Raw genomic sequence first — 135,840 nt, 5'->3', positions numbered from 1 at the left:
ACGTACATAAAGACAAACATATATATTGAGAACACAACAAGAAAGAAAGACTTAACTACTACAGTCCTCATCTGAAACTGATCAAATGGTCACAACTGATAATTATAAACTTCCTTTTTGCCCCACGCATTCCATATTCCTTTTGCTCTCAGCAAACACCTCGGGAGGTTAGGTTCCTTACGGAGTAGGGAGAAACAAACGTGCATTTCTCACAAGCCAGTACTGGTTGTTATAGTTTTTTATGGGCTTTTTTCATAAGATATGGGACTATTAAGTCAGAAGTTAGAAGATCTCCTAAATTCCAGATGGACTCCTCCTTGCTCTCATCGTGTAGAAAAAACCAGTTTCTACCTTGTATATTAACAATGTGTCCCCTTCATACTCAGGTTCCATCACTCCCGCTAGTAGTCTCACCTCTTTCTTTGCTTGTTGATTCAATGGTCCAGAGGAGGAGCCCCAAGTGGCCAGGTGGCAATCTCAGCTTCCACTTTAATCGAATCATTGCTGTGTCCATTAGTGGATGCATTTGTCCTTTGGGAATCAAGACTTCTAGAAAAGCAGAGCCCAAGTTGAGGGTACAAGAAGCAAAATCCCATCAGTGACTCGTATAGACAATAGTGAAAGTAGTCACTCTGATTTCTACCTTTTGATTCTTGGGCCAATGGATCTCCAAACAGCACCAATATATTGGTCACTGATTCAAAGTATATATTACATCCTGGCAAAATTACTGCAGCCCTGTAAAGTATTGCCACCCAAAGTCCGTTCCACCATATGTAATGCCAGCTTCCTCAGGGTCGTGGGAGACAGTGACTTCCATAAGGCGTCCGGAAGCAATGAATTCCTTAAGCATGTGCCCATTGACATACTTCAGTTTCTGTAGAGTTAGCTCCCTAGTCAGATGCAGTGCCGTGTGGAATACCATGAAAGTAAATAAAGCACTTAGTAAGTCCACAGATATTTGGAGCAAAAGAATGGAGACAGAGAGGCAAAATCCATATTCAGAGCAAGAATATGTTGTAGTGAAAACAAATCACTGCCTTCCATAATAAGCATTTTCAGTGTGATTAACCTGCCATTAGGTGGTTTGGTTGGTTTTCCATGACAATAGGGCCTTACTGGGGTCAGTGCTGGTTTCTGTTGTTGTCACTTGGGCACTCATTAGTGGCTGTAGCCAGATGGGCCTTGGTGAATGGAAGTCCATGTTGATGAGACCATGTGTAACCACCCCGCAACCATGACAGTTTTGTTCATGAGCTCCCTGAGAGTTATCTTTCCACACATACACATGCACACAAAGACACACACACATAATTTTAGAAAACATTTTTTACTTAACTATGTATTTTGAATATTTTTATTACAAAAATTATGATTATAAAATACAATTTTTAATTATTGCATAGCGTTCCATTGGATGTTTGTGCTAAATTTTATATAGTTATTTCTTGTTTTTGAACATCTGGGTTGTATCCATTCACTGCAACAGAGAATATCCTTGAAGTCAAATTTTTATGTTTATCTTCAATCATTTCTAGAGACTAACTTTTAAAAATGGAGAAGTCAAAGTCTCTTTCTTGCGCATTAAATTTTTTAAATTATGAAAATGTTGCATTCTAAGGAAAAAGAAAACAAATGGAGTAAATACCTTGATTTCCACTTTCTACTATTCAAACAAAATAACAATAATAGCCATCATAGGTCAGATATGCATATATATAGGTGTTATGCATTTTTCTCTCATTAACATAATCATTTTAATATAACTGGAGTTATGTTTAATCTGCTTTTCTAATTAAACAATTCTATTTTTCTTAATAGTGGCTTAATAATGGTCTTTCAAGTTAATATGCTATACATGAAGACATCATTCTATAGTCTTATGTATTGAAGTTTTTCTAATTGATCTTGAACTTCTAACCTCCACAACTGTGAAAAAATAAATGTCTGTTGTTTAATAAAGAAATAAATGTCTGTGTACCCCACCCAGTCTATGATGTTCCGCTTTGGCAGCCCTGGGAGGCTAGTACAATAGTTTAATCTATTGAAATCGGTAAGTACACAGAGTGTGTATAAAGAGACAAAATCAACAGCCAAGTCTTTTTAAAGAAGGACAGTGTAGGAGGGCTTGCCCTACCAGATAGCAAGCCTTGTTATAAAGCCAGGATTATAAAATCAGCAGTTATTTATATGCTGTGAAGGTAAGGCCTCAAAAAGGGCAATGATAATCTGTTAGAAAGAGAACAACCAGGGTTTAAAGAATTTTCCAACAATTGTGTTCCAAGGTCACTTAGCATAAGTCTCAAAATGGGTTAAAAACATCAACAAAAACAAGAGCAGACCTTTGAGTCAGCACCATTTGAAACACTTTAGATTTTGGTATTAACAAAATTGGGAAAATGTTTTCGGCATGAGTTTACGTTCAACTCATTGTGCTTCGGCCTAGATTCCCTTTTATTGAACTAAAGTCAGCCTCTATTGACTTAGCACAGAAATCCTTTAAAGACTTGACAATTATGTTCTCTCTAGATGTCTTTAGCCAAGGATTGCATATTTTATTTCTTCCCTCTCACTATATAAATCAATCCATTTAGGCTCTTAATTGTATTTGCTGTTCTTTTTTGAATTACTTCCAGTTCCTCTGAGTTCTTCAACATAGAAAAAGAGAAAAAGAACACTGTCTCCAAGCGAATTCTAGTTCAGGTGTACTTTCTTGTTTGGTAACATTACATGGCCATCAAGATGATTTTTAGTTTTTTTCCTGAATTGGCACAGAATTTCAATCTCATCTAATTTATTGTCTAGTCTCCTCTCCCCTCTGTCCTGTTTATTTTGACTACCTTCCAATTGTCTTCCTTCCATCAAATATCTGTTTTTTATTATTTTTCTATGGACACACTCCCTCACATTATTTCAAGTTGAATCTCATTTTCTTTTTTTCTCACCGTATTTCAAAGTTCTCTAGGCTTTTTTCCCCCTCATTTTACGTCTGTACAGGGTGCTCAGAGAACCTCTACATTGAGAAACCTCTGCACGTTTGATTAACTCTTCCTCAATTCCAGATATCCTGTGAAAATATTTAAATAAGACTGAACATGAAGCAGATGACCACATGCACAGACGTTGTCAATTATCATCTTCCTCTTATGGTCTGTTGTTTGTCAGCGTTCAGTCACTCCATAATTTCAAGTCATTCTGAGCTAACAGTAAGAAAATGAGACTATCAAATTCTCATCCTCCTCCTGTTTAATTTTTAATATATTCACTTACCCCCAGGATTTCTTTCTATCTGTGAATCTTGTGGTTTATCCAAATAAAGTTTGGTCCATAATGGTTTGTTTAATAAATATGACTAAGCTTCTGATTTACATTTCTGAATATGAAGCTGTGTTCCACTGGAGCCTGGGTGGATCCAGGCCATTCTGAAATCAAAAACATTCCGTATTGAGTCAAGGTGATGAACGGAAAATGTCAAAACTCCTGTACCAATATTTCCGTGTCATCTCTCTGGACTCTCATCTTGGAAACCAATCTGAGGGCTCTGAGATAGTTTTCCCATAGAAATCTGGGAACTCTTCTTTTTTTTACAGAGAATAGTGAGTTAGATGTGTAAAAAATAAGTTAATATATGGATTTTGTCACTGGTGTGGACAGAATTTCAAATGGTATGTAGTCCAGGGGGCCGGCCCAGTAGTGTAGTGTTTAAGTTCATGTGCTCTGCTTTTGTGGCCTGCGGTTCACTGGTTTGGATCCCAGGTGTGGAGCTACACACTGCTCATCATCAAGCCATGCTGTGGCAGCATCCCATATACAAAATAGAGGAAGATTGGCACAGATGTTAGCTCAGGGCCAATCTTCCTCACCACAACCACAACAACAAAAAACAAACATAAATGGTATGTAGTCCAGGTCACTGTCTGGAGATAGAGCCTTACCATTTTGATTCAATCATGTGAATATTTTCATCGAACTTACCATTGCTAGGCACAGTGTTTCTGGATAGCTAAAGGCAAAAAACAAGACAAAAAGATGCTGCTCTCTAGGAACTCACAGTCCACCCTGAGTAACCACAATATCTCATAGTCCATAGGTGACGTAATAAATGAACACCAAATGTTGCCTGGGTTAGAGGTACAGAGGACAAGGCAAAAGAGAACAATAAGCTGAGTGTTCTTATATTCAGTTGTTTGTCACCCAACGCTTTTCCCAGTTGAATATGCGAAATTAAAAATATTCTGCTTTCACAGTGCGTGAGATTGTCTTTAAAGCTACAATCTGGGAAAAGATAACAGAGTTCAATTCCTCTTGCTTTTTTTGGTGTGTCATTGACTCTTAAAACACTGATGAAATGTACAGCCTCTTTCATCAGAAAAATGCCCACACACAAATATACAAAATATTACACACAATTTTAGGAAACCTTGTGTATTAGTCTTCTATTCCTGCCATAACAAATTACCATAAATTTAGTGACTTAGAACAACACAAATTTATTATGTTACAGTTCTTGGGGTAGAAGCCCAGGACGGATCTCCCTGGACTGAAACCAAGCTATGAGCAGGGCTGTGTTTCTTTCTATAGGTCCAGTTGGAGAATCCATTTCCTTGCTTATTCAAGTGTTGGCAGAATTCAGTTCCATGAGACTGTAGGACTGAAGTCTCTGTTTCCTTGCTGGCTGTCACCTGGGAATGCCCTCATTTCCTATAGTCCTCTTTCTGGTCCTTGCCTGCAGTCCCTTACATTTCGGAACCAGCAGTTGGCCAGCAATCCTTCTCGTGCTCCCATCTCTGACTCACTGACCTGCCTCCCTCTTCCACGTTTAAGAGCTCGTGTGATGAGATTGGACCCACTTGGACAATCCAAGACAATCTCACCATTATAAAGTCCATACCCTTAATCACATCTGCAAAAGTCCCTTGTGCAATGGGATGTAACATTCACAGGTTTCCGGGAATGAAGCATGGACAGCTTTTGGGGAAGAAAGTATCATCCTGCTTACACTTCCTTGTGATCTGGAACACAGCTGCAGGCCTCCTAGAAGGGCCGAGGAATCTAGGTTAAAGTCCTTGAATTCTTGATTATTTTCTCTCCCCTTCCTCCACCTTTTGTTCATCTTAAAAAATTCCCTGATCATCAATATATATGACATTTCTTTTTGGGGGGATTTCTTTTTTTAAAGATTTTATTTTTTCCTTTTTCTCCCCAAAGCCCCCTGGTACATAGTTGTATATTCTTCGTTGTGGGTCCTTCTAGTTGTGGCATGTGGGACGCTGCCTCAGCGTGGTTTGATGAGCAGTGCCATGTCCGTGCCCGGGATTAGAACCAATGAAACACTGGGCCGCCTACAGCGGAGCACACGAACTTGACCGCTCGGCCACGGAGCCAGCCCCTCTTTTTGGGGAGATTTCTTAAAATAACATTTCTATGTTTCACTCACCAATTACATATTCAATTCAATCATGACATTAAAACCACATAAACTCCTATCCTGGTTAAATAAAGTGATTTTAATATATACCACAAGTTTTAATACTGCCACGCTGGTGCTGGGGGCAATTCTTCATAGTCAACAAATAAACTATATTTCCAGCTTTTGAAAAATGTACTGACAGTGGTACCCTGCAGAGATCTCTGCGCAATCCCTGACCTGAGCCTATTCCAGACCTTTGTAACCCTCACTGCTGTTTGCTGTGAAGGAATGGAAGCAAGAGATAATACTGCTGTAATCCATGCTTCAGCTTCAGATCCCCCTCCCAGACTTGCCCCAGACTTCACCATCTCCCCTTTACTGCCACTGGCTCCAAGGCTCTGTGCCGTATGACATGTAAAAGCCCTTAAAATACCAAGCAATATTCACATTCTTTACATCTTTTCAAAAAGAGACTTAGAAAAATGTAAATAATTTAAATTAGTTTGAAAAATATATGTGGAGTGACAAACAAGCATCATTATAAACATTTTTGGTTTACATAGTTTATAAGAGAGCAGTGACTGTCTGTGTCTCACAGAACTATTTGGTTCAAGTAGCTCTTCATTGTTTGCAAATGAAATCTGGAATGGATTATCTAAACATTTAGAAACCCACTGGGTAAATTCTGATAGAGACTAAAAATTTAAATGTAAATTAGAGAGGAAAAGCCATTATAAAGGTTAAAACAGGTGGTAATGTAGTGAAAAGTTCCAAGATTAACCAAAAAATAATATGAAAGTAAAACCATCCTTCAATAATCAAGGGAAATATACAAAATACAAAATAAACAAGTTTTGAGGGACTAAATTAGAAATAAATATCGTCCAGCTCTTCTAATATTATTAGTAAGTGATACTTACTTTGTTTTTTAACAAAATCTCTCACAAAGGACAAAAAGTAGGTTTGCAGTAAGTTTGTTACTGACAATTTTGTTGTGGTCAGTTCCTATTGCCATAAGTTTTTTAGTTCAACGATAGCAAAGAAAAGGATGAGGGGAAAGATTAAACTTGGATGCAGTGAAAGGAGTGGAGGACTAAGGTATGGATAAAGGAAAAATATCTCTTGTGAATATTATTTGGTTATAAAAGAAAGTGTTTTGCATGTTTATTTGCTTTTTGATGTGGCTGGTTGGCAGGAGTTGCGTCAAAATGATGGTGCATCAAAATGCATTGTTTTATTTTAAATCATTCTTGTTTTCCATCCACTTTTCAATTTGGGGGATAGAACATGCAAAATAAAATCCTTATTTGGACACTCTTCTATCAAAGATGGAGTGTTTTCATGGTCTACTATCTTTCAGCTTTGACTACAATAGTGGTGTAGCTAAATGTCTTCAACAATACCTGAAGTCGCTCTTAAAAATTTGGTCTTACTACAGGCATCAAAAGTATCCTCTGAAAGTGAAAGTGCTCACATGAAATAAACAAACCATAGATAGTTTACCTACTCTACACACTGTATATGTATATTTATTTATAAGCTGTATCTATGCCATGTGCTCTAAAATTAATTGCCATTGCATTTTCTTAAGATTTCAGGAATAATCTTAGTGTTTCAGACTGCGTCTTTGTCTTAGTTCAGATTTTCTTTTCATCTTCTGTCCTGCAGATTCAGCATCAAAGCACCAGGCTTCTTGGAATGCACTGTGGTTATCAGAACCAATATGTTAAATATGGACACCTAATAATCTTAGTCTATAAACTGTAATTAATATTACAATTCCCAATTTTAGGGGCTTTTACATGCAGTTATTTTTAAAGTGTTTTGGAGCACCTAATTAATCACTCCTTACATGTTACTTTAACTTTCAACCATCTTTTTTAATTTAAACAGTAAAAGAATATTAATACATAAAATTATGGAAACTCTGCCTCATGCAGAAGAGTGAAAGTAGTTATTATCTTACACCATACACAAAATTAGCTCAAAACAGATTAAAGACTTGAGTAAGACCTGAAACCACAAAACTTCTGGAAGAAAACATAGGCAGTACACTCTTCAACATCGGTCTTAGTAGTGTATTTTCAAGTACTACGTTTGACCGGGCAAGGGAAACAATAGAAAAAGTAACCAAATGGGACTCACCAAACTAAAAAGCTTCTGCACAGCAAAGGAAACCATCAACAAAAGGAAAAGACAACCTAACAATTGGGAGAAGATATTTGCAAACCATACATCTAATAAGGGGTTAATATCCAAAATATATAAAGAACTCATACATATCAACAACAAAAAAACTAACAACCCAATTTAAAAATGGGCAAAAGATCTGAACAGACATTTCTCTAAAGAATGTATACAGATGGCCAACAGACACATGAAAATATGTTCAGCATCACTAATTATTAGGGAAATGCAAATCAAAAGTACAATGAGATATCACCTCACTCCCGCCAGAATGGCTATAATTAACAAGACGAGAAATAACAGGTGTTGGAGAGGATATGGAGAGAAGGGAACACTGCTGGTGCAAGTGCAAACTGGTGCAGCCACTATGGAAAGCAGTATGGAGATTTCTCAAAAAATTAAGAATAGAACTACCATATGATCCAATTATTCCATTGCTAAGTATTTATCCAAAGAACATGAAAACACGGGTGTGTAAAGATATATGCATCCCTATGTTCATTGAAGCATTATTCACAACAGCTAAGACTTGGAAGCAACCTAGGTGCTCATCAAGGGACAAATGGATAAAGAAGATGTGGTATATATGCAAAATAGAATACCCCTCAGCCCTAAAAAACAATGAAATCTGGCCATTTGTGAAAACATGGAGGGAACTTGAGGGTATTATGCTAAGTGAAATAAGTCAGAGGGAGAAACTCAAATACTGTGTGATCTCACTCATAAGTAGAAGATAAAAATGACAAACACATAGAAACAGAGATTGGATTGGTGGTTACCAGAGGGGAAGAAGGGAAGGACGAGGGCAGAAGTGGTGATTAGGCACATGTATGTGGTGATGGACGGTAATTAGTCTTTGGGTGGTGAACATGATATAATCTACACAGAAATCGAAATATAATGATGTACACTTGAAATTTATTTAATGTTATAACCAATGTTACCTCAATTTTAAAAAAAAAACAGGAAAACTCTGAAAAATACAAAGGAAAAAGGTCCTCTATTTTTACTACCCAAAACATAAAGACTAAGATTTTTATCCGTTTTTTTCTATGCACTGTCTATGCTTACCATGTCTAATAATGCGACAAAATAAGAAAAGATTTTAACATTACAATGCTGTATAATCTCCAAAAGATCTTCAAACGTTTGAAATCTTGAATTTCTTTTTTAAATAGCAGTGTCCCAAAATATCTGACTATTTGTTAATAGCATGAGTAACAATCTCTGCTCTTAGTGGTAATTCATATAAGTTTACCAGCATCTCTTATATTTTAATAGCTTATTTTGTCCCTTTTAGTAATGGCAACAATGTTTATTTCTGTTTTCTTTACCCTCAACAAGGTTATTACTTCGAATGAGCTTGAAGTATAATTGTAACTTTATAGTGTAATTTATATTACCAGTACTTAAGCTTAGCAAAATAAAATTCTCGAGGACATAACTCACCTTTAATTAAATCTTTAACATATACTGAAAAACCAAATGGTCAAATACGATTTCACATTTTGACACCTACTTAGATGTTTGCAGTTAAATATAGTTTAGATTTAGGGTGGGGTAAAGCCCATTCTGTCTTTAATAATGAAACACTAAATTTGACACTGGAGGTCTGGCTCCTGTCCTTTTCTGCCACTAACTCACCAGATGATAACTTGAATTCAGATTCTCTCTGTAAAGAATGTGATGGCAAGTCTCCTCTTATTATCATCTCATCTCCAGAGTAACCTAGAAGGATCTAGCTTATCACAAGAAAATTATCTTATATAAAAGAATAATTCTAACTGTTTTTTCTTTGGTGAGGAAGATTCACCCCGAGCTAACATCCATTGCCAATCTTCCTAATTTTTTTTTTTTTTTTTTTTTTTTTGCTTGAGGAAGACGGGCCTTGAGCTAACACCTGTGCCAATCCTCCTCTATTTTTTGTATGTGGGATGCCTCCACAGCATGGCCTACAAGTGGAGCAGATCCAACCCTGGGACCCGAACCCACAAACCCAGGCTGCCAAAGCAGAGCACACAGAACTTTAACTACTCAGCCACCAGGTCAGCCCCCAAATAATTCTAATTTTGTGTGTGTGTGTGTGTGGAAGATTGGCCCCAAGCTAACAACTCTTGCCAATCTTCTTCTTTTCACTTGAAGAAGATTGTTGCTGAGCTAACATGTATGCCAATCTTCCTCTGTTTTATGTAGGATGACACCACAGCATGGCCTGATGAGTGATGATAGATCTGCACCCAAGATCTGAACCTGTGAACCCTTGGCCGCTGAAGCAGAGTGTGTGAACTTAACCGCTATGCAACCAGGCCAGCCCCCAGCTCTAATTTTTAAAAGAAGAGAGCTGATATAAATCTATCCTACATCTTGTGTGACTGAAATATTTATTGATTCCAACACACTGTGAATGCTTATTTAAAGATTACCCCATTAGTTATTTCCACTGCACATGTGCTCACAAACACACACACACACACTCTCATGGATTTCAGTTATTAGTATACAATGCCTAAATGTATTGGTAGTCAACCCAATGTATAAAGTGACAAGGATATTTCTGGAACTTTTGAAATTTTAATATTATAATGGAGTTCTTCTTCCTGTTTCCTCAAGAGTTTTCTGATTCCCCTAGTGTGGTGGATGAGTAATGGCCCCTCAAAGATGTGCACATCCTACTCCCCAGAATGTGAGCATATGTTACCTTACATGGCAAAAGGGACTTTGTCAATGTGATTAAGTTAAGGATCTTGAAATCAGGAGATTATCCTGGATTATCCAATTGTGCGTAATATAATCACAAGGGTCTTATAAGAGGTAGGAGTCAGAGAAGGTGATGTGATGACAGAGATGGGGGAAAAAAGGATATGTGACAATGGAAGCAGATGTTGAAGTGATACAGGGCTATGAGCTGAGCAATATGGTAGCCTCGAGAAGCCAGACAGGCAAAGAAACAGATTCTCTCCTACAGCATCCAGAAGTTGCCCTGTTGACGATTTTATTTTAGCCCAATGAAATGCACTTTAGCCTTCTCAGCTCCAGAACTAGAAGATGATATACTTGCCTTATTTTAAGCCATTAATTTTGTAGCAATTTGTTACAGCAGCAAAAGGAAAGAATACACCTAGCATTAGTATTTTCTAGCTTAACTCTCCAGTTTTATCAGATGATGTCCCCAGTGAATCATTATCTTCTCTGAATATATTACTCCACTGGGAGTCTCAAACAGGCAGTCCACATGTCCTTATTCTGGACAGCCTGTTTATTCCAGGAGACTCTATACATTCATTCACCTTCATGGAGTACATGCAATAAGTTGGTTTAGGCTTGGCTTTAAATAGACCAAATAGCCACATTTTTTTTACCTTCGTACTACGTGAAACTGGAGACTACAATCCAAGATAGTGGCTTTTGCTAGGAGACATATATATAACACAAAAATAACTGGAAACTTTAGCAAATAATAAAAATCTTTGGTCACTTTAGCAAATCACATTTTCAACACATGTATAAGTATGCCCATATATGTTTTTACAAAAGTTATACATTTTTAATGTATATAATGCTTTGGCCTTTCTCTTCTATATTTTAATCTTAACGACAGAAGGCTATACAAATAGTGGTCAAATTACTACAGAAAATATTTTGTGAAGGTGATAAATTAACTTATTAATCCATCATCTTCTATGTAGAAACTACTATACTCAACATAGCAAAGAATACTATAGTAATTGTGGTCCCTGCCTCAAATGAATAAAAAAAATCTTGTTAAATTGGGAGGGCACAGTCTTTATGGCAATGAGTAAAATTGTGACCCAATCATTTTGACAAAATTATTGAAAACTCTATTGTAAATATAGTAGCAGATTAGAACTACCTGATCTTTTGTTTCCAATGTTCCAATAAAGGTGTATGAAAATTCACAAAAGGATAAAAACTGGAAATACTAGTAAGAAAGAAACTTTGTGTTTGAATCTTCATTGACTGGACTCTCTAGAGATGGATGCACTTAAAAGGACAGTTCTGGAATAACCACTTTACATTCTCCACCCTCTCAGACAGAACATCAGAGAGATGCTCTAAGGTGTGACAAACTTGACTCACTCTTAGAATGCTAGTACTTCCGTGAACCGGGGATAGTACTTGCCAAAGAGACAGGCCGCTGCCTTTGATCTGAACAAGAACAGCATAAAATTGAGACCTCATCCTTTGTCAAAAAAGAAAAGTATATAAATATGCGTAAATTTCTATATCCATTTAGAGAAAAGTCTCAGCACCCGGGGTAAATGGAAAGAGAAAAGGATGGGTGGAGAGACATGGCAACTTTGGATGTGTGGACAACTAATGAAAAGTGTGATTCAAAGGGACAGAACTGGCAAGAGAAGCTTGTAGAAGCAGAGAACTCTCTGGATATGTTCTCTCAGGTAGTGCACTGCATGAAACGCATGGAATGTCCTCATTAGAGGAGCAACACATCTTAGCTGATGATCTGTCATTTGTCCACTAGCCTTTCACAGATGCATGAACGCTGGGCATCAAAAAAAGTTAATCTATGGTAATATTTTGACATAAAATTAGAAGAACATATTAGAAAACATTTGAGCATTGTCATTTAAAAAAGATGCAAGGCTACGTATGTTCTAAAATACAGAAGCAGAGTGTCGTAATTAGAGAACAGCCTGGAAGAAGGCAGGGAGGTAAGGACAGTGGCCGAAATACAAAAACCAATCAAGAAAGAATAAAACACAAAAACAATCAAAATCCACATTGGGGTGCAGTAAAGAGTCAAATTGCAACTAGGAAAAACTTAAAGAGGCAGAATGTGGTAAAATAAACCATAGAAAAATCATACAGCATAAAAAATAAAAAGCCAAAAAGAATAAAACAAAAAGAAGAAAAGATGATTAAATTTCTGCAGTAAAGAGAATGAACATCAAATCAAAAAAGTATCAATAATCCCAAGGATAGAGCCATTACAATGGAAGCAGATGGAATGTAACAATAGGAAAAAAAAAGGAAAGAAAGAGAAAAAAATCCCCCAGCAATTAAATTATGTAAGAACAATTTAAAGAAAGCTACTAAAAAAAACACAAACAAACCCACAACAAGACTCATTTCTAAGGCCTAGACTGTTTGCATCCGTGCCCCCATTCCAGACCCAGGACAGCTCTATCATGCGCGTCTTCAGCTGTAGATAGAGCTTCCTTGTTATTCTACAATTTTGCACTGGAACAGCCATTTTCACTCCGGGTCACCATATTTCTTTTCTTTTATTCTGGCAGTTGGTCATATCCTATGCTGACCACCCACCACATGTCAGAATTTCTTTTAAGATAAGTGTCACTTCTATTTTCTGTGCTATCGTGTGTGATATTTTCTTGTCATATCACATCTACCCCCAGTAAAACACCATTGCTGAAGCTGTCAACCTGTTTCATGGCTACTTAAACATGTGTTACATCTTACCCTGAAATCTTCAAGCATTGGGAGTAACATTATTACTGGTAATCTTATTTGTAAATCATTATTAAAAGGAAACTTAAAAAGAGAACGCCAATTATATGATTAAGGAACTTTTTTATGTGTCTTAATTGCATTCCAGCATTGTCCTTATACTTGGCAATAATTGTATGTGGACTTGCACATCAGAATACAACAACGTTCTACTTTTATTGTTTCCAGGCTTTATATTATATTATTTGACATACTAAAAACAGAGAAAAAAGCAAACAAATGCTTTGTTTAAGGTCAATAGTTACCACTTTTGTCATTTGGACAATAATATGTTTACAGTGCTAATTGCAGTTAACGTTGTCATTACACATTAGTCTGAAGTATGTGTTTCTCCAGTTTCTGTAAACAAAAAACACATTCCACTGAACTGATTTATTTAAATTCCTGAAAATAGTTTAACAAGTTTCACATTTCATTGTCATAAATACGAGGCTACTCTCTCCTGTCTTATTCTGTTACTTTTTACTCAAATCCCATGCAGATAAATGAAAGAATTTAATGGACACTGAATTATGTACACCTCTTGTAAAATAATAAGAACCTTTGTTTATCATACTTAGATGAGATTGTTTGAAATATATCTGAGCATAAGTCTCTAGTTTCTTCACGAGTTTCAGAAATAGATTAGATTGATTTCTACAAAACCCAAAGTCTAAGTGTAATGCTTGCTTTTTCTAACAGAGAAATAATTGGTTTACCCATTCGATGTCTCCAAAGTTCAGATTAAAAATTAAGTGCAGCAATGAATAGCTAGTTTAGGTATTATGTAATCAGAGCTAGAACATCTCGGCAAAATCTAGGACTCAAACTCTAGAAGATATGGTTTTCCTTGGTCTTTCTGTGTAAACACGAGTGCCACAGATATGCCGGGAATCACCTGAGTAGAGCAATAATCTTGTCTTAGTAACATTCCATCAATATTTCTCTAAATATATTTCAATTTTGTAATGACTTTCTGCCTTCTGGTCACCTCTAATCTCCTTGCAGTGGTGTCAGCATATTTATGGTGAAACAACATGAAATAAAGACTAAGGATGATAAGACAGAGGCCAGATTAGCGTGGCTGTGGGAAGAACAGTTGGCATTATGTGGGAAAGGACATTATAGCTACTTTTCTAGGTTCTGACAAATATGCAATTAGCTCTTGTCTCTGAAGTCTTTCCCATCCCTGGTGATTAACTGAACAATTCCCATGGCAGGCTGTCCTCTGGAGAGCGTTAAACACACCTCTGAAAGAAACAGCCCCAAATACCTATTTATACCATTGATGACACTAAAGCCAATAGCGACGACCAGACTTGACTTTACAACTTGACTAAGAAGTAAGAGAAACAGCTCAAGGTTTTCATGAGGTTCCAGAAGTTTCCATATGCTTTTCTTACAAGCCCTGCTCTTTGAAGACACCACGTTTGAAATTTATCTCCAAACAGACTTCAAGCCATCTTGAAAAGTAAAACAAATGGAATCTTGACTGGAAGCTTGTGGCACCAAGTCTGCTTTTTGTATTAAAAAATGTGCTTTCATGTGGAAATGAAGGAACTGATAGCCAGTTTTCAAAATGACTTGAGCTAGATTCATCTCAGGGTGAATTAGAGCAACTCCCCAAAGCAGCTGAGGTTTCAGAAAGAGAGGGACTTCTCTTTTTGCTTTCAGGAAGCTGAGCTTCATTCAAAGAGCAGATCAATTGTTTCTATATTTACAGTCTCATGTGTGGAGACATTGTCTTCAACCTTTAACTCCTATAGACATCAGCTCCAATGCAGTGAAGAAAGTCGAGAACAACTTCCTGCTCACATTGGAAAACAAAACCATCTGGGGGGAAGGTGCCTGGGTGCACGTTACAGTGACCCAGGGCGCTGTTTTCCCATTTCTTTTCTTGTGTAAATAGAACAGAGAAACATCAGGACCATGAATCTCCATGGAATTTGGTAGGTAACTTCTTTAGACTTCTGATTTCCCTTTTCAGACATTCTCCTCTCCTCTTACCTTTTAAAATCTTCATTAACCAAGTATTCTTGCAGTTCTCCTGTTGCGAGTTGTCATTTAGACAAGCTTTTTCAACACTGAGTATTCTTTAGAATTTTTATACAATTGAGCACATGTATTTGTGACTTGATCTCATAATATCACTTCCGTGGGCTCTAAAAAATTTATTTGGTTTTTAACTTTTTTGTGCATCTACTCTTCAGCTATAGAGTCAAATAGATAAAATTTTGTTTTCAAGACCATTGATATTGCTCTTCAGAAGTTAATATGTGAATGATGTGAATTAATGCTGCCTCTTGGAGATAACTGAATTGACTTTTTGGCAGTGACAGTCCTGTGCTTTCAAATATTGCTTGCTCTCTTTTCTTGTGCTTCTTAGTCTTTGATTTATTCTTTTAGCAGTTGTGAAAATGACAGAATATTAGCCACAAATAATTTTATATGGTATGCAAAACTGGTAGAAATTTTTAAGAATTATGTTAGGAAGGATAAGAGCAGTTAATTTTTCTCATATTCAAAACTTTAGATGCCACCAGATCACATTACTTGATTTTTCAGTAAGACATTTCCAGAATTTTTATTCTTTTTTTCCACACTGAGATCCTGTAGGATTGATTCTAACAAAATCTATCAAAAGAAAATTCAGACAAATTCATAAGTTATCACCAGAAGACAGGTAACACTGTGATAAAGCATACAATTAAGTTCTTTTTTCCTCTAGGAAAGAGGTAATTTTTTTTTTAAAGATTGGCACCTGAGCTAACGTCTGTTGCCCATCTTCTTTTTTTTTCCTTCTTCTTCTTCTCCCCAAAGGCCCCCAGTAGATAGTTGTATATTCTAGTTGTGAGTGTCTCTGGTTGTGCTATGTGGGACGCCACCTCAGCATGGCCTGATGAGCGGTGCCATGTCCCCACCCAGGATCTGAACTGGTGAAACCCTGGGCCACCACAGTGGAGCACCTGAACGTAACCACTCATCCCTGGAAAGAGGTAATTTTAAAGTGCAATTGCTGTACAAAAGTAACAATAGTAATTACCTGCAAATTTTTGTATCAAAATTGTAAACTTTAAGCAGAAAAGAACTAATGTTGGAGAAGATGTAGAGAAGAGAAAGGCACAAATTTAAGTTGATACAGTTTTCTCAATATGCATCAATAGCCGTTAAAAACTGACCCAACTGGAAATATTATACACCTTACAATGTGTGGTGGGTATACAAGCATTCACATATGTAAAACTCCATTGAGCTGTGCACTTAAGATTCAGGAATTTTATTCTGTATGTGATACCTCAAAGGGAAAAAAAGTTTTAAAAAAATTCACACAGCACCCAGTACTGCAACATTTAGCAATACATGGTCAACAGACAACTACAAATATGCAAATTAATTTATCTAATAAAAAAGGTGGTTTTATCAGTGATATGTGTAATGGCAAACCATTAGAACCATCTCAAATGTTCATTATGAAATTAATTAATTTTTGTGTATCTACATAATGGAATACTATGCAGCTATAAAATTACATCATTCTAGAGAAGAATATTTAAATATTGAATATTTAAACATTTGATATTTAAACATTTTCACATTATATTAATTGTTAAATCAAATTACAGAAATATATATACAGTATAATCCAACTTTTTGTGTGTATGAGGAAGATTGTCACTGAGCTAACATCTGTGCCAATCTTCCTCTGTTTTTCTGCGGGATGCCGCCACAGCATGGCTTGACGAGTCGTGCCAGGTCTGCACCCAGGATCCTAACCCACAAACCGTGGGCCACTGAAGCAGAGTGCATGAACTTAACCACTATGCCACCTGGCTGGCCCCATAATCCAACTTTTTAAACCAAATTTATAAGTATGTTATAAAGAAGCAGATGAATTTCCTAGAAGGTATACACAAACTTTTAATAATGCTAGGAACTTTGGTGAGATTACAAGTGATTTTTTCCCTTTGGCCTTCTGTGTATTTTCCCAATATACTATAATAAAGAAATGCTTCTGATAGAAAAATATAAAGTGAATATCATTTAAAAGTATATGTTAGGAAACATTGTTATGGCCCACTCCTCTGCCAGTGAAAGAATGCGTTTCTGGCCCTGCTCCTTCCATCTATGTGGTCAGCTCCTTCTCAACATATCTGGGTGGCTGCCATTCTCCATCTGGTCCAAGTGTGAATAAAATAGCGCTTTCTGGTGAGATGCAGGAAACTGGTTTCAAAGTAAATATGATTTAAAAAGTGGTTTTTCATGTAGTATTAATATGTTTGACAATGTATTAGAAGAATGTCCAATTCATAATATCAGCAAAATAGAGTTTTATATCGGTATCAATGACCATACTTATATCATTCTATCTAACGTGTGTAAGGAATAATTTAAATGTATATGACTGATATGAAAAAGTAAAACAACTTAAAACACCTGGGCAATTGCAGCAAGAAGCTCCTGAGAGTGACCGACATCAAGTTTTTTTAAGGGATGTTTGAAAGATATAGTGGCTTTGGCCTAGAATAGGAGACAACGCGGTATGGATGGAGAGGATGATGTAAAAGAAAGAACTCTTGATGCTGGGTACCACTTTGCCTTTGGATGAGCAGTTCCCCATCTCACACCTGAAGTAACTTACACCTCTGGCCTAGGAGTCTTTGGGAGTAAAATCAGTGCAGGGTAGGAGCTCCGTGCTTGAGAAAGAACTGAGAAATCACAAGGAAACTAACTAAATTGCATCAGAGTGTCACTTTCCCACTCCACCGCTTCCCCTCCCAGCTCATCACATCACTCATCAGAACGAGTGACATTGTCTGTGAGTATCTCCTTCTAATGCTATCTCTCCTTCAAAGGAGACCAGAACCTAAGGAATTGTTTTGTAGCCTTGGGGGTTATTGACCATGTTGTCTGGTGCCTAGAGCTTGAAACCTGAGTCTCCTTCATGACACATTTCCTGATCTCATCAATGATGACTGGAACTGGTGTCTGGCCTTTATACACATTGCCTGATAGAGCAGCCAATATCTCCAAGAGGAAAAATGAGTTTGCAGGCCAAACTATCAAGACATTTGAGGAGAACAACTTTTTCAAAAGAGGAACATCCCAGTGTGTTATAAATCTCATCCAAAGCAGAAATATTACAAGAGAATACCAAGGAATTAAAATTAGCCTAATAAACAAATTAAGAGAGATAGAGGAAAGCAGTGATAATGTGAAACAAGAATAGGAGAATATAGAAGAAAAAAAGGTAGATATATGAAGTAAAAGAAATAATTTAAATATAAATAACACTATATAGAGCAGAAGAATAAATTACAGCATCAGACAGTCATTTAGAAAAACTCCCGGGGGAAAGGAGGAAAAAATAAATAGAACATATCATAGAAAAGTTGATCTGTAGAATTAAATTGCAAGTTATAATATCTAGATATGAGTCCCCAAAGAGAGAGAAATGAAATTTCAGAAGAGAAATATATTTAAAAAATGCAGACAAATTTTCTAGAAATAGTAGGGAAAAATTAGCAATTCAGATTGGAAGGCCCCACAGAGTGTAAAAAGGGGAGAAATAATTTAAAAAAATGCAAAAAATAAACAGTTAGTCAAATTATAGTAAAATTCAAGAATATCAGATCAGATTAGAAACTAAAAGCATATACAGAGAGGCTCCATTATTCACACAGATCCAATATTAGCTTAATAACATGTTTTCGACAACTCTAGGTGCAACATGACTTATGGATTAGTATTTTCAAAGTACTATAGCAAAATAATTTAGAACCTAGAATATCATATTCTGCCAAGCTCCTAATCATCATTTATCATTATTATTAAATAACTTAATGAAAATTATTTCTACGCATTCATGGCCTGAGAAGTTTTGCTACACAAAGACCAACATTGATAACAGTTCTGGATAAAGTAACTTAAGGGGAAAGAAAGATCCAGCAGATGCTTCAAGATTTAAGAATGAAAAGAAAAATAACTTTGCTTTTTCAGCTCTCAGAACTGGAGGAAAATGCAATGCAGTAATAACCATCAGCGTCAACTGCCTTATTTTTGTCTGCTCTGTTTCTTCGTTGCTGTTTTACTATTATCACATTTTTTCCTAAGTAGTGAGAATCTCTGCCTATCCTTCTGTCGTTTGTGTATCAGTTGCTTTGTTACTTTGCTACCTACTAACCTTTCCCAGGACTCCCTCATCAGTCTTGTATTGCTTATTTTAAACGATAGAATAAGCCCTTAGGAGTTTATATGATTAGAATGGTCCCATCTAGGTTTTGTGTTGCAGTCCTCTGTGTTTGACCTTCTCATATTTCTGACATCAAAACAAAGCCAAAGAAAAGAAATATCAAAACAAAGCAAAAGCTTGCTGAATTAAAGCAATTTCCTAAGAGAGTTAAGGAGCAATATAAATAGAGCACCAGTGGATAGTTATAATTGAAACCAATAACGGGGAAATTGGAAAGTTTACAAAAATATGAATTGAAAATTAGTAAATATACAATTTTAACCTCTGGTTCTTTGGGGGGTGTGACAAATTAAAACAAAAAAATTTACAAGGGTGATATATGATTTCTGTGATAAATGCCAGTGTATGTTCCATGACTTAGTCAACACAATAGTTCTCCTTCCTTCAACGAGGCAGAGATTTTAAGTGGAACGGAAGAGGAGTGATTAGCGCTGCTGTGTCCCCCTAGAATTACTCAGTTGTTCTTCTTATTCTTTGTTCGAACAGTTTTTGCCTTACTTGTTCATTGCCAGCCGGAAGGTAAACGAGTCTACAGAAACTACTCTTAGAAGTAAATGAGAATTCATGGAGGGAATTTCATGAGTTTTTTTGGCTGGTAATTTGCTTGATTAGTTGCATGTAGCATATGTATTCGTGTTATTTTTAGATTTCTCTTGTGCATACTTCCAGATCGTGTGTCCTTTTTTCCATATGTTTCTTATCCTTATCCTTTCTTCCCCTTGGAAGGAAAAGGTTGTCTATGAAAACCGAAGCTATATTTTTAGTTCATTTATATTATTTGCTCGAGCATTCCTTTTTTCTTCCAGAATGAGGTGGATTGTAACCAAAATGTATTCCTCCATCAGCCAAATGTCATCCTCACTCCTCTCCATTAAAAGTTGTGGTTCACTTTTTAAGAATCTATGCCAGAAGCCAGAGAGAATTTAAGCTAGAGTCTCAAGATAATCTATTTTTTCTCAATCCAAATCCCGATCAAGATTATGTTACTTTTCTAGATATATATTAAAAACACTTGACTTACAGGGCTGGCTCAGCGATGTAGTGGTTAAGATCATGCACTCTGCTTCAGCGGCCTGGGGTTCACAGGTGTGGGTCCTAGGTGCAGACCTACACATCAATCATCAAGCCATGCTGTGGCAGCATCCCACATACAAAGTAGAGGAAGATTGACCCAGATGTGAGCTTAGGGACAATCTTCCTCAAGCAAAAAGAGGAAGATTGGCAATGGATGTTGGCTCAGGGCCAATTTTCCTCACCAAGAAAAAACAAAAAAAAACCCCACTTGACTTATACACACATACCCAACCTGTGAATACATATTTTCAAACTGAAGCTTCATTTTTGAAATGAAGACTGTTCACAAACAACTCATTATAGTTTAAACCTACTTTGACTTTTCTCTTGTCTCAGTTTTTCATGATGAGAATTGGTATCCACTTGAAATTTAAGGGGCATGATTTCAAATTCATTTTATTTTTTCCACATTTAATTATATTAATAATTTCCCCCATCAAAATAAGATCTACAGAATGAATTTTGAATGATCAATCAGAAAACCTACAACCCAGTGTCTCATTTGGTAACATGTATAAGACCTTTGAATGAGCCAATTATTAAGCTGTTTTCTCTCCAGCTCCTGCCTTCTATACTCTACTTTGTGATGCTAACTAAGGGTGACCCTCTGCAAACCATTTCTCTTTTGCGAGATGGTTCCAGTTGTGCCAAGAGGGGGTGGTAGAGAGACTATGGTGGCTGGAGAAGAAGGGAACTGTTCATTCCTGTTTGCCTTTTGTCCCGTCAGTCACCCAGCAATGCCCTTTCCCCTGGCAGTGGCAAATTGGCAGTTTTTCCAACACTTTGAGAATCAACCTCAATATGCTACCAAGGAACGTCAGCACCAGTTGGCTGCCTCGCCCTCCTCTTAGATCTCAATCCCCGTTCCACAGGCCTCTTCTCTAAGCTTTGGAGGCACCAGCACCACCCCAGCAGGGCATCCACCTCAGAGATCTGAGTCTCAGCTCCTCCAAATGTCTGAGTGTCCAAAATCTTCCCTCTACTCCCCAGTCCGAGAGGTAGCTGGGGCTAGTTGCTTCCCGAAGTTGCTACCTCTGTGATGCCCTAGTCTTCCCGTTATTACCTTTCCCCTTCTTCAATATCCTCTTAATAATGCTTTATATCAAATTATCCCGAGCGAAAGGAACGGTGTACTTTTTATCCCTTAACTCAACACAGACATAATACATTTTGTTCTCACCTAAGATCAGAACCTCCACCATTTATTGAGCAGTAGATATTGTAACACCTACATATAACATGTACATATAACCTATGTAACACCTACATGTGACATAGAACTGTCAGCAAACATTTTATGTATTTTAAGGGAGTGAGCTTTTTGACAGAGGCTCCTAGCACATGATTTGGAAGTTATTTTCAGTGCATCTTTTAAAAGTATTAGCTAAAATTGAAAGGGTATTGTAACTGAGTTTACTAATCAACTCATCTGTTGAACCTTTTAGATATATGTGCCATCAGAAATAAAAGTCACTTTAAAGTATACAGCTGTAAAACCCGAACATTATTCTGTATATTTTGGTCATAGACATTGAGAAGCATTAATTGTTTATATAACATATTAATTCCTTTTTTTCTATCAACAACCAAGGCATTTAAATAAATAAATATTAAGTTATAATGATTAAAAAAAACCTATCTGAAATTAGGATGACTCTACCATCAAACTTAATTTTTGCTATTTTTTTTAGAGTAAGTTACACCATAAGAAAAACACCAATATAAAAAGTAGAAATTATACACATTAACCCCTGGAACTTTCAGCTACCCAGTATTTATGAAATTGAAGAATTATATTGGCTTTGTCCAGTGTATTTCTAATTTGCAAGGCGTGTACCTGCCCCTCACCATAAACATGGTGTTCTTTGTCTTTAGCCACCCCAAATCACCAGTGTTGATAATTCATCAACTGTCTAATCTCCAACTGTGCCACCAACTTCAGGCACCTACCCTGTGATTAGAAGCTCAATATATTTTACATAATCAATTCAGCCAGTGTTATAAATACACGATAGCACGAACAGGGGCAGGTGGAAAAGGCAACATGGAACGAGGGCAGAAATGGGCATATGTGGAAGAGATTGTGCTTGCCTGCCTCTCCCTTCTCTTTACCAACCCCACCTAAGGTGACAATGTTCTCAGTCACAGGACTATCTATTTCCCAGACACACTTGAAGCTAGCTTTTACAATGTAAGCAAGCTCAGTTAATGAAGTGTAATCAGAAGTATTATGTGGAACTTTCGAGTGTTTAATTGAAAGGCAGTGGGTGGAAATTACACTTCTGGGTAGGATAGATTAGATAGCAATGGAACAGCACTCTGCTGAAAATAACTGTAAAACTCCAGATAAAATACAGAAGTAAATGTTTCATGGCAGTCAAGAGACAACAAGAACTGAGAAAAGAGAGCTGAAGAAAGATTGTCAGGAGCTCTGCAGAGCTGGGAGAGAGACAGATGAGCTGTCAGGTATTGATAGCTCATTACAGCAGCAAGCCAAAAATGAAAACGTTAAGCCTTTGATCACTTGCTGAGGTGGTATAAGCAAGAGCCTAAACCCAGAGAAAAGCCAGTTCCCTGATTCCAACTCCTTTTCCCCTGTGGAATGGTGCACGAGTTGAAGGTCATGTGGATGGGTGCAGAGGTGGGGGCCATCCCACAGTTGAAGGAGCCCTGAGCAAAAGACTCCCACAGTTGTATGGACATGCATGGGGTTGGGGTGAGGAGAAGAGAAAGGGTCGGAGTGGAAAAGTACTGGGTACCGAGTCATAGTGGGGGAAAATGTCTTGGTTCCCCTCTCCTCCCCACATAAGGAGACCTTGGTAGAGACACTTGAAGAGGACCTTGGCCCATGGCCCAGAATAAAGAGATCAGGGAATGAAGGCACTGGGGCTACGTATCTAAATACGTGAAGAGCATGGGCAGCCAGAGGGGCCTGAGTCCTTGACTGCAACTCCCTTCGGAGACTTCAGTGCACTGGCTGTGCACCAAATTTGGTGTGAGGAGGGTGGTTTTCCCCTTTGAAGTCTGTTGGGGAAAGCCTTTGTAATTGCCTATGGTCAGGCCTGAAAAAAGCACACAGGTGTTTAATTAGGAGCCAGATTCCTCACAGGTGAAATAATTTCTGCATCGATTATACTCTGGGGTCAATTGATGACTCTAAGAGGGAACAGGAGGCTCAGAAGCTAAGCTTTGAGTTCACTGAGGATGCTGCTGGGACTCAGAACGGTTCTAGCTCAGCCTCGATTGTTTTAGCATAGCAGGAGAAAGACAAATACTGTCTGCAGGAATGGATCATCACCTTGAGTGTCTGCAATTTTTTACTACAGAGTAACTAGTATTTAATAAAAATTTCTAGACCACCAAATCAATATCAAGACCAAAAATAAAATAAAATAAACAAAATGGAAACAGGCTCACAGATGATTGAGATAGTGCAGCTACCTGACAAGGTCTTCAAAGTAGTTAACAATTAGTGTATTACAATACTAGAAAAAAAGATGAAAATAGGGAGATTCCAGCAGAGAATTGGCATCTAGGAAAGGCAAGAAATAGAGTTCTAGAACTGAGAATAAATTATCAAGGAATGATTATATCAGCAGAATGAAGATAGCAGAAGACAAAACAAGTGAAATTGATGGGTTAATATGTAATTTAAAGATGAAGTACAGAGAGCAAAAAAGAACATGAAAGCTAGGACGGTTAGAGGAGATTTGTGAGACATGGAGAAGTCTCATACACATGTAACTGGAGTCCTAAAAGGAGAGAAGGACAAATTAAGGCAGAGGCAATCTTTTAAAGGGTAATGACAAGAATTCTGCAAAACATCAAACAATAGATTAAAGAAGTTCTGCAACACAGGCCAGATAAATACAGAGAAAGCCCACATCCTAATTACACTATGGAAAAGCGAAGACAGTGAAAATTGTTAAGCAACCTGAGGAAAACAAACATTATCTTCAAAGAGACACAACGAGACACACAGCTGGCTTCTCAAAAGGAACTATGGAAATTATAAGATAATAGAGTGATATATTTAAAGTGCCAAAAGATAATAACTGCCAATATAGAGCTCGTTAATCAGCAAAAGGTCCTTCAAAAATGAAGTGAAATACAGATGTTTTCAGAGAACATACTGAGGTCACTAAAAGAAACACTAAGTGGTGTTCATCAGGTAGAAGAAAATATTTCCTGGCAGGGAAAATAGAAATGCAGTAAAAATGAAATACATTTAAAAAAAAATACAGAAAAATATAAATGAATACTGACTCTAAATGAAAGAATGGTAGTGTCTTGTTGATTCAAATAACAACTTAGTATTAAGATGCATGACAATGATTTTACAAAAGTTGGCAGGGTAAATAGCAATAAAGTGTTCTAAGCTTCTAGCATAATAAGGGGGAGTGTAAAAGCAGTGAGTTTTTTAGATTATAATGTCAAAATTGCATGTAATGATTATGGTTATTACTAAAAGAGTAGTAGAAGTAAGTTTAATAATTTAATAGAGCAGAATGGAATCATAAAATATTTTATTAGAAAAGAGGCAAGAAAGAAAAGGGAACATAAAACAGATGGATTAAATTAGAAACAAATAGTAGGAGAGTGAATATGAACCCAAATATGTTAGTAATTATATTAAAAGTAAATTAATTAAATTCTCCAATGAAAAGACTAAGGTGCCAAGGAGCGCAAGGCCATGTGTAAGCTGGGGAGCTATGCGGTGGGACAACATTTTTATAGCTCTGTTGGATACAGGGGGCCAAGTCACAATCCTACCTGTTCCCATGGGGGAAGGAGACACCCAAACTCAACTGATGAAATTTGGGCAGAGTTCAGGGCGGGAAAGGAAGCAAATGTGAGCTTGTGGGTGAGGTCTTTTGGGCTATTCAGGGTACTGTCGTTGCTTCTCCATCTGCAATTGATAAGCTGCATGGTTGAACTTCTCTGTGCCACATGCACCACAGGGGATGCTCCTGAAGTGCTGAGTGTAGAGAAATGCTAGGGAGACACACTCCCCTGCCATTTACTGTCAGTAGGGGTGTCAGAGGACAAGGTGAGTGCCTCTATACTCTTATTTTAACGTCCTCCATTTATTGATGATGTCCTGCTCGTTGGCAAGTCAGAAGCCTCAGTCACCATAGCCCCGACCCTGGAGATATCACACCTATACTCACAGGGGTGGCTGATAAACTCCAAAAATGTTCAGGAGCTTGCTCTGTGAATAAAGTTTCTCGGGGGCATTTGCAGCATCCAATCCCTCTGGAAGTCAGGGGGAAACTGATGTTTTTCTGGTCTTACACCCGTAAAAGGAAAACCTTCCAACTTATCGGACTCTGGGAGCATCCAGCGCAGTTGGTGCCTCACTGGGACGTTCTATTTGGTCATTTATGTTGGATAACATGAAAATCATCACCCAATTGGAACCCATTGGAATGAGTTCCAATCCAACAGGTTTGGAAGCTATCCAGCACACTGAAGCTCTTTACCTTTGGGACCCTACAATTTTACTGATCCCTTTGAGCTATGAAGCTTTGTGACTAATGATTTTGCTGATTGGAGTCTCTGGTTCTACTTTGAGTTTAGAACTTGCAGCCCCCCCCTTACAGTTACCAGGCACACTCCATTTTTGTTTTGCCTTTTTTTTGGTGAGGAAGATTGGGACAGGGCCAATGTTTTGTACGTGGGATGCCACCACAGCATGGCTTCATGAGCACTGTGTAGGTCTGTGCCTGGGATCTGAAACCTCGAACCCCAGGCCACCAAAGCAGAGCACAGGAATTAAACACTACTTCACTGGGCCAGTCACTGGGTGCACTCCTTTTGAAAAGCACCTTTTAGTTTGCTACTTGGCTCTTGTCAAAATTGAATATCTGACCTATGGAGGCTCTGTCACTCTCCAGTCTGACATTCTGGGGTGGGACATTTGGGTTTAAATCAACCATCTTGCTATTGATTTGTCCACTTATCCCATCTGTTCTTCATTCCTTTTTTATCTTCCCCCCCTTTTTTGGTAAGAATCAAGTATTTTCTACAATTCCATAATTTTTCGTTTGTTGGCTCCCTTCCTTTAATACTACATTATGCTATTTTCATGGTTGCTTTTATAGCATACGTCTTTAATTTATTACAGTCTACTCCAAGTAATATTACCTTATATGTAGTGTAAGAACCTTAAAATAATATTCTTCTATTTCTTCTCTCCCAGCTTTCTTCTATTATCATCCATTTTGCTGCTATATATGCTATCTATCTCATTACATTTTTATTTTTCTGGCTTTAAGCAGTCTATTATCTTTTAAAGAGATTTATAGAATAAACAAAAAAATCCTTGTATTTACCCATGTTGATAGCATTTCTGGTGCTTTTTATTCTTCTGTGTAAATTTACATTTCTATCCGATGACATTTTTTTCTACTTGAAAGAAGGACTTCCTTTAACGTCTCTTCTAGTGGAGAACTGGCAGTAATGAGTTCTTTAAGCTCTCGTATATAGGACCACACAGAATATTGGCGAGAATGTAGAACAGCTGAAATTCCCTACATGCTGGAGGGAATGTAAGAGGCACAATCACACTGGAAAATCACACTGACGGTTTCTTAAACAGTTTAACAAACACCTCCCATCTGATCCACCCATTCCCCTCTTAGATGTTTGCCCAAGAAAAACAAAACTTCATGTCCAAAGGCTGTATATACAAATGTTCATAGTAGCTTTGTTTGTAATAATCTAAACTGGAGATAACCCAAATGTTTATCAACAGGGGATGGTTAAACAAATTGTGGCATATCCACAACCAAGGAATACTACTCAGCAAGAAGAAGAAATGATTATTGATATATACAACAGTAATGACACATGACAAAATCATTTTTCTGAGTGAAAGAAGTGACGCAGAGAGAGTGCATGCTGTATGATTCCATGTACATAGAGTTCTGGAAAACTCAAACTAATCTATAGTGACAGGAAGCAGATCAGCGATTGCCTGGAACTGGGAGCTGAGAGACAGATGGCTCACCAAGGGGAATAAGGAAACTTTCTAGTATAATTGAAATGCTCAACATCTTTACTGTGGTGATGGTTTCATGGGCCTTTTTATGTCAAAGATAATCAAATTGTGCAATTTAAATACATAAAGTTTTTTGCACTTTATATTTCAGTATAAATTGAATAAAATTATATCAATTCCCGTTTGGATAATCTTGTACTCAGTAGTGTTTGTAGTATGTTAAATTTCAAAATGAAAATATTAACATTTAAAACAATTTTTCTATACTTGCTATTTGATACTTTCTACTTTTTCTCCTTAAATTTCTTTAATTTGCAAAAATATTGGTAGATTAAAGTTGTTTATGATTTGGGCACACTGGAATTTTTCAATCTTTTTATATCTTCAGCTATACATAAAAATTAGTGGTTCTCAACTGAGAGTGGGGTGTGATTTTGCCCCTTTCCCTTTGCGGGGACATTTGGCAGTGTCTGCAGACTTTTTTGGTTGTCACAACTGGGAGAGTGCACCTGGCATCTAGTGGGTAGAGGCCAAAATGCTACTGAATATCCTGTGATGCACAGCACAGCCTCCACAACAAAGAATGATGCAGCTCAAATGTCCATCGTGCCAAGGTGGAGAAACCTTGATGTAAATTTTTCTTTTTTTGAAGAAGATTAGCATCTGCTGCCAATCCTCCTCTTTTTGCTGAGGAAGACTGGCCCTGAGCTAACATCAGTGCCCATCTTCCTCCACTTTATATGTGGGATGTCTACCACAGCATGGCTTGCCAAGTGGTGCCATGTCTGCACCTGGGATCCAAACTGGAGAACCCTGGGCCACCAAAGCGGAACATGCAAACTTGACTGCTGCACCACTGGGCCAGCCCCTGATGTAAATTATCAATTCTTTATTTATTTCATGTGTTGAATGGTAACAAAACAAACAGAAATGAATTAATATAGGGAAAAATCTATTTCAAAGGCAGAAAAATACAAATAAATCATGTTAATTTTGTTTCTTGGTAATAGAATAAAGTGAAAGTTTATAATTTAAGCTACTTTAAGTCCACACATTTCGTATAATGCAATTTTATGGCACCTTTTTAAAATAAAAAGTGCCCTTTCATTTCAAATAATATAGTAACTCATAAAAAGAAAAGCGTTTCCAATTAGCAGTTAAATTTTAGTAAAGGGATGGAACTTGATTACATTTTGTAGTAATTTAAATAGCGATAATATCCTAAAATATCTAAAATGATGCAAATCTTAATGTGAAATGCTTCCTCTCGCTCCCCTGGCCCTTCTCTCAAATCCCATTGTTTTCACTATTAGTTTCTCAGCAAATCTTTTCATGGAAAGAATGAAGCAAGTCTAGGGAAAAATATAATAAATAGAATAAGAATTTACAATACGTTATGTAATATTGTGATATTTTTCTTTTATTTAAAAAACTATATTGTTAGCATAAAAAAACAGCATTTCACAGCATCAGATTAGTGGATGTTTTTATGAAGATAATTCAGTTATACTGGCTAAATTCATATTTCTCATGGTAACTTTTAAAAATTTGTATTCTTAAGACAATCTGAACCTTCAGAAACGTCCTGTATTTAGTTCAATTACTTTCAAAGTGTAAGCTGTCTTTTCCTTGTTTTGTTATCAATAGGGAATAGTCATTTAGGGGAATGTCATAGGTTCACTCTCTTGATATGTTCTAAGTCCACTCTAAAGTTTAGATGTAAACATGGTAGCCTAAGACTAATTTAAGGTTAGATATGGGGTATCTTTCTAAATGTTGTTTTAGTTTGCCCAGCAAGAAAAGAGAAACGCTGAAGCTTGATCCAGTTAATTAGCTTTTGGCAAACACAGCTCAGTTTAAAAATGCTATCTCACTCTAGTGTATGGAGGTTCATAAAACTTGCTGATGGCCGTAGCTGGCCCTCACTGGTCTAATTTTAATCACCCTTCCAACTCATTCCTGCTGTGCCTTCCATTCTGCAAAGCAGAGATTATAAGGAAGCGGGAGATGGGACCTATTTTCTAAGTTAACTTAAAATATTTCTTAAAAGGGCTAACCATATCATATTAGCTCTTTAACACCTTAAATCAATTTATGGTTTCAATATATTGTGGAATCTGAAGCGATTTTATGAACATAATTTCCAGGGCCTGACTCCCAGTCATGGCACCATAAAGGGTCAAGTTGCTGCTACAAGTATAATCAAGGAAAGAGAACGCACTCAGCAGAAAACTAGGCAAGCATTGCTTGCATTCAACCTAGTTCTTATAATCAGCCATAAAGGGCATTGCAGCTCATTGTGATTACCCCAGAGGACCAGCTGACAGAAAACACCACAATGAAAGAAATACAGGAAGAGACAAGCCTAGGAATATAAGGTAGTTGTGAAAAGATCATTGGGGAACTCAATTCCCAGGAGTTTTATCTGTGTTTAGGAATTATTTTTAGGCAGCAAAGAACAGATTTTACTTTGGGGATTTGGATGAATATCCTTAAATGAAGAGTGTGTATACATGTTGTAAATGAGATCGCTAGGCTCTGATAATAGAGTTAATGGATTTAAAATAATAGGACAATCACCAACATGTTGTGGGCTGTATATTTTCCATTACAACTTTTCCTTATTCATATTTTTGTATCATTGAAGTATATTAAAAATCACCCTGCACATGTATTTCTGTAACCAAATAGACCTCTGATGTTTCAATCCTCTTTTCTCTTCCTGTTTTCTCTTTTATTAATTTTCCCAGTTTATTCTGGTCTCTTCTGGATTCTACTATACTATACACTAGGCATTGTGTTAAAGACTTAAAAAATGTTTTTTCCTTTTTTTTTTAATAGAGCAGTCATTTTGAGTGTAGACAGATCCCAAATCTGCTTCTTCTTCTTTTTTTTTTTTTTTTGCTTTTTGGTGAGGAAGATTGGCCCTGAGCTAACATCTGTTGCCAATCTTCCTCTCTTTTTTTTTTCTTTTTCTCCCTAAAGCCTCAGTACATAGTTGAATATCCTAGTTGTAAATCCTTCTAGTTCTTCTATGTGGGGTGCCACCACAGCATGGTTTGATGAACGGTGTGTAGTCCGTGCCCAGGATCCAAACTGGCGAACCCCAGGCTGCTGAAGTGGAGCATGAGAACTTAACCACTATGCCACCAGGCAAGCCCTCAGTTTTTTCCTTTAATTCCAAACAATCTCACATGAAAGTACCATTACACACCACAAAGTTGTGATAAATGAGGCTTCCAAGGTTATGTAATTACTCAGCCATTCAACTAGTCAGTGAGAGAGGTAGAGTTTAGACTTGCTTGTCTCCAGAGCCCACACTCTGTCTCCCATCACTTCGCATATCACTTACCCCTTACATATCGGCCTCCTCTCCACGGTGCCTTTCTGTGGCCTGAATGAAAGCGGTGTGGCCCAAATCACAGGGTTCATATGTGTATTTGTGAACTCTCACACTGAACCACAAATCTTTGAATCACCTAAATTTCTTTTATGGGAAAGCAACTTGAAGAACAAAGGAGATAATTTAATTATGTGTAGCTATATAGCAAAACATGATAAAATAGTACCACTGCTTTTATTATAAGCATGACTTCAATTACCTTTGCATCGCTTCAATTGCCTCAATTTTTTAATTAAAAAAAATCATTGTTACATCAAAGAGGAGCTGAATGTCTTCCTGGGATTTTCTAATCTCGTCTATTTCATAGTGGCCTCCTGATCCAAGAGAAATGCCACTACAGAAACAAATGCAGATACCAGCTGAAAGGGACGAAAGGGTCATTTTGGGGCTCAGAGTATTAAACATCTGTGAAACTCAGGTGTAATGCAGTTGCTGAGATCTGATATTGCCACCATATCCATTAATGAGGATTCTAGAGAACTAATAACTTAGAAATAGATGTGTGCATGTCTTGAGGAAATATCTTTGGTTCCACACACATTTTCTGAACGACAGATATTATGCTAGCTGCTCCTTTTCGGGGGCATTTCACCATCTATTATGATTTATAACTAATTCAGCATAGTGAGAGTCTACGAACGATATTTATGTATTTTAATTATATATTTTACAATTATATATTTTCATATATAATTATTACATGCTGGGTACTATAACATACTCAGCTGTTCCTTACCTCGCCTTGCCTTTCTCTAACTCGAAGTCACATGATAACCGCTACCCTCACTCTATGTTAAAATAGACTAAGCTGCTTGTAGAAAGGAATCCTAACTATGCAAGGCACTAGTCATTCTTTTCCAGAGTTTTATCTCTGAACTTTATTAATGGTTGAAATGTCTTCAGATTTAGATAACCCAGAAACCTGTGATGTAACCAGGAAATGCTATCTTAGCACATTGTTTGCTAATGTCTGCTGTTAACTCTGCATTTCAAAGAATGCTGTGATGGGTAAATAAAACTTGAGAGATAAATTCTGTTGTTCACTTCTGTACCACAGAAAGATTTCAACACTGTATGAAGTGGCTATATGTGACAGTCAGGTATAACATTAAATAGTGTTAAGTGACCGCCGAGTAATCTGAAATGGTTTAGGGAAAAAGGAGGGGTTGTTTGAAGGTTAAGATTACTCCTGTAATTGAACGGAGGGTAGACTTACAGCTGGATCTCTGAAACTGCAGGAACAAAGAGAAGATTCTCTGTCATATCTTCTATTGGCTTTATTCTTTCCCGCAGGAGAGCATCTTCCAGCAAATGACAAGAAACATGGCTTCCGCTACCTCTCAACCTCAAATCCATGAGGCTTCCACCACAGAGAGATTGTCTCATGCCCAACAGACCCAAAGAAGGATTCAGACTCACCACTTTAGATCACATACCCCCCTCTAGATGAAGTAACTATGGCCATGAGAACGTGGAGCCTCTGCTCTTAGCCTGTGGTGCCTCCGCTGAACATCATTAATAATAGCTATCCATCACTTACTTCCATGACATGTGCCAGGTACAATTTTAAGTAATGGGCATATATGGTAATGAGTGAATCTCACAATCCTGTAAGGTGGGCATTGTCATTATTGCACTCCTTTTACAGGTGAGAAAACGGAAGCATAGAAAGTTTAAATAACTTGCTCAAAGTTTGAGTAACTTGCACAATTAAGTGATTCAGCAGAATTCCAAACCCAGGCAATCTTTGAACTTTGGTCCCTTTGAGAGCAAATGGAGATGAGGACTTCTGAGATCCTTAGTGTACTGTATAGCCTGCCACTATTTTACAGTGGCACTTGGTGGGGCAGCGTTTTTTCTTAGGTCATCATTTTACTGAATGCTGCCATTAAACTCAAAACCCTCAAGCTTCAAGGGATGGGCAGATGTCCTTAGGGCAATAATTGGCTTGAGAGCATGGTTGCTTTTGTGGATTATACTTTCTCATCATTTTTGATCTCCCATTTTCTAATCCAGATATACGTTTAAAGAAATGTTATGATATTATATTCCATTCAGCATAAAAGTTGACCTTTACCAGTAGGAATTGCTAGAAAATGAAGTCCTATTATATATTATATACGTAAATAGCAACAACAGTTATTGTTCATTTAGAGTGAACACAGTGAAAGTTGATAAATCTATTGTATTGTGCAAATATATGCACAGGAAATATCTAATTCTTAGCAGAAATGTGATTTGAGAAGAAATCAGTAGCTGTGAAAAATCTATATTGGTGGCATCCATCAATTTGTAGATTTGCAAACTCTTTGGTGCTTATAAATATCAGGAGTCTACTAGAGAATCTAAAGATAGAGGTGGCATTTATTTTTTTTTACCCTAGTATAGCATTCATGTATATTTTTTAATTTGCCAAGGCATACCAACATGTTTTTGGATTTAAATTTTATCCAAGTGTATTAAGGATGGGTGGTTTGTGTCTGATTTTCTTCAAGATGAGTAAACTGGGAGATGAAGAAGTTGGAGGAATAAAGAGTTCTTTCAATAACTTGGAAATAAGCAAAAATAGGAATTATTTGAGAAACTCTGACAGTGAATTCATAACGGGGGCATTATAAAATAAATGGAAACAATTGTCTTTGAGGCACCGATGGGCTCACAGTTCCTTTGGCCTTAATGCAACTGACATTAGCATCCAAGGGGAGGATGATTCTCCTCCATCTTCAGACACATGGTGGAATATATTCGTAGACTAATGCTTCTGGTGAAGGCAACTAAAACTTCTATATAAGATATGAAAAATATCTTCTTACTATATCTATACATTGGCAAGAAAGCAAGCACTGCTAAGGACCAGACCTGAGTGAGGTGGGAAGACCAAGAGGTTTGAAATTATTTTTTTCTGAACCAAATGAACTTGGACACAAGTTTTCACATGTTTTGCAGAGTTTTATGATAGAAGTCATCTGACTCCCCCAAATTCAGTAATTCTCAGACTCTGAGAGGTCCATAGCCTGAGGATGAGGGATATCTAGAAATAACCCCATTCTACCACAAACAACTTCAAGGAAAATGCCTGCATTGTCATATTTCTCTCCTGAGCAGAGGGGAAAAAATATTCCCTTGAGAACATGTAGTGATAAACCTGTGTTCTCAGAGGATGACAGCCTGAATTCACATGACCTGAGTGCCACACACACAAACTAAAGCTATAAATTTGGCTTGGTGAGGCTGGACTGTGCACAGGCCAGCCTGGCTGGCAAATGCCAATCTATTCTGGAGAAAAACATCCCAGGCCTCAAAGTATTTCCACATATAACGTTTCAAGGCAAATTGTACACCTCACAGTAAAATAAAATCACAAAAACATATAAAGAAATGAGTCATCATAAACAACACTAGAAGAAATTACAAACACTAGAAGAAATTGCAAACAGCAAAATCTAGCCCGCAAACACATCATTTATGGGAATTATAAGCATTTTATACAAGTAGAAGGAATTGTAAAATAATCATAAAGAACAAGAAGATTGGGAGAAGTATCAAAAGAATTCCTAGAAATAAAAATATAACACTTGAAGTTTAGAATTTTATTAAATCAAATTAAAAACCAAAAAAATATGCAGAATTCAACATTCAGAATTCAGAGTAATCAAAAGATAGAAAGTATGATGAAAAGAGAAAACGACATAGAAAAATTAAAGAACTTAAAAGTTCCGGATGGGGAGGAGGGAGAGCATGGGGCAGAGGTATTGTCTAAAGGTATGATGGCTGAGAACTTGAAAGACACCAAATCCAGATTCAAGAAGCCCAATGATTTTTAGATAAAAACAAATAAATAAATATGTGACAGTGAAATTAAAAAACACCAAAGGCAAAAGCCAAATGTTTAAAGCAGTCAAAGAGAAATTCGGGTTATTGACACAGGAGCAATAATTAGACTGACATCTAAATTCCTTACAGAAAACACAAAAGTTTAGACCCAGTGGAATAATGTCTTCCATTTGCTGAATGGACAAATCTGTCAACCTAGAATTCTGTAGTCAATAAAAATAGTCTTTTTCAAGAATGAAGAAAAAAATAGATATAGTTTTAGAAAGTAAAGTGCTGAGGTTGCCACCAATAAATCCATATTATAGAAATTCTAGACAGAAAAAATAATGTTTCCAGGTAGATGGGCTGAGATAGTAGATGTTATAAAGCTAAGAAATTTGTGAATTATGTGTGGAGATCTAAGGAAACATTTGTGAGCAGAAGCCCTCAAGGGTGACTATGAGCTTGGACTCTGAAGTCAACAGTCTCCATTGAAAACCCGACTCATTTAATTGGTGTGATCATAGGAAAATTAATTAACCCGTGTGTGCCCTTCTTTCTCTTTTGTAAAATGGTGATAATAATACTGTTTTCCATACGGATTGTTATAAGGATGATATGAAAGAGTAAAAGTATTTGTGAATGTATCAGATCATAGTAAGTATGTGTTATGATTATTATTTCTGCTGTATAAAACAATAATGCAGTGTTGTATAAGATTAAAACGATCTAAAGTTACATAGAAATAATAGTCTTAAAGCCAGGAGTGTTTGAAAAAGGGTAAAGATATTAATTTTAGATTTTGATAAGTATACATGGTAAAATTTCTAGAGAAACCATCAAAAGAATATAAATAGAGTGAAAACATAAAATAGTGAAGAAAAATGGAATAAGAATCCACTCAAAAGTTGACTTGGGGGTGAGTTCAGTCAGCAGAGGCATTACCAGGAGATTGGAAGGTAAGAGAGAGAGAGAACTCAGAATATTTCTCCCCTTCTCTTTCTGCTGGGATATTGTCTCAGGCAGGGTTCTCTTTCATGGCACCAGCCTTCCCACTGGGTAGACTCACTGAGGTTCCAATTTGGACCAGCTGACTCAGTAGTTTCTATAAGCCTGCCCTCTCCTTTTGCTTCTCTCTAGCTAGAGAAGGTAATGACTTCCTACTACTGTTAGTATAGTTCCTGGTTAGTCAATCTCTCCCACTACCAGTGGGACCATGCATTAAATTATATCTGTTCAGCACACGGAGTGGTTTGTTACCTTTGTTGGTCCCTCCCTGATACTATGATTAGAGGCCCATCAAGATAGGATAGCAAAAGATTCTCTACTCAATGAATAGCTTTCTAACCATAATGACATTTTTTCCAAATGGCTTCCTTGAGAGAGATAGTGTATAAGTTATGCCTGAGCAAGTATTTCCTTCTTTTGAATAGTTATCTTCTTGAGTTTCTGTAAGCTTTGAGGACAGACTTCTGCTCTAGAAAGGCAAATCTACCATGAGTACTGATATTTAGATGTCTGATCTTACAATGTTAAGGATCAGACCCAGGAGAAGAGTTAACTCCGTAAGTTGGGCATTTTAACGGATAGCCATTTGGGCTCTCCAGTGAGCCGGTAACCAATACCATCTATTTAGATTTTTTCATGTAGATAGTATTTGTATTTTAAAGTGTGCTACTTTCTACAGATATTTTGAGAAAGATAAGCACATTGATTTTCCTGGTAGAACATTCAGGGAACACTCATTTTCTGATACCAATGGAACTACGGCTCTTAGAAATAGTAAATGCTCTTTATATCTCTATATAGCCTTTTCAGAAAAACAAAAAAAAATTTAAAAGTCTTAAATGGCGAGCCTTTTAATGTTTTAGGAATATCAACTCTTTAAAAAATGCCCTTATCTTCTTATTAGGCAATCTAAAAATTTCCAACTCTAGCTATTTTATTTATATAAACAGATGGAAAAGACAATTTCACAATGATAACTGAACTTTGTTAAGATGTTTACAATTCTTAATAAGTGTGCAGAACTTGGACGGAGGGCTTTCCCTTGCTCAATGTAGTCTCGGTACATTATAGTCCACAGTTGCTTACTGGTAGCAGTCAGGAAGGACCCGAGGGGCAACACTCATGGAGAGGGCATTGAAGCCAAGAATTCTCAACACAGGATTAAGTGATAGGAAAAACTATTTCTAGTAAAATATTAAATTAAAAGCATTTGTCTTTGAGTTCAAAACTATACGGTATTTTTTTTTTGGCACCTTGTGGAATGTCAGTTCCTGTTGAAAGAAAGGATAAGATATTAGAGGTCTCCATGGCAGATAAAATGTTCAAAGTTTTATATTCTGATTGTAGAAAACTGGATGGAGGAGAGAAAATAAGAATATGAAAGTAGGAAACTCAAAAGATAATTTGTGTAAGATGTATGAATTATTTGAAGAGGAAGTTTATGAAATCATCTAATAATTATTTAAATGATGGGATAACTGGGGGAAGTAGAGGGGCTGTTAATTTAGAAAGCAAGATGGCTAACTATCTCATCAAGATTTATTTGAATAAATTTTGAATGAGAAAATAAGTGTTGAAAGAGAAAAGAGAAAACTCATGGAAGATCAAAGTTTTACAGCTTCAAAGAGCTTCAAAGAGCATTAGAGAATTGTTTATTTTACATATTATACTCTTCCACATGTAATAGATGAAATCCAGGAAGATGACGGGACTAGCTCAAAGGGCTAGTGGCAGAGCCTAGATGGGAGCTTGTGGTCTCCTTGCTACACAAAGTAAGATGCAGGAGCCAGCAGCAGCCAGGATCGCCTGGGAACTTGGTAGAAACGTGGAAGTTCAGGATCCACCCCAGATCTACTCAACCTGAATCTGCATTTTAACAAGACCCCAAGGTGATTCTAATTATTAAAATCTGGGAAGCATTGCTTGCTAGTGTCTCGCTCGCATTGCCCTTTAGTTGTTTTCCCCAGCTGTCTAGTTGCTTGAGAATGTCCCCAAGGGCAGGAATTTGTTCTCAGCTTGTTTGTGTGTCTCCTGGCAAGAAGTTACCATAGGAGCAGGACAACATCTTTTATGCTTTTGTCAATTTATTTTTAGTGTACAATAGAATTCTTAGTAATAAATAAGGCCCTCAACAAATATTAGTTGATTTGTGAGCAAGATTATTTTCTTAACTTAGTAACCGGAACATTCGACATATACTACATCCCTGGAGAGCAAAGCCCTTTGAAAGACATGGAGCCACCAATAGACTTACTTGGTTGTATGGATTCCGTAAGATCGTGATGAACTGTAATGGGTGGAAAAAGCTATCTCGAGAAGGTCACTTCAAATGCTTTTTTGGAAACAGGCAAGACGTAAATAAATCACTTAAAAACAAACTTCATAAGCCTGGCACAAAACATGCACTTATTAAATAATCGAATGGGTAAAATTATCAAATATGTTTTTGCTGAAAACGTGTCTATATAACATCAAAATATTAGCTAAAATTTAGGGGAAATGAACTCGCTGATTGAATGTTTCTATGCCTCGATTTTCTGTCCAGATGACTCAAAGGAGTTGAGTTTTCTTAAGAAAGCAAAGCTTATTTGATTAATTTTCTCTCATTTCAGTGTCATATCTGCAGACTGATGGGTTCATAGGTGGTGCTGATTGTCAAGCGCAGCAAACTCCATGAAGAAACATGGCTATAGGATTGTGTTTATGCAGTTACGGATTTACCGAGAAATATGCTGGTTTCAGGAACCAAGAATAAGAAGTAACTAATCAGCCATTTCCAGCACAGAGATAGGAACAGCTTCCCACTGTCTCCAAGCTGAGCTTGTTTTTGTAGACTCTTCTCTATTTAATTCTCTGCTCATAGTCCTTGAGCTTGCAAGCCCCTCTTCCTTGAGCTGGCTGGATATAATCTATAACTACTCACTCACAGCATTTTAATTTTTTATTTTCTCATATCTAAAGTGTCTTGGGGAGGAGGAACACAGGGAGGGCCAATGTGTCACAATCCAAAATGGTTATTAGGACGTTTTCCTCAACAGTAGAGTTGTTCTCTTCCAAAGAGAAAATTTTCTCCATCAATTTAAGGAATAGAAATTACAATATCTTTCTAGCTGTATTCATAGGGTGAGGCCAAGTTTGTGCTTGCTGTAATAACTGCTAGCACTGTGGAAGAATAAGAAGTAAAATACACAAACCCTAAGGCAAGGACATGAAAATAATTGTAGCTAAACAAGATATATGCATGATATCCTACTGCCAGAGACTAACAATGGTCCAATAGAGATGAGCAAGTTAACTGGCTAACAGAGGGGAAAAAATTAATGCAGACAGAGTAGTCAGTGAGGCTGAAAAAGGAAAATTTGGGTTCAGCCTGGGATTTGAAGAGTGAGGTTACATATAAGATGTCGTAGGTGGAGGTTAACATCATGAAGAAGGAGAAGGGGAGTAAATGACCGTGCCTGGTTGTGGAACAATTCACAGGCTTATAATGTTTTCAGTCTGTAGTGATTACAGTTTCAATAAGAAGCAGAAGAATTGTTTTATTCAGATATGTGTAGGTCATAGATATGCTGTGGTAATTTTAAATCTTTAAAATGTCCCTTCTTTCATCTCATTCACTGCTTTATAAATTGAACTTACAATTTCTCTCTTACAAAACTTTGGGGGCCGGCCCTGTGGCACAGTGGTTAAGTTCATGTGCTCAGCTTCAGTAGCCTGGGGTTTGAAGGTTCGGATCCTGGGTGTGGACCTAGCTCCGCTCATCATGCCACACTGTGGCAGCATCCCACATAAAATAGAGGAAGATGGACACAGATGTCAGCTCAGTGACAGTCTTCCTCAGGCAAAAAAATAAAAAATAAAAAAAGAGGAAGATTGGCAATAGACATTAGCTCAGGGCCAATCTTCCTCTCACACACAAACACACAAAATCCTGTCCACCACAAATTTTCCTTCATGTAATAAGACTGAAATGTTTAGCACTACTGTACTTCCTGTGTTCCACTCTCGAGACTATTTTGACAACCTCTCATGCTACAGCCAGTCTCATATACTGTCTCATACTCTTCATTCCCAAGTATACGCCTGCATATATTATTTTACTTGGTCTTAAAGTAACAGTAGATGAAGAGAAAAATAAAGACAAGAATAAAGAAACCTTTAAAAATGAACATTTACCATAGCCTATGAATCAGCTATTAAAATCTCACCTGTGTGCCAGGTGTACTGTGTTACCCTGGACATCCTATTAAAGGAATGACAGAAAACAAGCTTTATTTTGAGTGGCCCTGAATACACTCTATTTTCCAAGGAATTAGAATCATATCTTTATGATTTTTACTCTATCATAGGTATATAGAGTCTGTACACCTATATTCATTCTATCGTAAGTATATAGGAGAAAGATCCTGATATTGAAGAAGATTTTCCAAAAAAAGATTAATCTTATCTTAAATATTTTACTTACCTCCTACAAAAGAATCTGAAGTGGTTCCAGGTTTAGATAAAATCATAAGCTTTGATGACAAGAAAAGCGTGAATTCTGACAATCACCAGTTTGATACTGTTAGTTATAATGAAAAAGGAAAAGCAGAAAAAAGTGCGGTATGCTTCTTAACTAGAAAAGTTAAAAAGCAATTTTATAAAATTAATTGAGCATAAGATTTCAAACTTGTCTTAACTTTTAAATTCATGCCTGCTGCAATGACACACATTTTCAAAGAAAGCACTCAGAACCTCTTCAAAGTCAGTCTATGGGAGATTATCTAGCAAAAAAATGGATTTCTAAAGATGTGTCTTTACAGTGTGCCTGTGAATAATCACTTTTAAAAACTTTCCAAGATTTCAGAGGAAAGGAAATTTTTACTATTGGAAAATGTTTCTTAGAGTTTGTTTTACTAAAAACAGTAATAAGTATTATTCAATCCATTTTCAAAGGAATTTTGGCAAAATTCTACAAATATGTTAATGTGATTTGATGGCAGTACTCAGCTGAAATGTTTTTCTTTTACTTTAGTGTTTATTTTTATTAAAACTCACTATAAATCCAAAACAATTTATTTTCATGCCAGAAACAAAGGTGAATGTTCAAGCTTTTTAGATACTTGAGTTGTATCTATCAAATGATAACAATCAATAAGAAAGTAAAAATTTCACTAAGATGTGTTTTCAGTATTTCTTTATCTCTACCATGCTGTATAAATAGTGTGAATCATTTTTACATTTTTTTTTCTGTTTCACAAAATTAATTCCTGGTATTTATATGAGGATATTCAGTAACAAAGCTCCATCAACACACGGAGTTTGCATTCTTACCGGTTCAAGGGTCCTTCATGCCCAGGGGCACACATTCTCATGTGACTTTGTGTGCTGACAATGAGAAGGCTGGGACACAGGGAAGATAGAAAAAGACTTGGAAATGAAGATATTGAAGCTGCAGGGCCATCAGATCAACTTTTCCATCTGGCCCAATTTGGCAATCATGTGAGTGTCTCTGTTATGCCAAAATATGACTAAAAATTAAACATAAAATTTTCTGGAGCTAAATCTTGGGCAGACCAAAGTGATCTTCAAAGGGGGAGGACACAGTATATTTCTAATTAATGTAACATCACTATTGGTTAAGATTTTGTTTCCAAAGCTTTATAAAAACAATTGACTTATGAGGCTGTTGCTAAGAGATTTGTAAATTCACAATATCTACAATCATAATCAAATATCTTGTTTATGATAAAATAATGTAAGACAGTAGATTTCCCCCATGTGGTCATACTGTTGGCACATTATCATTGAGGAGATGACTTTATTAATTATTTCAAACAGAGTGATGCATATAAAAAAATTTACTAGCTTGAAAGCATATTTATAATCCACAGGCTAAAAAGAAATCTTTCAGCTGTTATTTTGAAAGAGTATATTAGAATTGATTGGCTTTCAATTCCTAATCAAGTTACCATTTAATATTCTCCTGCCTTGTTTGATTTACACCATTTAATAATATAAAAAGTGATGATATTGGGGGTCATTGATGGTCTTGAGAAGAGTGTTACAGCCATAAATTCTGCCCAAACCTGGTATAAATTTCAGGAATTTTAATAGCTGTAAAAGTTAAAACTTCTATGCCTACTTCCATGTAGTGGTCATATAGATTAAATATAGACCTACAAATATAATGACCTGAATAATTAGCAGCCAGCCCTGATGGTCTAGTGGTTACGATTCAGCACTCTCACCACCACGGCCTGGATTCATTTCCTGGTTAGGGAACCACTCCACCCATCTGTCAGTTGTCATACTGTGGCAACTGCGTGTTGCTGTGGTGCTGAAAGCTATGCCACCAGTATTTCAAATACCAGCAGAGTCACCCTTGGTGGACAGGTTTCAGTGAAGCTTCCAGACTAAGACGGACTAGGAAGAAGGACCTGGCCACTCACTTCCAAAAAAATTGGCCATGAAAACCCTCTGAATAGCAGTGGAGCATTGTCTGATGTAGCACCATAAAGTGAGGGGATGGTGCAAAAAGACCAGGCAGGGTTCCGCTCTACCATACACAGAGTCACTAGGAGTTGGAATCAACTCGAAGGCAGCAACAAAATAACTAGCAGAGAATTTCTTCCTTGCTTAAATATCTTTTCATTAGTATAAGCTTCCTTTACACATGAGTCAACGGACCCTCAATAAACACAGTAACCATGGTTTCTAAAAAAAATACTACAGCCATTTAAAATAAACAGATTTAAGGCAAGAAGGAAATATTTCTGCCCCATTTTCTACTTCTATCCATAAAAGCAAGAGACTTCCAATATATCTTTCCTAGTCTCGTTTCACATTCCCCTGAAACAAGAGGGGTACTGATCTGATTCATCAGAACTTGACTTAAGTCACGATTTATTAGTACTCTGAATACATTTACATGCACAAGGGAGCCTCCATAAGATTACCAGAGGATTTGTCAGCAGAAACTTTGCAAACCAGAAGGGAATGTAATGATATAGTCAAAGTGTTGAAAGAAAAAGAACTATCAACCAAGAATACTGTATATGGCAAACAGTTCTTTATAAATGAAGGAAAAATTAAGACCTTCCCTGATAAACAGAAGCTGAGGGTGTTCATTACCACTAGACCTGTTCTTCAAGACATGATAAAGTGAGTCCACCAAATTAAAATGAAAGGATGGTAGACAGCAACATGAAACCATAAAAAAATATAAGGTTCTCCAATAAAGGTAAATACATGGACAAATATAGTAATCTGTACTATTCTAACTTTGGTTGGTGCATAAAATTTAAATCACAAAAACATAAAAAAACTGTAAATCTCTGTTAATGGACATGCAATATATAAAGATAGAATTCGTGATATCAATAATATTAACTGTGGGGCTGAGTGGAACTGTAAAGGAATAGAGCTTTTGTATATGATTGAAGTTAAGTTGTTATCAATCTAAAATAGGATGTTATAACTTTAGGATGTTTTCTGGACAGTAGTACCCCCTTCTCTTCAGGGGATACATTCCAAGACCACCAGTGGATGCTTGAAACCGTGGACAGTGCTGAACCCTATATATACTACGTTTTTTCCTATGCATACATACACCTATGATAAAGTTTAATTTACACTTAGGCACAGTAAGAGATTGACAACCATAACTAATAATAAAATAAAACAATTACAACAGTATCCTGTAATAAAAATTACCTTATCTTAGCAACCTCAGCATACAATTTCTTTTTATTTCTTTACTGAGAGCTTTCACTTTTTCACTTAAGGGGAGCACTTTATGGCTTCTCTTTGGCATATCTAAATTGCCAGCATTACTGCTCTTATGCTTTGGAGCCATTATTAAGTAAAATAAGAGTTACTTGAACATGAGCACTGCATTACCACGACAGCAGATCTGATAACTGAGACAGCTAGTAAGTGACTAATAGGCAGGTAGCATATACAGTGTGGATATGCTGGACAAAGGAATGATTCACATCCCGGGCAGAATGGAGCAGGATAGCCTAAGATTTCACCATGCTACTCAGAACAGTGCACAACTTAAAATTTATGAATTGTTTATTTCTGGAATTTTTCATTTAGTATTTTTGGACTGTGATTGACTACAGGTAACTGAAACTGTGGAAAGCAAAACCATGGATAAGGGGGAACTACTGTAATTGCAATGATAATCACAATGAAAGTATCTATAGATATACACAAAAGGAAATGAGAAAGTAATCAAATCATGTCATTACAAAAAAAAATAATGAAACAAAAAGGAAGGCAGTAATGGTAGAAAGGAGGGACAAAAAAACTACAAGAAATACAGAAAACAATTAACAAAATGCAGTAGTAAGTCCTTCTCTGTCAGCAATGTCTTTAAAAGTAAATAGATTAACTCCCCAGTTGAAAGATATAGGTTGGCTGAATGGGTTAAAAAACAGAATTCAACTATGTTCTGTCTACAAGAGAATCTCTTTAGATCTAAGGATATACATAGGCTGAAAGTATAAGGATGAAAAAAGACGTTCCATACAAATGAGAACCATAGGAGAGCAGAGATGGCTCTGCTAATATCAGACAAATTAGACTTTAAGTCAAAAATTTGATAAGAAACAAAGGACGTTATATAATGATAAAATTGTCAATTCATCAAGAAGATATAGCAATTGTAAGTATTTATGTACCAAAAGTTAGAGCTCCTAAATATATGAAGCAAACTTTGAAAAATGGAAGAGAGAAACAGACAGGAATGTGATAATAGAAGACTTTAATGCCTCACTTTCAATAATGGATAAGACAACCAAACAGAAGATCAATAAGGAAATAGGAGACTTGAACAACACTATAGATCATTTGGACTTAACAGACATATAGAGAACACTCTACCCAACAACAGCAAAATGCACATTCTTCTCAAATACAGATGTATATTCCCCATAATAGACCACATGTTAGGCCATAAAACAACTCTTAACAAATTTAAGAAAACTAAATTCATACAAAATATCTTTTCTGATCACAATGGAATAAAACTAGAAATCAATAGCATAAGGAAAATTGGAAAATTTACAAATATGTGGAAATTAAAAAGCATACTCTTAAACAACCAGTAAGTCAAAGAAGAAGTCACAAGGGAAATTAGGAAATACGTTGAAACAAATGTAAATGAGAATACAAAATACCAAAACATATAAGATTCAGTGAAAGCAATGCTAAAAGGGAATTTTACAGCTGCAAATACATACATTATAAAATAATACCTCAAATCAACAATCTAACTTTACATCTCAAGAAACTAGAAAAAAGAACAAATTAAACTCAAAGTTAGCAGAAAGAAGGAAATAATGAAGACTAGAGCACAGATAAACAAAATAGAGAATAGAAAAAATAAACAAAATCAAGAATTGGATTTTTCAAAATATAAACAAAATTGACAAACACTTAGCTAGACTAAGAAAAAAAGTGAGAAGACCCAAATAGCTAAAATCAGAAATGAAAGATGGGACATTACAACTGATGCCACAGAAATAAAAAGGATTATAGGAGACTACTGTAAACAATTGTACTCCAGTAAATTGGATAACCTAGAAGAAATGGACAAATTCCTAGAAACACGCTATCTACCAAGACTGGCTCATGAAGAAATAGAAACTCTAAACAGACGAATAACGAGTAAAGAAATTGATTAGTGATCAAAAATCTCCCAACAAAGTAAAGTCCTGGATCAGATGGCTTCACTGGAGAATTCTACCAAACATTTAAGGAAAATTTAACACCAATCCTCCTGGAACTCTTCCCAAAAAATGAAGAAGAGGGAACCTTTCCAAACTCGTTCTATGAGGCCAGCTTTATCCTGATACCAAAGCCATATAAAGATACTACAAGAAAAGAAAACTACAGACTAGTATCCTTGTTGAATACTAATGCAAAATCCCCAACAAAATGCTAGCAAACAGAATTCTACAGCACATTAAAAGAATTATACATCGTGCCCAAGTGGAACTTATTCTTAGAATGCAAGGATGGTTCAACATATGAAAATCAGTCAATGTGGTACACCACATTAACAGAATAAAAGACAAAAATCATATGATCATCTAACTTGACAGAAAAAAAAGCATTTGATGAGATTCAACACCCTTTTATGATGAAAACACAAACTAGGAACAAAAAGAAACTATCTCAATATAATAAAGTTCGTTTATGAAAAGCCCACAGCTAATATCATACTCAATGGCAAAAGACTGAAAGCTTGTCCTGAAAAATCAAGGCAAGGATGCCCACTCTTGCCACTTGTATTCAGAATAATATTGTAGGTCCTAACTAGTGCAATTAGGCCAAAAAAAGAAATAAAAGGCATCAAAATTGGAAAAGAAGAAGTAAAATTATCTCTGTTCTCAGATACATGATCTTATATGCGGAAAACCCTAAAGATTGTATACACACACACACACACAATTTTAGAACTAATTAATAAATTCAGAAAAATTGCAGGATATAAAATCAACATATGAAAATCAGTTGTGTTTTTATACACTAACAATAAACTATCCCCAAATGAAATTAAGAAAACAATCCCATTTACAATAGCATCAACAGGAATAAAATACTTAGGAGTAAAATTAATCAAGGAGGTGAAAGAATTGTACACTGAAAACTACAAACATTGCTGAAAGAAATTTTAAAAGACACAATAAATGGAAAGGTATCCCATTTTCATGGACTGGAAGACGTAATACAGGCATTCCTTGGTGTCCTTGGGAGATTGGTTCCAGGACCCCCTGTGGTTACCAAAATCTGTGGATACTCAAGCCCCCTATATAAAATGGCTTAGTATTTGCATATAACCTATGCACATCCTCCAGTATACTTTAAATCATCTCCAGATAACTTATAATACCTAATGCAGTGTAAATGTTATGTAAATAGTTGCTATACTGTATTGTTGAGAAAATAATAAGAAAAAAAACTCTGCACATGTTCAGTACAGATGCAACAATCATAGACCATTTGATGGGCAGTTGATTGGATCCACAGATGTGGAGATGTGGAACCTGTGGATACCGAGGGCTGACTGCATTGTTGAAATATCTGTACTGTCCAAAGCAATCTACAGATTCAATGCAATCTCTACCAAAAATCCCAATGGCATATTTGCGGAAATAGAAAAATTCATCTTAAAATTCCTATGGACACTCAATGGATCTCAAATAGCCTAAACAATTTTGAAAAAGAGAAACAAATGTGGAGGTTTCACACTTCCTGAATTTCAGCACATATTACAAAGCTACAGTAATCAAAACAGTGTTGTACTGACATAGAGACAAACAAATAGACCAAAGGAATACAATAAAGAGCCCAGAAATAAATCCTTGAGTATATGATCAAATGATCTTTGACATGGGGGCCAAGACCACTCAATGGGGAAAGGACAGTCTCCTCAATAAATCGTATTGGAAAAATTGGATATCCACATGCACATGAATGACGTTAGACCCTTATATTGTGCTATAAACAAAAATTAACTTAAAATGGATTAAAGATTGAAATGTTGACACTTAAAATTTTAAAATTCCTATAAGAAAACACAGGGGGAAAACTTCATGACTTTGGACGTGACAATGATTTCTTGACTATGACACCAAAACCACAGGCAACAAAAGCAAAACTGAAGTAGGGGAAGCACCTCAAACTTAAGAACTTTTGAGCGTCAAAGGACACAATCAAAGGCAAACTACGGAATAGAAGAAAATATTTGTAAATCATATATCTTATAAGGGGTTAACATCCAGAATATATAAAGAAGTCCTGCAACCCAACAACGCAAAATCAAATAAACCGATTAAAAAATGGTCAAAGGGCTTGAATAGACATTTCTCCAAAGATAATATATGAATGACCAACACGCTTATGAAAAGGTTCTTAACATCACTGGTCATCACAGAGACACAAATCAAAACCACAATACGATATTACCTCACACCTAGTAGGATGACTATTACAAAACAAAACGAACAAAACAATCCTCAGAAAAAAATAAGTGTTAGCAAGGATGTGGAGAAATTGGAATCTTTGTGCACTGGTGGGACTTTAGAATGGTCCAGCTGCAACAGAAAACAGTATGGAGATTCCTCAAAAAACTTAAAATAGAACTACAAGATGATCCAGCAATCTCACTTCTATGTACGTATCTGAAAGAATTGAAAGCAGAGTTTCAAAGAAGTATTTCCACATCTGTGTTCATAACACGTAACTGTGTTCTCGGCATAATAGCCAAGAGGTGGAAGCAACCCAAATATCCATTGATGGATGCATGCATAAACAAAATATGGTATAGACATACAATGAAATATTATTGAACCTTAAGAAGGGAGGAAATCTTTTAACGTGCTACAACGTGGATGAATTTGGAACACATTACGCTAAGTAAAGTAAATCAGTCACAAAAAGATAAATACTGCGTGATTCCACTTATACGAGGTATCTAAAGTAGTCAAATTCATAGGAACAGAAAGTAGAATGGTAGTTACCTGGGCATGTGTGTGTGGGTGAGGGGGAGGGAAATTCTTGTTTAATGAGTGTAGCATTTCAAATTTGCAGGATGAAAAACTTCTGGAGATCTGTTTCACAACGATGTGGATGTACTTAACACTGCTGAACTGTACACTGAAAAATGGTTATAATGACAAATTTTATGTTGTGTTTTTTACCAGAATAAAAAAAGTGCAATTTAAAAAATATATGGAAATAGGGGATGAGGAAAATGAAAATAAAGCACTTTTAATGTGCCAAAAATGAGCTATTTTTTCATTGTTACATGACTACCTTTAGTATTTTAAGCAATATTTTGATTTGAGTTGTTTTATTGGTCTGTTACTGTATCACTCAGAGGTGTGATAACTGGCATTCAGAGGCAGGTCTACCTGTCTCCAGGTCTGTGTTCTCTCTCTTTCGGAATGCTGCTGGAAAATGACTTCACAAACTATTTACCAAAGCTTTCAGATAACTTTATGGGATATTATGTTGTCAAACGGTATAGTCTAGCTGCATCCGTAGACTACCATTCATCTTAAATGTAAATTCAGTTTCTTTTCATTCCTTAAACACATTCATTGAGGTTATAAAATTTCAAAGAGCCTGCTTGTGGATATTTTATATTTTTTCCAAAGATAAGATCCAAAATAATTGATACAATACAGTTTCTACAGTAATTTCAATTATACTTTTGATAATTTCTACAATAATGTAGAAAACAAACATTTGGGAAATAAAATTTGGAGTCCAGTATTTTAGCAAAATGGCCATTAGAAAGACAGTAAGCAATTAGAGTCAGTTAATAAGCTTTTACCTGTAACCACTCAAACAAAAATACTTTTGTCTATGAATATTTTCTCTCAAATTACTCATGTTAAAATACAATGAAATGGAGACCAGGTTTGGAAATTCCCCAAGCAGAGAAAACCAGTTAAGCCATGCAAGCAAAACTTAATCTAGTTTATTTTATGAACCTAAGTGAAACTTAACTCAGGTTATTTCTGTAAATACCTCTAATAAGCATAAATGAAACTTAAGTTGTCTTCCCAAAATGGTTTAAGATAATTACTTTTAACCAATCCCCTGCTATCTGAAAACCCCCATTGTAATAACCGCCAATCATTGCAAAGGTTAAACTACTTCCTCATCCTCACTTTATAAGCCGTCCTGCAATGTGATGTCTCTGAGCTTCATACCACTTTCAGGTTGGAAGTTTCCTTGTTCGAGAAGGGTTTGTTTCTCCAGCTCTGGGTCTCTCACCTTTTCAAAGACTTTGCTGCTTATCTCTTTGTTTCTGTCTATCAGATTTAGTTATTCCCTATCTATTCTGTCATTGTCATTCAAACTTACTCCATCTTAAATAGAATCTTCCTTTCTCTTCACATCCTAGCTGTCTCTGCATTTCTTTCCTTGCTTTCACAAATACGTTTATCAAAGGCATTACTTACAATTGATGTTTCTTCTTGCTCCTCTCCCAGTCATTCTTCAAATTATTTTAGTCTGGTTTGGTCAAAATATGCAACAGAAACTAATATTGTCAAAATCACCAGCAAAACCCATTGAATACCTATCCATTCTCATCAGGTACAAACCCTCTGCAACTGTTGACCAATTCTAAGATTCTTCTAATGTCTTTCTTCTGGGCTTTTGTGATACCTTTCTCCCAGGTTTCATTCTACCTCACTGGCTACTCCATTCTGATATCAGCTTTACTCCCTGATGCAGGGACCAAATCTCAGACTTCTCTCTAATTGCACTCACTTCCTTGGTGACTGCAGTCATGAGGCTTCAAAGACCACTGACGATGTAAAGAATAACATACTTATAGTCCTGACCTCCTCTGAAATCCATAATTATTTATTTAATTACTACTTGATATTTCCACTTGGATATCTCAGAAGCACCTTAAACTGACATTTTCTTGCCCTTTTCCTGTCCTCCAAACCTGTTCCATTTCCACTTTTCCCTTATAAGTAAGAGGTATTACCTTTGAAACCCTTGCTTTGTCTGGAATCATCCAGTCAAATGGAATCATCCTGGATTTGTCCTCTTTTTCCTTAAATCCCGCATCATATCTTTCAACAAATCCTATGACTCTAACTCCAAAATGCATCTCAAGTCAGTTTAATTTGGTTTATCTTTATAACCACTCCCTAAAATCAAGCCATCATTATCTCTTACATGAAATGCTGTAATAGCCTCTGGATGCAGGTTCTTGGGTAGAAACACATGGGACATTTGAGCTTGATAATTGAAGATGGTTTTATAAAGGGATTATTTGCAAAGCTATTAGCAAGGTTTATACAAAGTTGACAAGGGATAGTAGAGTACCCCAAGAATAGTAACAAGGTGCAAATATCGAGAAAGGGTTATCAGAATCTGGACAGAGAGCTGAGTGATGAGGGCCATAGGGCAGGTACTTCGGCCTCCAAAAGAGGAACACAGCCAGATGTGGCAACCTAGCAGAGAATAAGCCAAGAGAATAAATGCCGTGATCTTACTCTTCTCCTTCTCTCTCATTTCCAACCCATGACCCCTATTGACCAAGTAGAGCTGGAAGCCACAAGGAAAGAGATGCTGTTGGGTGTTGTAGTCTATTTAGTCAGCCTCCTGAGGCAAGAAAAGTGTGAAGAAAGGTGGAGAGTGGATCTGTAGGGGTCAATAAGTACGTATCCACCACTATCTCCAGTCTGACTTCTGATTTCTACTCTAAGTCCTCATCCTTTTAGTGTCTAGAGTGATCTACTTAAAGGGCAAAATGGATTTTACCAATCCTCTGCTTAAAAACCTTCACTGTCTTCTTATTGAACATAAAATCCAAAACTCTTTCTATGGTCTACGAGGCCCAAGATAATTTGGCTCATGCCTCCCTCTCCAACCTCATTTCAATTTACTTCCTTTTATGCTCACCCCATGAAAGTCACCTTGAACTCCTTTTAGTTTCTCTAACAGAGCAAATTCTTTCCCACCTGTCATGGAACACTCTACCCCACAACCTTTATCCTGTTGTGCCCATAACTGAATTCTTCTCATCTTAAAGTTTCAACTTAAATGTAGACTCCCCAGAAAGGACTTCTCTGATGATTCTTAATACACAGGTCCTGCTATTCCTCTTCATTATCCTCTATCATATCATTCTGTTTGTTTACTAAGTTGCTTTTAACCCAGTTGCTCATTATTTTGTTTGCATGCTCATTTATTTTTCTTTCCCTCACTATGAACTCCCTGTAGTTGGGAATCATGGTTTATTTGATCACTATTACACCCTTACGGCCTTGATTAATACCTGACATGCAGTCTGGAACCACAAATACAGTTCAATTAATAAGTAAGTGAGTAAATGAATAGTTGCACATTCTTACAAAGTTTCTGGCAACAAATAGTGGGGTGATTGGCTGCCAAATAACTGTCTCAGGTGGAGTCCAAATTTGTAAACTTGACCTCATTAGCACCACCCATCAACTGATTGATTGAGATTCATGGCTTGGAGTTTCTACAACAGAAATACTCTGGTAGCTTAGCTACAAAACCTCCCTTCTCCTCCTCACCACAGGAGTAAAAGGAGGGTGGAACAATGTAAGTGATGAAGGGTCAGTCTCCTCAGAGCCATAAAGGATACAGTGATAAGCCTTGTGTGATGACAGTTCATTTAACTCATCACCTCCTCAAGTTGAAAAAACAGACAGAAAAGGATTTAAAGTCTTTACAGCTAGCAAACTTTCTCCTCTCCCTTCAAACTATCTGCTCAAAAGAGCACCAGTGCCTTTGTTAATTTATGGCTTATAGTCTCCATCTTCTTTAAGCTTGGAAGAATGGGCTACTTATAAGATTCTAGAGAAATTAAAGCCGATTCAGTATTTTATTCATTATTTGAACAGGAATCCACGTTTCAAGGGACACAATCAATTTTTTCAGGCAAGAATAGAAAGCATCTGTAACAATCACCAAGTGCCTGGTGAGGGACAAAAGGCTCTTGTCGTAATTGTAGAAGGTGATAATGCTTGCTTTCCAGAGGGTCATTTCCTCTCTCCTTCTTTGTCTCTGTCTCCCTCTCTCCCCAACTCTCTTTCTTTCAAAAGAGTATCTTCTAAAAACAAATGAAAAGCAACCCCTGCGTAGCTTCACAGGCTGTAGGTATTTTTAACCTACACTTGAACTATTAGGATGGTTTTCAACTTAGTTGAAAAGTTGAAAATGTTTTCATGTCCTTAAAAACTCCCCCAAACCATTATATTTTAGAGATGCCAGAGGACTCAGTAATGAACAATTCAGAAGGCAAAGCAAAGCAAAGCAAACCAAAACAAAATGATGATGCCAGTTATTTAACACTCTAGAACATATTGCAAAGCAGGCAGTTAAAGCATTTCTCCAGCTTTTCAATGGTTTTCCAGAGTTCCAGAGAAAGACTGGCTGTACATACATACACAACCAGCCAACCACGCTGTTACAGGCTCAATTCAATAAACAGGTCCAAAGTGATTATGTCTACAGAGCCAGCAACCTTACACAATTTGTTTCTGATGCAGGATTTTTTAAATTTATATGTAAAACAAAAGTGTTTACATTTATAAAGCTGAGTTCATGGCTGAACTGATAGAACTGAACTATTGAATAAAATAAAGTCCTTAAAGTCACACTTTGTATCATATTTGTTCTCACTTTCATTAATGTTCTGAAATAATTTCCTACAGTAAATACTGAAGAGAATTAATAGTATTCTTGCAAGGAATTTGATAGAACACTTAGAAAGATGAATTAACGAGAATATTTTGTTGCTATAATTAACCAGAAAGGTAAGTTCTGAAAAGGTATTTCTTTTTCCACCCCAAAATTTTGGCAACTATAAATAAATGAGCAAAGAACATTCCTTTGTTATTATTCTTTTTGTTGATAAAGGTGGGAGATGTGGTTGAAGCCAAATTCCCCGAGTGGCTTAAGAAGATAATATTTTGTTAAAGTTTTGAAGGTTATGAAATTGTCCATTTTAATTTTTTAAAATAAACCATACATCTAGAAGTTTATGTAGAAAAGTAATCTTATTACATATTTTAAACCAATCAATGAGGAAAAATACGTGAGTTACTTTTTACCAAAAATCTCTGTTTTATAAACTAGGAAACACCTACAATATGCCATGAACCTAATGTGTTTAAAAGTTAATCAGTGTCAAGAACTTTGAAGGATATGAGACTTTAAACGAATTGCAGTTAACCAATTATTCCGCCACAGTTTCATTGATGCTAGCAGAAGACACGAGACTCCTGGATTTGAGACAAAGTGTTATTCACGTCAAAGAAAGCAGCATGAGAGTAGCATATTTGTGTTGATTCTCCAAGCTCCCCAAGTTCCATGCGTGTGATGCAGATGGGTCCATGTGGACGCCGCACATGCAATAAGGTTTGCATCACAGCTGAGAACATACATACAGAACCTGAATCTTTCTATAATGGGTGAGAGCAAACGTGTGCTTTGCTCTGGAAGAAGACATTATCTTTATTACATTGAGCAGAAAGAATATCTGCCCTTTGCTCCGAATGGAGACACTCTATATTTCAAAGCTGTTAGCTGTACACACATCTTTGAAAAGATAGCATGGGACGAAAGGGCAGTTAATGCCTTGCTTGTGAAATGTGCAGAGACACAAGAGGCTAATGGAAAATTTTCTACCAACAATCAGGAGCAGGCTAATCCTGGAAATAGCTAGTTAGGTAACTCACAATTGTATTAAATGTAACTTCTGAGATTTTACTGAGATATTTTACCCTCTTTAAATCATATATTCAGTGAAGAAGCAATCTCCTTCTATCACTGTGCCAGTAGTAAAAATAGAATTGCACATTTCTTATGAATTCATTGTATTTCAGTTTAATTTTTATTTGACTCTAGAGAGTAAAGAAATTTATTGGGTCAGTGAGTAAATAAATAGTTGCTATGACTAATCTAGTGTTTAATACTGGGACAATCTCCAGAATCTCTTGACAGTCCTGTCATTAGAAGAACTTTGAGGCCAGTCTGTTGAGTTAAAAGACAGCTAATTTATAACCTCCCAGCATAATTTTTTAATAGGCCCTCCTGTATAATCTCTCTATTTTAAAGTCAACTGATTTGGAATCTTAATTATACCTGTAGAATCTCTTGGCAGCAATACCTAGATTAGTGCATGAACAACTGGAAAAAGGTGTACTCAAGGGGCTGGCAGTTTTGGGGGCCACTTTAGAATTCTGCCTACCACCCCAGCCATCCACGGCTGTCTGAAAGTGTCTACTGTCCATATCATGCACTTCTTGTTGACACACTCATAGTTACATATTTACTTTCTTTTCTACTCATGAATTGCTTCCCTTTCTAGGAAGGGAAATAGTTCTTTCTAGCCCCAGAGATAAGGGAAACTGTGACTGTTGTAGGATTTCACTTCCTGTAGCCTAGTGACATCAACATTAGCCAATCAGCTACATCCCAGTTACTCCATCAAATCTGTAACACTGCTAACAATGTATATTTACAAACATATAACGCTGACATCTGAAATAACAGTCCTAGGAACTAGCCAATCTAGGAGCTACGCCAATAGACCAAGAGGCAAGGAAGAGCGGTTTCTTTTAATGAACCACTGTGAATACACCTAATAGAAACTATAAACTTGGAGCCTCACAAACCTTGCCCATTACTCTCTGCCCCTTGGAGTCAGTCAAGTCAGGGTCCTTTAGAGTTGACAATTAAAGGACAAAGATTTTCTCAGAAAAAAAACATGTGACCAGTTGTTGTTAATTGACCTAAACCAGTTGTTTTTAAAAAGTTGTTAAGAAAGGACTGGGAAGCAAAACTTTAAAAGATAAATTAAGGGTCCTGCCCAGTGGCGTAGGGCATAAGTTCACTCGCTCCACTTTGGCAGCCTGGGTTTCCTGGGTTCGGATCCTGGGCATGGACCTACACACCACTCATCAAGCCAGGCTGTGGCAGTGTCCCACATACAAAATAGGGAAAGATTGGCACAGATGTTAGCTCAGTGACAATCTTCCTCAAGCAAAAAGAGGAAGATCGGCAATGGATGTTAGCTCACGGCCAATCTTCCCCACGTCCACACACAAAATTAAAAATAAATTTAAAGAGTAAAAATATTTTGAATATAGTGGATATTTTAGAAGCAGAAGCTTCATACTGTCACCGGTATGGTTCTCGCAATCTTACGAGGAGCCTCTGGGCTTACCCAGGAAAGCTGTAATCTCTCCACGTGTGCTGTTGACTAATCGAGCTGTGTAAAAAGAGCTCTGTGCTGAGATGAAGTTGGAAAACGTTTAGTTTCGAGCTAATTCTTTAACTTACAGCAGGGCTTCTAGAGAAAGATAAATGTAGCCTACTCTTGCTTGTCAAACAGGCAAATTCTTACTGACTTTGTAAGTCTCAGCTTATATATTGACTCCTTTCTAAACCTCTTCAGACTTGTCAGGAACCTTCCTGTAGCCTGTGCTGTTCCTCAGTTTCGAAGCTACCAAATTTCCTCATAATCAATTGTTAGCTCATCTGTTGTCCAGCTAAGTGGTTTCCGTCTTTGTATTCATAACCTCTAGTTTGATGTCTTGCACATGATATGCACTGGAAACGTTTGTTTAATTAATAATTGCTTAACTAATGTAAAGGGCCCATGACTAGGTGGGAGAGGATGAGAGCATAGGCAGATACACATTCCCTTTGGGGATAGAATAAGCAAAATCTTTGCTTTTAAAACTGGTAATGAGAAACTAAGACTGTAAAGTGGATACAAACAAGATTGTAGAAGTGGGCAAGGAAAGTTAAAGCAATTCATTCCTGTTGGACTCTGTTTTTGTACTGCAAAATTGGAGGCACAATGATGGAGGAGTGTGTTAGAAATGGGTAAAAAGCTTTAGAAATGTGGTACAGTTTTAAAGTAGTTGTGGAATATGGAAGAAAGACATAGCTAGAAACACAGAAAACAACTTCTCAGTGATGTTGAGAACCTAAGTGCAGCTGGATAACATTAATTTTTAAAATGGCAAGTCAGGGGCCAGCCCTGTAGCCAAGTGGTTAAGTTTACGTGCTCTGTCACCGTGGCCCAGGGTTTCGCTGGTTCAGATCCTGGGCGCAGATGTGGCACCACTCATCAAGCCATGCTTAGGTGGCATCCCACATAGCATAACCAGAAGGACCTACAACTAGAAGATACAACTATGTACTGAGGGGCTTTGGACAGAAGAAAAAGAAGATTGGCAACAGATGTTAGCTCAGGTGCCAATCTTTAAAAAAAAAAACCATGACAATGCAATGGTTCTCAGACCACTTGGGGCACGCATCAAGATGCTCGCCATTCAGTAAAATGAGTACTGGCTCAAGTATATAAGAGGCCACAACCTACTATACTTAAAAATATACTCATCAAGCAACAATTTCTGACACTGTCTATTCACAGTTCATGGACAGCTTACAAGAAGAGAATGTAAGTAATTAATTCTTAAGAGTTTCTCCACTAACAGACATCTGGCACTCAACCAGCTACCATAATTTTTGAGAAATAAACAAGGATTGGAAATTAGTGTGAGGCAGTTCTAACTGTGAAGCAGCAGACGGTCTATAGTGAAGATGGCAGATGAGGAGGGTCGAGCTCCTACAGAAAGAATCTTCCAAAGGAAGACATGCAAAATTGCTTTTGGTCTGAAAGTATGACATGAGTTAAAATTTTATACCAGTTTAGACCTGATTTGGATCATGATTTATTACATCGGCAAGATAACATGTGGAGTAGGAAAGTCCTGAATAGTTATCACGTTTACTTTTCGTGAAATTGGGTAAATATAATATTATTTTGCATAACTTTGGAAGAATATTTTACTTTAGAAATGCGAAATTTTTATCAGGAAAAAAATATTTTCCACATCTCTTCATGCTTAAAAAACGAGATTGATAAGAGTTACTAAATACTCCTGTTTTCTTTTTTACTTAAGGGGGAAGTAACTGAGGAGATTCATTTTTAGAATTGCAAACAGATGGATAATCAACATCAATCTCTTATCTCTTGCGTAGGTTGAAAGTTGAAAAATGAAATTTTGTTGTCTTGTTTGCACATCCCTAAAAGAGGGCCTCAAAGTGATTTATAGCATCTTTGCTAGATATTTATGAAAATTGACAAAGTTCTACTGGGGACTTACAAAGATATTAGCAACTTCCAAAGTGAAACAGGATCTTTCTAGTTCCATTATTATGTTCCAAAAAATTTTAAAATATGCCGCAATCCACATATGTTTTTTTGGAAATTTCTTAATTGAAGAAGAATACATTGAATGAATTAAAATTATTTTTCACGGTCTGTCCTCTATTTTCTTTACTGTTAGGCTCATATTATCTACTGCTGAGCTACACTTAGAACATACGCACTAGAAGGCCTTTCATGCTGGGAAATGTGTAATATGTTTTAGTTTGCTAAGGAAGATCTTATGGGGAAAAACATTGCCTCCTTTGTTATTCATCACAAATGCATTTCTCCATTCATGATGTTTTACCATGGACAAGGACTTAATAGAAGTTGAAGTCCAAATTCATGTTTCTGTTTATTATAGAAAGTGATTTCCTGGCCTCGTAGCTTAACTGGTACAGGATAAAAAGAGAGTCTCCATTATACACTTGTACTTACTGCTGTGACTTTGGGGTTATGGATACATTTTTATCCACACAGAAGTTTCTAATCCATCCACGTAATATGGAATAATGACACAAAAGGAATACGAGAAATGACTTCAATCAAACCTTAATAAAAGAAGCATGACACTCACCTAACCAGCCCAGTACAAATATCTTTCCAAATTGGAAAACATTTTAATGTAGAATTAACAGAAAGTAGCCCACTTCCAGGCTCAACAGTAGAGTTCCTCAAGCCCTTTTCACACTCAAGCTTTCACATTTGCCCATGAAAAGTATCTCTTTCCTTCTCAAATGTCACCCATAGTAACACCACCCTTTCCCCATGTCTCTTCTTCACCCTTCCTCAACCTGTGCCAAATAATTCCATTTCTCACAGAGTGAGCGCTCAGGGCCTCAAAGAGATAAACAGATGGCAAGACCAGCGAGCTCTTCTCCTCACACCCATGGTTAGTTGCGTACCTTCAAGACTTTAAATTTGTGAGTATGTCTCCTGACACCCCAAAGAAGAGAACTGTGTGAGGGTTCAGCTGCCAACTTGCATCATATTATGAGCCAACACAGAGCAGCAGAAAACAAATATACTCTTAAATGATAGTTTATTCCCAAGTAACTGTATGTATTTGTCATAAGAGAGCACAGCAGTTGTATGGAGATGATCTTGACAGGGCTATGGTGATAATTACAATAATTCCCAACATTTATCAGTGGTCTTCTATGTATTAGGTAATGTGCTAGACCCCTTATATCCATAATTCCCAATCAATAACTTGACCAAGGTCACTAGTCTAGTAAGTGACCAACATTACTTGTCTAATAAGTAGCCTGAACCAATATATAAAACTATGTCTCTATGACTCTAAAACCTATGTACTCATTCCACTCACTAGTATTCTGTTAAGACTTAGGTCGCCATTACGCATAAAGAGCTATGTTTTGTAGGGTGCGTCCATCAATATTTATCATATTAGGAATTAAAAATGGGAAGTTTAAAAATGTTTTGTATGTTAAATCCCTGTAAAATAAGAATATTAAACCCTCTGCATGTTAACATGAATAAAATGTTTTTGGAAAAATCTACATTTTCCAAAACAAAAAAAATTAGTGAGAAGAATGGCATTATTTTACATTTTTGCAATGTCTGACTTAATAGAAGAAAGATGTATTCTCAGATGTGTTTCTGTATTCAGTCTCTTGCAATATATTGTTTTGGTTGAAGTATATAAAAAAATTATGGACTTACACAGATATGTAGTAGGAAAAGGGAAGAGTATTTTAACAACATTTTCAGAATTGTAAATATTTTTCTTAGATAATGGATCAAACTCTATAAATGGCACATTCTTTTAGTTGCACTGTGATCTCTGAAATTACATCAATAAACTTTACTCTATTGCATCAAAATCCTTTGGTCTATCTTTCACTTTGATGAATCTTTTACCCATAGATACTTTTTAAAATATCATCCAATGGGCATTGGGAAATATTAGTTCAATGAATTATTCATATAGATCTTCTAAACATTGGCACATTTCTTTACATAATATTTAAAAATCACATTTTGAAAGATTACTACCAGGGACCAGCCCAGTGGCGCAGCGATTGGGTTCACACGTTCTGCTTTGGTGGCCCAGGGTTCGCCAGTTCAGATCCCTGGTGCAGACCTACACATTGCTTAAGCCATGCTGTGACAGGCATCCCACATATAAAGTAGTGGAAGATGGGCACGGATGCTAGCTCAGGGCCAGTCTTCCTCAGCAAAAAGAGAAGGATTGGTGACAGATGTTAGCTCAGGACTAATCTTCCTCAAAAAAAAAAAAAAATTATTACCAGTGACATCAGAAGTCTTTGAATGTTAGGGAGCTGTAAAACTCATGTTTATGGTTATAAATTTTCTAAAATTCTAATTTTCACATGAAAGTTTAATTTTCTCTATTGGTATCTGCTATCTGTTGTTTTCCATAATTGGCATTTTTCAAGAAAATACATGTCCAATACCCAATTCTGAGTAGTGTGACTCAGTCATTTTTTTTTAGGTAAAAATGGTATTCCATGAAAATAGTGAATAGTTCACCTCATAACTCAAATAATCATCAAGGGCCTTTCTAGAGACAAATATCTTACTTTAACATTCATCAAAATTGCTTGATATGTAATTCCATTGTCACATAGAACAGAAAAGGCATGTATGAAAAGTTAATTTTTTAAAAAAATAAGCATTTTTACTGCTTTTTAAGTGAACCTGGCTTTTTTTCTTTCCCTTTGATGTGTTTGGTAGTGAAGGATACCATAATCACCAGCACATGTTGGTGCCACCACCTTTATTTTGTACTAAGACTCCAGCGGTTTTCTCTGCCATTTCTTTTGCCTCATTCAATGCAACGTCAACAAAGTGAAAAAGCTTTTCTCTTCCTTCTCTCCTTTTCCCTTTTATTCTCCTTTCTCTTCTGCTCCTCCTCCTTTACCTCCTCCTTCTCCTCTTCCTCTTCCTCTCCCTCCCCCTTCTTCTTCTTCTTCTTTTCTTCTTCTTCATCAATTATTATTATTTAAAAAGCTTTCACTTTGCAGACCCTATGAAAGGATCTCGAGGACTCTGAGGGGGTCTCTGGGCCACAGTTTGAGAATAACTGCAAAATGCTATAATGATGCGTTTTAGGATCTCTTTCTTTCTCCCTTCATTCCTTCCTTCCTTTTTCTCTTTCTTTATTTTGTTCATCCCTTCTGTCTGTCTTCTCCAAATTCTTTTCATTTGAGTTAGACATGGCAAAACATTTGTATTCCTGGTGGTGTTAGATGGCAGATCTCGCTATTTTTTAGCTGTGTGGTCTCAGTTGGCATAATAAAAGTAGTAAGATCTGGTAAAGAGTGGGTGCTCTACTGTCTGATGCATCAAGATACCTTGGTCTCCTAAATCCTAGGTTTACACAAAGGCTCCACTTTTAGAGCTACATTGTCCCATATGGTCGTCACTAGGCACACTTACAATGAACACTTGACACTTGAATACGGCTAGTCTGAATTGAGATGTGCTGTAAGTGTAAAATACCCACAAGATTTTGAAGACACACACACAAAGTATGGAAAATATCTCATTAACATTTTTATATTGACTATATGTTGAAGTGATCATAGTTCAGATATAGTGGGCAACATAGGATATATTATTAAACTCATTTTACCTAGCATTTAAAAATTTTAATGTCACTAAAGAATTTAAAGTTTCATACATGGCTTGCATTATATTTCTGTTGGATAGTGTTGCTATAGCCATTGGCAAGAATGAAACTAAATCAACCTCCATATAAGCTCGGGATCATAATTAATTGGATCATTTTTATTAACTCATCCTAAAGCTCTATCAGTTAATTTTCTACGGGAAACTATTACCATTGTCTCTCAGTTTTAAACTCTGTAATTAAAACACTCTCAGAATCCATTGGTAGATGTAGATAGGTATGACACTACGGCTACATGTTTTTCATTAATATGATTTATTTTTCTTAAGAGATACATAAGCATGTGCACATACACACACTCACCTTTCCAATAAATTACAGCAGAGAGAGAGAAAGAAACACCAACAGCATAATGTAAGGACCAATGTCAGAAATTTCTGATGAGTATTATTTCCTTCTTCATTCAACTCATTCTCATGGTCATGGAATACTGATATTATTTTATCAAGAAATTTAATTCTTGGGAAATTTTTGGTTTAATTTGGAGTTTATTTTATAGCAAAGATCAGTAGAAATGAGATACTTGGAAAATATCTTTCTCTTCACGATGTATTCTTCATTTTAAAATAAGCAGTTTGAATCAGACACATATTCAAAATGTTACTAGTAAAAGTTAAAAAGATACTAGGAAATATATGTGAGTGTATCTATCTATATCAATACAGATATCTATGTTAGAAATTATGTATATTAGAAATTGATAAGACCCAAACTCTGACTCTATCACTTACCAGAACATTATTGCTCATCTCCGTCTCGGTTTCCTTACCTCAAAAACGTATACAATGAATGTCTCTACTTTGCAAGGGCTCATGAGACTCCGGACCGGATGGAATCCTCTAGTTAAAGCATTTAGCACAGTGCTGGAAGTACCCAAAGCAAAAAGGCACTTGGAAAAAGTTAGTCCCTTTCTTCACTTCACTTTTCCAAAATTCATAAAATAGATATCTTTCCTGACAATGGTTTTCTTTTCTACATTTGTCCATATCCTTTCTTCTAAACTCAGGGAGCTCCCTTCTGTTCTCTTTCACTCTGCTTTTCTTCTGATTAAAGTTTTTTTCCTACTCTCCCTCTCACTGATGTGTAAGCATACATTTTGTTCTTGGTGATAAATATTCCCTTGTAATTGAGCTCTCAGCTCAAAGTTTACCAGTTCTGTTCTCTGACGTGAATTGTCCCTTCATAGTGTGTTGTAGGAACTGTGGGTATGTGTGAAGTTAGCTTTACAGAAAGAGCACAAAGATCAAAGATGAACTAGAAATTTTGTTTTATTATATTTTGTAATGGCTAGAAAATGTTGTTTGGATGGCTGAGAATGGCATGATAAACTTTTAATCATATTTAATTGTTTTAAACAAACATGCATCCCATCTTAAAATTCATCATTTTTGAACAGGTTGTAAATTACATCAGCCACATTAGCAAATCTCCATATGGGATCAGGGCTTCAGAAGATCCAGACAGGAGCCAAAGACCCCCAGTCAGAGTAAGGATAAAGGAAACCAGAGATTGAAGGTCTCAGAGAAATTTGATAACTTTTGTGACTTCTTTATATTGTGGATTTGGCAGGTCTGATGAGACACATTGACTTTCCTGCATAGTTAAGAATTCAGTCTGGGCAGACCCATGTGTTCAGAGAACTGCCCAAGGTTGAGAGCATCTTGAACAGATTAGGACTGGCATCAGGAAATTTGGGCAGGGCTACTACAAAGATCGAGCTGTTAAAAGTGTTTATGGGAGTTGAAAATGTTTTTGTTAATTGTTTGGGACTACACAATATATTGTGGCCCCTTAAATTTTACTCTATTATACTGTATATTATATATCTCACACGTTCAAATTAGAAATGATAATGTGTGTGTGTGTGTATTCCAAATCATACACATTCCCAGCTTTCTATACCAATCCTTCTTAGTGCTAGAAATAGTGTCAACCTGACGTGACTAGACATATTACTTTTTTCCCTAACCCTGTACCATAAATATACACATTCTTATCTGTCCAATGCTATGGGAATTTCCTATGAGGACTCTACTCGGTGAAGTTTCTCAAAGCATTCCACTGATGAGAAACTGTCCATGTCAGTATTAGAAGCATATATTTCAATCTCATTAATATTTACCAACTGCTCACAGGATGTCTGCCTTCATACGCAAACATATTGCAAATGCCCCTGCTCTGCTGTGTATCATGTATCTTTAACAAGCTTTGGCCTCTGTGTGCTAGATTGACTGTCTTAGAGACGTTTCTTCATCAAATAGTAAAACAAACAGTTAAGGCACTTCTGAACTCTTTAATTCTTTATGACTTGATTCTTATAATGGCATTATATTGAGAATTGAGAATTATTTTTTCACATGACAAACTCTTAAATTTGCTCCAGACTATTTTCTGATTTTCTTCCATGTGTTCCAAATTATGCTAGTTTATTGTTCTCTTGAGCACTTCTGTTTCTAAAATAATTTTTATCATTTCATCAAACACAACACAGTAAACAAAGAACTGTGATGATGTCAAGCACCAAAACATTGTGAATAACTTTGCCAGGACAATTAAGTCATTCTTTCAATATCTATTAGCTACATTCTTGGTGTGTCCTCATCTCATTGATATCCTGGAGATATTTTCATTTTAGTTATACAGGAAAAAAATACTTTCTTTTATCGAACTTCATTAGGAATTCCTGTGACATTTGAGTTGGTATTTAAGATAAAACATTTCTCTGTAAGTATCCCTCGCAGAGAAGTCTGGAAACTTATTCAGTAATGACATTTCACTTGACCTGCAGAGATTTGTTTTAGATGCGTCCGCCTTTACTTTGACCACTTAACACTTGCCTTCCTGGGCGTCCCTCTTCTAACTGATCTTCCTTCTGAGAGGAGCAGACAACAATTGATCCCCAGCACTTCCTCAACTTTTTTTCTCCTTCAACCCATACACTCAGAGACAAGAACCCAAAAGTTATCTTGAAGGAGTGGTAGAATATATTTCATACTTACATCTTCAATGCTGAGTTCTCTTTATGGTTTTAGATATGCTATGTTAGGCTTTTGGAAAGTATTAACTTTAACTGTTAGCTTCCAATCATGTAGAGGGATCGTTGTGCAATTAGAAATATTTTGGCCATGTGTTTCAGTTATATTCTGCTGTATAGCAAACCATCCCCAAATTTGGTAACTTAAATCAAGAAACATAATTTATTTTGCTCATGAATGTGCATTTGGGGCAGGGCTTCTGGGTGACTGAGTGTTTCTGCTCCACACAGCATCCCCTGAAGAGGCTTCTCAACTGAACCTGAAGGATCTACTTCCAAGGTAGTTCTACCACAAGGCTAGTGAGCTGCTGCTGGCTACTGGCTGAGTCCTCAGCCAAGGCTGTGTGCAAAGGCATAATTTGCTTCCCACAAAGCTCCCCTACCATCTGTCTCACAGCATGGCAGGTGGGTTTAAGGAATGAGCGTTTCAAGAAGCACAGGAGGAAGTCACAAGTCTTCTTATGACAGCTTCACATCCACTGCACTCCATTGGTCAAACAGTGACTAAAGCTAGCCTGGATCCCAGGGGAAGGGAATTAGATTTTCCTCTTAATGAAAGGAATAGTGAAGAACTTGTAGCCATATTTATTCCATGCATCAACTATTCTGTGCCATTATGTCCCCTTACCTCACATCTGAAATCAGAGTCATTTTTGGCTATGGTAGTCCTTGGATTCCATGACATTTTCTACTCTCTCCAGGTTGATCTCTTCTGGTTCTAACTGCTCTCTGACTTTTCAAGTGGGGAGGAATTCAGCTCCTGGATAAGCTGAAAAGTAATTAAAGTGTGATACAGAAACAAGTTTTGCATAAACCAGTTATCACCTGAGTTGTTGTCTCCCACCATTCCTATACTCAGTAAGTGAAAAGAGGGATGTTATCCCAAGGAGTCAATCCCAAGATTTTCTCATGAGGACAACTTGAGAATAAGACAGAGAAGGCTGATAGGGAGTGTCCGCAGCCACCAATCTCTAGGGTGCTAGAATGCCCTCAGACTAATCTGAAAGGGAGACAGATCAGACAATAAGAGTATTCACGACATAGCAAAGGTAAATACCTTGGAACCAAGCTTCCCCCAAATCCTTACTGACAGATAGCCTCTCTTATGCAGTGGGGGTGTAGTCAGCTCATATCAGAGACTATGCTGACATATTTGAGGCCACAGGGCCTTAGAGGTTCATCGAGGATGGGTGATCCTAAAAGAATTGTCCTTAGCATCTCAACCTGTTGACAGTGTACCTCTTGCCTTTAATAAGAAGACTTTTCAAATCATGTCAATTATGAGAATTTCTCCATTACATCCAACATTCAGGTTTTGTCACACTAAAGGAAACAATTATAAATTTGTTTTATACAGCCGTTACTGAAAACATTCTTGGAGAAATGTTGGACATCTCCATCTTACGAGGCAATGTAGAAAACCCTGAGGCTCTAATGGGATTTTCCCCACACACTACATAAAAACGTATTGCCTCCTCTTCCTCTGTTCAGTGCCTTAAAGATGAAAACTTCTCAAGGTTCTGGCTTCAGCCTTCTTTTCTCATGCTACATGCTTTCACTGAATGGTCTTATTTATCCCAATAACTGCAACTATCACCTCTACATTGATGGCTTGAAAATTTGTATATCGAGCTCCATCCTCTCTCTCATATCTTCCAGGACCATAATTTTCATTTAAATTCCCCTTATATAATGTCTGTTAGCTTCTCCAAATCAACAGATCTAAAACAGAACTCGTTATTTTCTTATTCCCCTCTTGTGAAAAAGTATTTTTGCTGTTGTAATTTTCCTGACAACATTATCGGCATCCATATATCCACTTGGGATTCCAAATGAAAAAGATAGTGCCCTGTGGCTCCTCCTTCTCTATGTACCTGCGGTAAATTGTTACCTAAGTCTGGTAATTTACCTCAGAAATTATCTCAGCCTTAGTTGTCCTGATTCTCCTATAATTTCCACTTAGCTGCGATCCTCTTCTCTCATGCTTGACCCCCTATAATAGTCCTTGACTATTTCTACTCCCTTCTGACCTTTCTAATCCATCCTCAGTAATGAAAGTGGCAATATCTTACTAAGATGAAACAGTCTGAAATTATTGTACTTGAAATTTGATTGTATCAATCCCCCTTCTTACGATTCTTTATAAGATCAGTCCAATTACCTCAGCCTCTTTCTGCATTCAAGCCACCACCTGGCCTCAGTACACCTTTGCGTTTTGTTATCATCTTCTTGCTCTACCCTCCTCCTGAACTCTGGCCAAAACAGACAACTTACTGTTCCCTTAAAGGTGCCATAAATTTTCACAATTTGGACTTCACGCACTTTATCTACTCTTCCCTGAAATTCTTTTCCCCATGCCAATTCTGAAAAACCCCCTTTCCTCCCTAAAGACCAAACTCAAAATATCATAGACTTTATGAACCATGAGCTGTCAGACAGAATTAATCATCTCCTGTTCTTGTTCCCATGGTACTAAATAGCTGGGCTGTGGCACTAAGTAATAGTTTCCATGTAAGTTTCCCCACTCGATTAGACAAGGACTTTGTTTTATTAATTTTTATATTCTTATTCATTCTGTAAAACCTAACGTAGAATGTGAACTAAATGTTCACTCAATTTTAATTGAATTAACTAAAAGTCTGCCTTAAATGATGGCAAAAACTAAATATCTTTTACATATTTCTGAAAGGATTATGAATTGGTAGACCTTTTTAAGAAATCAAGAGAAATCAATTTGTAAATCGTCCCAAGGGGATCATGCTAAATATGAAAAACGCTTTATGACAGCGAACTCCTTGAAACCAATTTTTGTTTCTTATCAGTCTTGTATGCACAGCGCTTAACATAATGTTCAATATAAATTGTTTATTAAATCAATGAACTGATTAAATGATATTAACCAAAGTTGTTTACCATAACTTAAATAACCTAAATGTACATATCTTTAGGGAAATGGTTAATTTTCATATATATGCTTTTGGTATATTACAGTCATTAAGAACAAACTGCTCACCCTAACCTTGGCCTTTAAAGAATGCTGGGCTCCCCATGAATCGTTCTCTAGTGTAAAGCTCACAAAAGGATTAAAGCCCAAACCTTATTTTTATGCAGCTTCACTTGCAACTTACCTTCTCATCATACTTGTTGTCATCACCTCCCTGTGCTTTCCTTTGGATTATTATATTGCTCCCCATAACTATTCAAATCATATTTAGTTTGATGACCATTTTTCTAATTAACTGAAAATACATATCCTGCTACTGTTTCTGGTACCAACACTATTACCCATAATAGATAATGAGCATCAGGTGCTTTCTCTATGCTAGGTCTTATGTAGGTACTTTAAACAAGTTAGCTGGATTTGTAATGGAAACTTATAAAGGATATGTAATCAGCATTGAGGTGAGCACCCTGCTTAAGGCGTGGGAGACTGGAGTCATGTCTTTCTTGAAAAATATTTATTTGTCTCCTATTGTTCTCCAAGATTAGGGGCTTTTATAACTCTTCATTATCTTCTAATTTTTACAACCCTATAATAATGTCCAGCCCTTCTTTCTGGAGTTCTGTCTTCATTATTTGCTTCCTTGATAGATAGAGTTTATGTAATTTTGATATCTCTAGGTCTAATGATGCTGGACTTAGCGGAACTCAACTCTATGTGCTGGAGGTTAAGAGTTCCTGCACTAGATATCTATCAACTCTGCAGGGCTCACTGGAAGGTTGGTGTCACCAAAAGAAGATCATGTCACTGAATAGAAGCAATGTGCACATACCTTTCCAAATTTAGGGCAACAACTGCATTAGTTTATTCCTTTCCTTCCTAACACTGTGCTCATTGCTTGTGTTGAAATTTGTTACAGGGTTAATGTTGGGAAGAGGGCAAAACTCTGAAACAGATTGTAGAATATTGCAGTGGACATTAGTTTTTTAAAAAATATTTATCTTTCGATTATATTTTTTTGTTTATATTTACTTTTTTTTTTGAGGAAGATTAGCCCTGAGCCAATATCTGTCTCCTATCCTCCTCCTTTTGCTGAGCAAGACTGGCCCTGAGCTAACATTCGTTCTCATCTTCCTCTACTTTATATGTGAGACACCTGCCACAGCATGGCTTGACAAGCAGTGTGTAGGTCCGAACCTGGGATCCAAACTGGCAAACCACAGGCTGCCAAAGTGGAACGTGCAAACTTGACTGCTGCACCACCGGGCCAGCCTCTAAATTTACTTTTCTTTTTCACTTTTTTCCTTTATTTTTTCTTTATATTTCCATTTAATTGAAGTGTTTGCTGCTCACTCCCCCATACACCACATGTCTCAGGACCAGGAGGCGAGCAGAGAAACACACATATCCCTAGCATTCTCCTCTCTCCCCAGCGCAGCTTTTTGACTATTATCAATCCTTTCTCAGACAAAGAGTAAACATATTACAACTTTATGCCCCATCTCTCCCCCACAATCTATGCTTCTGCAATCCTTGTGTCTATAACATCCTTTCCTTCATCTTGTGTTTTTTCACTCACACTGACTACAGGGGAAACTATATCTTAGGGTCAGCCAGGTTTCACTTAGGGCCAAGAAGTGGACGGTGTGCTCAACTATGAAAATAAGGATGTTGGAGAGTTTATTTACCATTGGATTCCTTGGGGCTAGGGGCAAAGGGGGAGTCTGGGATAAAAGATAGAGGGAGGGACTCATGTCTTGGGTCAAGGGGAAGCACATTGCAGTGAAGAGATGAAAATAAAAATAATCATAGAGACTTACATTTTTGTCATGAAAAAGATGTCTTGAGTATCTTGACATCCTTTAGCTGTCTTCAGGGTTTCTGTTACTCAAAATGTGTGGTTTGAAGGGATTGTGCTGCCAAGAGTAATCGTGGATTAGATATAAGAGCAACCTCTAGTGGATGAGGCTGGTGGTGAGAAGGGAAGGCAAGGAGCTCTCTAGAGGAGTCAATCAGAATCTGAAAATACGCCTCTTCTAAGACAGCTGGAAGTAGTAGAGAAGGAATTCAAGCCCATCTCCACTGAAAGCCACATTATTTCCTTTATGTTTCTCTGCATTGTCCTTTTCAAATTTTGAAGCTAAGAAATGTATATACCACCAGCCTTACCTTAGTACAGGAGAAAAAATAATAAACTTGGACAAAAGCAACAGGAAACTGGAGACATCCAGATAATAGCAATCATGGAAAGGTCTGGCAACAAAGGGTCAACAAGCCAATTACGGGAAACCGAGGCACAGAAGGAGAAAAACCTAACTCGGATGTCATTTGCAGGAAATACTGGGTTCCAAAGATCAGAAAGTAAACACCATTATTTGACTCAAACTGTGACTTTGAAATTACAAGGATGTTGCGGCAGGGAGCCAGATATGCCTTTGGTTGTGGTGGAAAGAATATTTTAGTTGTTGTCTAAAACTAGGGCTTCTGCTTCCAGCTCTTCTCACTATTAACTATGTGATTCTGGGTGAGCGATCTTTTTTCAAGTTTCTCTGACCTGCAGTTTCCTTAACTATAGATCAGAGTAATATCTGTTGAATAAATGTTTCATGAAGAATAAATTTTCTCACTGCACATATCAAATTTGTAAAATTTGACAAATTGGAGGTTCTACTATGTGATGATGTTTTCATCATCCTGTGCATGGTTACCCGGTTGATTTCTTAGTTTGAACCTATCCCTACTCTGGTTCATTCCATCCAGACTAAAATATTTTTCAGGTTGATCCTCCAGGAGTTTCCAGCCTAGGTGGAACCTATCTTTTTAGCATAAAGTTCTACTATTTGTCAGTGTAAGTACTCTGTGCCAGCTGAGTTGGTTTATTTGCTATCAATGCAGCACACCTTAACTGCCATCTCTAACCCTTTTTCTCGCATGATTATTTTGCAGCAGGTACAGATCTCAGCCCACAGACTTAACTTTCAGGAACTGTAACTTCATTACACCCAAATTTAATTTTGTTATGAGACTTGATTCGGGCAAAGGTTAGAAACTTAATCTCAGTCAAATTGTCCTTCCCTCTCCTCCCAGAACATACAAAATTGTTCCTCCTTCCCCTCCCCACAAAAAAGGTGTTTTTTATTTTTCAAATCCAGAATTCCATCTCCTTTCTAAGAGAATGCATCCAGTTTGGGTGATCACCTATGTAAGCTAGAATTTTTTGCTCTTTCAGTTGTCTATTTGGTACTAGGCCTGGATGAGTCTCTACTATTTCATGCCACTTCAGGAATATTAGAGCTTCCGTCCCACTGGGGCACGGGACTTCTATGCAGCTTTCCCAGGCTCGTCAGCCTAAACGTACCAAACCTTTTCTACTCTGAGATTTTATGAATATAAGCACAAAATCTCTATTTTCAGATACTCTAAACTTAAAAAGATTCATGAAAGCCACACTCCTTTCCCAAAATGTCTATCCACATTTTGATTCTCACCTACATTCTTCGCTTTCTCCCGTTGAGAAGAACTTTATCAGGGATAAAGTGGACAAAAGGGATGCGTTCAATTATTCATCTCTAGCTTCTCACACATCTATTGTCTTGGATACAACATCTACTTGCTCCTTTTAGGGGTAGGCTTTTGAAACACCTTCTCTTTTTTGTGTCAGCTCTTCCCTGAGAAAATCCCTATGAAATGGCTCAGTGTGAGGTTGGAAATATGGCGTTAATATTGGAGTGAGCTCTTCCAGGTAACAAACCCTAATGTGAGCATTTGCTTTGCTTGAAGAAGTAGGTGGAAGGAAGTGGGACTCTAGACCTTCTTGTGTGGTAGAGAAACCAGCATTGGTAAACTGTGGGCCGTAGGATGTCAAGGCTAGGATCACATGATTTAGCTCTAGCCGTGGGAGAATTGCTAGGAAAAACTCAGCATTTGAGAGTATTGGCTACTTCTTTTGACTCCTAATAAAAAGACTGAAAAACCTAAAGAGGATTAATCTAAAACAGGTCAGTCGGAAGTCAGAGAGGGAAAAGAGGACATGGCCCTGCTAAAACAAGTGTTCTCTGCTTCAAACAATAGTCTGTAATGCCTAAAATATTTATAACTCGGAATCTGGCAGAGTTGAAAAAGTCAAATGCTTTACCCTAAGCTAGAGTCCACGTGAGCAGGGACAGAGAGGTAGGATTCTTACAAAAAAAGAAAATACTGGGATGAAAGACAAGCCCAATATCCCAGGCGTCTCTGAGGTATCTTTTATTAAGCATTCTTTGATGGATAAAAGTGGAATTCAATCTCACCCTTAAGATGTGCCTGGGCTATCGTATGGGGACAAGTGGCAAATTACCAGCACCTGCCCACAGATGGCTATTTTTCCATTTGTTCTGAGGTGAACGTCAGCATGAAGTCAAATCTATTGAATGGACATCCAAGGGAAATGGGCTATGCACAGATGGCTGTCACTACAGAGCATCACTACAGAGGACAGAAACTCAGGCTCACAGACTGAGGATAAACCCAATCTCTGCCTCTGTACTGGGCTGTGGAATTTACCAGAAGCAAATAGACCAAAGCTGACTACATTTTCAAGTGTGTTGGTTTACCAAAGAAACCTCAACTTGGCTGAAACTAGTCAGTGATTTCTTCATCCCTGTACCCAATCTCCAAAAAACCCAAAATCATTCCACTAGACTGCTAAGGTGGTGTGTTTCCTTGGAAGGGAATTGTCCCCTGATGTGGCCATGTAGGACAATGGACAAGAGAGATCTTCCCAGAAAGTGGCCTCCTGGGCAGCTGTTGTATCTGATCAAAGCACTGACTCCGTTTAAAAGAAACGGGAATCCTAGCCCATTCTGGACAGCAGCATATGTTTTGTGCTGTGGAATATTGACACCTGTATGTTATTTCCCATTCTTTCCTTTTTTCAAATGAGAATTTTCATTGATATTACCATATCATTTCCCCGATGATTATATATTTGGGAAACTGGGGATGGATACAACATCTTTTAGCCATAGATCATTGGACCATAGAGGGTTTCAGCCGTTCCAATGAAGAGGATGACATGTCACCAAGAGATCTTGCACATGGACCTGAATGCAGTGAGAAAACTTTCTGAGGTTATCCTTTGGGAGGAGTTCAGTATAATTGAATATATCCTTTGGGAGGAGTTCAGTATAATTCAGTATAATTCAGTATAATTTTCATATAATTGTAGGTGTTTTTGAAAAGTACATTCAAGAGTATGTGTGTGTGTACATGTATGTGAGAGAGAGAGAATTGGAGAAACAAAAGGAGTAGGCATTGTGGTGGTTCTTTCTCCAACCTCCCTTCCATTGCATATCCCTGTGTGGTTTAGAGATGGAGTGAGACACAAGATTCAATCGAGCTCTAGGCTGATTTAAACACCCCTGCCACAGAGATAAATTCAGGAAATCCACAACTAAGTCAATCAGTGCATGATATTACTCTGGGCAAAGTGATTGGTTCAGAAATAGCCTTGACTTAATTCAGGTCAATGGTATATGAGGGTTTTCTAGACTAGAATGTTCCTCATTCTTCTGGGAGAGGCAGAATAAGCCACTGTTCTTTCTCTTTTTGGATGATGTGCTATGCCACGTCTGGCATTGCTTCAGCCCTCTTGTCACCATAAGGGAAGACCACCTTTGCCACCAGAAGCTTAAAGAAACTGTCTTTGATTCTACCATGAAGCCATTGGAGCACTGAAGCCTTACAACCATCCAGTTATGTGGTACAATCACTTAGTTTTATTGTTTAAACTAAATTGAGCTAGTTTTTGTGTTATGTTTCTAACCAGAAAATTCACAATTGTTACAATTTCTTGTATTATTATGAAACATATCTTTGTTTAGCTTTTCATGTCTTTCTTCTTTATTACCCAAGTAAAGCGTACATTCCTTGAGAGCAGAAGCTCTGTCTTCTATTTCTATTTCTAGCATAGTACCTAACACATAACAATAGCTTATGAATATTTGTTAACTGGATCATCAAAAGGTCTGACATGACTAGGTAAGTTTTGCCACCGATATAGGCTCTTATAAAAATGTTTTTAGATGTTTCTGAATTCTTTCAAAAACAATAAATTTGAAAACAATCGCTTATTTCAGTCAATGAATGGTTGATACTTAACTCTAAAACTGGTGATTTTTCAAGCTATGTGCTTTCGTGGGCAGTGCTTTAAGAAGATCCGTTTCTGCCTAGACACTGTACTCAGAGAGCTTCCTCGAGGCCTTGACTCACTACCTCCTGAATCTCCATGATGAATAGAACTCAATGTATTCATTTATTGACAATGAACACTCTGAAATGTATGCAATAGAAATCAGTCATTTCAGATAAAGATTGTTTTAAATATGACATATTTCTTTAAAAGTATCTGAAGATTCATACATGTTCCTTGCAGAATTGCAGAACATGAAAAATGCATTGTGTGGTCAAATTAAGCACTGCAAAAACCCCCCAAATATTTAGGAAATTTTCTCTGTGTAAATATTGATCTCAAACTTGTTTTACTTCCTCCGGTGAAGCAAGAACGTATAGGGTCATGACCCAATTACAGACCATTTGATGTTCTCAGCTCAACCTCATAACTGCTCACCAGAAATCCCTGAAGTAACATATATCATTATTTTCTCAAAGTTGTTTGAAAAGTAAATGTTAAATGAAATAGTTTCATCATATCTTGCAGCTGGTACATTTTTTTCTTGCCCTGAAGTATAAATACAATGGCATAGATCCAGCCAAATATCTCATGTAAAGATTTAAAACGATGTATTCAATGAGGTAACCAAACCTATTGTAAATAAACTCATGTTGGATTGAAGTGTAAGTGATTATTTTTGTAATTATGGAGTCTGAAGATTGTCAGTTTTCCTTAAAATCTTCCAAGGTTATTTTCTCTCTCCTATTTTCAGTCTATGATTTCATGGGGAGATGGCATCTGTTATAATTCAATGCTGGATCATTATACAGGTTTTCCACATCACCTGTTTTCTGCTGTTTTTCATGAATCCCTTGTTAATTTTCAAGACAGTTGGCTTCTCGGCCTAGAGGCTCTTGTCTTAGCACCCCTATGTCTGAAGGCACCAAGACGATGAGCGCGGAGGAGCTCCAGTTTTAGTTTTTCTGTTTCTCTTGTGTTGGTTTACTTTTAGTTCTGAACATCACTGGATTTTCTACAAAAGCTCGTAAATGGCCACAATTTACTAACATCATAACAAAAATGCTTTTAAAATAAAATATTTTTGTCAATTCTTCCCTGGAACTTCTGCTCCAGGACTTTTAAATCCTTAATAAATATATTTGTTTATTATAGCTTCTTTTTTAATTTAAAGGACCTTTTTCCACAGCCTTCTGCTACCAGGTGGTAAGATTAGCAATTAAATACTGATTTTCCAAAGACATGAGCTGTTGGAGCATATTGTTTTATTGTTTTCTTCTCTTGTCCCTTTGGCCTTTTTTGCCCATTCTCTCTTGTTTTCCACTTATAGATACAAATGAAGACCTATCCTGGAAGTCTGTGGTAAGAATAAAATGGCATAATATTATATAATTCACTTTGAAAAGTTGAAAACAGCCCACTTGAGAAAGGAATCAAGGAAAGCAGAGTGGCACAGTGAGTGGAATGGACCTTGGAATCCAGAAAAGTAGGTTATCAGTTTTCCAATAATGGTTGTGATATTAAACAAATGTGTAATATCCATCTTTTCTTTATAATTTTACTAAACGCTGTTACTAATACGTGCCAAGCTCTGCACTAAGTGTTGTAACTACATACAAGACAGACTAGACAGACAGATGGTGTCTGTGGTCACAGGGTTACATTCTTGTGGGGAAACCCACAAGGACATAGACATTTGCACATGGTCAGTGCTATGGACAGGGAGACCGAGGACCTGCGAGAAACTATGGTGAGGGCAACTGACCCATCTTAGGGGTCAAGGAAGGCTGTTTTAAAGAAGAGATATCCTACTTGAAAACTGAATAATAAGGGGGCGTTTCTCCAGGTAAACATAGGCAGAGAAAGAGAAGTGCTCTGAAAGCAAGAAAGCAGAGGGATGGGGAACCGGATGAAGTTTCTTATGGATGCATCATAGAGCAGGTTTAGCATGAGGTCAGGGGAGCAAGGGAGCAATGCGGTGGCATTGGATAAGTAAGATAAAGCTGGATTAGTAAGCAGAGGCTAGACATGGCTGCTAGAAAGAAGAGGAGAGGAAATTGTCTAGGGAAACACAGAAGGATTCCTGGTCAGCATGGAGTCAACAGTTAGGCCAGAGAACATGGAAATGACGGGCACCATTCTTGATGATTTGGAACAACTAAAAGGATCACATCCAAGAAAACACACGACACTCTTGCTGGCCTATGTGACAATCTCTGTTTCTGTTTGATTTCACAAATATTGGGAAGAGTCAGAAACAACCATTAAAAAACAACAAGGGCCAGGCCCAGTGGCCTAGTGTTTGAGTTCGGCACACTCTACTTTGGTGGCCTGGGTTTGGTTCCCAGGCGTGGACCTACACACTTGTCTATCAGTGGCTATACTGTGGCTGCAGCTTATATACAAAGAGAGGAAGCTTGGTAACAGATGTTAGCTCAGGGCAAATCTGCCTCAGTGGAAAAAAAAAAAGGCAAGTACCTTATGACTAATAAGTCAACTTAGCCTTGTCCTTGAATTTTGGTGCCAAATTTTCACTACTTGCAAAAACAATGAGGTTTGTGAAAACCATGGTAATTTAGTGGTTCTTGGCATCATCAAATGATGGAATTGAAAAGATTTGAGCAAATAGTTAAAATCAGTTATTTTTAGGTGCCTATTTTTTTCACAATATTAAACCAGTCATATTTTAACACATTAATACATTTTGGTAATCATAAGAAATTGGGAGGAAGAAAATATTCACCCTCTTCTACTAAGATTTTGTAGTATCCTTCTGGAATATGTCTTCAATAAAATAAATAACGCTTGTGCTTTATATATAAGCTTCTAAATTTGTTTCTTTTAATATTATGCTGTACTTAGTTTTCTATGGTGTTACAAATCCTTTATAATATCTTAATGACTATATAATATACCATAAAGTATATAAATGAAAATTAACCATTTCCCTAAAGTGTACATTTAGGTTAAGTTATGATAAACAATTTTATTAATGTTATTTAATTGGTTGATTGATTTAATAAGCAATTTATGGTAAACATTGTGCTAAGTGCTGTATATACAATGATCTGTAGAAATGAAAATTAGATTTAATAAGTTTGTTGTTTTCTTTGTCATAAAAGCTTTTCCATATTTGGGATAATTCCTGTAGGATGGATTTCCAAATAAGAAAAAAATAAGCAAGTATGAACATAGTAAAGGCTCTTGATTTCTTACAAGGATCTACCAATTCACAATCCTTCCAGAAACATATGAAAGAAATTTATTTTTTGCCATCATTTAATCCAGACTCTTAATTATAACTGATGAAAAACTCAAACTGGGATAAGTTAAAAAAAACTAGTTAAAAAATGTAGTGGGGGGGATGGAAACATTGATATAAGCTCAGGTAACAGAATGATATGATAACATTGGCTTTGGACATTAAGAGCTCCAGTGGCTCAAATAAGGACATCTGTAGTCAGCCTTTCCGTTTCACAGCTCTGATTTTTTCAGTTGCAGCTTCACTCAGACAGGTATTATCCATTTGGGAACACAGATATTCCAGCTTTCATCTTCCTCATTTCAAGTCTAGCAACAAGAGAGGTGTTTGCTCAATAGCTTTAGCAAATGTCCCACAACTGACTTCCACTGGCTTGGCTTGGTCCCTGGTAATCCTGGAATAAATCACTGTGTCATAAGATGATATGTGCTGGTCATCAAGGCCTGGATATTATGCCTAAACTCAAAAGACATGAGTGATCATCTGAGAGGGGTTGTTTCACGTTGGAAATAAGGCTGAGAAAACTAAACACAAAGAGGTGAAATAACTCAATGTCATCCTGCTAATTAGGTACAGAGCCGAGAACAGGGCCCAAGTCCATGCACTCAACTGGATGTTACTATATTTCCTCTTTTCGTTGTCAACAAATAATTGTGTACCCATCATATATAAGGTTAGACTTTTTAGGGTACTTTACAATTTAGTTGAAAAAACTAATAAACTACATGCTAAGTGACATAAATAAATAAATAAATAGAAGGAAATGATTCATTAGGCTGAGAGAAGTGGAATAAAGCCTCACAAATGAGGTGGCAGATTGGGCAAACCAAAAATAATACTGTCTTCACTATGACGAGCAGACTTTTTTGGGGGAGGGCCCTATTATGCCTCCAAAATACCTGAGAAGGTCTCAGTCCCTTTTCGTCCACCATGATGAGCGTATGGCTGTGGCAGCCATGTGTGTACCATGTCACTTTGAACATCAAGCTCACGCTGTGCTGCTATGGACTGAATGTGTCCCCCCAAAATTCACATCTTGAAGCCCTAATCCCAAGAGTGATGGTATTTGGAGGTGGGGCCTTTGGAAGGTAATTAGGTCACGAGGGTGGAGCCTTCAGGAATGCGATTAGTGTCCTTATAAGAAGAGACACATAGAGGTGCTCTCTCTCTCCACCACGAGAGGGCACAGCGAGGAGATGGTCATCTGCAAGCCCAGAGGAGATTTGCCAGAGCTCCACCATGCTGGCTCTTTGACCTTGGACTTCCAGCCTCCAGACCTGTGAGAAATAAATGCCAGTTTCTGGTATTCTGTTCTAGCAGCCCGAGCAAACCAAGACAGGTGAATTTGGCTGGAGGTGGATGCCTGATCTGAACTGGCACAGTTGGCTGCTCCCCTAGGGACCTGGACAGAGAAATCTGAGACAGTTACGCAATCTCAGCAAGAAACCAGAACTCACCTGAGGGCTGGCCCAACGCACAGTTTGATGTTCAGAAAAGAAGCACAGTCAGGAGAACACCTGGCCCTACAGAGACTCCCGGATTTCTTCTGGCTTCTCAGTTTGACATTCTAGCTCCTGTGAGGTACAATCATTGTTCTGTGAGCTCAGGACGCGACATCGTGTATTGGACTCTTTCAACTCAGTTTCTAATATTCGCTTCCAAGAGAAAATATTGAAGATGACGTTGGTCCTTACACTCATCTTTCTCTCAATTACTATAAGTTAAACCCTAATATTTCCTTATTTTACTTCAGACATTTCAAAATCCTAGGGCAAATCTTGTTTCTAGCAGGTCTGTCATCATAGATCTTTTTGCTTTCATTCTTCGGTAAGCTTCAGAAAATGTGAAGCATAAATAATTTTGTTTATCGTATAATTTTTTAAAAAAGAATAAGTAAGTTTCATCTAGATTGCACATATGTCCTAAAAGAAGAAATCACCTTTTCAAGTTTTACAAAGTTTTGCCAAACTTCCTAAAGGAAGGTGCAGTTTATTGCTCATAAGTAATAATGAATAATTCTATTTTAAAGGAATTTTTGCGTAAGTATTTTACATAAACACGTCTTCCAATAACATAAATATCCATAGTTAGTTAAGTACTCATCTTCCTGGATAGGAAGTTACCGTATATAACCACACAAGGGAAAATCCCCGAGCAGTGGAGAACTGCTGAGCCAGAGGCAGGTCATTAGTAGGAAGCACTGTGTCTGTATGTGGGGTACACGCAATCTAGGAAAAATCACATTCAGTATTCCCACACACTTTCCACCAGACTTTGTTTAAGAGTGAAATCAATTTAAATAAATATCAAGGGCAGCCTTGGTGAACAAAAAAATCACAGGAAAGTAGCCATGAGGATGTAAGAGATGAGGGAAAACACCAGGAAATCTTTACTTTGGGCAAAAAAAATAAAGAGGGATTGTGGGACTATTGCATTAATGGAGGAGTAGAGTCACCTGTTTTCTCAGGGCCCGTGTACCACTACTTCCCCCAATTTCTCCCAGAAAGGAATGAAGAGGACAATGGAAAACTAGTGTTTGTTTACCTGTTCATGAAGCAAATGTTTATTGAGTAATTATGATGTGTTAGTCACAGTACTAGACAAATAGGATTGCAGTGGGGAAAAAGGGCAAATGTTCCTCTGATTTCACAAATCTTTATTTTAGAGGAATATGCAGAGGGAATGATGATATGGCAGCGTAAATGCGACAGAAGGGGAAGAGCATATAACTCAGGAAGCAGACAAGTTTTCCTGCAGAAAGTCATATCTTTTCTGGGAATATTCAGGCAAGAAAAGTGGAAAGGGGTGAAGAATGGCCCAAGTAGAAGGAAGTGCATGCCCAAAGACCCAGAGATGAGAGAGATCTAGAAAGGCAGGTGAGTCTGAAAGTTACCCAACATGGCCAGAGCTCACGGGCAAAGTGAGCAGTTGGGAGAAATGGGCTGTCAAGGAAAGCCAGAACCAAATAAAGGGTAGTGAGGAGTGTTGTAAGACTAACAGGAGTGACTGTATAGGAGGCATTCAAGCAGGGCAGTGACAGATCAGTATGTATTTTAGAAAGTTTACTCTCAGAGTAATATAGAGAAGATATCAGAAGGGGAAAAACCTCAAAGCAGAGGGACTAGAGACTAGGGAAGAGTTGATACACATTAATCCAGGCTAAAATCTGTAGAGGCCTGAACAGGACCACAATAGAGGGAAAGTGGAGTGGATGGATTTAAGTCAGGGACTAAGTAAGCACTTTATGCACCTGAAATGCGAGCCCTCTGAGCAATCAGATAAAGGTTATTATCCATTTCTTTCCGTATCTCTACCTGTTATCCAAATAGGAAAATATGCCACTAGGTCACAGCACAGTCCTGTTTCCCTCTTTCTCATTAGTTGCCCAACTGGGACATAGATTTGTGACAGTCAATTTCCTTTCTCCCATCTTCCTTACTAAAAGAACTGTGATTGGTTCAGAGAGGCCATGTGCCCAAAAAGCTTCTTCTTGCAGGTGATACGTTGTAGCTAATCAGAGGTGAAGTCTACTGGGTGGAGCTAAAAAGAGAAAAAGGGCAGACTCACTGCCTTCTCCTTTGCTCTTCCCCCTCCTTCCTGTCTGTAAATTACACACGCTGCCTGGAGGAGGAGCAGGCACCATAAGGCTATGGGAACAAAACCCACATACCAGCGGTGGTGCTGCAGAGGAAGAAAAAGGGAAACCAAGGCATTGATAACTTAGTGGAACTGCCTCCTTCCAGGGTTCCTCTTGGGTGAGAAAAATCACACTTCCTGACTCAGCCCCCGCAGCTGGGGCCTTTTACATTCAGCTGAAACAGTCATAACTAAACCGCAGTTTTCTTTTCCATCTGATAGAGCCCTGTGGGATTCCTTTTTATTTTCCTTTTTTACTGAAGTAGTAAAATGAGAGCACTTTAAAGGAACAAATAAGCTATCCACCTCAATTTTCCAAGCTGGCTTTTCCAGGCAGAGATACGTGAGGTAAACATTTGGGGTGATATCCTCAAGTTCTTCCACGAAGCTGGGAGAATGCATCTCCAAGAGAATTTGTAGAAATCCTTGGTTCCCTTTCAGAGCTCTGGCCATTTACAATTTTCACAGTCACAAAGAAAGGATCAAAGGGAATTTGACTTATTCAGGTAAATAGGCTCTCTCGTTTCCACAGAATAATAGTGAAGAACAAAGGAAGATAAGACTTAACTCATCAGTTAAACTTGACCTATTGTTCAACTGCTTACGCAGACTGTCTGTATCAGAGACCTTGTCTTATCCTTGTAGTATTACACATGCTGCCTGATGCCTCGGGCCCCTCGCCTACCTAATCCTAGTACAAAACAGTGTACTATTCACTCGTTCATTTATTTATTTTTTCAATAAACACTTACTAAGTGCCTGTATTAATTGCTAGCATCGGACTGGCTGTCAGAAATCAAAGACAAACAAAATTCCCATGCCTGACTTCAAGGAAGGTACAGTCCATCAGGAGAGGGGACATTTAACAAGCAAGCTATGACACAGCCCCCTCCACGGTGCAGGACAGCATGGCGGAGGGGCGGGTGGTTCTAATTGGAGATTAACCCAGTGTCCGTAGAGGATGCAGCATTTAACTGGGTCTTGAGTCTGTGGCAGTATTTGCCAGGGGAACAAGGAAGAGTGTTCTTGTCAGGCATGGAAAGTGGCGTCATCAAAGGCATGCAGGTGGAAATGGCATATGGCACAGGAGGTTGCAAAAATTATAAAAGTAAAATGTCAGGAGCTGAGGCTGCTTGGACAGGTGTGAGGAACCACGGCCACGTGGGAAACAGGGATATGACCAAATCTACATGTGCATTTTAGAAAGATCATTCTGGAAGTTTTGACATAGATAGAATCATGAAATCTCTCCCTGGACGAAGAGAAATGATTTATCTTTGCCCTCCGAGTTTGAGACAATGAGACCTTAAACTTCCTAGAGTAGAAGTTATGTGTCTGAGGATATGAGAGAGCAAACTTTACAAATATGAAAAATGTAAATGAAGAAGGCTTAGCTACTGATGGGAAGTGGGAGATGAGAAAAAGTCAGTTTCAAGGAAAATTCCCAAATTTCCTCCATGGATGGCTAGGTGAATTGTGATTCCACTCTCTGAAATAGAAAGTAGAGAGAAAGGAGTAGGCTTGAGGGAGAAAGATTTTCAACCTGGTTTTAGACGGGGCATGGATGCAGTCTATTGGAAGGATACATTTTGGAGGAAGACAGAGTTGAGTTCAGACCCCAGCTCTGCAGTGCAGGAGATTTGTGGCCTTGGTGCTCCTGTGTACCTCCCTGAGCCATGATTCCATCTGTAAAGTGAGGATCTGAATTCCTTCCTTACAGGATCAGTTTGTTCAACATCACATGTGAGATGCTACCAGGGTCTCACTCAGTTGTGACTCTATCTTTACTAACTCCACAGTGAAGTCCCTACATGAAATCCAGGTGAAGTTCTTCAGCAGTTGTCGGAGAACTGGGAGACATTAGTACATGTCTGTTTGTGTGTCATCGGTACTAAATATGTCCGTTAAATTTAAGTTAATCTAACAATAAGAGGGATGCGGGGAAGGGCAGGAAAGGATGGGTGTCTTCAGCAAGGTTGCGAAGAAACGAAATTTCTACATATAACTTGCTCTGTATCAGGCAAATTTATATACATTATCTCATTTCAATCTCACTTGAACCCAGCAAAGTATGAGCTTTTGCCTCAAATTTAACTAATAAGAGAACTGAAATTCAGGAATATTAAGTAGCTTTCCCAAGGCCCTACAGCCAATAAGTCCTTAATAGGAATTGAGCCCTTATTCACAGCAAAGCTGAGTCGATCTCACCACACTGGTATTGGTGTTTTCTCCTACTTTCTATCCTTCCCCTCCCCATATGCTACCAAACACTTTGATGGGGAAAGTCACAAAATCATTCGTTTGATGTGCACTGTTTCACAATGGTCAGGGAGAGGTAACAATACAAGCCTGTAGCAGAGCTCACGGAAAGATCCACCTTCCGGTCCCAGGTGCTCTCTCAGGTGCCAGCACAATTTTTAGAAGGCCTAGGAAGATTGCATTTTTTTTTTCTGGAAAATAAATCAAATAAGAATTTTTAAACCATGGTGTTTCCATCATACAATAGTAGATGCCCTGTGGGCAATGTGTATATCTCTCCCACTTAGGAGATTCCTCCTCAGATACTTTCTTCTTGTGCTGTGGCCTGGGCACGGAGAGGGATGCGCGCTGCGCTCTGCTGAGGGGTGGTCGTAAGCTCAGCGCTGCGAGGACAGGCATTTGTCAGGTGAGCCCTTTTTTCTGTACACTGTGTGTGATTACTTTATTTCCACATTGTCACCTGTATAACATCAGACTGGTAAATGGCAACAACCTTAACCTTCCTTTAAAGATACAGAAGCCAAGACGGTCCACGTCCAAGGACATGCAGATATTCAATCATCAGAGCCAGATGTTCTGACTTCACTTCAACAGTCTATAAACGAGCCACTTTCAGTGATTCAAGTGCACATGATTCACTTGAACGTTTGTATAAAATGCGCCTATTCCCAATGGCTCTGACTCAGGTTTGGGTGAAACCCATAAATATGCGTTTTCAACAAATATCCACATATTCTGAGGCAAGGCTTCCACAGACCTTGTTTTGAAAAACACATCTACAATCCTCTCATATCTCCCTAAGTTTTATAGAAATCTGATTTTCCGGAAACTTTAGTTTTTAATTTTTCTTTCCTTCTGCGTAACCCGAAACAATGTAGTTTAGTTAACCTCTTGAGTCTCTGTTCATCTGTAAACGCTAAGCATTGCCCACGCAAAGTCTGACCCTTTGTTACTTCTCTAAGTTTATGAACAAAAACATTTAGCACTTATATTTAGTTTATAATGCATTTCTCAAACGGCTTATTATTTTTAATCATAACCCAAAATAAGCAAACTGTCAGACAGGTCCTCTTTTCCACATGTAGGAAAATAAGTCTTGGAGACTTGGGAACAGCTGTTAAGGGCATGACCTCATTTAAACCTGGATCTTCTGACTTCAGATCCAATTCTCACTTTGCTACAAACTCTGTCACCAGAAGCTTTTCTCAAAATTCTTATCCCATATGTTTTTAACTAAGAAGTAAAGGCATGCTGAGTTCTCTCTGTGCCCCAGGAAGCTTTGGTCAAACTCATGGGAAAACTCTGGAATGTTTTCTCTGTTCTTCATAGTAAACTACCTAACTTCTACAGAATGTTCTGTAGACACTGTCAGGTTTATTGTTTGGGCATCTGGGGACTCACCCTTAGACCAAAATATAACAGTTACTCTGATTCCAGTCAGTCTCTGCTCAAGATAGAACTTGAACGTGAACTCCCAGGACGGGAAAAATTTAAGAGCTTTCCTGGCTGGAAACACATTTATTTTAGTTTGATATAGACTCCCAGAGATTACATTTGACCAAAACATCACCATGATCCTCTTTCCCCTGCCTTGTAAATCACAAAAATGTAAAGATTATCTCTATATGATTTATACTAAAATAAATTAAGCTTTGAGTGGCTTTACAGATACAGAAGTGTTTATTAACAGTTCTGTTCTTGTACTTTATGTGTCGAGAAAGCACACTTCCTGGTCCTTTTAACTTCTACATCTCTGAACACTGAAGCCAGGAGTGTTTTAGGGCATGTGACTGTAAATGAGAACTGTGGCTTTATTTTAAGAATTTTGTTGTCCCAAACTTGTTCTTGCACAGCTGACATAGAAAATAAAGGAAGACTTTAAAAGAGAAGGGGTATTCAGCTATAATAAAAAATAAGCGAATTAAATAAACTAGAAAAAAGCAAGAATCTTTCCTTCAGGGTATTACCTTTTCTGTTTTATAAGAGAGTAGACCAAAGAAAGTTTAATTTAAAAGTTACCAGCTAAGTCCAACCAAGGAGAGAAAGAAACTACACCCAAGCAAAAACTTACATCACTAGATGTTTTCAAATCAAAATTTTGGCCAACGTGGAATTGTAGGCAGGCTTCTACTCTACAAGCTGTCTCAAATAAATCAAAAATGCCTTGGGGTCAGCCCAGTGGTGTAGTGGTTAAGTTCTTCGGCTCCCGCTTTGGTGGCCCGGGGTTTGTGGGTTCAGATCCTGGGTGTGGACCTACACACCACGCATGAAGCCATGCTGTGGCAGCATCCCACATAAAGTAGAGGAAGCTTGCCACAGATGTTAGCTCAGCAACAATCTTCCTCAAGCAAAACGAGGAAGTTTGGTAACAGCTGATAGCTCAGGGCCAATCTTCCTCACCAAAAAATAAATAAATACAATTTAAAAATTGCCTTAACAAACTTACAAGGCAAATCAGCAGTAAAAATAAGAGATGGAGGGCATTTTCTAAAAGTGTAGTCCCTAACTCATACTCTAAAATTCAGAATAAAATGCCTCACTTAAGAATGATTAAATAAAACACATACAAACACATACAGGTGCTCACACAAGGCACACCAACTACAGGCCTGAGGAATGGATAAATCTATTTTAAAAAGAAGGTATGCTACACATACATCTGACATAAATTGCACCACAGTTTTCATTTTGTTCAATAAATTCTAATAGCAAAAACAAAACAAAACAAAACACTCTGCTCAACTACAATCCATATTTTTATAATACTTGATCCAAGAACACGTTTATACACCAACCTCAAACTACACAATCTCTAACATAATATGAACTTGGTTTATTTCTGTTTAATTAATGTCAAGTTCATTTAAAAACATAGATCATTTTCTCTCTCTCAGGAGATCCCACATCAATTGTCAACATTAACAACATGTATTTAGTGTGTCTTTCTTTCTCCAGTAAAACACTTCTTCCAGAAAATACTGTTCTAGCTTTTTCCTTCAGTTTTTTTTTTTTGTTCAGTTTTTTTAAATTCTTCTGGTTGTTTTGCTTATTATTTTTCTTGTGACCAACCCTATCCAATTTCCATCATTCTTTACCTTCTTTTGTGCCTAGGGAGCTAAACTGTGTAGACTGGAGGAACAAGGCTCATTACTGGCTAGTTCTGGTCGGCACACAATCGAGGACACCACTGCAGGGGACTGGAGTGCTGGAACCAAGAGTCTTTTTCCCTTATCCTTCCCTGCTTTGTTCCCTCCATGCCTCCGGCCCCTGCAGCGTGGTTCTAGTTTTTATTGGCCTCTGAGAAAACTATTTCCTCCATTTCTCCCTTTAACCCTTGAATTATAAAAGCTTCCATTGTTTCTTGCTTCAAAGATAACTCTTCTCTACATGATAAGGAGACAATGTGGGAATTCTGTCACATGCTGAGTATATCTATTCCAACTCTGCATTCTGAAACTGGAAAAGAAACAAACATACGATGTTTCCATGGGCTCACAGAACCCACCGTGAGATGGCTTCTGCCCAAAGCTACACTGCCACTTGACTTCCAAAGTCACCAGTCTCTTCCCCACTCCTTACAACCTATTGACCTTGGCGATGAATTGAATCATTAGGGATTAATGTAAACTCAAAGCGAATCGAGAAACTCCTGGCAGATCTGGGTACTTACCATTTCCTAGATCACAGCTACCCTGGTAAATGTCTATTGTCTCTCTTGTAAAAGCATAGAAGAAAATTTAGGGCACTTGTTTGAGGTGTGCTGTGGGATCCCTCCTCAAAGGGAGAGTGTCTCTCCTTTAATCAATGGACTCTGGGTCCACGAACTAGCTCAATTCTAGAAACTGGGTGAAAGGTTGTGAATTACTTCTATGGTGATTTCAGGAGATTTCTATCCACCATGCTAGATTCTTTGCCAATGATTTCGATCAAGCAATACCTTCTAAGCTGCCTACTGGGTATTATATGATTCAGCAAACCATAAGGCTGAGCACAAGTATCAGCATTCCATTTCTAAATGAGAATGCTCTATATGAGACAGTCTCACACAGGTCCATAAAATATGAGAAAATTGCATGAACGGGTGTCCAGACCAACTCTTGCCGCTTTGTGGTCTTTTCCTCAACTCACATCTGTGACTTCGTAGGAAATTCCTCATGACCAGTATGACTCATTATCTGAAAAGGAAAAAAAGTCAGGCTTTTTTTTCTTTGGTGGAACTGCATAAGTTATCATTGGATAGAAGTGGATGTCAAGTATTATAGACCATTTAGAAGTGTCCTTGACAGATGGCTGTGAAATGCAATTTTCCAAAGAGGAATAATTTGGGGCATATATCTGGTTGTCCACATTGTTTTGGAGGAAAAATAATTTGAGGTATGAATTACACCTTATAAGGAATGTTGGGTAATGGTTTGGTCAGTTGAAAAGAATAAGATTGGTGACAAAGTGATCTTTCGAAAGGGTGTTGTGTTGTGTCTCTTGGAATAGGCACAGAGTGTATAGATGCCTGTGTGTTATATGAATGCCCAGTAAGAGGCATCCACTGCAGAGCATGCTGTCCATAGTCAAATGACCAAGAGAAACTCATTTTCTAGATATGAGGTAAACTCTCTCTCTAGCCAGAAGAGTGATGCTCAATGAATAAATAGGCTTAATAGCATAAAATTCCCCTACTCATGGCTAATATGGAAGATTTTGTTATGTATGGCTAATAATAGAAGATAGCAACACAGAGCGTCCAGTCTGGCACCATTCTTTGGACTGATTAGGAGAAGAGGAGAAGTTGATTACTATCCAACCATCTGGTGGCCAGTTGATTACTTTGGCTCCCTTCTGCCATGTAGGGCAGCAATTTGTCCTCATGGGAGCAGTTACAATTCACAGATAGAGATTTGATTTCCTGGTCTGCACAGCTTCTGCTAGCATCATGACCCCTTTAAAGAATTCTCCATCGTGGTATTCCATACAACATTTTTCTGACTAAGGAATTTAGAAAATATTTGCTTCCTGTCCCCACAACCTTGGACCCACAACCTTTCCAAAGAGGTTAAGCTGTAGTTTCACTAATGTAGAAGCTGCGACTGAGTCAATTTAAACTCCTCATACTACTAAACAAACTGGCAGAGACTGATCTCTGTTAGTAACAGGAAGTTGGTTGCTGCTATACAAAGTGGATACGGCGTTCTATTCTGGAATCCAGAGTATTCTTTGGAATAACTCTTAATATTCCCATGACCATTAATAAAACTCAATGGAAAGCTGTGACAAAACAAAATAGAGAGAGTCTATAAATTCATGGACTTGTGGGGTTGGGAAAAAAACCTCCCTTGAGCAACAAAGGCTGATTAAAACTTAGCCTCGAGGCAAGGATCAAATCAAGGCTAAAGCTGTTTATTCCCATTATTAAAACTCTTTGAATGGATTAAGCTACCACACAAGTAAAGCCTTTCAATTGGATAAAATAGCTCAGGGATAAGAGATTAAAGGTATGGCTCTCCCACCTCAGCCTGATTCGTCCAAGTCCTATAATTAGGTTAAGAAAGAGAAAGCATGGGACAGGAAGCAAAGAAATACTGTAAATCTAAGAAATATGTCTACAAAGAATTCTGGATGTGGCTATTGGCTCATGTAACTGACTAAGTCAAAGATTTTCAAAGCTGCTAAGGTTTTAAGAGAGTTTACTGCTGAAGAAATCATGAGCATGGACAAAAATATATATATGCCTGTCCAAGAATTAAAATGACCCTTGGTCCCTAACTTTCTAGGATGCTGGGGAGCCAACTGAGAAAGTTGCTTAGCCTCCAATGAGGACATAGCATCGGAATCTCATTTCCAGGTCAGATGAGACCAAGGAGGAGAATAAAAAAGAAATAAACAATCAGAAGGAGTAGGCAAGAATCATGGAGAAAAGTTAGAAGTAGGGACCCTTCTAGGAATCAGAATTAGTCTAATCAAAAAACTCTCCCAGCAAAGGGCCCCTCATGACATTTGTCTAGCATGATTTCAGAATTTCTATAGACCAGTGTGTCGGTTGTGTTTCCCATTTATCATCTTGTATGATAGGGATCTGTCCCTGTTCTACTATTGCAGTTGGGGTTGGCAGTTGGGAGGGTTGGTGCTGAATGACACTTGTCTGTTTGGTACATAGACCTCCAGACAAGGAGATGTGTGGATGATTAGACACTTGGCATCACTTGGAGATCATGGACATTGAAGTAGAGCCTTGGTGTAACGGGACTTTGCTTGGGAAGTGAGCTAGTATGTTTTTTCGTTTAGAGGGAAAAGAACTCAAATATTTAGTGACTAGAAGGGCAGACTGTTGTAGTCATTAGTGCTGTTCATCAAATATTCAATTTTCCTCCCTTTTGGGCACATGGATCAGAATATACTTCCTGTTCAACTAGAAGTTACTTTGACCAACATTACGTTAGCTGAATTCTATCAGTTCAGGATGGAAGCTTTCACATACCAGGGCACAATTTGCCATGCCCTCTCATTTTCTCTGCTGTAGTTACCAGCAATACTCCACAGAATAAATGTTGTTAGCCTGAGTGAGGACAGTGCTGAGGGGGTCTCAGCTCACCCATAACGCACATGTGCTATGAGAGAGAAATCAATCATTGTTTTTATAAGCCTCTAAGATGTAAAGTTATTATTATTATTACCTAGCACATTCTCTCATTTATTTATTTGAAAGGAATCATTACCAGACTTTAAAAAAGTCTATTTATTTCCATTCATCACTCAATTTCTCACTTTTTCTAACTTCTCATCTTTTCTTTTTCCATTGAGGATCCTAGAAGATACAACACTTTGCCTTAAACATCAGCTCCTTTAATAATGCTGTTACTGATTACTCTTAATCTAATACCTTCTGCTTAACATTTTTACCCTGGCCACATTGACTTTAGTCATGTAGTATGTTTCTAAATAAGTCATTTCTTAAATATGACAAAACACAAACCTTTGAAAGAACAAGAACAAAATTGGGTTTGCACAGTTACGTGGGGGAATATACGTGGTTAAATGGTACATGCGTGTTTCTTAAATCAGCTATTTAAGAGTTATCAACATTGAGACCACTTGCAGCGTGGATGTCTTACCCGTGCATTTCTTTGGTCACACAATGCACTGCAGAGAAAGGCCATGATTACTGTCATATTGTATTGCCAAGAACAAAGAGTTCTAGGCTCTCCTTTTATTCATAATCATCATTCTACTTTAATTAAACCCTGGAACATGTCTGGGAATAAATCTCTTCCTTTGATCTTTTTCTTCTTTTCTCAACCAGGGAATGTTATGCAACCATAAGTAGGAGCAGAGAGCCTTCGAATATGTGAACAAATTACGAAAAGCAAAATTACGTCTTCAGGGATCAGGAAAGAGAAGATAGTGGATCAGGGATACGTTCTCTGCTGCTTGTAATGGATGAGGCACTGGGACAAATTTGAGGGGGTCTTTGAATTTGTGCTTTTCAGTCCCTTCTACATTAACAAGAGTCACCGACCGGAAGTCTGGAAAACCAGCCAGAGAACTGCAGAGACTTAATGACGCTAATGCTGGCGTTGGCCAGTTATTTCTGCAAAGACTAATTTAGTGGTTTCAATTCCTCTATGGATCAGAACCTCCTGGGGAACTTTTCAAAGAAGCAGCTTATGTGAGCCCTCATTAGACTGGTCGAATAAGACTTTTTTGTGAACAAACTCTCTCGGTGATTATTAGCAGGCAGCCAGGCTGATATTCCTGCTAGGGGGCTGGTGCTTTAGTAGACGCTAGAGTTCGGTGGTTGCTGATTTGAGGATAGGTTCTTCTGGACTGCCTTATCCACACTACCTCAGCTTCCTCCTGTCCCTGCATATTGTAGAAGCTTAATTAAGGCCAAATTTAAAGGTGTCAATATATGTGAACATGTCATAATACCTGGAAACTTAGTTTACCATTTTGAAGTTCCCTTATGGCCATGATGCTAAGTGAAGATACAGATTTTATTTTATAAATTGCATTTAAACTGGCTTATCCCCATGGAAAGAAACAAAGAAGCACAGGCCCTATGAAAACCTTAGCTTCGTGCCACAATTTCAAACAACTTCTCCAGGCATCACTTCCTTCCTTCTGGTGTGAGCCAGCAGTGTCCTGTCGTCACTATATTTTGTCCCTTAAACAGGCATTTGTTTTATCCTCCTATAATGTTAACATTCATATCTTTTTTACTCCAACATTAGCCTTTTATTTCAACTTGCCATTATCAGATGGAGGGGTAGTCCACTGTTTTTAGTTTAAAATGTTTCTTACTTCTTTAGAAATACTTCTGTAAGAGGTAAGTTATCATTATCAAATGATTGAGATTTATCCCAAGGACTTTAAGAGGATAGGATTCTAGTCAAATTTAAGTTGGCTAATATACAACACTTCTACATGTTACTGATTCTATAATACTTCCCAACATTTGAGATATATTTAAAATTAGTCATAGTTTTTATAATATCACAAGGTCAACATTATTTTCATTCAACTTTTTAAGTTTCTTAGGGAGGAAAAAGGCCATACAGTCACCACCCATACACTGAATTATTTCATTTTCTGTTATTTCACAAGGGTAGCATTGGAACAAATTTGAATAGAAAGCAGCTCGAGAAGTTGTTGGAATATTTCTGGCTTACTCTCGCTTTTCTCCAATAATGCCCCACTCTTTTTGGTGGTGCGTATTTCTGATCAGCCTGGTGCTCAAATGACAACTCCAGTTATGGTCTGATAATGGATTAAGGTGTTAGCCTTCTCCCAGCTATTTGTATTTTAATAATGAATTCAAAAGATCACGTAACTTTAAGAACTAAAAGCCTAAAACCATCACGTTGGAATGCAATTCCTGCCCTTCCAGCGCCTGCCCTGCACAGCTGCCTCTCCTCTCTCGTGACAGAGGGCTCACATGGAGGTTGTGCCCTCTCCAGCCTCCGTGGGGGCCGAGGGTGCACTTTCTCCTCATGGATGCTTACACTGCGAGACTGATAAGAAGGTGAAAGTGTCAGGTGATTAGAGCTCATAAACCACCGAGTGCAATTACATGACAGTGTCTCTCAGAATAAAAGATAGTCGAGACGTTTATGCCACCCTTAAATATATTAAGTTGTTAAAGCATATAAAAATAATACTTCAACTAATATCACTTGCAGTGTCAGAATACAGCTATATAGAGACAGTTCATAATTTTACACTTAATTAATGTGCAATAATAGGCTGGCTTCTCCATAACTGAATAACAGCCTGTGCTAAGAACTGAGTCTTCTGACATGCTTTGGGTCATAAGCTTGAAGGGCCTTGCTCTGATTAGTTTAAAACATACCGGCTGATGCCTTTTTTTTCTTTTTGCACAGATATGGGTGGTTTAACATAGTATATAAATGTCAGGAAAGACCTTTGGTTATGAACGATGAGTCACAAAATGGTTATGGACATCATAGGTTATTTATTGTGGTTCGAGGACATTTTGAAACTGTGATCATTAGCATAATATGGTTGTGAATCTTTTTGGTTTCCACATCTGAGGAATTAAATGGGAAAAGGTCATCAAAGCACTTTTCACTTTCATGGTTGACTACATAAAAAAGAAAGGAATCCTACATAAAATAAATCCACATTTTATGGCCTAGGTTTTGGGGATAGTTAGTATTTTATGAAGATGCTTAGCTTCCAGGATTACAAAGACAGGCAGAGATATACAACCAAAATCTCATGCCTCGGCTTTATCTTGAATGATCCAGATTAAAAAGATAGTAATGTCCACTGCTGGTGTGCAAGCACATTTGGTGTGCCAAGCACTGTACACCCGAGAGCTCACTGAATCTGCTTGAAACCAGCCGTGAACAAGGTCTTCGCATCCCCATTTCACAGTTGAAAACATTGAGGCTCATAAAGGCTAATTTGCCTACTTTTAAGCTCAAGATTTTCTAAATCTAAAACCCTCACATTTCGCTCAGCACCACACTGCTAGTCAAATTATGGAAGCAATATGAAAAGGACAATGTGAATAATTTAATTTGACTCATTTACAGGCTGTTTTCCAGCTAGTTACCAGCTCTTTACTACTCACTTGATTAAGCAGGCCCAGCTTGGTTTAAAATAGTGTTCCTCAAGCAATTTGCATGTATTATCCAGATTTGCAAGGAATATTGGCTTCTACCAATCTCTCCTGCTTATAACTATAAAGCAAATGAAAAAGACAAGAGACAACACCTAACAGGAGGAAATAGGCTGGTATTATCACAATTGTTAAGAAGCATACACAAGCTATTCATTAATGCCCTGCAAGTTGAATTTTTCTCATAGATAAAATACAATAGAAATCCTATGGACTTCCTGAAGCGACTATCGCATATTTAAAACAAATGGTTTAGTGGCTGAGTGAGGTAATCTCTACAGTATTAGGTCAGATGTTGATACATTTTACAAAGTAATTTTGTAACTTACTGAGCTTATGCATAGATTAAACACAGTATTTCACTCCCTCATAGAGATATGGGAAGAATACTGCTCTGGATAATGTTTTTTTTGCTTTCAGCTTCTTGGAAATAGACAACTTAACGGATGAAGTTGAATTTTACTTCAAAGGTTTTAAATATCCAATATCTTACCAATCTACCTATTTTTTATAGAAAATAATTATTTTATGAATTTTTTTATAAATGTGCTTTGTCTAGAAACCTCAGATATAAGTGTGTGTAAATGGAGTGAAATTTAACAGAAGGTTTTATTATCTGGCAGAACTATTGGCATTTCCTCTCAGAAAAGCCTCTTGTTCTAACTTTATATTCTTGGGAAGAATGTTTTCACATTGATTTATCTATCAGTTTAGAGTTTCCAATGTTACATTTTAAATAAACAGTGTTACCTCTTGCCTTCATCTTACTTCTTCTCATCTTCACATTATCAACTTCCAACTTTGTCACCTACGTAACAACAATATAATCCATCACTTACCCTTTTCAGATGGGCTTCTTAATGACCTCACATTCTCAAAATGACCCTTTCTTTCAAACTAATTTTGTTCTTTTTACAAGCTACTGTCCAACATTTCTTAGCCTGAAAATATGAGGATAGTCATATTTTGTTTGGTATATGTTACAGCACACCAAATAATTTCTTTCTCTAATTTATCAAATGCACAGAAAATATTTTATAAATATTTTAAGTTTGAAGGGATGGGAGTCATAAATTTAAAAAATCCTGTTTTGAAAGTTTTACTTTATTTAAAGCCTACTGTGATATCATTTAAATCATTAGATCTCTGCAGAGGTCATATATTAAATTTTACACTACTTTACATGTATAAATATTATGAAAATAGCTTTCACAACTATAACTTTTAGAATTTATCAAAGACCAATAAATTCACAGCAACATTGACAAATATTATGAAAATACTGTAATTTCATAGCTATTGCACATATATTTTACATGCACGTATATTATTGTATATTGCACATGCATCTATTGCACAAATATTATATTTATGCATATAATTATGTTGAAGATTTATGTATCGTGTGTCTGATTATATATAACAATTCTTTGAGATCTTCGTAATAGAAGCAAAAGATGTTGTTCTGTATGAAATTTGAGTGCAAGTTATATAAAGTGAGTTAGGCTGTGCATTTCAGATGTGGTGTTACTGTTCTCAATCTGGAAAAATATTTAGACATGGGCTCTCTGTTTGACACTAACTTCAAAAAAATACGGAAGTTCAGTCTTTCCTGTACGTTGACATAATTTAATAACCGCATATTTGTGTTTTACCTTGTTCTGCAAAACAGTTGGTGAAAAAATGATATGACTGTTGTGAACAAAGAATCAATGAAATGTTATATGCAGATTGGGCCTTGTAGATCAACGTGCTCTATCTCAGATTCTCCTTAGTAGTCCTCTCAGCGTAGTCTGTAATTCCAGACACTACCCACTGTCCTCAACACCATTGTCCCTTCATGTTATTTACTTGCATTTGAGTATATGTGATAAGGACCAAATGAACAGAATATAACTCCAAGTATTCAGGACATCAAGATTTGATGAAAATAAATATAAATCTTCTGGGCTAATTTAAAATTAGATTGAAATGGGCTAAATAATTGTTGTGATCAGAATCTATACAGTAAAATTCTGTCAAATATTTTCACAAAGGACAAAATATTTTGTATAATGTAGACCAAAATAGTGATGCTATCTAAATTTGTGTATGTGTGAGGAAAATTGGCCCTGAGCTAACATCTGTTGCTAATCTTTCTCTTTTTGCTTGAGGAAGATGGTCCCTGAGCTAACATCTGTGCCAGTCCTCCTCTACTTTGTATATAGGACGCCACCACAGCATGGCTTGATAAGCAGTGCATAGGTCCATGCCCAGGATCCAAACCTGCAAACCTTGGGCTGCCAAAGTGGAGTATATGAACTTAACCACCACAACACTGGGCCAGCTCTAATTTTTTTTGCTTTGATCTAGTTGGTATGCTCACTGTCAATAAAATAAACTAAAATAGTGCCAAATAGAAAATGTTAACATATATCAAATTTGGGTGTTTGACATATCTTAAATCCCACTGTAAAGCAAAAATCTTGGGGATTTTAAACAGAATTTTGCTTTGGCAATTGATAGCTACTGATTGCTTTTAAGCAAGACAAAGCTGTGAGTTCATTAGGCTAGATATGGGACAGCATGAATGAGAATGGAGAAGAAACTTACACCAGCACATTCTGAAAAAGAGATAGAATATCTCAGAATCTAGCATTCAATGCCATTTTATTAGTTGTCATAGGGTTCAGTTCTCTATCTGAACTAACTCTCAGTTCAGGTCTTCTTAAAGAAATTCTTCTTTTCACTAAAATATGTTTAAAATGCCCCTGACTTTGTTATAACACTTGGAATGCTGATGGGACATGTAGCACATTTTTGCAAAAAGAACACTTGAAATGGGAAGAAAGATCTCTGTGGCAATTCCCAAATTAAATATTAAAGCAGTCAACGTTTTTCTGCAAATCAGTCCATGTGATACATCTCACTAACAAAGCAAAGAATAAAAATCACATGATCATCTCCGTAAATGCAGAGAAAGCAGTTGACAAGATCCAACACTGATTAATGATAAAATCTCTCAATAAAATGGGTACAGAAAGAAAGCACCTCAACATAATAAATGCCATATATGACAAATCCACAGCCAACATCATACTCAATGGAGAAAAACTGCAAGACATTCCTCTGAGAACAGGAACAAGACAAAGATGCCCACTCTTAGCAGTCTTATTTAACGTAGTCCTGGAAGTTTTAACTAGAGCAATTAGGCAAGAAAAAGAAAAAAAAAAGGGGATCCAAATTGGTAAGGAAGAGGTGAAACTCTCACTATTTGCAGATGACATGATTCTATATATAGAAAACCCTAAAGATTCCACAAAAAAGCTACTAGAAATAATCAACAAATATGGTAAAATTGCAGGACTCAAAATCAACATTCAAAAAGCAATTGCATTTCTATACACTAATAACAAACTAGCAGAAAGTGAAGTCAGGAATACAAACGAATTTGGGGTCCATCCAGTGGCCCAGTGGTTAAGTTCAAATTTTCCACTTCCACGGCCCAGGGTTCACTGGTTCAGATCCTGGGTGCAGACATGGTACTGCTTGGCAAGCTATGCTGTGGTAGGCATCCCACATATAAAGTAGAGGAAGGTGGGCACAGACGTTAGCTCAGGGCCAGTTTTCCTCAGGAAAAAGAGGAGAGTTGGCAGCAGACATTAGCTCAGGGCTAATCTTCCTCAAAAAAAAAAAAAAAAAAAGGATACAATCCAATTTATGATTGCAACAAAAAGAATGAAATACCTAGGAATAAATCTAACCAAGGAGGTAAAAAACCTATACACTGAAAGCTATAAGACGTTATTGAAAGAAATTGAAGGAGACAAAAGAAATAGAAAGATATTCCATCCTCATGGATTAGAAGAATAAATATAGTTAAAATATCCATATTACCTAAAGCAACCTACAGATTCAAGCAGTCTCAATCAGAATCCCAATGACATTCTCCACAGAAATTGAACAAAGAATCCTAAAATTTATATGGGTCAACAAAAGACCTGGAATAGCCAAAACAATCCTGAGAAAAAAGAAAAAAATTGGAGGTATCACATTCCTTGAGTTCAAATTATGCTACAAAGCTATAGTAATCAAAACAGCATGGTACTGGCAGAAAAACAGACATATAGATCAATGGAGCAGAACTGAGACTCCAGAAATAAAATCACACATCTATAGACAGCTAGTCTTTGACAAAGGAGCCAAGAACATACAATGGAAAAAGGAAAGTCTCTTTAATAAATGGTGTTGGGAAAACTGGACAGCCACATGCAAAAGAATGAAAGTAGACCATTATCTTACATAGTGCACAAAAATTTACTCAAAATGGGTTAATGACTTGAATGTAAGACCTGAAACTGTAAAACTCCCAGAAGAAAACATAGGCAGTACACTTTGACATGGGCCTTAGCAGTATCTTTTTGAATATTATGTACTCTCAGGCAAGGGAAACAAGAGAAAAAAACAAACAAATAGGACTACATCAAACTAAACAGTTTCTGCACGGCAAAATAAACCATCAACAAAATGAAAAGACAACCTAACAATTGGGAGAAGATATTTGCAAATCACATATCCAATAAGGAGTCAATATTCAAAATATATAAAGGACTCATACAACTCTACATAAAAAACCCCAAATAACCGAATTTAAAAAATGGGCAGAGTATATGAACAGACATTTTTCCAAAGAAGACGTATGAGGGCAAACAGGCGCATGAAAAGATGTTTAACATCACTAATTATTAGGGAAATGCAAATCAAAACTACAATGAGATATCACATCACACCCATCAGAAAGGCTATAATTAACAAGACAAGAAATAACAAGTGTTGAGATATGGAGAAAAGGGAACACTCATACACTGCTGGTGGGAATGCAAACTGGTGCAGCCACTATGGAAAACAGTACAGAGATTTCTCAAAAAATTAAAAATAGAAATACCATATGATCTAGCTATCCTACTACTGGGTATTTATCCAAATAACATGAAATCAACAATTCAAAGAGATTTATGCATCCTTATGTTCATTGCAGCATTATACACAATAGCCAAGATGTGGAAGCAACTCAAATGCCTGTCAACAGATGAATGGATAAAGAAGATGTGGTATAAATATATAATGGAATACTATTCAGCCATTAAAAAAAGACAAAATCATGCCATTTTCGACAATATGGATGGACCTTGAGGGTATTATGCTAAGCGAAAAGAATCAGACAGAGAAAGGTCAACAACATATGATTTCACTCATATGTGAAAGATAAACAAAGAAACAAATGGATAAGGAGAACAGACTGATGGTTACCAGAGGGGAAGGAGGTGGGAAGAGGGCAAAAGCAATAAAGGGGCCCATGTGTATGGTGACTGATAAAAACTAGACTATTGGTGGAGAACATGATGCAGTCTATACAGAAACTGAAATATTACAATGTACACCTGAAATTTACACCATGTTATAATCAAAAAAGTAAAAAAAAATACACAATGTTATAAGAAATAACAAAATTTTTTTAAAAAATTTAGAAAGCAGTCTAATGTTTATAGAATGAATTCAAGGGACCATTTCACATTATACTGACAACGATTTAAATTTAACTTTAATAATCACGTTTACACATGTTCAGATTTTTCTGTACCCATAGTGACCAAAATTACATTTAAAAAATTCCCTTATATTACCGAAGCAACAGTATAGAGGTTATGTGGCTGCAAATGTCGACTGCTTTCTCAATCGCATCTCTGCCACTTACTAGCTATAGGCAAGCCTTTTAACTTTCCTGAGTTCCAGTTTCCTTAAAAATGGTATTTTAAATAGCAACCTACCTCACTGTCTTATTCTGAGCCTAGCACCAATAGTTTGCCCTCAAAAATATTAAGCATTTTTAATATGACTACCATATGATCCAGCAATCCCACTTCTGGGTATATACTCAAAGGAAGTGAAAACAGGTTATGGAAGAGACATCTGCACCCCATGTTCATTGCAGCATTATTCACAGTAGCCAAGATATGGAAACAATCTAAGTGTCCATCAACAGACAGAAGGATAAATTGTGGTACATATATACAATGGAATATTATTCAGCCATGAGAAGGAAGGAAATCCTGACATTTGTGATGACATGTGTGGTCCTTGAGAGCCTTATGCTTAATGAGATAAGTGAGACAGAGAAAGACAAATATTGTATGATATCATGTATATGTGGAATCTAAAATAAAGGCTGAACCCGCAGACACAGACAGTAGAATGGCGGTTACCAGGGGCTGGGAGCTGGGGGAATTAGAAAGATGTTGGTCAAAGAGTACAAACTAGCGGTTAGAAGATGAATAAGTTCTAGAGACCCAGTGCACAGATTAGTGATTGCAGTCAACAATACTGTATCATAGACTTCAAAGTTGCTAAGAAACTGGTCTTAAATTTTCTCACCACAAAAAAGAAACAATTATGCGACGTGATAGAGATGTTAGCTAAAGGCACTGTGGCAACAACATTGCCATATATGCAAGCGTCAAATCAACACAGCATACACCTCAAACTTACACGTTTATGTCAATTATAACTCAATTGAAAAGAAATTAATTATAAAAATTAAGTATTTTTATTCTTAGTAGGGTTTAACTATTTCTAAATATAAGACATTTTCAACATTTGGTATTAAGGGGTTGATTAAACCTAATACCTTGGTTATACAGGGATAGAACTTTAACTGCATTTTCTGACACATACACTCTAACGTTTCATTCACTGCACAGTGGCTAGAATATTATCTCTCACAAGTATTTCCGCTTAGTAAACATTTATTGAAACAATGAATACAATATAGTAAGTATTTGCTACTTATTTCTTTGATTAAAAAACAGAATGAAACAAAAAAACACAATCTATGTAAATTTCTATGGACCGAGGGTGATTAAACACCTCCTGCTTGCGCAAGGTTGGCGGGGGGCATATTTTGTTCCATATTCACATTCACTGTCCCCTAGCATTGTCCTCCACTCTTGATTTTGCCTGGTTCTGGCCTGGAAGAGAAAGAGGAAACACAGCAAGAGAGAAGAGAAGGACAGTAAGGTGACCAGTTCACCTACGGTCACACTTCCTCCTGCAGGGTATAAATCTCTTAAACCTGAGCATCTCTGGCCCGAGATTCCTGTGATTGTTCAGAGTCCCCAAATGACTGTGATTTGCATAGACCGGCCTCTCAGCTACACAGGTTTATGAAAAGGACACAAATGTGTTTCTACATCCTGCAGAGACATTTACATGTGTAGAGTTACATTCCCTTTGAGCTCTTTCTCCTGCTGTCTGAGTATCGAATGGAAAGCAGTTAATCAGAAGAGTGGAAGAAAAGAATTATAAGATAACACAGCATGGTTCCTCTCAGAGCTAGTACAAAAGTGATCAACTGAAGAGACTGCTGGCAAAAGGGCCAAGAATGTGAAGAATTCAAACTTCTGGAAGATGAACAGGGATCAGTGACAGGGCAAACTGAAAGGCTGAACTAGGAAAGAAGGAACTAATTAGAGGAATACACTCTTTGGAGAGATTTCAGACTTGAGGGGAAACTAAAAAAGGTCAAAGCCCGAAAAAAAATGATTGAATCCAGTAGAATGGATGGGGAAAAGTAAACTGGAATCATAACATTATGAAAAAAGCAAAGCAGAGAGTCAAAAAAGGCTGAAAAGGAAGAAAGAGAAATAAAGGAACATGGAAATGAAAAATAAAAAATAGTAAGAAAATAAAAAATAAAAGGAATTAAAACCAGGAAAACTGTTTTCATACTCCTTTGCTGTATTTTATCTGATTTTCTTTGTGCAGAAGGAGAATCTATAAGGAAACTAATCTTTATGAAAACCAAATAGGTATGAACATGCAGTGATTCATATATGTGAGCATAGCATGCTATGCTGACCCTCTCTCATCTTTGGAGGGAATAGAATAAATGGAAAAAAATACAAGCCAATAACAGACTTAATGTACTCTGACCTTCAATATACACCTTCCATAAAATTTTGATTTTTCTTTTCGATGAGCTAGTGAGAAGAGGATTTTCAATCTGATGCAACCATTTGCAGCGTATCTGTGGGAAAAGAGCATCTCACATGCAGGGGGCAGTGCTGCAGCAGGAGAGCAACCGGAACCCACTCACTGAGGCATTGAATGTCCTAAAGTCTGACCAACAAGTGCCCAGGCACTCAGCCAGCCCAACAGATGGGCATTAGTCCTGAAAGCAATGTGACCATGTACGTTCATGAAGGTTGTTTTCTGTAGAGCAAAATTTCGCCCACAATTGTTCCAACAGCTGTTCACACTGAGCTTAGACACTTCCAGTTGGGAAGAGATGTCATTGTCCATTTGTCTTTGAGTGGAATAAACGTTCCACATGGAGAAAAGAAATCATTATATAAAGTGACTGTTTGGCAGCAGCGAAGGTAACTCTGGTGACAGACAGAGCCGTCGCAATCTCCAGCCTTCCAGGGTCTCTCACACTCTACCCTTCAACTCCCAAAGTACTTTGATTTCTTTGTAGTCCTTTTCCTTTGTAACACTACTTTCACAGATAAACTTGATATTTTGTTTTACTTCAAACGTGGACTCCCATAGTAAGGAAATATTTTACAAATGACAAAGAAAAGTTAAAGAGCACAGATTCGAAACACCTAGTATATTATCATCCCTTGTGGGAAGCGTGGTCTTAAGACCCATACAAGTAGATATTCCAAAGTGAAGCTGGGACAGGATGGAATGGTGAGAAAGGAGGGTTCGGTGGTGGATATGATGCCAAGTGACTTCAGAATCTAAATTATTTAAAATACTTGATTCTTCTGGTTCGCTCTTTTGCTTTTGAATACTGATTTCTGATTGCCCACACTAGGGTCCTACAACGAATCCTGGAGTCCTCCTTCTGCTCTCACATGCAGGGAGTCATCAGATCTACCCCCGAATATACCTTGTATCTGTCGCTGTCCTCATTGACCTGCCATTGTTGTGGTTCAAGCCATCATAATCTAACTCGAACCATTGCAATAGCCTTGCTGGTCCTCCTGAGGCTGGGTTCCTAAGAGATTTTGGTCACTCTTTTCCCATGCAGATAATTCCCTTCATAAACTTTGTTAGAGTAGGCATAACAGGAAATGCTGTTGCTTTCTTGGCTATTTGACTTTTTAAAAAAGGGCACAGTCTTTTGCATTTATCACTGAAAACTCTAGCATCATACCTGTTACAGAGTAATCCTTGATAAATATAGGATGAATAAATATTACATATTTTACTTGTTTTATAGACTCCCCTATTCTTGCCTACAGTGAAAAACGTATCCTTAATTGTGCACTTACTTACATAAAGGCTCTGCGTGTGTGGACACAGTCCCTGATATTGAAGTGTAAATTGTGTTCTAATTCATTTCAACACCTCTGAACCACTAAGAGGCATGATTCTGCTAGTAGTGTGACACAAAGACATCTGATTATTTCGGGAATGTTAGCTGAATGGCTACCATCTTCAGGATAAATTACAAATCACTCAGAAGGAAACCCTAATCGCTTTCCATGTCTCCAGCCTCGTCTCCCGCTAATTTCCCAAGAACACCCTCTATACTAAATACTTTCAGCTCATTAAACACTCCACAAGTTACCTTCTTTTTGCACATGTCATGCCCTCTGACTTCCATCCATGGCTTACCTATCTCAACACTGCTTGTGTTTCAAGTGTTGACCCAGCTGTTGGTTTCTATATGCACCTTGCCAACCCCATTCCCACAGCTTCAGGCTAAATAAAGCACCTCTGATCAGCCTTTCTTTTGTAACAATTCTCACTGCTAAAAAAATATATCACTACAATAGTAACCATATATCAAATTCAAGTGTGTGATAATTCTGATATATATATAATGATATATTATATACATCATTATATAGTAGATATATATATATATATCATTATATTATCTAATTCAATCCAAACGACAGCCTATAGTGTAATCTACGTTTCATTGACAAGGACATTTTTCCCCAGAGTCATATAACTGGTAATCGACAAATCAGAGAGGGATTTGAACGCAGTCGTGTTGATGTGGTTGAAAAGTCCTGGCTCTCATCTACCTTGATATTTGCTGTTCGATATTCAAATTCCTCAGAGAGTAAGCTCCTTTAGGAGAATTGCATTTTTAATTTCTGTATCACTTGAATCTGTTATATCATTTGTCGTTTTACACATAGTCAATACTTGCTTTTTGAATTAATAGATGAAAGAATGAATGAATCCACCAATGGATGATTGTTTGTTCTGTGGTATGTAAAGGAGGAGTAATGAATAATATATCAGAGTTTTCTGGTTTATTTTTCCATTTGAACAAAGCTATATTATTTAACTAGTACCCAAACAGAAAAAGAATGCCTTCTTGGAAATACCAGAGTCTACCACTAAATGAAAACTCCAAACATTCAATAATCTGGAGGACAAACAGTATATAGTTCATGTAGCAATCTTAAACACTTCATCTCTCCATTAAATAGTCCATTTCTGAAACATAGGCCTAAATCATAAAATCCATTTGTAATTCTTCTCTAGGATACTAATGGGCTGTTGGAAAATAACCATCAACAGGGGCTTAAAATATAGACAGCATTAAATAAGGGACGTGTCATGCTGAGTCAGTTCTCTTGGACTTTGTTGGTCTTACAGATAATTGTTTCACATTTCAACCCAAACAGAAAAGAATATTTATTTTTCAATAAACACTCTTGCTTAAGTTCAAAACCTTTGAAATATGTAGAATGTAGTCCTCAAGTTGGCATAGTACTTTGTGTTTGGCAGTTTAAAAAGCATACAAATTAATAAATTCAACAGTCTTAAAAAATAAAACTTCCGTAAAATCCTTATACAATAAACTTGAAAATGATGAATTCTATGGGGTTCTCTATTTTACGAGCTTTAGTAGTAATACGTTATCTAGAGTATCTACATTGCTTTCTTCAATCTTTATTTTCTTAATGGTGTTACTTCTGCTATGGTACTTAACATTGTGCTCTCTAGAGGCCAGTGACTATATGTTTGACAGTTTCATCTGAAGAGTCCATTTCAATTACTTATTTACAAATGTCAGTGCTATCAAACGACAGGAAGAAGGGGAAGTAATATTATAGTCTTACCAATAGTAAATAAGGGAATATTTAACATTAAATTATTAATTTAGTAGTAACTCCTCAGTGTCTGTGGTTTGGTTCTGCTATTAGGCATTTAGATCTATATTATTTGCCTACTTTCAGTCATTCAAGATTATAGCAGAATATTTTGTAGAGGATAAGAATTTTTAATCTTCTTTCTGGAAAGTATTCATAGTGACAATTTAGAATTAATAGGACTCCACACAATTTGGATCAGTCACATCAAGTCAGGTTTTGCTGCATTAACAAGCAACCCCAAAATCTTAGTAGATTAAAAGAAGCAAAGGTTTACTTTTATTTCTCATGATACATGTCCATCATGGGGCATCAGAAGAAATCAGCTTATGGGCACTTAATAACACATGATGACAGAGGCTCCATCTTGATAAGTTTCTCTGATCATGGTGTCAGGGAAAAAGTAACATAGGAGGTGATTCAACAGTACAGCCTGGACACAGCATATTTCACTTCTGCCCATGGGCCATTGCCCTGAACTATTTATGTATTCTGCCCCACCTGCAGAGATGGCTGAGAAAAGTAATTCCTCCATATATCATGAGGGAGAGGGCAAAACATGGATGAATGTTAGAAGTTTTTATTTCATTTGCAAACGTCAACTTGAAATCATTCTGTATTTATTTACACATAGAAACTGGACTTTCCAATTCATAGCTATTAGCTTTTCTTTCATTGGTTAGTCATCAAATTTGGCCCCCATGTAGATTTATTTCAAGGTTTTTGAGCCAAATACTGATTCTCATTAATAAATGAACATTATGTATTTGTTATATCCCAGACTCCTTCTTGGCATAAATGCTTTTCTGGTTGCTCTGTATCATAAATGACGTGTGAAGTGCTCCCAGGGACTTGTCTTTCTCAAGTTCCTGTCTCCACATTAGATTTTGCACGTACAGATTCTAATACTTCCTAATAGCTACATAAGATTTTTGTGTGTGTGCAGTTTCTTTTGGTATTTACCTTAATATTTCTATATCACATGAGGCCCCTTAATTCTCTGCCCTCATACCTATCCCTCTTACTCATTCTTCTACAGTATAGTGGCAAATCCATCTCTCCTCACTAATTCCAGTAAAACACGCCCTCGCAGTGGGCCCATGCTTCCTTCTGGTTTTCATTCTAAAGAGATTAAATGGAGAGTGTCAACTTTCAAGTGTTGCTCTTACCAAATTCTAGGCACAAGTTACTATCTTCCTTTCTGCCAACTGCAAATATTTAACTGCTTGGAAAGTTACATATTCTGTTATTATTCAGCCAATAGATGAATAGCTGTCAACAAATAATGATCTTTTCAGCATCCAGTTCCTCAGCTTGCATTATCTGACAGTGATTTCTGTCCATCTTTCTTGTTTTTCAGCCCTGTAATTTGTCTTAAATATTTAATTCCATGTAAATGTGTGCATGATTGCCATCAAATAATAATCTTTTTTATATATAATTCATGATTTTAATTAAAAGGAAATTGTGATGTATATAGCAGTAGGAGATAATCTAAGAGGGAAAAGGAACCATGTCAAATATTCCATCATCATTACTAGATTATATCAATGCTGATATTCACAGACAGAAGGTGATGCCCATGATCAGACAGCAATCTTCAAAGATGGAAAATGAGACAGTTCTATGTACTGAACTGAACAAAAGACCAGGAAATCACAATAAAAAATGGGAAGAGAAAGGATATCTAAACTCTAAAAGGTTCAATGACTGGCATTTCTATTGCTCAAAATCCTTTCAAGTCTTCAATCTTGCATTTTAAGATAAGAAACTACCCATGTGAAAAAAACAGCACATAGAGTGAAAAGTTATCCCCTTTCTCCATCCTTCCCAAATACATGCCACTCTGTAGAGATAGCACTGTTAGTTTTTAGGTTATTACGTTAGACTGACATCAAATCTTGAAATACCTACATTAACAAAAATTTTGAAAAAGGATTAAAACATGAGATATAAATTCCTACTTGATGTATGTAAGATTTATTAAAACTCCTGGATTCATTAACAACTGTTAATGCCTTTGATGAAAAAAGTGACTATGAGTCTCGTCTTGGTTCCAGCTATATCACCAACAGCATGGTGGAAGACTGTGCATCTCAGTTCTAGACTTTACCCTGGGGAGGAAACACATGTACAGAAACTGCCTATGGGCCTCACACAGGGATATCAAAATACCCTTTGTGCTAGCCCATGCCCCGGGGGTCAGGTGGTTCACACAAGTGGTAGTCAGTAATTACATTGTTACCTGAACCAAGCAAAATCCAGTGTTGCCACTTTGCTCCATGGATTGCCTGAGTTCAACATGGTTGCTCTTGAAAACCTAGATCTCCAAAATGGCACAATAGCTCTTGACCCAACCTAGCTGAGGCATACAGTGAGACCCAGTGAGGATAAGGACAGATGGGGTGCAATTTGGGGGTGCAGATGCAAATGCATGGGAAGGGCATGGTCACTCAGAGTTGCCATTTTAAAACTTACCACACTTATGGAATTTATTTATTTCAAATATTCATATTAAGCTACATTATCAATGTACTGTAGATGTCAGACTTGCAACCTTACTATAAAATCATTAAAAGGAAAAAATTATTCTAACATTCATAAATGCTATAGATTCTTGAAAAATTTGACACAATGTTATTGCTACTTCTCTCAAATTATATAAGGATCGACTTTGGCTCTTGACAGGTATTTCTTCTCCATGTTTAGTATTCTAAGTTTGTTTTGTTTTGTTTAGTGAGGAAGATTAGCCCTGATCTAACATCTGTGTCAATCTTCCTCTACTTTGTATGTGGGAGGCCTCCACAGCATGGCTGATGAGTGGCGTAGGTCTTCAACCAGAAACCAAATCCACGAACTCCAGGCCACCAAAGCAGAACGCACGGAACTTTAACCACTCTGCCACGGGGGCCTGGCCCCTAGGATTCTAAGTTTTTAACAGAGTATTTTGCTCATTTGATTTTTGTGAAGTTTATACACTTTTTATATGTTGTGAAAAAAATATGTATATATATTGCTTTGAATGATTAGATACATGGAATATCAATTTTGGAAAAAACTAAGAATTTATATAGTCAATCTAATTAGCTGATTCTCCTAAGCCTAAGCTCCTTTATATCATTTCTAATCATGTTACCCATTCTCTCTTGAATTACCTACCGACATGTGACAATTTAAAAACATTCTCTCTCTTTATTGCTAAAAAAAGGAGGGTATCTAGATATCACTTTTAGTTACAATTCGTCTGATTAAAATGACACAGAAGTCTGTGAAATATGTGAATATATTTATCAAACCAACACAGAACATTATTTTCCCTTTTGTTTGAAAAAGTGGTCTGCTATTATATTCTTTTGTTGTTGTTGTTGACGTCATGAAATCCTTAGAAAAAGTGTTTAGTACAAATATTATCTTAAAATTTCATATAATAAATTTTCTAAGAATACATTTTATTTTAGTTTCAAGGATTTGGGGGAAGAGAAAGGAAAATTATGCATTATGTAAGGCATAAGTGGCAGCCACCCACCAAGACTGACATGAAATAAAGTATTTTCACGAGAAGCTAACATATAACTTTGAGTCAACCTTTGAGATTTTTAAATTTTATTTTTGTCATAACATGCAGTGGCTAAGCAATGAATTGTATCTAAGTTGTTCATTAATACACCCAAAATAGCTAGATTGACCTCCAAACGGCCTCCTAGTCAACTGTGAAGGCAGGCCTTCACGTCTAGGCAGTAATTTAGGCTCTGCCTCATTAAATCACTAAGCAGTGGTTTTATGTATCCTATATAAAAACAGCCCAAGGCTCAACTAGCCAAGGCAGAATGTCGATTTTCTTAGCTCTTATCAATTCCTGTAGCCCAGGACCTTGTATTATGTGATGGTCATTCAGTGTTTGCTGGAAGAATGAATGAATCACTGGTAAAAACAAAAATCGTAGTTTGCTCCTGTTTTAATTATGAACATTTGAATTTTGTGCTTGGCCAAAGTACATAACAAAGAATTACTCAGTATAATTCTCAAAGTCCAGTTTGGTAACACACAAACCGCTTTCTATTAGACTACAGGATTGTCAGGGTTGCAAAGGAGATGAAATAGTGTGAAGGATATAAAGGAAGATATAAAAAACTAAAATCCTTTACACACTAAAAAAATGTGAGCCAACTGAAAATTTTGCATTCTGTTGTTTTGTAAAAATGAGCATGAAGTTAGAAATCTACATCAAAATCTCTAAGATCATGCAAACATTTTGGTAATAATAGGTAGTGCTCTAACCAATGCTTATTTATAAATAAAAAATTGAAAAGTTTTACTCATCTAAAAACTCATCTAAGATTTTATCACAACTAAAATCTTTCTTCTATCCTTCCCTTTTCTAATTTCCTGCTTTCTGGACTCATTTAATTTTTTTTTTAGAATAGAATCACCAATTTATTTTAGCTGAGTATGTCAGAGAGTAACTGAAATATACAATAAAACTATTGTCATGCTATATTAACATGAGTGCTCATTTAATTTAAAAAACTACTGACAGTATTTAAACTTCCTTTGCACTCCACTTCATTTGTGTGTGTGTGTATACACATTACTGTTTCTGACTATGGGCAAAAGTAGACAGCTAATAAAATTCTTAAGATCATCTAAAGATCTTTAGTAAAATTCTCATTAAAAACAAATTATCTTCATTAGTTCGGAAACTTCTCTTCATACTTGTGAGACTGATAGAGCATAGAGTTGAAAACTCAATTGCTACGGTTACCCTGATCAAGATTAAATTAACATTCTTAGTACTCCACGTTTCATTCAAGTTACTTATTGGTTTTGCCCAAAAGACCAATGGTCTCAATCATTTAAAAATACTGGTGAGTTTTGTTTATTTCAAAATACTTTTTAAAAATAGTGGGCAATTAAAAAGTCAGAAGGACCATCAGTGCCAATCAGGAAAGTATATATCTTTCATTGCTTCCTCGATGTTACAATATCCTAGGGAAGAACAAAATTCTATTCAAATATTCAAACCATTTTTATCTAACAATGTTTTCATAAGATGCTTTACAAATGTAGAGTGTGTTTCTCTAGTCCCTTTTCTTTTTAATCATGAATAAACCTATCTAATGTATCTACTTTTTCTTATTAGAAGTATCATTACTAAGAAGGTTTTGTGCAAATAGCTTTCCTGTATTTTATATCATTAGGATGGCTTCCTTGAAATGACACACTCCAAGATCATGAAGTATAGATTAGTTTGTAATTTATTGGGAATGTACCATATGCCAGGATCAGCGCTAACTGCTTTTTGACATTATCTCCTTTATTTTCTGTAAAACATTGTGAATTAAGTTCTATTATAATCTCTTTTACAGAAGAAGAATATAAGGGTTGGGAAGGTTTATTTGTTCAAGATCAAACACCTAGCAAGTGACAGAGTCAATGTAGAAGTCATGTCTGACTTGACAATACTAGTTCTTAATTAATTCAGTATGTACAGTGTTAATATCTTAACTTGACTGCAAGGAAGATGGGCAGATTTTCTTTCCTCCAATTATGTTCCTAAAAATGTGTTTCTAATATATACACATCAATGGAATCATAAATTGTGGTTAAAAGACTTTTCTAAAGTTCACAGTTTTCTGAAGCGGTAGGATATCTCTCAGTCTCTCCACTAGTCACACTCGTTAAGCGTAAATTAGTTAATACATATTAACATTAAATAAAATGAGCTCCCCACCAAATATCCTTACATTTGGAAATAATGCATGCATGAAACGAACTAATCTATGATCTTAGAAATCAGGATTATGGTTCCCTTAGTGGATGGGTGACAGTGAGAGAGACACAGGTAGTTTCTGGAGTGATGGTAATGTCGTGTTTGTTGACCTGGATGCTAAGACCATCAGTGCATTTTTGCTGAAATTCTTCATGCTATATATTTATGATTCATGTATTTTCTATCAGGATGTTATACTTCAATTAAAAGTGTTCTTAAAAGTTAACATATGCACAGCTGTCTGCCTAAGCTCTCACGTATTAGTTTTTGGAAACAGCAGTTAAGGCTGGAATGGTTGATTACATTTTCAGTTCTGGAAATGCTAATCTTTCTCTTCACCTGTTGGACCAAAACTAGTCATTGGTTGTTCCTGAGTCCTCAACACTCATTTCTGTAAATAGCATTGACTTTTTCTTTTCAATTTCCTGTTAGTTCTGATGGCCAGTCCTGTGATCGTGGTCAGTGGCCAGCATACTGGCATGTTCAGAGGTGGTAAATTGAGAGGAGAGATGTCAGGGGCTTTTGACTAAACTATGGTTCATGTCTTTTATCTTCATGAGTTAAATTTGGCTTTTTCCCAACTGATGATTAAATTGAGCAGGGATTGGGCCAGCCCTGGTTACTTAGTGGTTAAGTTCAGCTAATGGTTAAGTTCAGCATGTTCCTCTTCAGCAGCCTGGGTTTGGCTCCTGGCGTGGACCTACACCACTCTGTTAGCAGCCATGCTGTGCTGGCAGCCCACGTACTAAAAAATAGAGGAAGATTGGTATGAATGTTAGCTCAGGGCAAATCTTCCTCAGCAAAAAAAAAAAAAAAAATTTGAGTGCGAATTTAAATTTTGAAAGAGATACCTCCAAGTAGTAAGTAGCTATTAGTTACTAGGATATGATGACAATACTAATAGTCACCCAGCTGATAACTATTGGTGTACAGAAAACAAACACACATGGCTATCATTACATGATCATTCAACAGTTCAAGCAAATAGTTATCCATTCCAATGTGTATATTAAACAACCTGGATACTTAAAGAAAAAGCAGCTACCTCAATTAATTCATGAAGTGATACTTCTGGACCACCAACAAAAATATTTTCTCTTAAGAATAGAAAATTAAACTGTGCTTTTCCAGTGCCTATACTATTGTAGTGTGAACCCACCAGATTGGTCACAAAACCCAAATGAAAGGCAATGATGACTACACCACATTTATTATTTTGAATATTTACATTTGATCATTCAATCGCCCTCTGGCATAAAATGTCTCTCCTATTCTAATCATATAGGTTTTTGATAAACAGACTGAGAAGTTTGGCTCTAGGTATAAAGTCTGGTTTCTTAACATGTTTTCAGAGAATTAATGGGATCAAAGTATCCTGGTGTTGAAGAAGATGTAAAAGAATGGTGTAAAATATAAAGAAGATGTAAAAGAAGAAAACATAAGAGAAAAAGATTTTAACATAAAGGAAGTCAGCAGCCTGTCGCCCTATGCACCTTGTCTTTGCAGGCACAGGCCTGCATTGGTTCTGTTACTTTTTTTAAGTGGACAATGATGCCTAATTTGTCAGACGTGCTTGATATAGGTAATTCAATTATGACCCATCTACACATTTGGGCATGGATGCAATGAGTGCAGTAGGCATGATTTTATAGCGATAAGTTAGGATAAAGTGAGAGGGGTACTGTTATTTATGAATAGATTAATATACCGTGGAACTTCACCCAGCCAGAGTGAAAACACAGCTTTATATCATCATTAACAAAGCAGCATAGTGAACAAAACCTGGGAGTTATGAGTTACTTGGTATTTTGTAATAGAACAAAAAATGTACTCTTTATTCTGGTAACAATATAAATACATACCAGAGTATCCAGAAATGCATTTTTCAATCTTTGAATCATGAATATATATTACATTACTATTAATATCAGTATTTTGTAAGTAATTCCTAGAGGAGAGAATGAAAAGTAATACAAAGTCAGAATTCAACATTGCTATTATTTTCAAACCTTTGGCCAATAAAAAAAGAATGAATCAAACTACTATCTTCAGTAAATAGATTATTTGGCTTCTTTTACTGCTTTGAAATTCTCTATGCATTTCACATCAGTATAATGTTATGACTAGGTATAATCTATTCCCTGTACGTTACAGAGGATTGTGTACCAGTCACAATTATTTTTAATACAAAAACGTGCCAATATGCTTTTTATTTTTGAGTCAGGGACAACAATCATATCCTTGCAGAAGAAAATAAGGAAGTAGCATTAAAATAAAATACTGAGTATGCACTTTACCACAATATATACTATTTCATACGTCTCTATATTAAATTTTCATTCAGCCAAATCCTATAACTAAAGAAAGGTAGAAAATTGAGCAACACAAGTCACCTAAATTTTTCAAAAGAATTCATGCACCAACAATAGGTGCTCTGGATAAAGAAAATTTGGGTTATTCTTTATCTGAAATTATTTGGATTTTGTTTTGGCAAGTGGTAACAAAGGGCAGGTGTAAATTAGGCAAATACCTATTTCATCATTTGGATAGTTAAGATCTGAATTGAACATTATAACATGCTGTACATTAGGTCAACCAAGACTAGTGAAGCAGAACCAATGCTAGTCAAGTAGTACATCGTTTTGGCTAAATTCTGTGAGTCAAGAACTTCAATCGCTCATGTAGAAATGTGCTCATGTTATGACTAATCTCAGGGGCCAAGATACTAAATATTTATTGAAGACATCACTGCTGCCTCCAATGTCCTATAAACTTTGTTTGTATAAAAACTTCCAGTGGTGTCTAACTGACCTCACAATTTTCTATCTTGCCAAATACTTAATTTCCAGAGTAAACACTAACAGTACTAACTGAAGCATTATCTACACACAATGAAATTTGACGTCATGAATTATTAGAACTGAGGTATACAAGGGGGTGCTCTAAAAGTGAATTCAAAAATACCCTTGTTAATTATAAATAACAATGTATCATATAATTGGTTATGAAATTAAAAGGTGAGTTTCTCTTTAAATAGATACTGGTGCTTGTTACTTGTCAAAGGTATAATAAACAGTAGGTGGACAGAATTATTTCACAGAATATTTGCATGGAATCTAAATGCGTTATCATACAGTCATATATCCATAGTCATAAAAAGTCACGTTTGTATCCATTATTGCTCTTTGACTTACGCATTTTATTTTTCCTCAGTTTTCTCATTTGTAAAAAAAAAAAAATTCATTTGACCAGAAGATTCAAAATATCTTTCCTATTAGACCTCCTAAAATCATGCCACAAAGATATTTCTTTCTTGATTCCTCTATTTTTATGCTGTCATTGATGCATTAAAATGACAATGTTATCTTAGATTTTTATTTATTGAGTAGGAAAATAAACGTATGGCAACTTACCAAACAAACGACATTCTCAAACTTTGGAAGCCTGCCAAACTTGCTTTTAATTCAAGCTGTATTCAGAATGTGTGGAACACTAGGACTATATTTATGTGATAAGAAAATGACCTCTTTCCTGATTTGTTCCATGCCCTGTAAATCTGAGAAAGGTTGGAACATCATTTTCCAATAAGTAAGATTTCTTTCCTATAAGTTTCCCAGAGTCATGCATCATACATCGAGAGACAGAGACAGAGAGAGATAGAAATACCCAACAATGACCATAATAGGAAAGGGAATGTTGCAAAAAGTAGAAATAGACATTAGCAGATAGATAATTTATTGGGGTAGGAGTCAAAGATCTGGATTTTGTCCCAACATTCTTGTGCGCAAACTTTACGACCTCCAAGAAAGCATCTTTACGTGTGCATGCTGCTCATACACGTATGATGATACTCTCCTCTTTGTCTCAAGTCGCAGATTCAGTTTCCCAAATGTCCTCATTAGGTTCTCTCAGAAATTACTATTCTTTATGAAAAATTCTTATTATTCCTCTCAACTCATTATAAACCTTTTGGGTAAGAGCGTAATCAGGCAAAGGCTGCAAGTATAAGAAAACAATCAAGGGCGAGATGGGATGTGACATCGTGGTGGGATAAAACATAATGGATTACTATAACCATTGAAGTCCTCAGTGTTTTTTCATTTCCAATTTTCATATTACTTCTTTTTTACACCTACACTTGAGGGTTACTATCATTATTTTTGTTTTTGGTCATAGTTCAAACTAACTGAAAGTATTTCATTTAACCTCATGCCTTGGACCCATATTTTACACTATGGAAATCATGGCCCCACTTATTTGCATTATGGCAGAGTTTTAAAGTATTTGCTTAAATAACATAGGTGCATATTTTTTTAAATGAATAACCCAGAAAAATTATCAGTGTAACTTTGCCTGGGAAGCTTGGAAGTATTACACTTAGCATAAAATTTAGTGTTAATTTTGTGGTGATGGAAGATAGAATTCATACGCAATGCGTTCCAAGGTGAGTAGGAACTGAGGAGGTAAAAATAGTACATAGAGAAAACTTTTTCATGAAGTTTGTACCTGAATAAGAAGAAGGAAATGAGGCAGTGACCAGAGTGGATTATCGGGCATATCCTTTGAATTTAGCTCTTGCAACGATCTCTTTCTCTTTCTCAGACACTTTTTCCATCTTCACGTTTAAATGAGGTCATTCACGGTAAGCACATCTATCTAACACGTTGGAAGTATTCAATAAAGATTACTTCAGTGATTCACATGGTTTGCTCCGAGAATACCGTCTGTCCATTTTTCAGGGGTCTGAGAAGTCAAAAATAAATTCATAAATATACAAGGACATTGTTTGCCTTTTTCGCACTTCTCACGTGAGTGTGCAGCGAGTTTTTCATGGCTATTAGAGGTGTGAGTTTGTGATAGGTTGAATGTAGAAGCAGATATAGGAATCCAGCTCTCTTCTATTTAGCCAAACAAAGAGACTTGCAAAATGTGCAACAGTGCCTCTCTTCTCTTTAAATAGTTTTGTTTGGGAAAATGTAGTTATTTATATAAATAAGAAATGAATCTATCACTATTTTTAAATAAATTTATGACTAATTTTTAATATTCTCTCCTTTAAATTCTCATATGGTAAATACCATAAAACCAATTAAAAAGAAGCTTTTTGGGATTCCCAATAATTTTTAGGAGTGTAAGGAGGTACGAAAACCAAAGGTTTGAGATGTGCCTAATTAGTTTGTACTATTATTATTACTTTATATAATTAAGTGTTTTCTGAAATTCAGTGTCTAAGTTTTTGTAGGTTAATAAGCAAAGGAAAATTTGAACCTAGACTTCAAACCTGAAAGAACTATTATTCTTTAATATATTTACGCCTGATTGAACCCTCTATTATTTATATTGCTTGTCTACCAGATGAAATAGAAAATAGATGATACTTTATATAATTGGTGAAAGCTAAACACTGTTCAAAATGCTCTGGTAGAGAGTGCACTGGGATAGAGTGCAAACAGATTATTAAAATAATTTTTTATTCATTGATCGTAGACCAGTGAATAGATAGTTAGGTGAAAAAAATGATACTTGATAAACTACAGTGAAGGACTCAAGTTCAGCAATTTCTTTTAATGCATAGTTGACATTGTTTCTTAATGCACTATAAACTCTAATTTTATAGACTCAACTTGTTAAAGAATGCAACATTGTGGTTATGATGAGAACTTTTCTTAACTCTCCGCATTTTAAACTTGGAAGATTTTGATTTTGTTTTTCTTTCTTCATTAAAAAAATCACATTAGCCCTTCATTTTCACATGGAACCCCAATTCTATGTGGTGATTCTTTGAAGACTAACTTTTTTAATTGTAAGAATAATAACAACTTTAGTTATTTTGAGGTAATAGTAAAATATATATCAGAAAATATAGTGTCAAAAGAAATACAAAATCTATTGCTCTGATCTAATCTATTTCCTTAATAGCACACTGTCTTAATTATTGCACTTTGTAGTATGTCTCGAAGTCAGGTACTGTCTTTCTTCTGACTTTGTTCTTTTCTCTTCAGTATTGTTGTTGGCTATCGTCATTCTTTTGCTCTTTCATACAAGCTAGAATTAGTTTGTTGAAATCCACAAAATAACTTGCTGAGATTTCGATAGGGATTGTGTTGAATCTATACATCAAGTTGAGAAAGCTGACATCCTGGAAATATTGAGTCTTTCTATCTATGAACATGAAATATCTCTCCATTTATTTAGATATTCTTTGATTTCATGAGACTTTTACAGTTTTCCTTATATAAATCTTGTACATATTTTGTCAGATTTATGCCTAAGTATTTCATTCTTTTGGTGCCAATATAATGATATTGTGTTTTTAATTTTGAACTCCAACTGTTCATTGCTGTTATATGGAAAAGCAACTGACTTTTGTATATTAAACCTGTATCCTGCAACCTTGCTATAATCACTTATTAGTTTTATGGCTTTTGTTGTTGTTGATTGTTTGGGATTTTCCTGTGTAGACAGTCATGCCATCTGTGAACAAAGATATTTTCTTCCTTCCTAAGCTGTCTTTTATTTCCTTTCTTGTCTTATTTCATTGGCTAGTACAATGTTGAAGAGAATGGTGAGAGGGGACCTCCTTACCTTGTTCCTAATCTTAGTGGGAAAGCATCCAGTTTCTCATCATTAAGTATAACATTATCTGTAAGTTTTTTGTAGCCGTTCTTTATCAAGTTGAGGAAGGTTCCCTCTATTAGAGTAAATTTTAAGCCTAACTTTTTAAGGCTATCATGCTAATGAATGCAGAACTTACATCTCATTACAATGGAGATAGCTTAAAAGGAATAATTTTTGGTTACTTTTGTTTGTGTTGTTGTTATTTGTTTTGTTTTAGCAGCACCCATCATCAAATTATCTAAGACAATTCTATACTGTCATGAATATTCCAGAAAGATAAAGGAGACGTTAGCGTCACCCACAACTCTGAAGGACATATTTTTGCATCTTATGATTCTTGGTCTGTGAGAGACCACACCCACTGTAGAAACTGAAAAAACTTCAGATATTTACTTTCTTGAGTTGTCTTGAAACTAGCCTGTTGGAACTGGAATAAGGCTCAGACAGCCCATGTATGCACCTTATACTTCTAACACAGAGCTGTTATAACAAAGTAGCATGCATAATGGAAAATTCACTCAAGTGATGAAGACTAATTTTTTTGGTCAATTTTTCCTTTAATAACCTCCGACTTTTTGTCAATAAAGTGAGAACTACTAAGTAATTGGCATTTTCATGCTGTTGATGTTCTGCAGGTACCTGGTAGGAAAAGTACATACCTTAGGATGCATTATGAAAGTAAGCGTAAGACCTGCCTCACAGTTGGAAGAAATATATTTACATCAGAAAGTACTGTCCACTCTACCTTCAAAATACACTACCATCCCAGTCCAAATCACCATCAGTTCTGCCTTGGCAATTCCAATTTCAATAGTTTCCTAACTGTTTCAAATCTTCCCTATAGTAAGAGAGATATTCTCTAATTTTCAACTTGTTTTATTTTCTTTATAACCTTTAACATTACTTGAAATTATCTTGTCCATTTTATTTCATTCTTTTATTATCTATAATCAATGAATCTCAAAAACATTTATGTTAAATGAAATAAGTCAAATACAAAATACCAAATGCTTTATAATTCCATTTACACTAAATTCTAGAAAAGGCAGAAATGTAGTGACAATAGTTTCCCATGTCTGGGAATAGGAGGAGAAATTTCCTGCAAAGGGGCCCAAGGGAACTTTCAGAATGAGGGAATACTTTTATACCTACAATCCAAGATCATTTCTAGAAAATAAAGGCCAGACTATGCATGCTAAAAGGGCATAATATGCACTTGGAAAAAATTTCCGTGGAAGGGTTAATTCCAAGACTGATCTTAATAAAATGATTGGATTTTAAAATATGTAGTCAAAATAAAAATCCTTTAGGCTTTAAGGTCTCAACGAAGTCATTTGGAAGGGACAGAAAGCCAAGATGGTATTATTTTAGGAGTAGCTTACAAAGCAATAAAACAGAAGACAAACATTTAAAGAAACTCAAGGAAAGAATACGTTGCTAATATTTTATATGCAGCCAAGCAGTCACGCATCTATCAATATGTAGTAAAACAGTTTTAAGCACTCCAAGCTGAAGGAAGAGCACTGCATCAGAAGCCCTTTGCGAGAAATCTACCGTGGGACAACAGTAGGCACCAAAGAAGCAACGCCTGGGGAAATTAGCAAAGGATTGGTTATCCTTTTAGATCACCCAACCTTGTACTCACCCATTCATTTCCATCCCTATCAAAGATCTGAACTTAGACTGAATCAACAACATTTAAAGTAGATCATTTATTAGTGCTTATTATAAGACTCCAAAGCTATGTAAACATTTATATGTAAATTAATCTTATATATATCAATTGATTGATAAACACCACTCATATATATATATATCAATTTATATATATATATATCTCATTTAATCTTCACAACAAATCTAAAACGTAGATACTATCATCCCATTTCATGGATGAAGAAATTGAGACATAGAGCCTTTAATGAACTTTCTCAAGCTCACACCCCTTGCAGCTAATGGAATCTGACACCAGAACCCACACATCTGTGACCACGAGGCTCACAATTGGTTTACTACTGCAGCTCAGCAATGGCTCCACCGCCATCCTAGCAGCAGAATTACTTGACATCCTACCTCAGCATATTTGCAAAAATCCTCATGTTGTGGGTCTTCAGGACAGCTTACAAATAGAAAAACGTTAACACTGAGAAAGTGAGCAAAAATCTTAACTAATTAAAGTATTTGCATTTGTCAAAACACTCTTGGACTTGGGGACCCCAAAGATACATTTCTTATATCTTTCGCACATTCTGCTGTATTAAAGTCAGAAAAAATGTGTAGTATACAAAGGGCAAAAGTCTTTAAATTGACTATGACAGAATTGTAAACCAATGCCGATCAGATTACATAGTAGTAACGCTGGCAACATCCCTGTCCGTGTTTCCAGAATGACTCCCTCTCACCACAACATAGACATATTTTACTTTCTAAATCAGGAAACAAACTTTAAAAAAAATTAGTTTTCTATTCATAAAGGTCTGATTGATTCCGTCATCTATTCTACAAATTACATATTGGCCCTAAGTAGGAAAATGAGTAAAAGCTATCCTAACTCCATAGATTCATTTATTATGTACTATGTGCTCATATCTTTACTTTTGGAGGTCAGAAAAGCCTTATATGTGTAAGGAAGCAGGAGAAAAATTTGAAAAAATGATCTCTACGTAGATTTTTAGTGCACTGCATTAGTACCTGAAGACAAAAAGGGAATTTTAGGTAAATTTCTTATTGAACTAAGATCAAGGAAATTAATAGAGTACTAAAGGGGTAGTCTATGTGCCAACTTTATTTCTGAAATTAAAATTATGTAATATCTCCACTCACCCAGACATATACATACATATACCTTCCATGAAAAGATATTACAAAATAGATGGCAAAATAAGACCTTAAAATTTTGAATAATTTAAGAGTAAATTACGGTACAAGAGTTTCCCCAAGAGAGTTAATATTTACATGTTGATTGATTGAAATAAGTTCTTTGGAAAAAGGAATCATGACACGGGAATGATAATAGATGAGTGATATTAAGTCTTCAAGATTTAGCCAGGAAAATATGAACATAGCTGTTTATCCCAAGATCAGATGGCAACCAAATGAAGCCCCCATGGAAAGCAAACTTTAAATCTTCTTTATTTGACAAATCAGTAGTGTCTCCAGGAAGCAGAATTATATTTGCCTTTCTTTATGTTAATGTTTATTGCTTTATTTCAATGATTTCATATTATAAAATCAGAAACATTATTTTGTCTATTAAATACGATGTTGAACTATTGGGCTTTTGGACTGAATTATTCTTTTTGTGTTAAGAAATTTTCCTTACAATCTAAGTTCATTCCAATTTATTCAGAATTTTTATGAGAGAAAAATGGTGAATTTTTCTAATGTCTTCTTGAAACTCATTGAAGTGCTTGTGATTTTTCTCCTTTGACCTACTATAGACAGTATTTGATTAATAGGAACCCTAAGATTATACTTTTAAAGGATCTTAAATAAGTCATAGTGTAATTTCTTAATTTCTGAAATGTATCCAATAACATCTTGTTGGGTGAGTTTTGCATCTATTTTCATATTTTGCTAGTCAGAAGTTTTCTTTTTTGTGTTGATATCTGTTCAGTTTCGTAATTGTCTTACAGTGGTTCTATAAATAAATGAACTGAATACCTAGTTCGTCTTCAGATTCATGCAATCAGTCTTTCCTCCTCACCAGTCCATGAAACCACGGCAGTCCGGGTCATCCACGACCTTCTCGTTATCACGTAGACTTCATCCTTCTTTCCTCCTACTTGAACTTTTGTTACTAGGTGAGATTTTCTAAAACCCTTTACTTCTTGAAACTTTATTTTGTCTAGACTTTCTTTCCTTCTTTGGTCCTTCTTTTTTTCAATTGACTTTTTAAAGTTTGCTTTGTCTGCCAATCCCATAAATATCAATTTCCACCAAAGCATGGTCCGCTACTACTTCTCATTCTACTTCTTCTCCCTGGACGATCTCATCTACTATCATAACTTCTATTCTTAGTCATAAGGTGGTATTTCTGTATTTATATTTATATCTCTATATCTTCAAGATGCCTCTCCCCTGAGTTCCCATTCCGTATATCCAGCTTCCGAATGAATATATTTACCAACATATTCCAGAGCATCCCAAACTCAAAATGTTTCTCCCACATCTACTCGTCTTTGTATTCCCTAATCTACCATCCAGCAGATTTTCCAAGGCAGAAACGAGTTCACCTCCTTCATTTTGTTTATCCCAAATAAACACATCCAACTGGTGATCAAACCATTTGACTTTTGTCTTGTGAACATTTCTGACTTCCATCTTGTCCTCTCTATCTCTACTGCCACTTACTTTCTGAATTCCTTTTGTAATTCACCAGATTTTGCTATCCTTTTCAATCATGTCTTCTTTTCTCCAGTGCCCTTATCCTCAACTTATTTCTCTTGTTGTCATGATAATAATTTTTCTAAAATTCTAACTTGAACATATCACTCACTAATATACAATACCCTTGAAGAGTTCCTAGTAACCCAGAAGAAAAATGGAAGTCCAATTCAAAGTGGTTTACAAAAATACATGTTATAGGGGAAAACAAATAGAGGTAATCATGTAACAAGTAAAATTAGAATAGAAAATTTAATCATTTAAGAGGTAAAATTAATTTATACATATGTCGAGACAGGATTCAAATTTGCCTCTAAGATTCCAAGTGCTTCATAGAAAGAATAAGAATATCATATATAAGGTTGAGCACTTTTTCTTAGGATTTTTTTTCCTTAGAAGAAAGTAGGTACTTATAATACTTTATCTTAAGAGAAATTTCTCTCATAGAACCTCACAAAGCCAAAGTTATGTTACATAGTAGTCAATACCCTCAGAAACAGCTCCACAATAAAATACAATCGTTAAGTATGGCATGATGCCAATGTGAAATTCTCCAGTAAAAAACGATTGCATGAGTTGTCAAAGTAGTGTAGTCTAGTTGGTTCTCTGGTGAATTAGTTTTACCCAAAGATAAAATTTAATGCTTTTGAAATACTCTGTAAGATATTTTATATATCCTTCAAGCAATACTCAAAATTTGTTAAGATTTAGACAGCAGCAAATTTCGGGTAATATTTTCTAGCAAGTGCTTGCAATACAATTTTTTTATGGTTTTAATTAAGGATAGACCTATTGTCCTTGACGCTGACCTTGAAGGGTGGTAAGATTTGAAAGGACATGAGTTCATTTTTTTTAAATTAAGACAAATTGACTCGTATCTGAACAGATTATTTTTTAATTCCCTACAGAATTTAACAACGTGAGTACCTGCAGAAAAGGTCAATATTTCCCTCAGAAAATAGTTTGGGGTTATTCCAACATCCTAATTGGTAAATATGTTAATTACTTGGTCATCATATACAAAATGTGAATAGAAACAAGAAAGATATAAATATAATACCTTACAGAGTGTAATTAATAGTGGCTTAAGCATGAAAGATCTAAAATTTGCATATGTTGGCCATCTATTTTTTATTTTGCAGAAATATTTTCTCCTTTGCTTCAAAATTTTTAAAATTTGATCCATCTAGTCTATGTCTAGTCTGTTCTCTCTCCGATTCCCCCCAAAGATGACTATATTCACTTTACAACAATAGGTAGTCAAATTTACTGTATTAATAGAAATGAAAACCTCACAGGTTAAACCCAACATTCTGTGGTTCACCAAAAACAAAGTTCTTCCTGTCTTCTTAAAAAAACAGCTGATGGCAAAATAAATACACTGCTACCAAGGCAGCCTGAAGCATAATCAATAAATTTACTTGCATAAACTTCATGTTCAATACCTATATAGTGACGGGCAAATCAGCAGGAAGCTGCTTAGATTGCCAAAAGGATTATTGGATAACCTAATTTTGCATCTTTCTGGGGAGGAAACAGAAAAACCACTCCTTCAAAAAAGTCTACCTAAATCTTCAGGTGATCGTCTGAGTGATTTCTGACTCAGTGTTTGTGCATATTGGTTATTAAGATGGCCACAATCTGAAATCCACTTTACTACTCTAAGCTAAAAATGATGTTCCTAAATGAAATTTAAAGACTACATCAATGCTCATGAAGGAAGGGCTACATATTAAATTTAAAAGAACATCCCTAACTTGCTACTTTATTTATTGGTTGGCAAATTAGTTCTTCAAGTACGTTTTAGGCTGAAAAGATGTTTTAGTCTGTGCTGAAAGGTCTCTAGCACACAGACTGGAAACATCACCGGCTTGTTTATTGTGCTAAATCACCCTGCTATCTCCATATCAAAGACTTCCTATGGAATTTGCTATCTAAGTAGTGCTTATTTCACCAATCATATCAATTTGAGCGCATTAAAAAGCTGCTTACCTCCAAGTCATTGATGAGAACTGTAGTCTTGGGTTAAAATGTTTGAGTGTACTCTGCAAGTCACACTCCGTGCCTGCTACTAGCTCTTTAAACAAATTTCATGCCATATGACAGAAATAACTGATGGTTTGCAAATTGTCCCATGCAATGGGGCTCCTGCATATTTGGCTTTGTGTCCTTGGAATGGTTTTCAGCATCACTGAGCAGAAAGCACACAACTTCCTGAGTAACAAGGAATGATGCACATACAGAGATTGACTTGGCATCTGTTACATAAACTATCTGTTTTAGATTTGCAGAATTTACATAACATTGGAGCAAAACAATACTCTGCAAACATATTTGTGGTGTCAGTTCAGTTTCCCTACAGTGCCACTCTAGAGTCAACCTTGCCAAGGCTTTATCTGGCTGTTAAACTTTATGACATGATTTCTTTTTTAATACAAAAATATCTTTCACTTATTTTTTTAATCTATCCATCTTTTTTAGACTTTTTCTTCTACATAATAGATGCTGTTTGAAATTTAGGAAAATTGGAAGTTACTTAATGTATTGGAAAATAGTTTTATAATTGCTTTGATAATCAGTAACTTTTGAAATATCCACAACTTTCCTACTCCAAAATTAATTTCAACAACTGTTTAAAGGAATTATGGTTTATATATATAAGAATTTTATATATGTAAAACTGAGTTTACAAGTCCAAACTGAAAGCCATATTTAAAGATTTGTTAAACATTTCTTTAATGATCAGTCACAGCTTATATTTTTTATCTTGCATGATGTCACAACAAAAGTATTGTTATAAGTGCACAACGATGTTCAGTAATTCTGAAATAAATATAAAGAATAAAAGCATGAACATTTAAAACTACTAAGTCATAGAATGGCTATACCCTTCTTTTATTTATTTAGAGTCTCTGTATGTCAAAAAAAAAAAAACTACTTCCCAAAATTCTACAACTTCAAGCTAGCCTTTTTCTTAGTTTTCTCTATTTCATAAATGGGTTATACATAAGTGAGTTACACATTCAAACTGTGAATGAAGCACTTCCAATGATAATAAATTCAAAGTATTCATTGTTGAGCTATTTCCAACATGAAAACATGAGTTTTCATCCATTATAAGAATAAAAAGACACATGACATTTTCTACTCACTGACTTGGGTGGACAGTAGAAATTGGGAGACCACAAAGTAAACTTATAAATACATGACAGACGATTAATGTAAGAACTAAGAGTATTTAAGTCAAGAATGTTTGGTTCTTCAGGTAGGGCGATAAATTGTCATTTCTGGATCATTTGAAAGAGGTTGTTTTTATAAACTAAAATGACATCTTCATAATCATTATAATTAACTGATGAATTCGGATCATCCCTATGGCCAACTTGAAGTGAGACCTTTATTTTTTTCATTAAACTTTCAAGAACACTGGTTCTTAAAAATGATTCTGACAACACAACCTAAATCAGGACCACCACCGGCCAAAATGTGCTGAATGTATTAGAACAAAGCATCTCCTCCTGTAAAGAACGCAGCCCCACACAGGCCAGGCTGGGTTAGCCCCTGCTCCCCAGTTCAGCCTGGTGCCCTTGTGCAGGGCACAGTCGGCACAAATTTGTACATCAGTTCAAGAGAACTGATTCGTTCGGATCTATGAGCACACATCCTCCGTCTCCATGCTATGCTTTCAATCTCACCGTACTTGGTATTGAGCTAATGATCTCCTGGCCAGGTATTACTTCCTAACACAGAGCTACAATGTTGGGTGGGACTGAGAAGCTGGTGAAGCACTTGGTGACATCCTGATATTTTCAGTATCTCTTATCTGAACTTAGGGAAATTTGTGACAAAATTGGGCTAGGAATCGCATACAGTGCAAATGTTATATATAACGTAATAATGTTTTCCTTCTTTCCCTCCTTCTTTGGATTCACTCAAATATTCAACATGCTATTAGAGAGGAAATTCCAAGATGAAATTCTGAATTATATGTATTTTGCCATAAGAGTATTGAAGGATGCCCAGAACTGCATTGACCGATCTGAAGTCTCTCCCGGGGTGTCCCTTACAGAATTACTTGAGTTCTCATGCAGAATTTTTTTTTTTAATTTCAGGCCAACTAATATTTTGAGGGCAATGTGCCATGCTAAATGTGCCAACACTTCAGGTGGCAGTAACTAAAACAATGAATCATGAGGAAGGTTGTGTCTCCTATGGGAGGGAAAAGGGGGAAACATTGTCGAATGCTTGATGGTATCTCCTCCTTCTGCTTTACGCAGATCAATGTCTCCTTTGCAAAGTCATTTAAAAGCTGGTTGAAATATCCTACTGAGAGGCCTGGGCCTTTCCCCTCCTTTGACAGTCAAAGGAGATAAGACAAAATCCAACCAGCCAAAAACTTCACTGTGGGCCAGAATCTCCAGCCTCTCTGGGTTCTCACTCCCATTACTTCCCTGATTTACTCGGACTCCAGGGAACACACATGGGATGCGCTGACTGATGCTGTCCTCTGCACGGTCAGAGCCAAGGCAATAGCTCCTCATAGGATGACTGATCATTATCTGGCATACTTTCATCCATGGGAGAGCCTCGCTGGAGAGCACCGTCTTGTCTTGTATCGTGCTGATCCTGACTTAGACATATTACAAATTACTAACACGCATCAAATCAGTGCTTTGCCTAGTTTTTATTTGAATTACATCAAAAACTAAAATGATTGCCCACAACTGCTCCCATGTATTTCCATAGACAACAGCTCCAGAGGTCTGCCATTTGATTCTGCACTTTGGACCCTCAATCCTTGCATTTAGGCTTACAGCATGAGAAAGACCCTGCAGGTTGAGCTGAACACTCTTGGCAGGTATTGAGAGAGAGAGGGACAAAGCCAGAGTATCAGATGTGGCCTTTTTTTGGTAAGATTTTCCGGGATTTTTCTTCCTTTTCCCTCTTTCTGTCTGTCTTGTGCTTGCGGGTGGCCTTTCCTTCTATGGTTGAAGCTAAAAGATGATGGGATTCAACTGTGTCACATCTTGTTCAAGTTGCCATTTGGGCAACAACAACATTCTATGTTCATTCAGCTGCCCACAAACCAGTATTTGTGAGTTTCCAGAGGTTAGTGACTCAAAATAAACAACTCTCCTTCTCTTTTTTCTGCCAGGGAAACTCACAAGAAGTCAAATTATCTCACTTTTGATTTTGGATCAGTTTCCACACTACCTGGAGGGTTTTTAAGGGATTTTATCATATACTTTGAAACCACTAGTCTAGATTGTACTACTCTTTTCTGGAATGTTTGGTAAGATCAGTTATCACTGGCAATCTGAGTCTCAGCTACTCAGTAACAAAACATGCCTACTGAGCTGGATTTGCGGATAGAGGAGAAGATGAGATACGTGTCTCTATATTGGAATATGTTAGCATTGCAAAAGAATATAATACAATGAAAGTTGTATTCTTATTGTACTCCAGTTATATTCTTGCTGTATTCCAATTTCTTATTGAAATCTTACACAATTTTTTCTAGAACTTACATTCCTTCATTATATTCCAAAGTACACCTTGATTTTGTAAACATTTAGTTACCCATGTTATAAAGAGTAGGGAATATTTGTTAAGACAGTTTGTTATCTATCCTCAAATATTTAAAAATAAGTTTATGAATAATCCTTTAAAAATTGAAAAGCTAAACCTTTATTAGTTATAGCTGCTTTTCAATTGGTCTTCACGGCCCAATATAGTTAAAATTAAAATGAGTTTGAAGGAATGTGTGGGATTTCAGTTTATGTAATTTCAGTCAGTGTTAGCAAGCTTATTTTGCTTTTTTTTTTTTTCTGATTTAGATTATGTGGGAATGCTAGTGTTTTGGGAGAACCATAAGTGGCGTTTCAAATTCTTCGCAAAATGTTTAGTGAAGGAAGTCTCAGTTTAGGATCATTAATATTTAAGACATAAAAATGAGATCTTATTAGAAGATAATCAAAGACTGCAACTAATTTAGGGAATCAGTGAAAGCACATATTTAAGCCAAGTTGTCCATTTACAAATTACAGCTAGAGCAATTATTTTACAGTTTGAACTAAATACAATTGTTCATAGAAATGTGTTTCCATGGCAATGACTTCTATGAGAAAAGATGCTGCCTTCTGAATCCATCCCATTTTCTCTCCAAGGAGCCTGTAAACAATAAGGCCATAATTTGTATTTGTTTGCCTGCCATGAAGCTGGTCACAGATATGCAGATGATCAAATAGTTTATTACGGTACTGCGGGCACCGTCAGTGTGGCCTCTGCAAACTTCCAGCACTGGAAGTCTAAATTTAGGCACTGCTTTGTCCGCAACTTGGAGAACTTTTCAGCCTTGAATTACATCTCATTCTATTCCAATTCATCCATTCACTTAACCAGTACTTAGTGAACGTGGGTTCCAGGCCCCGTCCTGGGTGCTAGGTATAAAGCACCAACAAAGTCAGCCACAAATCCCATTTCTTATGGAGCTGCCAATCCATGGAGAGGAGATGGGCTAAAAACAGTTAAACAAGTAAATAAATATAAAGTCTTAGGTCATCACAAGTGCACACAGGGTGGTATGCAGAGTGCCTGGTGGTGGGGCAGACAAAATTAGATAATGTAGTCATGGGAAGTCTCTCTGAACAGGATGCAATTTGAGATGAACCCTGAATGATGGGACAAAGTTAGCCAAGCACAGCGGTGGAGAAGGACTTTCCTGACTGTGGGAAAACAAGGACAAAGGCCTAGCTAGAGATGCAAAGAGGGCAGTGGAGCTGGAGCGTGGTGACTAATGGGCAGAGCAAGACACAAATTTGAAGACAGGCGAGGACCAGCTGTGCAGGCCTTGTGGGTTATAGTGAGGAGTGCAGACTTGATTCTAATGGAAATGGAAAGTAATGAGGGCTTTTTGGTGGCAGAGGAACATGTTTTGATGTGCATTGTGTGTGATCACTTTGTAATCCACCTTGCAGACTCTTCTAAATTTCCTAAATACTATTTCACGTATCACATTGCCCATTCAACACTCTTAAATGTCTCTGAAATTTCATCAGAATAAAATGGCAGCTTGCATAAACAGTATTCTAGATCTTCCACAATGTGGGAGGCAATGAAATCCTCAGATCTTACTAAGCAAGACTTCCCTCCACGCACTCGGTGCTGCATTAAACTCTTCTGGTCAGGATCTTCCTAAACATATCATTTCCTTTCTTGCCTTCACAACCCTATCTTCACTCCTTCTCTGAACCGCTCCGTCTCTTATTTCTTCTTCACAAAACTCTTTCCATTCTGTTCCTACTATCTGAACATTTGTATAACTGCCGCAGATCATTCCTGAATAAATTGTTTTCCCCTTTACCACTCATTAGGCACTTTTTGAAGCATATCCTCACGTCTTTGGTGCACAGAACCAAATAAATCAAGCCTAAGTTTGCCGATCTCCCATCCCATCACTATACACAATCCTTGATATAATGGACTCTCAAATGCTTGAAAAAAATAGTGATATATCAATATGTGTTTATCTATCTAAACTTTTTTTTTCTAGCTGAACTTTGAAGCAAAAGTCACCTTTCTGAGATGGCTAGTTGATCTGAGGTATAGTCCATGGTCATGAAACAGAAAACAAATTTTAAAATATGTAGAGGGAATGAGCCAAGGGCCTTGAATTCACTGGCATCATTTTTAGATTTCTGTCTAACAATTCTGGAATGTTCAATGTTTTTCTTTAGGGAAATAAAGAACAACACCCAGGAAAGGATCTATTAATTTATCTGAGATAGTTTCACCTCAAGCCCAAGAATTTTACAAATGAGTGGGATGAGTTCATTTTCCTCGTGGATATCTCTTTGGAACACAAAACAACCACTTGCTGGAGTTTAAAAATAAATCAACATGGTCGGTCATGGCCTTTTCCAGCACTTTCCATTAACCTAAAGTCAATGAAATAGATTTAATCAGCTTGTTTTTCTTCAAAATAAACAACAGGGAAGTCTTCAACATTGATGGCTCTATTTCTTAAGGAGAGCAAAGAAAATCCAATGTAGCTGAGATGCAGAACCAAGAAGTGAATACTTAGAATAGACTCAGATGCTACAGAAATGTGAATAATATGGCACTAAATTGTTGAACTGACAGCAGCTGAATTTTTAATTTTCAATTTTAGGATAGTACAGTACTTGTTTGCATATAGTCTGCTGCCTATCATTATAGTATACAAATGGGAAAACTATGGTGGTCTTTGGACATCTAATAACGATACATGGCTACTCACTTAAATACAATTTTTATCAGCAATGTTTGGACTACATAGAGCATAAATCATCCCAGGAAATAAAAATACCTGGAGACTAATTATGTGGTATCATAGAAGGTCAATGCCTTTATATTTAGTAAAATGATTCTATGAATGAATCTCAAAATCACTTGAAATATATAACTGAGAAAGGATCCTAGGCTGTGATATACAAGAAACACACAAGCACATGTGTACACATATGAAAAAAATTCCATTCAATATCCTGCTTTGTTTTTTAATATTTGTTGATCTCTGTTTCAAAAAAAAAAAAAGACTAAACATTTAAGTGGGAAAGATAGGAATGGGTTTATGATGCTGTGATTGGAACCTGGGTCATGTTCCACTAAACTGTTTCTACATGCAGAGAAATGACAGGATAATCTCTTCTTCCACAAACAAGTGACTACTAATATGTTTTTCATCCACATCCTCAGAAACAGGAGGATAAAAAGGTCAGATTCAACTCAGCCGAAACATCACAGCTTCCGAATATCTCTTTAATGTTCATCTTCCTAAGGTCTTCTAAAGAAACTTCTGCCAAATGGGAGGAACATTTTCCTTGCTGGAACTCAGGCTTCCCTGTCCAGATGTGAAATTGATGTTTATAAGAATGCACAGCCAAAAGTATTCCAGTGAACCCAGAGATGATCAAGAAATAAACTCCTAGTTGCACAGAACTGGTTTTCCTACTTGAAATTCCTCAAATCTAGTAAAAACATTTCCTTCTGGTAAACATAACTATTTATCTCTTTTATTTACTGATGACTAAAGTTCTACAGGATAGTATGAAATCTAGCTGCTTTTTTTTAGGGAGTTTGACATCTCACACTTTAAGCTTTTAACCCATCATTTGTGATCGTTTGCATGTATATTTCTTTACAACTTCCATAGCCCAGACAAAACCAAAAAGAAAAATGTGACATTAAAGGGCGGAGCAAAATCCTTATCTTACTGTTATTCATACACTTTCCTAATTAATTCCACACTGTAAGTGCCTGACTAAAGTCAAGTGTTTTCTCATTTTCTATCACCAAGAAGAGGAAAACTTTGAAATATTATTTGGCTTTCTGCACAGAGGGCTAAGTTATTTGGAAGGCTATTAAGATTGAAGTAAATCAAAATATCAGTGCCAATTAGGAGAGTGATAGAGCATACACGATGGGACACTGAAAATAAAACTTTTTAAAGTTTTATTAATAAACCTCTATTTGTAAAATAAAACATATGAAAGTCATCTCACATGAATTTTAATGAAATTAATTTCATAGCACTTCTTCCATTAAAATAAAAAGTGCTTCACAATTTTGTGATATTGACAAACTACATTATTTCTCAATATTCCAAATTTTTTTAAAAAATAGTAAAACATGGACATTTTTAAAAATGAGATTTTATTGGAAAGGAATTTTTTTTTTTGAGGAAGATTAGCCTTGAGCTAACATTTGCCACCAATCTTCCTCTTTTTGCTGAGGAAGACTGGCCCTGAGCTAACATCCGTGCCCATCTTCCTCTGCTTTGTGTGTGGGATGCCTGCCACAGCATGGCTTACCAAGCGGTGCCATGTCCAAACCAGGGATCCAAACTGGCAAACCCCACACTGCCAAAGCAGAATGTGTGAACTTAACCACTGTGCCATTTGGCCGGCCCCTGGAAAGGAAATTTTAAGTAAATAGCTAAGTATTTGTTGATTATTTAATAATTTTTTAATTAAACTTTTGCATTTGCCTACCTTGGATGATGAAAAATATCTAGACCATTATTTTGCTTTATGCTACCTTCTACATTAGGATTCATCTGTTCCTTCGGTGATGAGGGTGAAGCCTTTCATAAGATATTCCTCTTAGAAATGTGTAATGGTGTTACAGAGTAAAGATCCATGTAAAGGTTTGGTAGCCAGTAAATATTCTCAACAGGATAAAATAGATGAGGGAATAGAGAGTCCACAAGTGGACTTCTCACTGAAGCCCAACAGACTCCAAGAGACCACAATTGAATACAGGGAGAAAGAGGTGGAGCTGGAGCAAGAGAAGTCATGGGGGCAAGAGAACAAAGAACTGGTGAATCTAATAACCATGTCTAGAAATAACTGAGTATTCTTTTTGATGCATGGAGCTGGCTAGAATCAACTATATCAAATATATAAAAAGCCAATAAAGTTTTTAAGAATAATTTATTGTCAAAATAACTACCATCCTAGACCAAAAGAGACTATTACTTTTTTTTAATTGAAGTAACACTGGTTTATAACATTATGTATATTTATTATATATTATTATATTTGTTATTATAATTCGACTTCTGTATACAGTACATCGTGTTTGCCACCCACAGTCTAGTTTCCATTTGTCACCATGCAAATGTCCCCCTTTACCTTTTTCACTCCCTTCACCACCTTCCCCCTGGTAACCACCAATCTGTTCACTGTACCCATGTGTTTGTTTGTTTGTTGTTGTTGTTGTTTTATCTTCCACATATAAGTGAAATCATATGATAGTATTTGTCTTTCTCCATCTGACTTATTTTACTTAGCATCATACTCTCAAGGTCCGTGTTATTGCAAATGGCAAGGATTCATCTTTTTTATGACTGAGTAGTATTCTATTACATATATATATACCCCATCTTCTTTATCCATTCACCCATTGAAGAACACTTAGATTGTTTCCATGTTTAAGCTGTAGTAAATAATGCTGCAATGAACATAGAGTGCATAAATGTTTTCCATTTTGTGTTTTCATATTATTTGGTTGAATACTCAGAAGTGGAATAGCTGGATCATATGGTAGTTCTAGGCTTAATTTTTCGAGGAATCTTCATACTATTTTCCATAGTTGCTGCACCTACTTAAGACTTGAAACTATATTTGGGTTCCAAACCATCTCTGAGCAGGACGTGGGCAAATAAAACTGCTTGACCTACAGGAAGAAGCATTCCCATTTTTCCCTTTCTGAATCAGATTAGTTGCTGCTATATCCTGTCCTTGGTCCACGCTCATATGAAGAATGAGTAGGATACAGATCATTTGTCTCTTGAACCCACATATCACTGGATCAAGAAAAGCTCCATCCGGGCCCGATGTGAAGCTGAGGTGAAGAGACCATGGTGCATCACCCAGAGCTCCAGCGCTTGGAACTTGACTCATGCCTTGGGTTTTTGTGTCTCCGTCAGGAAGGGATAAGTGACTTGCATATGAGAAGAAGAGTGAACAGAATACCTGGTATTCAGCAGGGATGACAACAGTAAACAACAGTAAACTACAGCAGCGGTGTTGACTAATATCCTGTACCCCCTCCTTATAAGCAAACAGCAGGATTGCCATTTCCAGCCTATGTAAAGTATGTTTGTGTGTTTTCCTGTGACCAGTGAAAGGTGAACAGCAGGGGCTTTAAGGTGCTTCTGAAGAAAAGCTTTAACAGGCAGTGCCTGATTCATCATGTTCCCTTTTCCTGTCTCAGCTTTTGTCAAAATGGAGCCTCTTCAATCTGGGCCACTGAGAGATGAATGAGATAACCTCCCCCAGTGGTCTGCTTTGGGCATGTCAGATGAGCAAGAAATAAACAGTTTGTGTGTGTGTGTGTTAAGCTACAGCAATATCTAGCCGATCCTAGATAGCAAATCTAGAACCTTCCAGAAGAAGATAATCATAATAATTGAAAAAGAAAACAGCATCGAGATACAATAAAACAAGGAAGATCAAAAAGATAAAGGACAATAAAACTTACAGCCACTGCACCCAACAATCAAAGAATACAATGTACACATTCTTTTCAAACACATGCAGGATGTTAACAATAATTGACCATGTAATAAGACGGAAAGTGACCCTAAATATGTTTCACATGGGATATAAAATGAGTCATAAAGTTATAAATGATTAGCATCATACACTTTCTCACAGTGCAATTAATCTAGAAATCAATACCAAAAATTATCACTAGGAAAGCTTTAAATATTTGGAAATTAAGAAGTTTATTTCTAAAGAACATATAGATCAAGGAAAAAGTGATGAAAGAATTTAGAAACTACCTAGAACTGAAAAATAACAAAGATGAAATATATAAAAACTTGTGGAATACAGGTAAAGCAGAACATATAGGCAAATTCATTTTCATAATGTTTATATTAGAAAAGAAGAAAGGAAGAAAATTGATGAACCAATTATCCATCTAAAGACATAAGAACAAAAGCAAAGCAGAGTAGAAACAAGGAAATACTAAAGAGAAGAGGAGAAACTGGTGACAGAAAATAAACACACAGCAGGGAGGATACAAAGAGAAAACTTGATTCTTTGAAAAGAAAAATTAAATTAACAAACCTTTGGTTTGAAGGATTAATTTTAAAATGAGAGAAGGCACAAATAATATTAAGAAAATGGGACACAATTATTGATGCTACGGACATTAAATAGATGATAAGAGGGTATCATGAAATAGCTTTTTGCCAGTAATATTGAAAATATTAATGAAATGGACAAACTCCCAAAATTGTATAATTTATTAAAAGGAACAAAAAAGAAATAATATTTTTACCTTATCAAGGAATTTGAAACAGCAATTAAAAATCTTCACACAATGAAAACTCCAGGCACAGACAATTTGATTGGCAAATTCTACCAAAATTTAGGAACATATAATTCCAGTGAATCACAAACTATTCCAGAATACAGAAAAAATAAAAAACAATTTCCCATTCACTTTATAAGGCAAGGGCAACCTTGATACAAAATTTCACAAGACAAAGGGAGAAGAAAAATCATAGGTTGACCTAATCTCACTCATGAACATAGAAGCAAACATCTTAAACTAAATATTAATAAAATAAATCTAACAACTCCCAGGAATGCAATTTTGCTTTTAACTTTGGAAAAGAATGCATGCAATTTGTCACACCAACAGATTAAAGTAGAAAACCCATACGTTTTATTATTGTATTAAATCAGAAATAGCATTGGATAAAATCAAATATCCAATCAATCATGATTTTTTTAATGTTTCAAAACTAGCAATAAAAAGAAAATTTTTAATCTGGTAAAAACTATTTACAAAACTCCCAATTGTAGACACTTTAATCATGAAACGTTGAAAAGATTCCTTTAAGATCTAGCGTAAGGAAAGGATGACCACTAACACCAATTCTATTCAACATTATACTTTAGGATCCATCCCCTACAGTATAGCAATACAAAGAAATAATGTGAAAGCAGATTTTCATCTTTCATCATCTTCATGACATGATTATGCTCATATAAAATATATAGGAACCTACAAATATATAGAATATATAATGAAAGTTTAATGAGTACACTTATATAAAACACTAGGGGTAGGGGGATTCGGGTAAGATGAAGCAAAAATTTGTAGAGTCTCATTTTACTTAGGGAAGAGGTCACAGACTTTTAATAATTCTTTACAGTGGTAGAATATATAGATTAAAAAAGCTTGGTAAAAATATAATGGTGACTATAAGAATAGCAATATCCTGTAGAACTTTCAAATGCCTAGATAAATAAAAGAAAATAACAAATCTGGAAAAAAGATGAAAAGGGGGGAAAAAGTTAAAATAGGAAACAAACATGATGGAAGGAATAAAGACAAATATATCAACACAAACTTCATTTTTGATTATCAATGTTTTCAAAGGAGAATAATAGGGGAAATTGTTCTAACAGAGATCAAAATATCACATTCTACTTTAGTAATTAAAACAGTGCTATATCCTAAGGCGAACTTACCAGTTGACGTACATTCACGCTGCTGTACACCATACGGGTATCAAAATCTCTCTTAAATGTCTTTTTTTAGCAGCAATTCCATGAAAGTGTAAAGCAAGCCTGGAGGGTGGTGGGGGGGAGGATGGCAGAGTAGCACTCCCAGAACTCGGAAGTTCAAAGAGAAAATTCCAATTCTGCCTAGTCCTTTCCCACATGATTCTGATTTGATGATGTGTGTAGATCCGCATTTAGGAGGTTATAAAGAAAATGGCATTTTATACACCTCCACTCCACGTATTCAAACTTAAATATTTTTGAAGTCTGAAAGAATCAAGATCATTTTGCCCAATCCTCTCAAAGTCTAAAGTTCTGGGTTGAGTTTATCTGGCCACTTTAGAAACCAATGACCTCTTTTCAGATTACGAAATAAGAACTAACTTTATAACACTGGAAAAATACAGCACTCTTTCCTGACACAACTCTTCCTTTTTCCTTCCCTTTTCACTCTGCCATTTATAACTATGGTCCATAATGAAGAAAATAATCCTTTTCTGTAAACATTCCCTTAATTGCAAAATAACTTCTCCTTGAGGCATCATTTCTTCTGCAGCACTGTCAAAAGAAAGATGTTCCTTCCTTCTCTCCACCCTTGTCCTCCTCTCTCGCAACAAACATGAGATGGGATCAGTATGTTTCTAGCTACTTTTAGATGATCAAGTCTCCATTCATTATAAAAACAGTTGTTTCTTTGCAGTTTCTACTTGCTAACTATACCACTTTCTATTCCATTTGTCTCTGTCCTCTACCTGCTTCCTGGTCCCTTGCCCTCGGTATTGAAAATGCTGATACGTGGTTCAGAATCTCCCTCTACCCCAAGCCGCACCATAAATGTGAACCATACAGAGATGCATGAAGACAGTTCATCTAACATCCTAGTTTCTTTGTAACTTGTCAAAGTTGTTGTGTAGGCAATCCACCCTAGCCACTCTTCTCAGGGATACATCATGGAACTACTGATCATTTGGAAATGTACCACCTGTGAAAGAAGATTTCCAACTTCCTATTACCTGATCATTAACTTCAATCCTTAAATATCACCGGTTTATCATTCTCAGTGAACCTATTTCTTAAAACATTTCAGGGCATCAGTTCGTTGACTCCCTTCCTTTCTCCCTATTAAACTATTCCTGATTTTAGCTCTATCTAGATAAGAATGGATAGTCAAGAACTTCAAACTCCTTTGACTAATAGTTTAAATGCCCTTAAGAAGTGTCTTTTTGTTTCATTTGCCCAATAAAGTCCCAACCCCGGATTAGCTCATCTGACTGTCTTCTCCACTCCTGTCCCCAGCTGCTGAGCATTATTAAAATACATGACAATACAACAAAAATTGATACCACTATAATATTCATGGTCAT

General features: G+C 36.6%; 2 long non-coding RNA genes across 4 annotated transcripts; both read right to left on the bottom strand.

The window, feature by feature from the left end:
• Positions 1-1,314: 1,314 nt before the first annotated feature.
• LOC139080071 (uncharacterized) lies at positions 1,315-4,783 on the bottom strand. The gene is made up of 2 exons (XR_011534226.1): positions 3,271-4,783; positions 1,315-1,616 (listed from the first exon to the last, which is right to left on the bottom strand). It is a non-coding gene; the product is annotated as an uncharacterized lncRNA (long non-coding RNA).
• A 56,493-nt stretch (positions 4,784-61,276) lies between these two features.
• LOC139080070 (uncharacterized) lies at positions 61,277-134,793 on the bottom strand. Of its 3 annotated transcripts, XR_011534224.1 has the most exons (7): positions 134,444-134,793; positions 113,913-114,149; positions 112,820-112,962; positions 111,269-111,354; positions 82,430-82,530; positions 77,902-78,018; positions 76,422-76,838 (listed from the first exon to the last, which is right to left on the bottom strand). It is a non-coding gene; the product is annotated as an uncharacterized lncRNA (long non-coding RNA). The 3 variants fall into 3 exon arrangements; XR_011534225.1 differs by lacking the exons at positions 76,422-76,838; positions 82,430-82,530 and adding an exon at positions 61,277-64,841 and having other exon boundaries at positions 134,444-134,785; XR_011534223.1 differs by lacking the exon at positions 82,430-82,530 and having other exon boundaries at positions 134,444-134,785.
• Between the last annotated feature and the right edge of the window lie 1,047 nt (positions 134,794-135,840).

This window comes from Equus przewalskii, chromosome 28 (assembly GCF_037783145.1).
Source record: "Equus przewalskii isolate Varuska chromosome 28, EquPr2, whole genome shotgun sequence".
Classification (NCBI taxonomy): Eukaryota; Metazoa; Chordata; class Mammalia; order Perissodactyla; family Equidae; genus Equus; species Equus przewalskii.
The sequence above is the reverse complement of the archived record's forward strand: the minus strand, read 5'-3'. Positions and strand labels throughout refer to the sequence as shown.